Raw genomic sequence first — 144,179 nt, forward strand, 5'->3', positions numbered from 1 at the left:
CAGAAGTGCTTCTCCTTATAATTTCTTCTGCAGAGACACTGATTGATAAAAGTTTCAGGGTCTCCAGGCTAGATGAAATCACAGGCTTTACAAAACACAGGGACATGATGGTCATTGGAAAACATCGGTGCTCATTGCATTCATTTTAGTTTTTGTTTGCATTACAATGAGCCATTTACTGATGGCAGCATCTATTCTGGCCATTTGCCTACTATGTGCAGTACGTATGTATCTAATGACTTGATTGAATTAAAGCTTGTGTAGTCAAAGGCTGTGCTCTGCGTGAGCTCATGTCTTCCCGTAACTGTCACCCTTTAATTCACCACACCTATAGACAACATGATAACAACAAAGATCTCATAAGTTGCTTTTTTCTCACATCTTGTAAGGAAAGTACTGATCAGGCATTAATTTAGCTTTTATATAAAATGTAAGCGTTGCATAATCTTTCTTAAGAGAAGCACAGATGATCACATCATTCATTATCAAAGATATTATTTTTGATGTTTAAAAAAAATCTGCTTGGAATTAATTCTAATGCCTCCTTATTTTAGTTTATGTAACAACTGCAAAGTTTTCATTCTGGGGCAAAGAAGCAAATAATGTTTTACACTGGCTTCAGTCCTAAAATTTGCGCAGAAATCATTAAATCACATTTTCTTTTATTCGGAATGTTTGATATTTTTTTTCCAATTAAATATATATATATATATATATACGCCCTACATCCTGTTGTTTTCTTTTCCTGCTTCTGATGCTATGCTGTAGTCTTGCCTTGTAGTGTATCTGCTTCCCGCCAACCCCTTCACCTCCAGAGACCCCTCCCCATACATTTCTCTCTGTTCTCCGTATTTAACCCTCAGTTTTAATATTTGCCTTCACAAGGATTTTTACCATTCCAAAGCTTGAATCTCTGTTACTCCAAAATCAAGTTGAAAGGAGTATCATTCAGTTCTTTATTGTGTCTCCCCCTGTAGCCTTATTCTCACACTCCCTTCTTCTCTCTTGCTCTCTTTATCTCTCCTCTTTTATGACCCTTTCCCTCTCTGTGTCTAAACCTGCCTGACTTTCTCTTGGTGAGTGACATGCATTACAATCTCTGATGGATTCTCTTTGCCTTCTGTCCCTTTTTTTCACATCCTCTCTCCTCCCACACACACAGATTTTGTGTCCTAAAAGCTGCAATTGTACATCTTACTGTAGCCAGAATTTCTCTCCACACTGTCACCCATCCATCCCATGCACTGTGCAAACACAGGATATGTGTGCCACCCATCCAATTAAGTGGCCATCTCCTTTGTGGTTTGTTCACACAGCACACTGAGGGTCATATTTACATAGGCAAACAATTACCAGATTGTGCCATTACAACAGCATGTTAAATGACCTGTCATTTGTGTCTGTACAGCCAAATCCTATAGTTCTGGAAACAAGCTAATGCTACGTAAGCCATTCAATTGGATCCTAGTGAGGAGAGAAAACCCATGAGCTGTTCCTGCACGTGCTCATCCACAAGACACATTACTCATCTGAGTGTTCATCCATAGACTGTAGGCATCAAGCATTCCCCATAAGTGACGAGTTTTTCATATGCAAATATGTCTCTTCTAATCCTCTATTATTCTGTATTTGCATGCTGTTCTGAAAATGCCTCTACCCGCACCCCACCTCCCCCCCAACCTGCCTTTCATCATACAAAACAAAGGTGTTTACACGATTCAATGCAGCAACTGCTGCAAGATATTTGAGGCGCTGCAGAGATGCAAATTAGACACCAGTAAAATTCTGTAGCCACTAATCCATTTTCTATGCATATTCACACTGTGCCATCTCTTTCATAAATCAGAATAAAATGTCAAGACACGATAAGGCCTTGGCAGACTCATATGATTACCTTAAGCAGGACAAATTGCCATGAAAAAAACATCAAGCCATTATATTAGCAAGTATGACGTTAATTATATTACATGACATGACCAAACACACACGTAGATTATATTTAGACTCACACAACATTAGCTTTCACTCATCACAGTGTTTACACATCTGGGTTGCAGATTTGGAGTACTTGCAAAATACTTACAGACAGCTTTTTAGTAGCTTTTTACAATACTGGGAAAAGTTTTGATGAAGAGGTTCCTATTATGTCTGTGCAATGTGTGTGTGTGTGTGTGTGTGTGTGTGTGGGAGAACACCTGTAGTTTGGTGCCCACAGTGTTTTGTGGGGCCATTTGGCTGGACCCCACTTGGAGAACAACATTTTTCTGAACTATGTTGTTGTTATTGACAAAACTAAAATAGTCTAAGTATTTGTGTGGTGATGGTTAAGGCTAGGGTCAGGGTCAAGGATAGGTGTTTTTTTAAGTTATAGTATAAATTGTGTCTTTAGGAAGTCCCCACAAAGATAGCAACACATACTATGTGTGTGTGTGTGTGTGTGTTTGTGTTTACAAGAACGCAGATTATTTTTAAGTTATGGCTATTTTAGGTCAAAGCAACTGTTTGAATGGCTTTAATGGCTTTATATGGTCATGAAACACTGATGTTATATCACACTCCAAGATTAACTCAAGCAAACATTTTGTAAATTTAAACTTCCTTTGCTGCTTTCTGTGTTTGTAAAGTAAGAATAGATTTACTTTATCTAAAAAAGGCTTTTTATTTTATTCAACAGATAAATTATATATTAACATATAGTAACATTATGTATCAAATAAAGCATTCATGGTGATGGTATCCTTTTAACTTGAGTAACACCAACTGTAGAAACTGTAGAATACTTTTCTTAAACAAATGTAAAAATGGTGCATTTTATTTAAAGGATTATCAGCAAAAAATGTACGTAAAGAGTCAAAAGTAAAAATACTCATTCTGTGGAATAAGGGGCCTAGTTTTAAATACTTGATATACTATTGCAGTTTAGTCCAGTGGTTTCAAAGACACATGAGCCCATTTTTCACAGTTTTTTTCACACAAGATAAATCTGCAGGGTTGTGAAATGAGAAAAATGTAGTAAAAAGTCAAAAGAACAATATTTCCTGATAAAATGTAGTGGCTGTAATTAGAAAGTAGCATGAAATGGAAATACTGGAGTGAAGCACGGTACTTGAACAAATGTTCTTAGTTAAATTCTACCACTGGTGTCTCAGGTACAATGTCACCTGCACCACAGGTTCCCACACACACTTGGCTGTACACTCTGTATTTCATCTCTGGTGAATTGTGTGCATATATGTGAGCCTCTGAGGGCTGTGCCAACAAATGCACTCCTAATCAGTACAATATGGTGATGGATTGGCCTTAATTGCTCCTCAGTTCTGCTGGTGACACATTTAGATTTGATGATCCATTTAATGGCCCTCAAAAACTTGTGTATTCATTGTATGAGAAGAACATGCAGCCTGGCACAGAATAGGCTCTTCTCTAATCATTGAAATAATATCTGCAGTGCACAGAAATGATTTCATTCAGTTATATCCAAACCAACAGAAAACTGTTGCCATGTTTATATTCTCCCCATGTGTTCCTCAGCAGGTGTTGCTCAGCGTTCAGAGCTACAGCTTCCTGTCAGGCAGCTGAAAGGAGAGCACTTGACAGAAAGAAAATATTCACTCCACCGATTTGTTATCGTTCTTGCTCTACTCATCTGACTGGGATGAGGAAGAGAACGGGTAGCAAGGGGGATATCTTTGGAATATCTGTTTAACATCCTAATTGGAAATGACAAGCACAGTGGCGCGTTCAGCCCTGCAGGGGAGATCAAAGAGTTGGAGCACCGTGAGACACAGCAGTATGGATCAGAACCAAGCCGATCCCGTCACGCCTTGGCTAATTAACACCTGGCTCTTACTAATTAGCTAAATCTACCGGCATTCCAGAAACAGCACAAAAAAACTAACACTGTATAAGATTTACGACCCAATGTTGGACCTCAGATATATCTCCAGAGTCTCTACCTGTCTGCAGGAGCAAATGTAGGAACAGGTGTTCTCCTCTCTCTGCTGTGACCACACAGAGCAGCAAATCAAATTTAAGTGAGGTGTTTGGGATTTTCAGCCAAGTGTTTTGTATTGCTAATACTACCTGTTAAGTGGTCCCATTGGTGTTTTACTTGGCACATGATGTGTATGACAGTTCTAGTCAAAAATAATTGCTCCAGTCTCTCGCTTCTCCTCACTTGAACAATAACTTCATCAAAACATGTTTACATTTTCACGTCCAGAATTGACAGCCAAGTTCAGCAAACCATCAGAAGTTTCACCTTGAAGAAAATGATTAAACCTCCACAGCAGGTTTGCGGTTGTCGTTGCCTTAATAAATGAAACTGCAGAGTTTATTTTCACAAATTACGCTCAAACTGAATGTACCTGCATTGATTTTGCATTGTTAATCCAACACAGACTGACAAAAAAGCCTCAAGGCTGTACATCAGACAGAATGAGGATATTGGTTTGGCTGGCTTGGCAACAAGAAAATAGTACCGTATTTACCGAACTATAAGCCGCTACTTTTATCCCACGCTTTGAACCCTGCGGCTTATACGACGATGCGGCTAATCTATAGATTTTTCTTCGCTAACGTTTCAGTGACAGTTTCAGCGCACAGGAGGAGGATGAACAAAAACATTAATGACTTTTCTGTTTTGTTCGATCAGCCGTTTTACTGCCGTGTTACAGGCACCGTTTGGAAACAATTAAGTTATGTAAATAAACATTTACAAAATCTTTCTGTGTAAATATCTCATTTCACAACGTATATATCTGTGGCTTATAGTCTGGTGCGGCTAATATATGTAAAAATATTTTTTCTTTTAAAATGTAGTGGGTGTGGCTTATATTCCGATGCGCTCTATAGTCTGGTAAATACGGTAATTATATTAAATTAAATCCCAGCAGGGTGCTCTCTGCTGGTGCTGATAAATTTCAAGGTTGATCAACTCTGAAAAAAAAGATTCTGCCCACAAACACCTGAGCACAAGAACAAACCAGAAACAGAAAATCACTAAATCTAAATCTAACCTAATGACCTGCACTTCACCCCCCAAAAATCAGGCTAAAGAGGAAACACCTTGCAATAAAAACATCATCACTTTTGCCAGTTTCTCTCAGCATTCCTCTTTTTTCTCACAGGTGCTGATTAAAGTTAGAGATGTTTACCCAAGTGATGGAATTGACTTACCTTTCATTTGGCGCACCCAAGCTGCGAACAGTCTATCGTAACACTGACACCTCGGGTAATGAGTGAAAGGACAGTCATTCCGTTGGCTGATTACAGACAGTAATTAAGACACTCATCCTGTAATTAAGCGGCGGCAGGTATCTTGTGTTCGGAATACATCATCTTTTTCTTCCCAGCAGCTCTTTTTATCCACTTTTTCCGATTCTCATGACGGAGACACTTATATCAATATTGGAATGAGGCACTTACAGGTTATCAGGTTTGAAAACAACTCTTTCCCCCCCAGTGTCATGGCAAGATTAGGAATTTTGGCTGAGTCACTCTTTCACTCAGTAGCTTTCATCTGTCCCTCCATCCCCAGTCAATCTGTTGAGCTGTTTGTTTGTCTGTCTCGGTCTTGTCTGCCTTACTCTCCCACTAATCCCCCTTTCTCTCCCTCTCTCTCTATTCTTCTTCTTCCTCACTGTCTGTCTTCTCTGCAGTGTCCGAGACAACCTGCCCTGGCTTCGAGGGCTACTTGCAGAGGCTCTGCTTCATGTTCAGCTCTGTATTTTAGTGCAGAGCTAATTTTCATCCTGCACTCCATAATGCAAATAATTTCCCTGCCACAACTGCAGGGCCAAAACTTCATGCATCATTTCTCAGCTTAGTTGGAGCATATAATATGATGTGGTTAAATAAATTGTCAATCTCAACACAGTTCTCTGACAGTAGCTCTCTGCATTCTATAAATAAAGCCCCCCCCCCATCCCCACTCACAATTTATAGATAGTTAATAGACTGCTAGAGATATAGCTGAAGTGACAGTTAATCTAATCCAGCTAATAAAATATGATTAATCTTGTTTGTGTTTGACATTATATTGTTTATTGCTATACTTTTCAGATGTATTTATTTAGCTAATTGTATTAATTGATTTACAGAAGTAAATATGAATGCTAGCAGAATCATATTCATATCCAATCGAGCTACAACATGCATCTAAAAAGCAAGACAGTGTTGGGGTTTATCAAATGGTATGTTCAATTTGGCTATCAGACATAATTAATAATTATTAAATTAATGGAACAAGGAGGGAGTCCATAGTTCCACAGACAAAGAAACATGTGGTCTTCACCATGTGGCGAGGCCCAACAACAGTAAAAGCCACGTAAGTAGGGTGATTAAAAAAAGAAGCAGCGTGGACTGAGATATTTTCAATCTGGCCCAAATCCCTGATAACTGGATCCTTCATTTCCTTTTATGCAACTCATTCCTTTATTAGACCCTGCCTGGTAAATGCCCATGAGTTTCTAATGTGTCACCCCAAATTTGTGACAAGGGAAACATCCCACTTGTGGTGGTTGTGGGTAAAATGCACACTTGTGTGACATATGGAACGTTATCAGAATGTGAGGAGTGCTATCAGGGATAAGTCTGGTTATTGGTCTTTCCCCTCCATACATACAATATATGACTTAACTCATTTATTCATTGCTGGGTTTAATTTTATTTTTAAATAGACAAGAAGAATAATCACACAGTCACAATTAAGGTGGCAGTGAAAAACCAATGCACATACAGGAGCAGTGGGAGGTTTAAACTAATTAAACATTATCTAGAGACATGTAGGTCTACTGAACAAGACATGTTATTTTAAATAGTTCCTGCCTAATACTTTTATTAAGGAAAGGGATGTTTGATTGATGATTTCTCAAAATGATTTACAAAAGAACATGATATTTGATATTGATGTTGTCACATATAGATCAGTCTGATGAATAGATGTAAGTAATTAAGAGGCCCAACTGTGGAGGTTCAGCCTCCTCTATTTTAGTTTGTTGTTTGATGACATAGCTGTGTAGTTTTTGGATGGGAATCCAACATTTTGTGAACTTCTTAATATTCTTTAATTCTGTTTTGTCTGTCCTAAAATGAGCATGAGAACATTATTAACTGGACTAGTGTTGCACAATAGAAACGTAAGTCGTGCACTAGTTAACTAAGTGTACAGTGAGTTGCGTTCGTTTATGTGGGGCATCCTTCCTGATGGTTTTCTGCTAAAGACTGAAAGTCTCTACACCCAGGCCTGATGACATCATCAGGGTTATTTCGTCAGACTTAGGAAAACTTCCTCCAGGGCAACAACGACAATACAGGGTGTTTTCACAGGCTTAATAATACTTTGTGCAAAGCATAAACATAACCTATAAGCTGCTTCTTTAAAGTTGAATAATGAAGTTCTATGAAAATTCTAACCCTATAAGAGATTCAATTAAGGAACCAATCTTCCCATTGTTTGCTCACTGTAAGCTGATTCTGTGTTTTTTTTTTTATGCAATAAAGTAAGAGCTTGATATGTAGCCAGCATAGTGATGTAATGCCATTGTGCAATTAATGTGTGGATAACTTCAAACAGACTAATAAATCAGAGACAGCAGGGGATTGTATAATAACACAAATCATGTGAATTACGGAACAGTGGGTTACACCACCAGCAGAGCATTCAATATAAGGGTGTTTTGTATTGCTGCTGTGGCATCCAGGAGAGGGTATTATGGATTTGGACCTATTGTACTGCTGCGTTTTAAGTGTTGCTCATCGAGCGGGATTATTGCCTTGGTAAATGTAGCGATACACAAATGGTTCAGAAAGTCCATCTACAGAGAACAAGTGTACTGTCTGCTTTCTCCATGAGCTCTGTATACCATGAAGCTACAGTAATTGGAAAACCGAACATATTTGCAATCTGTGGGGTTCACAACAAACACAACAAAAGCTTATTAATCAACTTAGTCCCTTCGGAGTGTGATATATTAAGATATTATTTGCCTTGACGTCTGAAAACTTGTGAGCAAACTTGCATGCATTTTTAAATACATCACACATCCAGAGCTCTTTGCAAGTCAGGCTGTCCAAAAGAGAGCCTCTCTCTGTTTGATAACGGTGTTCTGCTTGAGCTTTGCAACTGCTTAAATGGTGAAGTGATGAGAGCTGAATTCTACTTGTTACTCTCCGGAGGCATGATTCCGTTCTTTAGAAGTTAGAGGCCTTGATGCAAACAAGAGCTTTACCAAAAATAACATGCCACAAACTTTCAAAGACAAAGTTTTTCTGTGTGTTTTTCAATTGAAGTTGAGATCTATTTCCTGCATTGAGCTCATACATTTTTAGAGAAGTGAGCTTTTTGATGGCTAGAAAGAAGAGAGGAAGAGCACTCTGGAGCTTTGTTGAGAAAGACAGATTTAGGACGATAGGGGATTTGAAATCTTTTGTGCCCTTGAAGATGACCACAAATGAGTTAGAGACGACTGCTGTCTGGAGCCCGAAAGGAGAGATCAGATGCACTCCATTGGTTTCGCTTTAACTTTTCATTTTTTTAACCGCATGACGATGAAAATGTTTCCCCACAATGGATGCATGTAGAATTTACACATCAATGAAATCTGATCTATTTCACTTACTGCTAAGATCTGAATACTAGAGGGGAAAAAACGGAATCCAATGGCTTCAAAAGGCCCAATGACATACTTTCAATCATCTATCAAAGGGAAAGATTAAACATATGTTAAGGGCACAACTAAATGCATCACTCCCTTCCTTTAGGGAAATGTACTGAATACAATTCTTATATAAATCTAATTCCCCATATTAAGTGAGTTTCTACAGTAAAATTCAATATGACTACTCAATCTGAGCTCTGCAAAAGTCAAGAGGTCAGGGGCGATGCAGCTTCCTCATGGTCTTTTTGATTATTTCCTCCCATCCGGCCATTAGACCCCCACCAGCAGTGTCCCTGCCCTGCAGAGACCAATGCGCCTTGATAAATTTTGCCTATTATGCAGGTAAAGTAGTGGCCTGTTACAGCTCTGCACTGCCCTATTTGGCTGGTGTCTGAGAGCAAGATGTCCGTCATTACCCTGTCTAAATGGTATGTTATAAGCCTATCTTCTCTTAACACAGGGAAAAAAAAAACAAGTGAGGATGGAAATGAAAAAGCTCCAAGTAAATTAGATTGACCCTCAGGATCGCATGCACTAGAACAAGAGTTTGGATTTGACTACATGTTCAGAGGGAAATGAGTCTGAAAAGATCTGCACATCGTACGTGTTCATTATCAGACTTGCTTGCAGTGTTGGGACTCTGTGTTTCAGCTTGATTACCATTCAAGACTGCCATGCTGAGATTCATTCATTCATCTTCATACTTGGCTTTTACCCAGCACGTCTGTCTTTATTGCCCCTTTGGGAAAAATAAGACTGTGTGACAGTGTCTGTGATAGAAATAAAACATACAGTAAATGAAGCATAAATAAAGATGTCCTGTTTTTAGTGTTGTGTTTTGCTGCTATTCAGTATTAAGCATTTATCATATTATGCCTCTGTATTGCCCACATACAGCTACAATACATATTATTCCAACAGATATTTTTCCTTCAGGAAATAAACTATCAACAAATAAATATGCTTGGCTCCTGTGGAGGCATTTCTATCACCCACAACACCATTGTTCTGCACTTATGCATATTTGTTAATTTCATGGAAGCAAATGAGTGTGCTTGTGCGTAGGTGGGCAGAGTGGCACAGCTCAGGTTGTGTTCATGTAGATCAGTAGAAATTTGGTACCAAATCTTGCATGAAATTTACTCATTTTAACCCAAACCATGATCCTAACTAAACCTTAAGAACTCCGTTTTCACATCATAAACCTGTTAACGGTGATATGTCAAGTTTGGAAGGTACATAAGGTTCATAGATAGATAGATAGAGATACTTTATTGATCCCCGGGGGGAAATTCATGGTGGTTTTGTTAGCAGTTTGAGACTTGAATGAATTCCACCAGATCAGGCTGGGGTCAGGGCCATGCTGTACTTTTGAGCCAACACAGAATACATGTGATTAACAGATAAATGTTCCATTTAAATGTCCCCCATAAAAAACACATCCTCCACAGCAAAAAAGGAAGTACAAAGTAGAAGGCATGATGTGTTGCCAGCCTTACAGCATATCAATTGCCAGCACTACATTTCAATTTCGCTGACATTTATTTTGAGCTTTTCTGTCACTTTTGCTTTGTTTGTGACACGGCTTTAGCCAGTCAAATGGCATCCTGTGTGCTTGAGATTGTGTGGGGGAGATTATATGCAATAATGTAGCTTTCAGTCAAACAAAAGTCCTTACAGGAATATTAAATGCCATGATAACTCTCAACTTTGAGAACACTGATTCAGGTTCATCTCTGGACAGAGTAGTAGTAGCATAAAAAAGCCAACCCACACATGTTGTTGCACAAAAAGTACTTAATGCCAAGGATAAATTCAAATTCAAAAACTAAATAGGTCTCTCATTAAATTCTCACCTTGTGGACCCAATTGAACTTGAGTTTCAGCTTTAAAATATTCACCTCTCTCTTGGGGCCTCAGAGAATGTAGTTTCATACCAAGGTCACAGATTTATCAAAAAGCCACATCTAAGTCTATCAAGTTGGGATTATGTCTGCTTCTCTTCTTCCCTCTACTCTTAGTCTTAGACTCTTGGTCTGGAAATTTCTTGGAGCAGGTAATGGTGTTTCCTGGTAAACTTTTATGACTGAAATGTCTTGTATAGGCTTCGCAGGTTTGATTAAGCTTTCATTACAAAGAGCTGCATGTAGGGCAATTTGAGTAATTAGCATAATAAGCTAATTAATTGACCAAAACTGGAAATAACTACAATTTTGCCTCCAGTAAACTTAGAAAGGTGAAGAAGAAGGTGCAGGCATGCAATATTTCCTCATTAGCATAATGTTCATATATTATGTAATAATTTGTCAAAATCTGAATATTTTTGCTTTTAGTCCCTTTTAGTCAACTTAAGCTCTAAACTGCAAAACCAGAAAATAACAATAGCTGTAGCTTTTAAAGACGATCTTAGTGTCTAACACTGTGTTTGGATGTCAGAAATGAATGTCTTGCACAATCTTGATCCATACGCTTTGTCATTATTTATTGCCAATCTTGAATGTTTTGTACCAAGTTGCAAAGATGATCTTAGGAAAAATGATTTACTCTCCACCCCCCTCCAACCTTTTCCCACCTGTGTCAACTGCTACTCCCTTTCAAATGGATGTGGATACAGATTGTGCAAGAGATTAATTTCTGGACATCCAAACATAGACTCTAAATATTCTTTTATCTAATCACCTTTCTAAAAAGATAAAATACAAAGATATAGCTATTTCCAAGTTCCTGTGTAATTACTGCATAACATATGCAATTTATGGTAATGTGGCAAAGTTGCATGATTTAGTTATGGTAACAGATGAATTTCTGGACATCTAAACATAAACTTAGACACTTATATCACCTTTCTAAGTTAAGCAAAGTTATTATAATTTCCAGTTTTTGGTGATTAATGATCTCTTTATGCTAATTACTCAAATTGCCCAATATGCATCACTTAGCAACTAAACTTAATCTCATCTGCGAAGCGTATAATCGGCATTTCAGTCATAAAAGCTCATAGGAAACAACATTGCTGGGTTTCATATTGGCCATAGGGGTTTCTTGTAGACTATCTCCCCTCCTGTGTCTTTAACCTTTACTGTTTCATTATCTGTAATGCAAGTCAAGTACCTTAAAGTCAGCTCACAGATGTATAAGCAACAAATATATTCATTTCAAGGCATTATACAGGAGACAAAAGATAAACCACAACAACACACACAGCCAATAAGCTTATGTCCTGTGCACCCAACCAATTCAAATGACTGTGACCATTCTTTCTATTTGGACTCTCTTTTCTTCCTTCTTCTCAGCTATGCTGCCTGTCCTCTTCCCCAACCTCTAACAGGCACAGTCTGTCTGAAGACACTGAACTATGGAAGATTAGACTATGTAGATTTAATATGTAATGTGGATACATAGTAAATAACAGAACTGCTCGCAGCTGTTCAGCAACATCTCGTACAATATCCTGCAATGCCTTTAATAAATATACACTCTTTGGTTATGTTTTATTTAATCAAGAATTCAATCATATGCTGGTAATACAAATTGGACATGCTATTTCCATCCACCTCAGACAGTTTTGTGGAGGCAAGTTGCAAACGTACTGCTGAAAACTGAGGCTGGATTATTGTGGTGGAAAAACATGGTTCCAAAAGGCAACAGGGAAGAGTTAATCCTTCCTGATGCATCTTTATGCAGTGAGCACAGTATTTAATTGCATTTATATTAAAACAGTACCCCACTGATTTAGCATTGCACAATTTATGATTTACTTAAGCACTGTACATGGCCGCTCTGAGTTGTGAGAAAATAATTATGCCAATCCCTCACCTGCATCTTATTTCACTGTACCTAGTTATGTAGTTGATCTGTGATATAAATTGAAAGCAAACTCTGAAACACAGATTATGTGTTATGTATAAAAGAGATTTATTTATGGGAAGTTTGAACCAGCTACAACAGGAAACATCTTTGTGTTATTCCACTTAAATTACAGTAAAAGCCAAATGTATCCATCCATTTACCCTCCCTCTAATACCCATTTGCCCCACATCAGAGCACTCTGATGATGTCTCTTGTTTTCACTTTCATGTACCACATTTTTGTTACAAATTTTACATCCCCTGCTGTTAAAGTGCTAAATGTGCTAAATTCACATACAACAGAACTCTTGTTCCAGCTATTCATCTACCATATTGGAGCCTTACTCCTCTCTGATCTGCTCCACTTTGCTTTGTTACACTGTAATGAAGCCCATTCCCCCCTTTCAATAAGGCCCTGTCCAGTGGAGGGTTTTAGTGCAGCTCCCCCTCAGTAAATTTTCAAATAATGCACATTCTCTCTCTCTCTCTCTCTCTCTCTCTCTCTCTCTCTCTCTCCCTCTCCCTCTCTCCCTCTCCCTCTCCCTCTCTCTCTCTCCCTCTCTCTCTCTCTCACAGTGTGTGTGTGTGTGTGTGTGTGTGTGTGTTTGTGTGTGTCTGTTCTACCTTGGGAGGCTCTGCATCAGGAAGAAGCACCAATTTAAACAAAAGTGGTTTTAGTCAGGTAAGACATGTCCAGTTCTGCAGAGTGATTGCACCCCATGAGAGGGACTAAAACCTCCACACGGGGGAGTTAAAGATGGTTTTATAGTGAAAGACAGGTTGAAAGCCCATGAGAGACATTGAAACCTCAGGCGAAATGTTCACCCAAGCTATAGTGAAATGAAGCAGATGTGATCTGCAACAACCTTGCCAGCAAAGAAAACATCTTTGTAGTAACAGTAGAACTGTCTGCAATTGCAAATTACTAACTACCACAAAACAGTCTAGTACTGAAGCCCTTTGTCTGCCCTACTTAATTTAGCTAAATGCTCAATGTGCCTCTATGGCAAAGGTGGACAAAAATAATTTATTCAGCAATGATGTCCTGAAAATAGGATTTTAATAAAACCACTGTGACTGCTTGAGAAGTCTGTACTGGAACGAGTCACATTGGGTGTAACAATACAGATTTCACTATGAAGCAGCTTCAGGAAGAATCCACTCAGTTACAAAAGTTAAAAGGACTGAACATTTTGTTCTGCACAAGTTGATTTAAACTTAGTGGTGGAGATGTTTTTTGGTGGCAGAGGAATTTGAAATATTGCAATACTGGAATAGAGTACAACTAGAAAAAAAACATGGCCAAGGACAGATGATCAATTGCCGAGTTTCTATGATGAGACAAAGTTTACAGCTCCAAATAATAAGAGTTCAGTAGTTATCCCTGTTAACTTTGGATTTGAGAGCAAAAGTTAATTTAAAAAATGAAACGAATAAAGAAAGATGGAACTAAATGCTAACTTCTATTATTCGACATGTTATAATAAGTTGTTAAATGTTGGAAAACTAATTTATTAGCAATTAAGATAAAGTTGAAGTTGCACAGTAAAACTAGCTAGCCTCTTGCTTCAACAAAAGTGAGTGCTAATAGCATTGAATCTTAATCTTTAGTTGTAAAGATTAGTTGTAAGCCAGGAAACCCAATGTCCCTCAGTGTTTACTCTGTTCCTGGCACTGTAAAATGTCATCAAATAAAAGTTTATTTTATCATTAAATATTGTTTATCTTTGATGCTGCTAGGTATGCACTTCAGACACTATTGTGAAGGACTGAAGGCTCTGAGCGATTGTAAAGAGGAATACTACTGAGTGTTATCAGCACAGCAAACAGCAAAACTGTCATGAATGCTGCAAAAATAAAACTGGACTCCAAGCACAAGTAAATATTTCATCATCTCAGAGTTGTGATAATGTAAAATAATGATAAACGACTAAACTTCAGAAATTGAATTAAATTGCCTATTCAAAATTGTATTGAAGTTTGTTGGCTTGAAATTGTGAGTTTTCTCAGGGCAAGGAAACCTTTCACCATCCTGTCATACGGACGCCGACTCCAGGCAACAGTGACAGTTTTGATGACAGTTGCTCATGTCACACCATGCCTAATGTATTGAGCCAAATAGACATCCACCAGCCGTGACACCATCATTTAATCTCTGTTTTTAGGGGGGGAGGGCTGTTTTCTCAGTTTTCAAGCACAAAGCACTATTTGCACATCAGTGAACCATACTCATTTCATGGCGTTTCTTGAAGCTTGGGGCCATCAAGCTCACTGCTGACCTTGAGATCATAAAGTCTTGCCTTCACACCATGTATAAATTTCACTCATGTGCAAAATGTGAACAATACTGACACCATATTCGACAACCCCTCTAAGTTTCTGCATCCTCAAATGTCTTCCCTCTCATTATGTGACAGTGCAGCGTAGGGGGAAGGCTGCCGATTTAGCTTAAGCTCATTTCCCTCCCATCAGGAGGCTGTGTGGCGTCCATGCTTTCCCCCCATTAGAGCCTAGTGCTCTGGCTTTCTGGTGAAAAGAAACATTTGTCTGGCTCAAGCGTTTCTTGAATAAAGATTTTGTTCAAGAAACTCTATTGACCTTGACGGTGCATCTTCAAATCTGTCTGTGTCTGAGGCCCAGCAGCCAGGTTTGGCTCTGCTATGCTCTGTCACAAGGGGATGGACTCTCCCTGTACTGAATCCTGTAATAGTGGGTTGTTGTGGTGGAAAACCCCCGCTTAAAGCTTCCCTGCTGGCATCTAACACTCAGCTTTTGCCCTCTTCTCCGTGTGAAGAGAAAACCTAGAGTTCCAACAACAACATCTGAAGATGTTATCTTAGCACACTTTAGTTGCTAACTATTTTTATTATTTTGAACAGAAAATTCTGTATTAATTCATCATTTGTAGTTGTCCTTTTACTATCCAATTGTATTCAGCGTTTTGTCATTTAAAAGCACGTTAGTATAGTTCAATGTGACTCTCTTCACAAATGGTTTCAATTTTGAGCTGTACACAGCATTTGAAGAAAAAGTAGTTTTTGTGTTGATTTTCTAGTTAGTCTGTCGTGTTGTGTACAGCGGTCACGAACAAAAATTCTATTTTTCGATTATTTACAAAGCAATCGGTTTATTAAAACATCTAAAACAGAATACAGTTATGTTGGGAAACACAGAAAGGCTGCACGGAAGCACAAAACCAAAGAGAACAAATAGAGCAAAATGTAAACTCTATTTTTAAATGTTGACTGCTCATTTCAGGTCAAGGGGAAGACATGGCACAGTCGGTAAAAGGAAAGTGCCAAAGGGAATAGGAAAAGGGCTCTCTTTGGCTTTCCGTGGAGGGCAACAATTGTGGATGAAATTTACTTATGGTGGCTCCAGTCTGTGGCGGGATACAGTTGAAAGCCAGTGTAGGTTTTATGAGGACAAGGCATTTTACATCCCCGAGGAGCTCCATTACTTACAGTGGATGTAGGGCTAACAGTGCTATAGAAATGTCTGCCTGGTTAGAGAGAGAGAGAGAGAGACAGAGAGAGAGAACATTGAGAAACAACCAGAGTGTCTAAAACCCATGAATTTTCCACTCCCTTCCAGTCGAGAATTTCAGCCCCACAACACCATCACACTGCTTTAAAGGTCACTGAGAATCAGACACTGTGTACTTACCAAGCCACCTGACCTGGCCAATCAACCACCAGCCACAGGCTTTTTCACACAGACCGATATGAGGTGGGCTGTGTGCAATCAGCTGAAAGAGTCTGACCCCTCAGCCATGTCAGACCTTTTTTTTAACCTTTCAGATAAGGTGTACCCTTACAGAGGAAAAGCTGGTACCCTTCCAAAGCAGGGCAATTTGGCGTATTCTGATATGATGCTGCTCGAAGCAGTTCAGTTCAGCGTATCTTGTACAGTATCCTGTAATGCCTATGATAAATATACACATTTTGGTTTCTTTTCGTTGTGCAAAAATAACTCAATGTTTATAATTAAGCTTACCGTAAGCAGTGTTGATTCATAAACCCTTCCTTTTCACTAAAGATGGTGTGCTCTAGGGTTAAAGTTAGCTTTACCCATGCCATTAGAAGTATCCATTAGCAGTTAACGAAAAACATAATGACCAGTGTGTCAGCTAACTAACAGGTACCTGGATACAGGTTTACATGTTTGATAAATAAGTGCTGAATAACTTTTGGATGTTTGTGTTGTAGTTAGTCCAGAGGGTGTGTGATCATTGGAGGAAAAAAGTAAAAGATAGCAAGACCTCATGTCCTGAAAACCGCTGTGAGCCGGACTGTGAGCGGGGCTGTCATGTTCCTCCAAAGCGGTGATGGCATGATGTGTGCATCTGAAATGACAGCAGGCTGAAGCAAACAGATCTCCTGTCTCTGTGACACTGACGGTACTTCTTCGCCGAGGGTATCTGGTTCACTCAGAACAAGTCAGCTACATTCGTCAAGTTTACTCCCTAAATGTTCGAACGGCAGCGCAGTCTCCCAAAAGTTTATAGGATAAACACAAACTGTGCCTCAGTTGAATGAGAGGCACAGGTACAGGGACATCATTGGCAACACAGAGGTGTGATGCAAAAGTCTTTGAGAGCACTACCTCATGTGAAAAAAATTGCTTCTGTGGCATCAGAGTTAGTTGAGCTCTGATAAAGTGCCTCAAGTGTATTAAGTCATTTAAGTACACGCCGGTTGGGGCTGAAGATTAAAAGTTTCAAAATGAAGCATATCTGGTGGTGTGGATTTGCAAAGAAGTGAGCTTATTAGATCTGTATAGCCCGCTCCTCATCTCTGCTTGAGGCTAGCAGCCCAGGGCTCCATTAGCTACTACTATATTGACAAACCCAAATCTCTGAAGAAATAAACAGTGGTCGAGTTGCATTGTGGATTATTTAGGCGCTAGGTTTTGAAAAAGAAGAACACTGCATGATGTCAAGGTATACTGACATCCTGTTGCAGCGCAGTGAAAACTCAGACTTCTTCAGCATGTATGAAGTTGCTCTTTCAGGTGCTTGTGGGAGCTGCTTTTTTCCACTTTTGTAGAACTTCAGAGACACTGATGCTGCATTTCTTCCTGATTGCATGTTCTGAATAACATGTTTTGAATTGCTACAGGTGTGATTTGTGTGACTTCATGTCTACTGCATGGCCTTAACTGGCTAATGAGTACTGTAGTATTTAGAGGCATACCAAACTGGCCGGGTGTATCTGCTTTATTTCCTGTTTTGTGAGCAGAATTAATGTGAGGATTGTCACATCATGTTACTACTAATTGTCTGTGTAGATTTAATTTACACAGTCAGGTGGTAACTTTTCCAAAAATAGAAAACAAAATCCACAAGGCGTACATTGAAGAGTTGAGGCCGGGGCCTCCCTCTGCCTGTGTGTCATGGCCACCTTACAGAACTGCTGCGGCCCACACGTGTGTGGTGTCCACAGAGACACTCTGGCTGCTGCTGTGCCGTCTGCCAGCCAGCCTATCTTTGTGCATTGAGTTTGCCTTTGATATTGGCCATCAAATAAAAACCTTGCTAACAAATAAAGGGATTCTGTTCACAGAAATGCTACAGGGCTTGTAACTTTAAATCAATAGTATATATATATATATTTTATTTTTTTTTCTTGTGTGTGACATATTCTACAAGTACAGACATTGAAACTATTGTGACATATGTATAATGTTGCTGGTATGATATCAATATGACATCCCAGCTCATTTTCTCTGTCTGTTTTCGCTGTGAACCGCACACACAAAAATAGGCTCCGGCTCTCTAAATAAGCGGCAACCAAGCTGCACCTGAGCCGCGCCACTCATGCGGGCTGTGTGGCTGCTCTAACTTGTTAACATGGAGCCAGAACAAAAAACCAACAGGTTCTGCGATGCACATGTGCTGTTCAGGTAGGCGGTGTGTCCCTGAGGTTAGCATGTTTTGTTCAACTAAGCTCAGGTGCATTGTGGAGTGGAGTAAAGCCCTTCCGTCTTTTCTGACTGAAAAGCTTTGTTTCTTGCTGAACTCAACAGCATAGACGCTACGGCTCACGGGATCCTTTGGTATGTGCTCCATTAATTAGCCTGAAGCACTGCTTCATCGTGCTGCAAGGTTTCAAAAACACCAGTGAGCTTTGTGGAACTTCTCAGAAATTACAGGGGAGGACAATCTCTCACCATGTGGTCGGTGTTTTTTGTTCTTATGGTGCTTTTTGTTGATCGTGTTGCTATTTCGAGGAAACCCCAGTCAGGCTAACCATAGGCTGTCAAAGCCTGCTGAGTGGGATTTTGCTCCCTCTCTGTGGACTTTGGATTGCAGGGAGTGAAAGGTACAGATTACGCTCATTGTAAATTTGTTTCGGTGTTTGGATGAGTGCTGAAATGTCTTGGACTGGTCAGCTACCAAGAACAATTAGGGTTAATTTATTTTTAGACCATGTTTTTAACCCTTTAACCTTCTGCTCAACCATATGGTAGAGCACATTTTGACTCACTATATCTTATTGAAAACATGTTTTACTTACGACATCTCAACCGTTTGGTAGAGGCCAATATTTCAAAAAATGTGGGGTCTGTTCTTAAAAAAACATTTATTTTTGTGATTAGTGCCCCAAGGAAATAAAATATATAAAGAATACATTTTTTCATTACTTTTTTCTTGGTGAGGACGTTAAAGGGTTAAGAATTAAATCTTGTCCATCACAATTGTGGCACAGTTTAGCGAGAAAATCCTTCAATAAGCACAGACAATTGAGAAGACAGTGAACAAAGAAATCAGGTCTGCAACAACTACAAGACATAGCACAGCCTTATCCTCAATAGCCCGAGACAGATTATCTGTAAAAACTTAAGCGTAACGTAAAATCCTGCAAAGGGTTCAAAAACAACTGTAGCATCAACTTTTGAGACAAGTTTATTTTATCAATAATGTATCCAGGTTAAATAATAAACAGCCAACACCAAAAGCTGGCATTATAAAATGCCTGTTAAAACAGTATAGAGGATCAGAAATGTAATTAAGCATGATTACCTTGTTCAGATGGATATTACTGCTCCAGTCCTCACTATGAAACATCTATTCTGTCTTCTTCGTGAATTACCTTGTGTTAATGGCTCAACATTCAATATGAAAGGAAATCTGCATGAAATTTTTTGTCCATGTAATTCTTTTGTTGATGATCAATGCCACTTTACCAGTGCAATTCCATGAATTGTGGAGGATTTGATTTTCATACAAAAACAGAGATGGCAGAGTTGTGGATAGTTGCATCAGTCGCAGTAAGCTTGCAAAAATGCCCCGGTTGAAATGTGAGACTACTAGTATTCTTGATAAATTTGATGGACGAGAATCTTGTTCCCATGCTTTAACTGACTGGTACTGTAACCGTAAAAAGGTCTCATTTGTCATTTTTTTTTGCCAAGCATCAAGAAGGTGGGTTTTTCCTAACAGGAGCCAGTCTGAGATGGATACATGAGAGTTGCCCTCTGCAGATGATGGAAAGGCGCAACTTTTTTTGCCGATATTTTGATGGATGATCAGTGCTAATCCTCATCCTTGAGGTTTTGTCATTTGTTAACCCTATATAAACTTAAACCAAAGCTGAGCTATGTGTGAGGTTGTCATAAAGGGAAGAAGATGCCCCTGTCCAAATTCTATCCTGTTACTGACAGCCAAAGGCATTCATTGTAAGTTGTGGCCTTTTACCGTATTGTAGCTGTTGCAGGGACAATCGCTAAAATTCCCCCTCACTTCACGATACAATATATTCAGGTAAACAAGACATCACAACTCCCATCTTTAGATGTTTATTTCTGATATCATCATCAAAATTTTTACAAAACATTTTCTGACAATAATATACTCAAAGAAGAGCCATATTTTTGCGCTTGGACCAGGTCTCCACAAAAATGCTTTAGGTCTGAATGCAGTAAAAAGAACCAAAAATCCAAATAAGAAAAAAAAAAAATCAACAACAAACCAACTACCAAAGAAAACAATGCAGCGCATATTTACACCCTACAGAAATCAATACTCTCTGTAGGAAATGGATGAAAGGGAGACAACAAAGATCCCCTGGTTTTTAATGGAAAGCTTTTTAAGAGGCAGCAATTTTGATTTGAGCCTGCAAGGAAACAAAGACTAATTCTGATATTGCTTTCTGTCACTTTCTCTCTGCTTTCTCCCTCACTGCACTTTCAAGCCAACAACAGGAGTCGAATGCAGCCAATTTAAATAAAAACCTTCCTTTCTTCAGTGCTCACATTAAATCCAATTAGGGGCGTAAACGGGCTTTGTCAGACAAACGAAAAAGTGTGTTTCCCTGACAGAGGTTAATGATCATGCCTTCTCTTTCTGTGCCCCCTCTGACATGAGCAATGGCAGAAAAACAGAGTCAGGACAATGCTGGTCAGAGGTTAAAGACTTCCTGCTAATGTGAAACAGCATGGAACAATAACAATCAATGGGGACCGGGCTGGCCTGAACATCAGTAATGGTGACGATGGTACAGAGGAGGTAGAGGAGTAGGTGCTGCTTTGGGTACACACACACACACACACACACACACACGCACACACACACAGGCCATCTGGGCACATGCAGGGTAGCTATCTCACTAGCAATGCTCTCTCTCTCTTTATGCCTTTAAGCATGACAAAGTTATTAATTCTTACCACTTTGCAGTCGGCACACACACTAACGACACGCTAACAGAAATAGAAACTGAGATTGGGAATCTAGAAGTGGCAGATGGGGAGCATTAGCTTGTTTTTTTTTTTTTTTTTTTACATTTTTTAAATTTTTTTCTTTCCTGCCTTACCCCCCCTATCAGTGTGTAGACGTGCTGACTCTCCAGAGTCATGACTGTGTGCTGTATGGGTATGCCCCAGCGCTGCCTGCGGGTAAGACACAGATGTATGGTAGAGGAAGAAAAGCTGCGACTCCACGTCTGGCTCGAAATTCATTTTTCAAATCTATTTATCAGGTAATGGATTAGAACTTACTGAACCGTCACAGATGGCCTTGGGTGAACTGGAATGGATGGGAGCGTCAAAACCTGGAGTAGTTTATTATCATTTATCAAGGCATGTGTTTTGCCTGTTTTCGTAGTTTTTTTTTTTTTTTTTTTTCATTTGTGTATATGTATTTATGCATGATTGCTCTGCAGTTAAAGACTGACATGGATAAAACGGAGTCTCGGTAATATAGAGTAAATTTCAATTTAAATAAAGTGTTGAAAGTGTGTGAAAGTTTGTCAGTTCATCTTTGTATGTGAGCATGCATAATACATACAGTTTAGATGCAAGTTGATTTGAGTATGCCTTTTGTTTTGTCTGTGTGTTCCACATGTAACTCTACAGAATACTTATGTGTGTGACTTGCTTGTGTTTGAGCTTGGCTGAAGCAGTTTGTGTCATTTCTTACAGCGGCAATAAAGCTAACTGGGACATTCAGAGACATCACAAAGCTTTCATTGTGACAGTATAAAATGTCCTTACACTTACCCATTTGCCCCTCAATATCCGCGCTATTGTACAGCATCTCCGCCCCCCCCCCCCGTCCCATCTCCTCTGCTTTGCCTCTCCCTTTGGAGATTTGCATTTTGCTTTCCCACTGTGCATGAAATATGAAAGTTTTCACTGCAGTTCTTCAGACCTTCATTCACCCCACCCGAAGCAAAAAAGAAAAAAAGAGGCAAAAAAGATGGGAAATCTTCCCAGTGGGGACTTGAGCCCAAACTCAAAAAGTGAAGGGGGTGAGGAGCTTGGGGTGTACAAAACCAAAAACAAACAAAGCAGAAGAGAAAATAAAGCCTGTTGGCATTGCGGGGCTAGCACAGACGGTCCTGGAGTTCAGCTCAAACATGCATCATTAGCATGCAGCGCCTGTGCTTCCAGCTCTCTGATGGCAAAATAAATGGACAAAAGACTAAATAATTACTGGCAGCAGGATTCGAACATTCCGCTGAACATATCTGATTTTATCAAGGAGGTAGTCATGATTAATCAATTGCCTCTTAGTACTTGATTTAATTGTGAACATATAAAGACTTTATTAGCACTTTCTAATTACACATGAAGGGCAGAGTAGCTTTGATCATCGTGTTTAGACTGAATTTAACCATTATCGCTGGTCTGAAAACTGAAGTAATTACTACATATGGGGTACTCGGCTTGGAGACTATTAAAGGGAAAGTCTTTTCCTGAAGTGAGTGCCCAACACAAGCCTCTTTCTCTATTTAACAGCTTATATAGTGCCAGGGAATTCTACTTTAGGGAGGGGCGTGAATGGGTCAGCAAACAAGTTGCGTTAAAAACCGTGAAGTTGTCCGGGACGCGTGCTGCTGGTTCTAGGGCACTTCAGACAGGAAATATCTGCCATTCTGTTTGTCTCTGGTTCAGCACTCCTCCTTAACTGGGCATAGTTTCCCAAAATATCAGCATGCGGACAGAAATAGAACATCATTAAACAGGTTCACCCGAGTCACCAAGAGGCAGACATGAAATTCAGGCCAAGGAGTTAGCAGGGGTGATATAGAGCAAGGCAAGACAATACATGGATAGAATTGAGAGAGCTCCCATTATAAAGACATTGGCACAGCTGCTATTACAAAGTAAACTCCACCAGCACTATTAAGCAACCGTACTGAGCAAATCAACTGCTTTTTATGCATTGTCCTGTACACGAAGGGGACGAACCCTTCTTATTCATGAACCATGACTTTTGGGTCACTTGTTGTTTTGGGGCTGGTTTTTGGTAAAACATTTAACAAAATAATGGCACATCAAAAAGAACATCCTTCACAAGTTAAACTCTTGGTAAAAAGAATAGCACACTTCTTCTCCCCGAGTAGATGGCAGATAGTGTTGAAATTTTTAAACAAGAGGTGGAGATTGGGATTAAACTAACGACACATCTCGTGGCCACCTCCTGCAAGATGAAACATGTCTGAAGTCAGAACAGAAAATATGGAGCTCTATGAGGTTTGACACTCAAAGTACATCATAATAACAGGGCTCCCAATCTTCCCTTCTTCATGTGATTCAGTAAAATGATTGGTTTTGAGAAACAACGTCAATAACACAATGTGTGTTTGGTTGTGTGTGGTAGAATAGTGTCGGGAGCAGATAGAAAAATATTTATCATTGAAACAACAGGAGCGTTTCAGTAGGAACCTCTTCACCGAGTCATCTTGGTAACAGATTCCCACTGGAAAGTGAATAAGGCTCCTCTTCTGTTCACAAGCAGTTTGTGTCTCAGAAGAAGTTAAGTTCATACTTTTTTTCATCTTTAAAGATTCACTATTTACACGATAAATAAGTTCTATTCGATTTCGTCCTTTGATTAGTCTTATAGAATTTCTTGACATCATCTTTGAACCCCTATAAAACGGTCTCTTTTGCTCCAAGCGAAAACGACAAAATAACAAAATAATACAAACCAAAAAAAATCCCTACTTTTTCTCTTATCGTGAGGATACACCCACTTTTGTGGGAAATTTTGGCCCCTCGCCGTTTCATCTGTGGATCAATCAGTTGCGCTGTGGGAGGACCAAACACAGTTTCCACAATTCTCGACAGTATGACCACTGTGGTGTGAAAAATGACCCCGGTGCACTGCTTGAATTAAGCCAGAGATGATTTGACAGGCAATCACAGCCGCATCTGAAGTCCTCATCAGCTCCATAAGTCAATGAGAAGCAGTGCTTGTCACGGTGGCCAAAGGGTTACCGAGTGCAATAAAGTCCCGCACTGGAGTCACCCTTTCTGGAAAAAAGGAGATGTCAGGCAATATTCCCAGTACAGCTCATGGGTTCATACGCAGTTCAAAGAGAAGTCAACGTGCTGGTTCAACATGCCCCCACTAGGCACTGTTGTTCTCTGTGATGGAGGGGAGATGGGAGCACATGGCCAGCGCTTTGCCAACCCAGCAAGATGGTGCTCTCATAATTGTCAAGTGTGATGAAAGTCAAACATTGACTCAACAATGTTTCAAATGACTGTTTGGGGCAGTGAGAGTGGTTTAACCTTCAGTAAAGTGGACCTTTTTTAAGAATATGTACAATACTTTGCATTAAAATGTACTTATTTTAACACATAAAATCCCCATTATTACCTCTTTAAAGCATAGTGAATCATTCAGCTGGGATATATTCATGTACAAAGACCTGCCCTCCTGCTGAGAAAAGGGTCCCTGTATGTTTAAGAAATTTGTGAAACATACCATAACATCTTCTTTAAAGTGATTCTGTGGTTGTTGTTAATAGCATCACCGAGATCATAACTACCAGTTGAACTGTTGTTGGGTGGAACAGATAAAATACATCATTATGATCAACATCTTTTCACTACCTCACTTGGATGCATCGCATGGTTACCTTGCAAATTTGAAAAGAGAAATCCAGTTCATCTGAAACCACCAGGGGATTTGGTTTTAATTGTGAATGTGAGATGGCAGAGGCTAGTTTAGCGAACTGACTGGCATTTTAAGAATGCCCTCAGCTAAAGCAGCTTATGTGCATTAAAAGAAAACATAAGTAAACTCTTTGGTTTGACATGCACATTAATGGAATTCAGCATGAGATCCCACACCTAAAGAAAATAAAACGAAAGAAGAACGAGAAATTCTATGTAATTACTTGTCTTGAGAAAAGAACTCATTTTTATGAAATAATGATATGGATTTGCTTTTCATAACAACTACTGAATAGAAATTTTAAGAATAATCACAGTAAGAAGCCCCTTGCTTGTCACATGATCTCCAACTCCACCACTTTTATCTTTCACGTTACTGCGCACACGTTTTGTGATTGAGAGCATGTGTTTATTGCACTTTCCCTTTCACTCCTAACCCAGCGCAAGAAGACTGCTGTCATACTATGAACAGATGACCCATGATGTTGTCATGGGATATAGCAAAGACCAGATTTGCAAACAAGGTAATACTTTTTAATGTATGCTGAATTACCTCCCATGACTCAGTAGTACAGAGTTTTCTATGAGGTGCTTTAGGATGAGAAATTAAAACAATCTGCAAGGATGACTACCCCTCTACTGTATATTGGTGAGACTGTGTGTTTCGGATGCCAAATCCTTTCAGGCAGAATTTGAAAATTTTGTCATGTAGTTCACATACTCGTGTTCTGAAAACAAGGCCCCACTGAATAACCAGCTCACCTGCCCCTTCATTTTAAAGTCATGGTAAATCAGAGGCCCTTGCCCCGCTTCTCCGCTCGCTAGCGTCCAAATTTGAGTGTGCCGGTGCGTTCGACAGGAGGAAAAGTGCCACTGCTGGGACCTTCGGTCGGAGGTCTGAGGGGTGGTGGAGGAGAGCGAGGCCCTGGCACAGGGGCACCTATGCTGGCAGCAGAGGGCACAGCAGGCAGTGCCACTGTCTGTATAGTGCCTCTATCACATGGCCCCAGGTCCTCCAGGCCCTCCAGGCCTTGTGGGGGTCCCTCATAGCCCATGTTGAGCCGCAGGGGTTGATGGGCCTGGCAATAGTCCACGATAGGCTGCTCATAGCGGTAGAAGGTCAGTGCACCTAACTGATGGGGGACCTGTTTAGAAAGACAGAGAGTGCAGAGGAAAAGACAGAAGGAAAAGTTGATGTAGAGTCGGGGTAGAGGACACACATCGGGGGTTTTAAAAGAGTGAGGAAAATACAGGAAGGAGAGATGGAAACAGAGGACAGAGGACAGAGGAGAAAAAAAAAAAAACATTAGCAACACAATTTCTTATCTAGCTGTGTCCTTCAGATATACCAAAAACAGATTGTTAAAAAAGATATGTTTATATCCCCAGACAGCCAAAAGTTGCTGTTCCCTTCTACAAGAGGATGCTGATCAATAATTTACAGTAAATAAAGTCCTCTTGCAGTAAATAAAACTACAAAAATTGCTGATAAATGTCTGAAATAATTATATACCAGAGTTAAGTCAGTTAAAAGTGAACACTTACTACAGAATACTTAATACTTGAGTTATGTGGGGAAATGAGATTTTCACCCCAATTTCTGCATGACTGATTGTTTTCACCCGATATCCATCAATATTTGACATTTAAAGGTTATATTCATGTCACAAAAAACCCTCTCTGCTCTTCACCTCAATTCAATAAAGGTGAGGTGAATTCCATTTGTGGTTCTCAAAGCATTGACAAATTGTATTTGAAAAGCTAGACTGCAAATTGTCTTATCAGAAACAATAATGATGGTGTCAGTAAAAACCCTTCAGATTTAATGGGGGCCATTTATTTGGTATAGTGTAGTTCCAGTTGTTGTCGTTTATTATGTGATTTGGATGGACCAACCTAAAAAAAAACAAACTAAAAAAGCTCTAGATATGCTTCAGGACTTCAGGTACAACAGCCACAGCTGTTTTCTTTTCATATACATATAAATATTATGTCTAAATATTACATTTTACGTTTCATTTTTCCAATGCAGTTAATTTGTCACACAACATTTCATTGTGCCTGTGTGATTCCAAGCCTACAGCACAGTTAGCTTGGCAGCTCACTGCGGGCCCTCTGTAATCATCCTCACATGGTGACCACCTGAGCCTCCAGCTACCCAAAACCCATTTGAAAATGTGTGCTGCAAAACATCTGCGACAACTGCTTTTTACAGATGTGAGAAGGACCTCGTGTAGTCAGAGTGCTCTTCCTGCCCACGACTTGTACTGTAATCGTCAGTGTGACTGGAGAACAAGAAGATGTGCATTCGCGTGTTTACATGAGAATGCATGAATGAATGACGCAAACCACGCTGCATATGACAAAACCAGACTCTTTTGTGCTCATCCTTTGGTGCAAGAGCTGGAGCAAATAGGCCCCTCTCCGGTGCCATGTCACTTGTGTCACGGCCAGAGCACTCGTCACATCTGGCTTTGTGTCTGGTCTCGTGCTCCCGCCACACACCTTAAAACGGTGCCAAAAAAAACAGATGAGACTCTTGTGACACTCTGTCTCCCTAAATTTAAATCACACACTTATGCACCTTAAAAAGGAGGCCAATTAAGAGATTTCTAACAAGCCATGAAAACAGCAGAGATTGCAGCTGACCTGGATTAGACACAGCAGCCTGGCAGAGCGACAGATCATCAGATCTGTACACACAGGCGACAAGAAACCCACAACAACAGCAGGAGCTACAGATATGACACCAACACGGAAGACATGAATAATACAACCCCTGACTCTTGTGGAGGCGTTGGAAGCAGAGCAAGTGTCACACTGCACCCTGTTTCATGCACACTCATGACATTTTATTTTTAACCTTAACCAGCGATGGCAACCAAATCCAGAGCACGAGTTTAACCAGTGCTTCGGAAAAATGTTTACAAGAGAGCTGATTAAAAATCAGTTCACCCAATTGACAAAAATACCTATTTCCCTAGTTATCTGGTAGCTTTAGTTTTAATCACCAATATTTTGACACCAAATAGATTCTAAATTATTAATTCTGCTCAGGAGAAGCAAAGTCACTTAAGTGGATTTAGAAATAAAAAAGGCTTTGCAACAGACAACCCAACAAAAAAGTGTTACCGTTATACTTAAACATTTATCAGACTACTTAAGTAATTCTGATTGGATGAATTTAGGACAGGATTTTTTTAAATGAGGACCAACTGTGTCAATGAAATGCAGATATATGCTGGCTGGGAAGGGGGAATAGTGTGTGTTTGTGAGTGTGTGTGTGCGTGCGTGCATGTGTGTGTTAGCAAGCAAAGATTTCAAAGTCAAATGGAAACAGTCTGGGCTAACGCAGCTTGGCAGTTCAGGAATTATCCTGAACCACAGAGCTAACATAAAGCCACTCTGAAGGCATTAACACCAGTTCAGTCAAAAAAAAAAAAAAGAGTTATTTGTAGCCTCAAGCTTTACTGTAACACTCCTCCAGTAATGCAGTGCAAAATTTCAATGCAGCAATTGCACAAAGTTGCAGTCATGTCTTCATATTTGCAGACATGAGAGCATGTATGTCCTGTGTAGCAGGGCGTACATTTTCAGAAAATTAGTCCTTTAGTCCTCCAACCTAGTTTTATTTTAAGCTACATTCACGCAACTCCAGAACCACCACCTTTCTTCTTTCTATACCTTCTCTCTCCGCAAATGGACTCCATTAAGTGAGGCTGACTCATTACATTATGAGCACTCAGTGGATTACTCCCCTCATTCCCCTTTCAGTTTAAACCCTTCAGCAACTGCCAATGTTGCCACTACACCACTCCACCACCACCTATGCCGCCGCCACCACCTCATCTCCCGCCACGCACGCCCCAGTCCACCTCAGCCCCGCTCGCAACTCCCTGCACAGGTCCAACGAATTAATTAACCAACATTAAGTCCTAACCGTTTCAGTGGATTCTATCAAATTGTCAGGGCATAAATCTGCCCTTGTGCAGCGTGTGTGTGAGTGTGTCTCTCTCATATTTGCGCGTGGGTGCCTGTCTGTGAATGCATTTGATAGAAGAACGTAACAAAAAATGTATGAAGTATGAAGAATTATGAAGAATCAAACAGTTCGTTAAAAAGATGTGCAATGTTGAAAGATTCATAAATATCAGACAGCCTGAAGTGGCTTGTTGGACGGAGTCATTGACCCAAAAAGCTTTTTACATCAGTGTCCATGAACAAAACGCGCTATTGATATTCACCAGCCGCCCATGTAGTCAGAAGGAATAGCCAGCTCATTAGGAATGCTATCAGCCTCTCTTTGTGCCTCTCAGCATTATGAAATTATTAATTCCTCACACTGAATAGTTTGTTGACAGTGGAGACAGCCAAATATGTAAATGGATAACATCTGGTCAGACTAACAAAAATACAAAATAGACACTTCAATTTATTTTCCAAATGTTCTAAAAGTACGTGGATTGGGTGGGAATGAAGTTAAGATGGGACTTACCTAACAGGCCAAACACTGAGAGAGAATTTCCTGCTTTCTCTCACAAAGAGCCAATTCTTCTTTCAGATAGTGATCTGTCCATTACTTAGCACTTTGACACTAATCTAGGCTCTTTTGATGTTGAAATGCCAAATTTAGACTTAATTGTATGCAGCAGGAGAGAAATTGGTATTGGTCGTTAGAGTTTTGAGAAATGGCATGTTATAGCTGCAAAGCATCTCACCAGACCTACCACTTCATATGATTGTGATCTCAGCATCTTTGAAATTGGTAACTGTAGATTAGAACTAAATTGGATATGAGATCCTCAGGCTCAGCTCTCCTGGTAGGAGGTCTAGCTTGAAGATGCTCCCTCCATTCAGACATAAAGATGCAAATAAGCAGGCTGACTCACTCACTATATAGATAGCTTACTGTGCTTGGTGGTGCTTGACAAATCAGATCTTTTTCCCCTGGTTGGCACAGTTTTAAGGAAATTCTTGCTTTATACAGTATTAACTTTGCAAAAGCCAGCGTTCCTTAAACAGTATCATAATGTGTTTGACATGGTAAGTGCTGCTGCTGATGCAGGCTGGAGCACAGTGTACAGCACAGGGGAAAAGGGTGAATGGGCTCATGTCACAGAAAGGCAGGAAAGCAACAGGACATTTGAAAACCAAAACAATGATCCTTTATGAATTATGTATTTCAGTTTAAGACAATAGAAGGCCCTGGCAGCTGGCTGTCGCTGATCAAATGTATCATGTATGTGAGAACGTTACCTGGTCCAGGTGCATCCTAAATTCTATCTGTCAGAAGACATTTGCATCAAGACAAAAAAATCTCCCCATGCTGCACTGCTGGATGGGTTTTTGCTACTTTGGATCTCTGCCACAGGTACCTGCATGTGCTACAGCTGACAATGACTGGCATCCTGCCTCCTCCTGGATCCTTATTTCCAAATGCCTTAGCACATTAGGATGACCTTAGTTCCATTTTGGCCCAAAATCTTTCAAACAATGTGCCCAAGGACATTATGTTTAATCTTTTAAAACTTAATCTGATCTAAACTTAATCTAACTCAAAAACTTAATTTGGCTCTTATCCAACAGACCTTTGCTGCGTTTGTTCTTGGTTGTCACTTTTACATGTTGAAATATTAGCTATTGTATTGTTATCATATTTTTCTGTTTAATGACACCTGTATGTGCACAAACACTCTGCCCGATGACTGCAAGAACCTGATCAGAGAACAGCAAAGCATTTACTTCTTCCATCTATGGACACTTGGACGCCACGTTACCTCCTCACAAAGCCTCTAATTTGTTTGGAGTCCCTTAAATAAGCCCCCAAAATCCCATCAATTCATCTTTACAGTATCCTAGTGCCCCTCAGAAGTGGCTGTTTTTTTTTTGCATTCACGCCTTTATGAGCAGCTAAGGAGGCAGTAACTGTGCCACAGGCAGACAATGCTAATGCCTCCCTGGGCTTTAGGAGCATTACGGTTCAAAAGTGCTGCTTTCCCAGCCAAACATTTTGATCCTCACAGTCACCACAGAGTGGCACACAGAAGCATAACTGAGTGAAGATGAGTGCAATGGACTCCCACCAAAATGTGGCTTGGACTGTTGCTTTTATTATATTCTCAGTTTTTATGTCTCTAAAACCATGAATTATATTGGGGATTTTTTTAGATATTGTATCATTTTGAGAGGGAAGTAATTTTTTGTCTCCTTCTGTGCACATCACACAGTACTCCAAAACTCTAAAAGATTCTTTTTTCATGCATTATTAAATATTATCCTCGTTATTGGCTGCTATTCTTCTGTAACAGGGTTTCATCGTGTATATGTTTCTCTACATTGTGTTATTAACTATAAAACAATTTCTTGGCTCACTATTCATTTTTGCGACTTGAACCATGACTGAGTTACTTGAAAATTACTGTCTAATTATTATTATTTTGTTTGTCTAGGCCTTATCCCTCTGGTCCTCTTTGTAGGAGTCTAGCGATATACTACCAGAATTCATTCTGGTCCATCTATATTTAAAGCAGGCTGTGATGCATATTTTATGTCGCTAAGGTCCAGTGTTTATGGTGTTAAAACTACTTCAGAATTACAATGTCCCAGTGCTGTGTTGTTTCACAAAGTACTAAGTGCAACTGACAATGTATCTCAGCTTCCATAGAGCACCTGCTTTTGGGTTTTTCATGCTATTGCTATCTAATATAATGTAATACTAGTCATAGTAGTAGTAGTCATAGTAATAATAATAGTAGTAGTAGTAGAAGTGTATGTGGTAGTAATAGTAGAAGCAGATAAAATAAGATTATTTTCATCTCAGACATAACCAACAATATAGAAATGTAACCACAATTCAGTAACACAGGTACAAAGAAAACAGCTATAGCTTATAAAATACCACAGGGTAAATAGCACATAGTGTTTTTAAGGTGTCCAAATATGTACATACAAAACATGAATTAACAGGTGCACAGGGGACCATTTTGCCTATGTAGATGTATGTCTCACTCATTAATGGTTTGTGTTGAACCATGTGAGAATGTGAAATCATAAAACCACGTTAACTCTAAAAACCCTCCATTAACTGAAACAACTAAACCATAATCATGTGTCCTCTTGGACTCAGTGACTCGCAAGACTGCGTGTGCACATCGCATTGTATGCCCTAGTGTGTTTGTGCATCCCCATGTGGGCGAGTGTTGTCTTTCGAATGTACGCTGCTTTAGCATGCGGGGGAAGTCGGCACAGATGTTGCTGGGCGGGCGTCGATGACACGGAGCCCACCAGTCAGGTTTTCAACAGAGCACTGTGCATGGACGTGTCTGAGAGGGTGTGAAGCTAAACAACATCAGTTTGTTTTCAGACAGCGCATCCCAAGAGGAAGACTTCCCAACTGCATGGCCAAGTGTGTGTAACAGACTTATGTGTGTGTTATAGTATACATCTGCCTGTGCGTTAACATCTGTGGTAATTAACATAATCGAAGGCTGCATGAAAGAATGTCTGTGCCTGGAAATCAGCATTCCCTCGCAACAACATAGCAAAGTGAATAATACAATGTCTGGATCATGGGGCGGCTGCGGCTCAGAGGTAGAGTGGGTCGTCCCTCAATCAGAAGGTCGGTGGTTGGATCCCCCAGCTATGAGTCAGCATGTCGAAGTGTCCTTGGGCAAGACACTGAACCCCGACTTGCTCCTGAAGCATGGATGTGTGTGAAAGAACAGTCTCCTCCAACTTAAATTTCTCCTGAATGAATGATTTGTGAATGGATGAATGAGGATGTGATGTAAAAGCACGCTGAGTAGTTGAAATGACTAGAAAGGTGCTACACAAATACAGACCATTTACCATCATATTGTGTGTCTCTGCATTATTCCTTTGCCCTTTCTCCCAGTAAAAGTCAAATATATTAATGAAAATCCATCTTTTTTTTCTCTTTAGACATCTATCTGAAGTCTCACTATTAGTCTGACCTAACCCACCGTCAAAGGCTTTGTCACAGTCCCCCAACTTGACTTACAGGCCTGTTATACTATGACACATTATAGGCTATAGCATACATTTAAGAAAACCAAGCTTTTGACTAACAAGTCAGACTGGTAATTATTCTTCCTGTTCCACATCCTGATAAAACAACACAAACAACAACTGTACAGCTGAATTGCTGTGGTTCTCCAGACACTCTCTGCGCGCTAAACAACACCCACTGTCAAGCGATCAAATCAATTGTTTCCTGAGACGATACCCTGCTCTCGTATTCCATTTCACCTGGAAATATGTCACAATACTGCTGTTTTACTGTGTCTTTAAGACCAACTTTAACTCACTTGGATTAAAGAGGCCTCCCAGGACTGTGCAAGTCATAGAGTCATTAAGGGTCAGTTAACTTTGGAGCAGAATGTACAACCTTGATATTCCCTCGTAGAGCTGTGTGTGAAAATGAGCCCACATGTCCGCATTTTAAACTAATTGATTCTCTAAACAAGCCGTTAGCCTCCCACTAATTCCTTAATGACTGGAGGTCCCTTTATGTGCAGTGACTCTTGATTACAGGTCTCTGACACAACACACACATGCACACTCACAAATAGACGGACACACTAACAAATACATACAGCACTCCACTCGATGCTGGTTTAAGAGAAAGGCAAAGTGAGAAAGAAAACAGGGGAAAGACAGAGAAGGAGAGAGTAGGATCGAGGCCCCCTTCACGCACCGATGAGCGCCCACCATTGGCTCATCGCAACCTCCCCCCACTCGACGGTACGTACAGTAAAAGAGCTTCTGCAGACCAAAGCAAATGGGCCGTGAAATGTTACTCAATGCTCAACACGTTCCTCAGCCCGGTTTGGTTTCACACACACACATCCAGCACAACACACAATTACCACAACTAATGAAGGCGGGGGCTGGGAATCTGTAGAACAATGGAAATGGGACAGAAAGCTTGCAGTGTGCACTGGCTCACTGTTCAGAATCTCACATTGGTTCACTTCAGTACAGATTAAGGCTGCAACTAATGATTATTATCTTTGCTAATTATTTTTCAATCATTCCTTTACTTTATAAAATGTCAGGAAAAAAAAAGTTCTGAAAGCCTAGTGGGGCATCTTTAAATAACTAGTTCTGTCTGACCAACAGTTAAGAGCCCAAAGAAATGAAATTTAAAATAATATAAAACAGCAAAGATCTGTAAGGTGTCTTTTTTTTCTTTTCTGTGCCAAATTGTGACTAATTGATTATTATTATTAATTAATAATTGTGGATTAATTCTCCATCAACTGACTAATCTCGTAAAGGAACACCCGGCTGGTGGCTGTTGCTGATTGTTCATGTTTATTTTTGTACTTAAATCTCACTTAATATTGTCCTTTTACTGTAAAGCTTCCATAATCCGATCATTGTTGATAAAAAAAATGTTTATATGATTATCTGAGTCGCCTCGAATTATCACTGTGCGTTCAAGCAATCAGCTAAATGAGCAGCAGCAAGCGCCCTCGTGACCTTTGTTGCCCTAATAAATAATAATGTGATCTATTTATATGTAGATAATATTCTCCCAAAATGCATTTTGTATTAACCTTTGTATTAACAATGCAAATGCAACATTACTTTGTTGTGCCCCCACTGCCAATTCAAACTAAACCCGAACACTTCACCCATTCAATCTGGGTGTTGTAATTTAACTTATCCATATAGCAGGCACCTTGTGCAGCTAAAACCATGCGTGCCCTGTTGTTTTTATGTTAGTTATATACATACAAATGATCAGAGACAGCATGCTGATGTTATTTCATGGCTTAACAAACACATTTCAATTGCATCGAGCTCCTGCTCTCGTTGCTAAGTGCCCAAATGCATATTAAGTAGGCAGAGTGGCGGGTTGTGTCGAAGGAAAAATTTGTAGTTTCATTTCTGCTGTCCCATATTGAATTCAAAGTTCCCAAATCTCTTGGCCGGCGATGTCTTGCATTATGTGCTGCTTCCAGTCGTGGTTGCACTGGCAGTGTGTCTGAGTAATGAGCATGACCCAACATAAACGCTGTATGGACGACTTGGCTCTACACTGGGAGCGTCAGTCGCACTTTAATCAGGGATATTGGGGAGGAGTGTGCCTGGGAAGGCAGGCTGAGGCTTTTAAAGACCTGACTAATCAGACATGTCAAAGGGAGCTGGGCAGTAGCCAGAACTGATATGCAGACCTTCTTCCTATCTGCTTCGCATTCTGACTCACCACGCACCCCCTCAACAGCATTCAGACACAGATGGCCTTTAGCAAAGCTAGATATTCACTGATGCAAACAAACAACGCAAAGGATCTCAGAGCAGCATGTGGCCTTCATGGTCAATCATTTTCTCCCTTTCTCTCTTTGCTCCCCTTAGATGTTTTATCCTTCCCTGACAGTTCTAAAAGTTGAGATAAGGTCTAGAACAACAGTTTTCCCCCCTAACTTTTTTTAAATAGTTCACCACACTTTCAGCTGTTAACATCCACATGTTTTGCTAATGAAATTTGTGAAATGTTTGTTTTACTACTTCCCATTTGCTCCTGTGTCTCTTTATGGTTGCACTACTAGGATGGCATACAGGGAGAAGCTTCACTTCGCTACATGTATACTTCTGACTGTTCTGTTATACTTATAATAATACTCTTCAATTTAAAGTAAAATGTGGCATTAAAGCTTTTGTACACTTTTCTGAACAAATGATAGCTGATGCTATACAATAGTGTATGGTGTATTATACTTGACAGATGATTGACTGTACCAGTGAAGGGATATAATTTCTTCATAATGATAACGTACATGCAGCTGCCACAGGCTTCTATATGGAGAGAGTTTATGTAGAAAAGGTAAGCTTATCTTACACTGACACACTGGCTGTATACTGGGTAGTATTACAATCCCTGGCTGGTGCAATAATAGATTCTTTAGAGCTGGTACTCTTTGTTGAAAAAAAAAAAAAACATATTGAAAGTGCAATAGTGCCTAGTAAAAGCTTACATTTGTTGTATTTTAACCCGTTTCTTTTATTTGACTACTTGCAGAGACGTGCATAAAAATTCTTGTGAGGCAGAATCACAGTCGCTAATTTAAATTAAAGTGATAACAACAACTTATTTGGCAGTAATTATGATAGATTGTGGAATGGTGAATTAATGAGGAGGCGTATGTTTTCATCTGAAAAGGTAATTAGCCATAGGGTTTAAGTAATCGCGAGAAAATCCAGGTTCGTAACGGGCAGTCCCCGAGGGGACAGTTTTGCATACACTCATTGCAGAGCAAATCCCTCAAGAGAGAAACCTTTCACTGAGAAACCTTGACCAGACAGTTCCTTTGAGGCTAGAACATATCTAGTCTGAATTTCAATAAGAAGCAATGCAAATGGAACTAAAATCCACGGCATTAAGAAATGTAGTCATCTGGCATTCACAGAATTTCTGGCAAATAACCTCTTTGATCACCTTACCATTGTTTGACACGAAGTGTAGTCTGGTGCCCATTTCATCTCTCTTCATTTATTTTGATACAAGGAATCTAATTCCACCTAAGACTATAAATTCATCTTTGTCTATGTCTCTATCGCTCTATTTATAGGATCAATCAATGGGTTTTCAATTTACTGCATTGCCGCATCACTAAATAATGTTATTAGAATAGAATCACATAGGCTTTGTTGTATTCCATCAATCATTTACCACTGCACTTTACATCTTTTCATCCCCTTCAGTTTTGATCTCCATTTTGACTCACAGCAGTCAGTCTTACTTGTGCTTACTTGTGGTGCTGTGTATTGCAGTTCTCACTTTGTATTTCTTGTACCTTGTAGCCTACCTTTTAAGTTCTTGGTTGTATGTTGTAATAATGTCTCTCTACACTGTAATTCTCTACTTGAGATTTTGCCCAGTCTCCTCATGTGAAACCTGCTGAAAAAGAGTTGTTGTTTTTTTTTTACCTTATTTGAACCAAGGGTCTGTGGATAAATGGTGTGAAGTATTCAAAAATGTGAATTCTTCAGAGACAAACTTATAGTACCAAACTGGAGCCCATTTTACAAAGAGATTTTAGACTGATCCTGGGTGTTAGATTGGTTTTAATGTTTCTCTTAATTTAGTCAAAGGCACACTTAACAGTTTCACAAAAACAAAGACTAACACACTTCAGTTTTTAGGGAGCACAGTAACCTGTTGGAAATATACAGCAGTGAGGAATTCAGAAGTACAGAGCTGTACCATGTTAAGAGGACACGGCATCTCAGCTCTTTGCATATTATTTATTTATTATTTTCTGTATTGTTACTCTTTTAACAGTAAAATGTCCTTGTGACTGTTCAATTCCTCCAGAAGCAAGTGTTTTCTGCTACAGTGAACAGAGCTGAGCAGTTTCCTATGTTTTGCAAATTGAAAAAAAAGTCTTGATATACCCAGAGTTCATAGCAAATTACTGCTCTGAAGATAAAATAGGCAGCCTCATGCAACTGATAAAATTAGACATTTATCTGAAGTCTCACTATTAGTTTGATCTAATCCACAGTCCAAGTCTTTGTCACAGTCCCTCGACTTGACTTACATATAGGCTTGTTATACCATGACACATTCTGGGCTACTGTGGCTTAAATTTAAGAAAACCAAGTTTTTGAATAATCACTCAGACTGGTACTTTAATGAGAACAAAAATCAATATGTTTCTTATATTAGTCAACCATGTTCCTCTACACGCAATGCACACCGAAAACAGAGCAAAACATGTCGGTGTTAGGCATTGACAAGCGAACACTGAATGACAGGTCTGATGGCGCCATAGTAAACCTTGTGAGATGCCTGTTTAGCAAATGGTAATTAAAACCGCCTGAATCCTCAAATCCCTGATAAATATTTCATCAGGTGGCTCTTGGTGATTGCTATTGTAATGGAGCAACAATATTCAAATTGCCTTTAGTAAAATTATTGCAGCACCCCCCCCCACAACCCCAACCCCCAGGATCCTCCCACCCAATCTCACACACGTACACTTAAACACACAGATGGCACTCTCTACAAACACAAGCCTGCATACACATACATGTATTGCACAACAACATTCACATACTCATACACAGCAAGTAATCACACTTTTTTCAGACTGATACCCAAACAGATATACACATTTGCAGGCACTGCTGGCCCCTGTTATAAAAGCAAATAATCACTGTTATTTTTATCATCTTTTCTACAATATCTAAATTTGAGCAAATGCATGTATAAATGCAATGAAGAAATAAACATTGAATATTTTTTTTGACACATCCTACACAGTAACATAATAATAATAGCATTGGAAAAACAGTATGTTTCTACTCAACAGAAGAACCAGTTTTTTCACGCAAATACATCCTTTTTTTTTGTTTTGAAGTTAAAAATGAAGAACTCACTTTTTATATTCACACACAATTATGTGAAAAATACATGCACATGATTCATTCCTTGCCTACTACCCAATGTATGCTCCGCCATGACTAGATAATAAGAATAAGCGTGTATAAAAAATGAATGTCACACACATGTACAATATGATATCAGTGGAAATAAAAAGCTACGCTCTTTTGTTGTCAGAGTGTGACAGATCTACTATCAAGACTCAGTTTGAGCGATCGCCCTCTCAGATCTGCAGCGCTTTTTAATATTTAACTTACACTCTCAGTTCCAAACTATAAAATGACTCCTGTGCCACCTGAGGAATTTAAGGCTGGGGCTTCCAGAGCACTTCTGTTAACAGATGAGGTTACACAACCAGAATAGGGTGGTCCAGGGGGGATCTAAACCTGACAGAGTTTTTCAACAGCAAAGTACCCGAGTCTGGAGCACTTTGACCAGCAGCCTGTCCAAGCCTACAGCAATATGTTTCCTTGCACTGTCAGGCTCCCTGTCACTGTCTCCCACCTCACTGTTATGCCTCTGAGTTGCTCTCTTACCTTGTCTTATTCCTCACTTTCAGGCCATCCTGTCCTTTCTCTTGTTTAGTTCAGGTTGTATAAATGAGCCAGAGACAAAGTACAATCTATAAGTATACGGAAAGCTTTACAGGCTAAGTATGAAGTCATGTCACCTTCATTTTTTTATTTTCTTTAAAGCAAAATTGACTAAATCGAATCCAAATGATTTATTTTTTCAAAAAAAAAAAAAAAACGTGTTTTGATTTGCTTGTTAGAAATGGAAATCTAATTTTATTTTTAACTTACCATAGGAGTCAAATAGCTTCTCATGTCATCAGATCCTTTTTTTTCCTGCCTAACTAATTTTATGATTGTTGAAAAATAGGTGAATTCACTTATTAAACATAATGCACAGGGATATAGAGCTGCTGATTGTGAATCCTTTGCAGCATAACTGTTCTGGTAATGGAAAATCAAATGGCATGTAGCTGCTCCACGGTGCAGCCTTCATATGAGGAAAAATGACTTACTGTGGAGCTGCTGCAGGTTGTGCTGAGTTACAGAGACTGGCCACTGTTTATTTACACAGGAGGTAGGTTGTAACAAGGCAAGAGGTTGGTCTTAATCCATAGTTCTCATTATACTTCAAATCTTGTTTTTCTTGATTTTGTTTCAAATCACTGTTTAAAGGTTTCATGTGAATGTTTTATGTACAGAGCTGCAGCTTCTTATTAGAGCTGAACCTCAAACCCCCAAGACAAATAACACATTTTCTCACATGCTCAAGTACACAAAGTTTCAAGTTGAAAATATTGTAGATGTTTCATCTGAGGTAAATCGTTGTCATGATTTAATTTTCACAGCTCAAAAAATGTCAGGACAAACCTGCCAAGGCTGTCTTCTAGTGACTAGCTGACTAATGAACTGGCAGACTGCAGACAACAACAGACATGTTGTTCAGAAATGTCTGATATAATAGGGACTCAAGTAAACACATTTTGGAAGATGTCATGTCTTTAAAACAATATCTTTTGTGCTCGGAAACAGTAAATGGTTGAGCTGTAGCTTGCAGGCATTTTACCACAATGCTCCCAGCCAAGTCAAGTGTCAGCCCAAACTAGCACTCCAGAGTCCATCTGGCTGATAGTGGCAGTCAGCTTGCCAGTGCACAACTGACTGGTTTTTGCTGCCTATGCAGATTTGACAATCAATCGCTCATTCAGCCCAATGGAACAGATATTCAGCCTTTTGTCTTCTGAGTTCCCGAAATGGATTTTGTATATTAATACATCATGCGTCATCTTTTCAGGTACATTCTCAGGCTTTGCATTTTCCCCACTGACCTAGACCCAGAACAATTGTGTTTAGGTCTCTGCAAAATTACATTTCAATGATTGGCAGAACCCCAAGCTAAACACACAGACAAACCAAGCGTACACAGGCATGCACTATTTGTATCCTGCCATGTACTTCAACAGAACTTAAAGCTGACAGAAGTAAAATAACCAGCCTGCTCTGCCCCGACATACTGAATCAAACAGCCCCAACATTTTCGCATAGTGCAAATCTGTGGGAACAGCACTCATAATGGATCATGGATGGTGACAAGTGACAGAAATTGGGAAGTAAGTAATAAAGACCTTAAGGATCCCTCTTGTCCTTGGTAAAGTCAGTTATCTTTCTGCTATGGCATCACCGGCAAATTCATTTTTATAGATGATGAAGAAATACAGAAATTCATTAATACAACCACAACTGTCACAGGGCATTTTTACACTGTACTAGAATATTAATACCTGGTTTCTTACTCTATTGAGACCCTAGCAGACTTTTCATAGAGTGTATTTGGATGTCCTTGTCAGAAACGTTTGTTATCTCTCACAATGAGGAAAAAACATGACACTTTCTTTTTGTATCATTACAGCAGTATGAGATGATTTGAGGGTAATTGGGTTTCAGTTCTATGCTAGTTCTTGTCCTGGTGTCGATTTCAGCACAGTATTCGAACAATTTTAACACAGTAATACTCTTTGTTTGGCTAAATATACAATAATTAGTATTTTGTATTTGTGTTTGATTTAGACGCTGATTTCTTTATGGCTGTTTCCATGGGCAACGGGCTCAATCTGGCAGCAGTTGTTGACCTTGATCTATTAAAATTGTACAAAACTTCTTTCTTAACTAATCCTACGGATTTTGTCACTCATATTACCATTATTTTGTTATTTCCATTTGAAATGAATCTGTTTTGAGTTTCTGGCATTACAGCTCCACCCTGAAAAGTAATGCTACATTAGCCACAACCATTTTCTGTGTGTACTGCAGCTGTAAATGTACAAAGTAAACCTAACTGCTTTTGATATAGAATAAAATTTGACTATTACAAGGCAAGATCTGAGGGAGTGTCATAAGGAGTCTCATTTTTATATGATTAATATGATTTACTGCCATTTTGTCCTCATAAACATCAAAGACATCAAACAGTGTAAAGAGTATGTTCTGCTGATCTGAGCAGGATACGTATGATGTTTGCATGTTCCAGTTTACTGAGTACTGACAGGAATGCTTGTGGTTTTGCATTAATCAGGTGCTGAGACATTTCACCATTGTGTATATTAGTGTAGTAGCTTGTCACCACCAATTAAACACTGATGTGAATGAAATACAGATTGAAGTGAAACAAACATACAGTAATAAGTTATAACGGTTCAGTCTGTGATGTGATAGCTCTAAAGACATATCTGAACCAATATCTGAATCAATTCCTTATCAAATGCAAGATACTAGCTGTATTTGAAGTGTAGCACACACACATACATACAAAAAAACAAGAATCAAAAGACTGAGGACATTTTCTTCAGTCTCACTGATGTGTAGCATAGAGCCATTGCTCTATGTTATACCTCTATGTTAGAGTAGACATGAAAGTGCCTTGATGGCTCTTGCCGTTTTACTGCATTTCTCTCAAGGTAATTGAGGTTTCTTCCTTACTTTTAAAGCCCCGTCAGTCTGCCCGAGCTAAATGACAGCCTAGTGGTAACTGAATTACAGGGAGGAGAGGGAGCTAAGAATCACCTTCCCCTGACTTGCTTGCTAAGTGGTCTAATTGCGTGGTCATGTCCCGGGCATTAAGATGACCGTTTCCATGGCAATTTCTCTAGACACATATCAAAAAGTTCTTTCAAGTGTCTGATGCAAAGTCAATTACATTTCAGTATTTTAGTTTCCTGCCATTATGGCAAATATGGATTATTTCCAAACCACGGCAGTGTCACATACTTCACCCAAACATGGTATATCAACTATCAGTTATTACCTTTTTTTGTTTACTTTAATGACATTGAGGCTGGAAACAGAATATTCTAGCTAAATGACAAAAGCAATATGTTCATGTTAAGAGTCTTAGAAAAATATGCAAAATTGTTAAGAGGGTTTTCACTGCCATCTTACTGTGATGATTTGTCTCATTTGTGGCTGTGAAATGCTGTTTGAAATCACAGAATGTGGCACCCCGGAGTAGCTGTCATTATTACACTGTTTATGCATTGCAAGTTGTGTAAATGTTCAAATTTCTCTGTGGTGTGCTTCTACAGCAAGAGTTTGCTGAATTTAATATTTAATATATAACATCATGTCTTCATATTAGCAGAATGATTTGGCTTTGTGTTTTGCTCAGAGAGGCAGTTAAGCTACATTCAGCAGCAGGCTGTTGAATGAAACGGCCTTAAAATAACTTTTGGATCATAATAAAACAGTTTTCCGTGGCGACTTGTTACAAAAAAAATTAAATACAGGGATACACATCATACTTTTTGAACTATACAGTATAAACATTACCTGTAATTTAATCTGTAATCTCAATATGGCCATGCACTAAAATGCCTGTGTTTCCACTGAAACAAACATGCCTATGAAAGAGTTTTGAAATCATCAGGCAATGCTTAAATTCCGTGAATATAAACAACGAATAAAATACAGGGAGGATGACCAATGTTCAGCCATTAGTGGAAGCCTAGCCAACCTTGTCAAACAAACCATTTGCAAAACTAAAATAAGTAAATTTTTCATGCAGGTTTTTAAATTTCTAGCTGTGGGCCGAGAAGCATCTCCATCATATCAGCAGTGAACCACATGACTACCCGCTATCCAATATTCCATGAAAGTACAACATCAGTCAAATATATTGGCAGCCTAACTATAGACTAACTCGCCAGATGTTTGACTCTAGATAATTCCACCATTGGTTCCAGCAGGTCTTGGCTGGCCCCTTTCTCCTGCTCTGAACTGTGTGTTAATGTTTTCAAAGCGTCCCTACAATCTGCAATGACAACAAAGCTAGCAGCACAGCTATGAGCAGAATCCGAGCAAGTTGATGATGGTAAACTGCAATTGACAGTTTGATCTAGCGCTCACAGCCTACACTGTTCAAACAATTGTTAAATTAATTACAATATAACGGCAGTTTGCAGGCCTGCATGTTAGTTCTTTACATTTCTTTTTGAGTGATAAGCTTTCTTTTTTCCCCTTCTAAGTAAAAATAAAACAGGTTCTACCATGTCATTACTCACTTCTGGTAAAACTAGAGCACACCAAAGTGGTGATAATGGACTGGCTAACTGCAATTATAATTTTTAGAGTTTTATTTGAATTGAAGTACTTTTAAAACATAGTTACAAAGTGCTTTACAGAGACATATTAAGATTAAAACATTTAAAGACTAGAAGAGAATACAGAACAGCCCAAAACTCATGAAACAGGTGTTGGGCTCACCAGAAATGATGAGAACTACACGTTTCTTTGTCTTTTGAACAAAGGGCTCCCTCTCAGAACTCAGTTTCCCAGAGTCCTTTAGTTCCACACATATGTGCTAAACACACCCCTGCACCCTGGGGTCAGTGCGTGACACATGACCCTACAACCTCAGGTCAACAAAATCAGAGTTCCCTCACTGCTCTCTCTCTCTCTCTCTCTCTCTCTCACACTTCTTGCCTGGACCCCCAAGGGTCCAGCTCTGTCTTCCCCCAGGCTCTGCTGGGGCCCAGCTGGGCCCCTGATGATCTAGTTACAGGCCTTCAGCTTGCTCCTCAAGCTCCAGCCTCAGTGCCCTGCCTAAACCAAGTTTCTCATACCAGCAGGTATGACCCAGTAAGCAAAAACGGTCTCTCTCAATTAAGCAATGCAATAATGCCGTTTCAATAATAAAATAATAATCATAAAAATAATAAAAGTGCCACATACAGTAGATGGTTTATTTCAAAACAGTGAAGACGGCTCTTCAAATGGTTTTTAAATTAAATTGGAGTGCAGCATTTCTAGACACTTGATAACCTGCATTGAAATCTGGGTCTGAGGTGGAGGGATGCTTCTTCCTGATGATTGGTGCATGATGAAAGATTTGTCTCTTATTATGTTCATGTTTCTTTGTGTCAAAGTCCATGTTTATCACAGTCACTCCTGTGTTTTGTTCATACTCTCTGAAGGACAGCAGCCATGACATATCACTGAGCGCTGATGTATCCTCATGAAATCCTGAACTACATTTAAGTGTCAGTCTGTCATGCCCCACATTGGTCCCTTATGCTCTAACATGTCAGCACTAACACTTGTCCGCCCAACAGATTTTGCTTTCCTGTCATTTCCATAGGCCGTATTTACTTTGAAAGCAGAACTCTAGTTGATAGCAGATGATGTGGGGTTTTGTTGGTATTTCATTATGCAGCCCATACTTAATAAGACTGTGGAGAATCAAGCAAAATTATGAGCAAACCAAGAAAACTGCAGATTAGACAAGCATGTCAAGAACAAAAGAATTAAATTCCAACAAAAGTGGATCATTTTGTTAATGGCTTTCAAGTGTTCCTAATGAGCAGTGACTAATAATCTCAATCTTTGTTGTTTTCTGCTAAAACAAACTTGTTGGGTATAAACATTGGTCATACCACATGTGGGTTAATGGGGGTTTCAAGTGTATATGTCCTGAAATATCACAATAGTTAATCAAAATGTACCCAAGAAGGCCTGAAAACCCATTCTAATATCTGAACTATACCAGTGTTTTGAGAAACAGTAAACCTCCCTTGCTTTTCTGCTTCATTTAGCATGTAAAGTCATGTGGAAATATGAATAAAAATGAGGATAAACTAGGAGGAAGAGATTGATATGCAGGGTAACACATATAAATGAGCAAAAAGTGAAGGAGATAAAATAAAGATAGATTAGGAAAGGTAAAAGGAGCGAGAGAGAGAGGAGAAAAGGAGAAAGGAGAGAGAACAAGAGGACACATGAGAATACAGTCATGCGCCTACTGAGCCGTAGCGCTCATGGCTGGGCTGTGGCACTCATTATTGATGTAGTAGAAAATTTGCGCCGACAGGAAACGAAGCTGCCAGCTGTCCCCCCCATTATGACATTATCTCAGAAGGATGGCTGACAGCGGTAGTGTATCCTATCACCCAAGCCGCCCCCTGGCATGTCCAGAGGAGAGCCCAGTCCCACGGTGGACACACACACTTACACATTTATACAGACAGACAGGGGCTACAACATGGAAAATCAAATACACATTCATTCACAGGTAGACACACACACACACACACACACACACACACACACACACACACAGGCTAAAAAGCAATGCCTTCCAACGGTATTATTATAATAATATCCAAAGATGATGAGCATATCGCCACCAAACAAACAATACATTTTCAATGACAACAAATTGTACTGTAATGTGGGAATCAAGATGGAGATGAGTATAAATCCATAATTAAAAGAGTGAGCTGAAGAAAGCAGACCTGGACATGTGGCACACAGTAGATTTGCTACGTCTAATGTGCTTAGTCCATAATGTTCCTTCTGTGTTCAATGGATATTGACCGTGAATTCCACGGTTGCAGCATTGTGCAAACACAGGAGGGAAAAAGGCAAAGTCACAGAGAATAAGCCTGGATGTAGGACCTATAATAAAGGGTTTTTTTTTAACTCAAATTACAAGACAAAAAAAAAACATATGGGCAAAAGTATGCGGACATGCCTGTCATTAGGGTTTGATCTAGGCTCAAATTAAGGTAAATGCTAATGCTAAAGCATATAATGACGAGTGTACTTCCAACTTTATGGCAACAGTTTTGGGACGACCATTTCCTGTTTCAGCTTGACAGTTCCCCTGTGTACAATGTGAGTTTGTTGTGGAAGACCATGAGTGGTCTAACGTCAAACATCATTAGGATGAATTTGAATAAAAACTACAAAATTAATTGTCTGCACAGACTTTGACACCTGCAACCTCTTTTCCACATTCCATTTTTTAACCAGCGTCCTACCAATAGTCAAGGCTTTCAACGTTTTTTTTGACCATAACTATGATATTTCCTAACCTTAACGGTCTTGTGGGTGGCAAATTTACTAAACTACATCTACACTGGTTGCTAATGTTCTTTCAGTGTTCAATGGATAATTACAGTGAATCCATGGTTGCAGCACGTTGGAAATATGAAAGGGAAAAGGGCAAAGTGAGAGAGAACAAGCCTGTCATCCAGGGATACAGCATAAGGCATTTCAAGACAACCAAACAACCTCTCAGTTACTGTAAACATGCTGCCACAATGTTTAACAGATAAAGGGGAAATTTACAACCAGCTTTACATGGACTGTGTCACAAGTGGAAGGGGAGTTTTAAGAAGTAGTTTTACCTACATTTGAATACTATACACATTGAATATATCGGCTGAGGAGGGAATGGTATGCACATAATAATACCACCTTGGATGGAGGGACAGCATACCATTTGTACATCTCCCTGCCACCTTATGTTTTATGCACATACTAATAAGCTTCCTCGTGCCGAGACAGTGCAGGTGATGTGTGTGTTTGTGGGCTGGGCTCATTAAAACAGTAAGAGAATGGACTTTTCTGATAGTGCCTTGGCAGCCTGTGTTACAATCCTGTACACTCCTATATATATATGTAGCTGACATTGTGCCGAGAAGGAGCCACCCCAAAATGCGTTGCAACAGACAGAAATAGATTTGAACTCTGCCCGGCAACCAGACGGCACTGCAGATCCCTGCACCAAGCGTGTGCCACGCTAGCGGGCAGACCCCCTCGGGGCAAGGAGACTCCACCAAGCAGGACAGATGGAACAGGACGGATGTGAATAAGACCTCCTCCGCACCAGCTTTTCACTTGAACTCTGCAAGTGCCACACAGATTAATAATTTTTCTAGACTATTCTTGACGTTCCTCCTGTGCAATAAGGCCAAAAAGGCTCACAATCATTTTAATTGAAATAAGGAATCCTTTTCACTGTTTCCTGTAAAGATATTGGACACAATGGGGTTTTTTTTTCTCCCATTGAATTATTTTTGTAGCTTTGACTTCGACTGAGCTGAATTATCACCTTGGGAGGTGAGGAAGCATTTTTTTCCTAATTAACATTTCTAGCTACATCCACGTAGTCATGTAGTGACTTGTCAAAATATCTCCACGGTGCTGCCTGGTGAGACCAGAGAGTTATGCTCTTAAGTGCAAAATCTCGTCATCACTGAACAAGTGAAAGTAGTTGCTGATCTCTGTAGTGTGAAGCCCTCCAGTACGACACAAGGCTGTCAGCCTGGCTCATACCACAGGAATCACAAAGACACACACTAAAATACCAGCACATAAAGATACAGGTCCCATTCATATTGTGTGCAGGGTGTTAGAAAAAGTTTACAAAAGTTTAGGATTTATTCAAGCTGTCACAAGCTTCAGTTTCTTCTTACTTCTGAACAAAATACCAGAGCACCTCCAAAGTCTTTTACATCGTGTTTCACTTTTATTGATGGAACCTGGCATTGAAGAGGCTGCTTACATTAATGAATTGCACTTACTGCCTCAATTAATATCTGTCTACGGTTATTTTATTCTGTGACTGAAACTATTTAAGAATGCTGTAAAGGCCAAAATCTAGAATTACAGACACTCAAGTAATTGAGGAAACTTCACCGCGGTCTGACAAGATCCATTGTCCTCTCCTTTTTAAATTAATTGCTTTCATCAAGTGATGCAATCAAGATTCGCCCAATATTAACCTCACTATACAGTGCTACGGCAGAACATACATCTGTGCTTAAAATGAAAAGTTTCTCTCATTGCAAGTGCAGGAAGCTGCAAGCGAGTGGCCAGCAACGTCAGGGCAGTTAAATTCCTTCTTATTCACTTTTTTAACCATGCTGCTGGTAAGACATTCATATTCCCCAGAGGATGAACGCTAATGACCTTCCTCCTCTATTGCCATTGTGACATCTGTCCAACACTTTGGTTTATGAACTTTTAGTTGCTGTACTTTGTGTTGAGTGCTCCAGTAGGCCGTAATGTGAGTGTGCTAACATGCTAAACATTATACCTGCTAAACAACAGCATGCTAGTGTTGTCACTTTGATCATGTTAGCATTGACGGCCTCACAGAGTTTTCTTTTACAATGAGAGTCTTTTCCACTGCATGGCATTTCTGAGTTAGAACTGTTTCGTGAATTCAAACTACATTTCTGTAACCTTTTCTCCTCCTCTTTCATCACCTTGAATTACATGTGCAGCATTCTTGGTTGCCTCCTTACTTCTTTTCAAGGGTATTAACTGCTTTGTTTGGCATGAAATGATACATCAATATGTTGCACGTGCACTGAATGTCGAGCACTTTTGAACTGAACACTTACAGTCTGGTTTTAGAGTGAATAAGGCAGTTTTACCTGCAGCAGCCAAATATGTGTTGAACCACAAGAAACCAATTGGCTTCATGTTAATATTTTCTAGTTTTTTTTGATGCATCCTCCATATTCTAGGACAAAAAAATACAACACAAATAGACCATTACAGCTAATATTGGTATTATTGCAGTATGAGCTTTAGTTTGCCAATGGATTTTCTTGAGGTAAATGCTGCATTACATGTACTGCAGATGTGTGTAATGGAAAAAAAAGGCGTGTGGGGGTCACATGTTTGTTCAGCAAATAGGTAATGCAGTATGCTCTTTCAGCCACTCACATGAGTATTTACAGCTTGCCTCTAATGGGATCTTGCCACAAAATAAGGAGCACGCTGATCAGCAGGGCTTCGAGCTCGCTTGTAAAAAAGAAACATTTCTCACTTTTTACCATTCTGCTGTCTGGGGAGTTTCACATGGACTGTTTTTGACTCTCTTTCACCCCCACGTTGCACAAGAGTGCATTCTGGAGGTCCAATGAATAAAAATGCCATGTCAACTAGGAAAGAAGAAAGAAAATCTCCACTCAGAGCTGTCAGTGATTTTCCCTTCTTGCCTTTACCATGGAAAGCTAGTAAAAAGTTCACCTTCCTCACATAAATTGGCTGGGAGATTTATTTCTCCCCTGACATTCTCTCTGGAGATGCCACTGGGAGCCTGGGCATCTGCTCTTTGGAGGGAGATGACAGGGCTATTGTTAGGGGCGGCAGTAGTGGAAAGCTATTCTCTAGCCTCATCCCTTCTGTCCCTTATTCTGTTTCTCTCTCTCTCTCTCATTCTCTTTCTTTCTCCTCATGAAGCCTTTCAAAAAGCGATGACAGCCACTTTAAAGGCAAAGGCCAAGGCTCACATCTGTCTATTTCACCTTATTAATTTCAATATCACTCTGCTTTATCATACTGAAAATCCTGTGAGACAATTCAGCCATATCATTGGTGTCAGGTGAGAATGTGCATTATGACAGCTGGAAAGTGCATCACTCCCTTGGGTTTAAAAATATTCTGGATAGTAATTATCTCACTCTATCTATCACTACCCCTTTTTTCTGACCTTGAAAGGAGAAAAGTGATTGATCAAAAATAAGAGGAGGAAATGGGAATGTTCAAGAATCGCTCTATTATGTCTATAGTTTAGGAATGCACAGAGATAAGGGCCAGGCATTTACTGACTATAAGCTGCTAATGCGATGCTATTGTATTCAGGAATCTGGATGACTGGGTCAGAGTGTGACTGCTGCTCCTCCAGGGCAGCAGAGGCCTCTGGGAAGGCGGCGTGGGTGTCAAGGCAACTGGGACTCGTAGGCAGACATCATTGGGGCCAGATTAGGGAAGTATGACAGGGCAGACCCCTAATCCATCATCTGGAAGATTACAGAAACATGACACAGCGCGCCACCAAATCCCTTTAATCATCCAAATGTTCCATTCTCAGCCAATGGTGCTGTTGGAAGAACAATAAGAACTCGGGGGAGAGGAGCTGTCGCAGAATATTTTCTCCCCGGGCCTTGCTGGCTTGCCTCATGACACTCACAAGCAGCTTAGGTTTCAGTAATATGGAAGAGCTACTCTGGATGGGGGCAAGTCAATTAAGCTGCAGTGTTTTTATAAGAGGGGATGTTAAAGAGACAGGGGATATAGGGATGAGCAGACGATGCTTGTCTTTGATGTCCCATGGGTTCTTACAAATCCCTCTGTGGCATAGTTGCGAGAAAGGGCAATTAGACTGATGAGGCGGGTGTGTCATCTGAGTCAATCTTATTACACCCTGAGAAAACAGACTGTCTCAATCATTTTCTTTCAAAAAAGATAAGATGTGTGTGACTTCAAAGTGAAGGAATGTGTGCCATGTTAAAAGGGAAACAAAGGGGAAAAAAAATAGAGACAAAGGCAAAGAGTTTGCTTTAAAATGAGTTTAAAAACACAAGATATCACATCCTGTATGACTCATACATATAATTAGATACACATATTTTGTGATCTACCATCCCTTAAGCAAGGGCATTTTGGAAAATTATAAAATTGCCATGATTAGGACCTAAAGTAGGTTTCAATGCTTATGACTAATACAGGATATATAACCAATCTAACAGCTAACTATTCTGAGAAGTTATTATACAATCACAATTTATGTTTATGTGTTTCTAAGTGTGTGTATTCCCAAATATGTATTCCCCATCAAGTGTCTAAAGTGTCGAAACACAACCATATAACAGTTAGAGTGAGATTTAGTTACTATGAGTGGATGTTGCAAGGAAAAGGAATGCTTTCAGTCTGCAGGTATGTTGAGTAGTAACATTTTTCAACTAGTTAAATAGGTTAATTAAAAAAAGCCATCTGGGAAGCATAACTTTTTCGTTAAGATGTCATTTTCGTTATAAAACTGAGACTAACTCACAACCTCTCAAGGAGAGATTTGGCTGGGGAGATACAGGGTAGCTCCCCTAGCACCCTGACTTGGGGACATATCTGTTCTACAAACTTATATCTGACACCCAAAAACTGAAATTAACTAGGTCCCAGTACCCTTGCTAGAGGGAGTGTGGATTAGTACTGGACCACTACCATACACCCACTGGCCAGTCTGGGAGAATGTTTAATTGCAAAGATATTGAGTACGAACTGGTTTAATGTCACTTTTCTCTTTCTGTAATTTAAATTTTTACATAAAATTGCTATGCATCTTTTAAATGTCTTCATAGCTGCAAACTAAAAAACTATCACTAAATGGTGGCTCCAGAGAACCCCTCCAACAATAGGCTTTTTCGTGTAGACAATATTTGCGCTCAATGGAAAAGATGACTTATACCCTCCAGCTACAGAAAGAAAATGGTAATAAATACTGAATGGAATAGAATCCTTATAATTTTCATGGAAAGTTATAAATACTGAATGAAATACAGTCCTTATAATGTTCATGGAGCGACTGATCATTATTTATTTCTATCTTTGTAATGTTGAATTCTATGGACTTGATTTCTTGAGGAATGAAGTAAACTTGTGTTTGTCAATGCCATTTGATCAGCCTGCCATAGATCACCTGTTTATTCTATGTTTAAGTCCTTGTATTGGCTTAAAATGTAACCGACAACCCAGTGTTTCTAGTTTTTCCAAGGACTAGACTTGTATAGGATCTTACTCAAGGCATAATTTATGACTCCACATGCATATAGTCTGCATTTTCAAATTCTTATGAATAACATACTTGTTGGAAGAATCAGCATGTCTCCTTAAAAACTGTGTTTTACTGGAAATGCAACCCGCGTTTTCAGGATTGTTTTAGTTCATCTCAGATAAGATGAAGCCTTTTTTCAATTGTCAATCATTTCTCTTTTCTCTGCTATTTTCCAGTATTCTGAATACAAAGTAACATGATGTTAAATATCTATAGTTTTTCATACTTACCTTAGTTTTATTGATCTTTCAGTACTATTTCCAACCTATTTCTGAGCATGTTACTTTCTCAGCAATTAAGCGTTGTGCTGTCTTTCATATTTAAAGCTTCTCTCTAATTCTACACCCACAATCCACTCCATTCGGCTACAAATGACATGCATTTGTGAAGCTGTGGGGTATTGAGCCTGTCATAAGGTTAGCCAAATTAACAGTTAATGTCTGAACATCATTACTTATACAGATATGGTAATCTTGACTCTTTTCAGTTAATTAATTCACTTGGAAACATATTCTACAGTACCTTTACCCGAGAAGGAACATAAAGAATACTCAATTGTCTTTTTACAAAAAATAAATGATTGTTAATACCAAGCACAACATACAGCATTTCAAATATGATTTTAAATTTCAATGAAATTGAAAAATAACCATGAGAGTTAACCCGTGATCAATGTTTCAATTAAATATTCAACACAAAATCCATCATATCATTGAAGTTTGACACATGGTCTAATATGTCTGTGGAGACTATGAGTATGAAATTAAATCTAGCAACATACTGCTCCTGTGTCCAGTGTTTTTAAAGCACATCCAAACTGAACTAAATTTAAAAACCGTATCATTATCTATTTTCTTCTTTTTTTTTTTTTAGATTCAGTAACCATATGCAAATTCCTGTACTTCACAAGAAAAGTAAAAAAAAAAATTAGCCAGCCCCAAGTGTTCACACAAGCTAGTTTGGACAAGCTTGAGTTTCAAGAACGGGCCGGTTTATGAAAGGTCGGACAACTCTTGAAGCTCTGCTGGAGGAAAATAGCATGCTGACCTGTACTCATGTACACATCTACTCTTAGTGATGAAGGCAATCTGTGTGATGGAAAATAATTGACTCAAAACGTTGCATGGAAATGAGAGAGACAAAACTCTAGTTTGTGTTTCATGTTATGAGAATGACTAAATATGGTTTCCGTAACCTGAGGACAACGTCACGCTTAAAATATGAAATGAGGGATTAACTCTTGGAAACATAACACCAGCACGTGGTATTTTTTTCTCCATTACAATAACTCATGTTGATTACCCACAGGCTGAATGTGTGCATCCTTATCTGAAAATATGTATAATAGCTATACCGTAACATTTCTTAAGTGATGAACAGTTTTCCACCTGAGTCATTCTGGCTTTCTAACAGGCCTCGCGTGACGTCACACTTGCCAGAGGTTATTTAGTCGGTACTGGTGACGAATCACATTTCTGTTTTGGATTTCGTCAACCTTACAAACACACAAATTCATCAACCTTAAAATAAATGTTTCTAGGAACTATACATCCGCTGCTTTGCACTTATTCGGCTCCTTGGCTGAGTCACTGCTTATTAGGGGCTAAATGTGCTGCTCAGAAAATCAACTTGACAGTGCAAATTACTTGAAATGTGTCTTAAAAAAATCACCTCTGCATATATCTTTAACCGAGATGCTGAAAGAACGACCAAGATTAAAAAATAAATAAATAAATAAAAATGCTGCGATTCCTAAATATGCTTAAATGCTGGTCACAATATTGTCTTGCACTGCTTTATATTGCTTTTTATTCATTTTCATTGTGAATTGGGATTCAACTAAAGCCATTGTATTTTGCTGTAAACATCTCTACTCATAAACTACTGATTGTAATCTACAAACAATCTATGAGTGATTATCATGCTCTGCAAAACAGAAAACTGGTATGTCTCTTAAATTAATTATCATTGGTTTTCATGTCAGTGTGAAAAAGAAATCTCATTTTGCATTTTTTTTTACACCTGCACATCTATAGAAATGCATTTATCTGCTGTGGAGCCAGAAGCACAATGCCAGATTATTATTTTTTTGTTTCCAAACACAGCAAGTGGTCTGGTGTCCAGCAGCGAGTCAAACTGCCTTGATGTGTTTTCTTCGAACTGTCAGCTGAGACCAACATGCTGTAGCTGCTTCCAGGAGTTGCAGTGCAAAAGGAGAAATATAAAAGATATTCAGTACCATATTTTTATTCCCCAGGAGGATAATACTCTCAGCGGCATAATTACCCAAATGATAATGGTAACTATCCAAAATCCATGTTATGACACGTTATTTTTTGTTCCTTTCATTATATTGAATTTTGAGTAGGTATAATGTGTTTCATTTATTTAGTCATATGTTACTGGGTGCAACTGGTTTATATACCGTGGCAGCTAGTCAGATCAGCTTGCTAACTCTGTGTCGTGTTTGTGTTTTGACTTGTATGACAAGTCGTGGAATCTATATCATGCAAAAACATACTGTTGAGGTTGTAGTGAGAAGAGTGTATGCTTGTGTCTTGTCACTTTAACTGCACATCTCTCACCTGCAGCGTGCCGCAGCTGTGTCAAATGAAGCATGTTAAAGGATAATTCTAGTTTATTATAACTTAAGGCTTATTATCGCACATTTGGCTGCCTGTTTTACCAGTTATGATAACGCTGTCCTCACCAAAGTCACTGCTGAGATCTGGGAACATGGTGTTTATCATAGTGAGAAAGAGGCAATGGCCAAAATTACTAAAATAAGACTCAAGTTGTAATAAACTGAAATTATTCTTTCAAACCTGCATTAAATAAATATAGCCTGTATTTCTATCTTTGGTATACAGCAGCATTCTGTGATTTGCTGGTAAGAGATTATTTAAGCAGTTATTTCTTTCTTCCATTTGGGACCGGCCACAAGAATGTTAAAAAATGTTGATGACTTGGGTTTCAGGCTGAGTAGATCAGAACAGAAATTAAATTTGGCTTGGTCTTAATGTACAAAAAGCTGCTAGAGCTAGTGAGGGAGAACAAACTGCTGGCAGTGAAGCACCCTGACCTGTTGACAGAGCCATGCATGCGCGGCCGTGATAGCATCTGGGTCCGTCTGCCTTGTTTGGGGCAGCTGGGGAGGCTTCGGATGAGAGTCAAGCCAAAGCACATTCCCATCACTAGTCATCACCATTCCCCTACTGTGTTTGTGCAAGACAGTGTGGTTATGTAGGCACACGTGAGAGTGTGGGTGTGTGTGAGATAGAGAGAGACAGAGAGGAGAGAGAAAGAAACAGACGGAAGGAGGGAGTGTGAAAGCTAGCCAGGTAGAAGAATAAAGAAAGGTACAGAGATGTGCATGCCTTCTCCTTATGATAGGATTTTGAGACATGTGAGGCAACGTGCTGCATCTGCCTGAAGTGACAGGCAGTAAGGAAGACACACACACACACACACACACACACATATTATATACATCAGTGTATATATTAATGGCCCAGTGGAGGGTTAACTAATGGAGAATGGCGTGTGTAGGCCCTGCAGTGCCATGTGACAGGGGACAATCTGCACACCTGTGCTCTCATCTGCTCTGCCGTGGGAGGACTGATATTAAGTCATTACTGCAGGCACTGCCAGCACACTCTGATTGCGCACATGGATGCCAGGGTGGGTGTGCTGTCATGCAGGCTGCGTTTTTCACCGTCCTGGCCTCCTGAGCAAACAATAAAGAAAACAAAACTGCTGTTGTGGGCGCTTACGCAGAGGCCATTTGGTAAGGGAACAGTCAAAGAAAAGCATAGGATGCTATAATATCCCCTTTCTTTATGCTTTTTTTCTTGCATGAATGGAGTAACAGTAGGGGTCCAGGAAATGGGAAGCGGATGAAATGTAAGATGGATTTTCAAACATACAACCAAGCAGTGCCTCGAAAATGGACAGCTTATTACAATCACTTGATTTTGACTGACTGACTCACCTTACAACCAGATCAAATCTGGATCTAAACAGGATTTTAAGGATTCAAAAGGATGCTCAAAACAGTGGAAAAATACTCAGTTGCAAGTAAATGCCCTATATTCAAAAAGCCGGAGAAAAGGGGAAAATAATTGGCATCTATAGATACTGTCGCCCATTTCAGAATCATACACACTGTACAAGTGGATTATAACTATTGGTGTATTAATGTCTTAATAATATTAATCTTACAGCTGGTGAAGTTGGAGCTTAGTTAAATAACTTTATATACTACTGAGTAGCTTGTGAATTCCCCTCCAGGATCAATAAAGTTCTCTGAACCGATGATAATATACCTTAATGTATGGGATTATATTTTGCATTATTAATCTGAATCTACAAAGTGACTTGTACTTCAATGTATTAAATGAATGGAGTGGAGTAGAAATTGTAACACTGCTTAGGACTCCAACTGGTGAAGCCGGATAGGCAAGCGAGACAGTTCAGTGGGAGCTGGCAGAACCGTGAGGACTGCAGCAGGAACAGTTCGATGAAGCAGCGGGTCCGGAACCAGGTGAGCACTGGGCAAGACAAATGAACCGGGAGGGAGCAGGAATAGGGAGAGTCAGAGGATCAAGAAGCCAGTCCAGGGAACTGAATCAGCAGCAGAAAGATCCAGAGAGTCCTGTGGCAGCGACAGATGAAGGCCTGGACAGCAAACTTCTTTCTCCAGATCTGGAAGGGGAGGGAGGGTTGAAACCCGTAGGTGCATTGGAACGGGTAGAGCCCCATTGCAGAGTTGGTCAGGGTGTTGTGGGCGTAATCTACCTACAGAAGCTGTTGGGAGGATGCCATGCAGTGTAGGCAGTCTCCATGTCCTGGTTCATCCTCTCTGACTACCCATCGGACTGGGGATCGAATCCAGAGGACAGACTGGCCGTAGCCTCATCAGCTTGCAGAACTCTACAGAAATGGAGGTGAACTGAGGGCCCCCCCATTAAGAGACAATGTCAGCAGGGAGGTAATGCAGCCGAAATATGTGCAGTAACATCAGTTCCACTGTCACCTTGACTGAGGGAAGCTAAGGCAGAGGCACGAAGAGAGGCATCTTACTGAACCGGTCTACCACCATCAGGCTGGTGGTGGGACCGTGGGACGGTGGTAGACCGGTGACAAAATCCAGGCATATTTGGGACCAGAGGCGACGGGGCACCAGCAAAGGGTGCAGCAGGAGCACAGACCTGAATGGGACGTACTGGGAGGGAGCAGGCAGAAGGAGAGTCAGAGACAGGTGGAGGATCATGAAGCCAGTCTGGGGAAATCAAAGCAGCTAAAAGCCAGGGGGCCACGAGCAGACAGGACCCAGAAAGGGCGGAGACAAAACTTGTCTGACAAGTTACAGAAGGCTGAGGTGATTACTGACAGAGACAAGGCCAGTTGGTGAGAGACAAGCTGTGTCGACAACAGGCAAACACGCTGGGAATGAGTGCTTGAGAGTCTTGCATCAAGGAGCGAAGAACAACCTGGCAGTGAGCAAGCGATAGGTGAAGGCTTAAATACAGGCCTAATGAGTGATCAGGAGCAGATGTGGGAGTTTGCTGATTGGTGGGAGTGGCTGGCAGGTGAGTGGAAAACTACTGAGAGGAGGGTTAACCAGAAGACTGACTGTGACTAAAGTAACAGAAAATGGAAATACTCAAGGAAAGTACGAGTGCCACGAAAATGCACCCAAGTACAGTACTTGAGTAAATGTTACTTTCCACCACTTCCATCGAACATAGAAGCAATACCACCCACTTGGTGCTCTCATGCAATGTGTCATATGTTAAGAGCACAAAACACAGCACTGGATGGCACACTTCCCCTCTGCACAAACACAGTAACACAGCAAATACCATGTGCTGCCCTAAGGCTAAAGATTTTGAGAATCATGATGACACCAAGAGGCTATTCCTCTTCTGTTACAGATAAAACCTTACACCACTGAGCCGTGGAAAAAGTAAATATTTTTCACTAAAGAGAGATATTAACACACTTTGTGATTATTTCTAAATGCTTCACATCTGTAAAAGACTTAATATTCACATGTTGTGAAATGAGCAAGTGAGCCAGTATTGTGAGCAATGACAGACATATGACATATTTTTGACAAGGGTTTAAAGGAAAGCAAACATACACACATCCACACACACACCCATTGTGATGAAATACATCTCCTATTGCCCCCATCTTCCCTTTAGAGAGGTGTACCTAGAGTTTACAATAATTGTGTTCCCTGCTTCCAAGAATCAACCTCCGGCCATTCTGATGGTTTATTCATGAGACCGATGGGGGTTTGGGGAAGGGATGAAAGAGAGAACATGAGACATGAGATGTAGGAAGAATTCCTAACTAGATAGGATGAAAAAGTAAACACAATCTCCTGCAATTTGACTATCAATCAGGCCAGCATGTCTCTGGGAGAGGGGGCCTAATTACGGGCCAAATGAACATTGACTGTTTTCTAATGGAATTATTCAGACAGCCTGTGTTTGTATATGCCAGTTCCTCATTTGCTATTCCCATTCATTAGAGCTGCACATTACACTTTGGTGGTCTCTGGCAAATTATATTTTTTCACTAGATTCAGAGGCCAGATTATGGTTTTCCACCACGTTGTCTTCGCCAACCCAGACCCAATCCCGTCATCTCCCATGTTTTCTTTTTTTTTCTTTGGGTGGCTTGGCCAGTCACTAATGTTATAAGCAGCCTCATGATTTGGACAGAGGATCATGTGTCTGTGGCCAGTCAGTACCCATGTGTAACAAAGGGAAACGTTCGTAGATGAGTGGGTTTTCATGATGCAACTGTGCTGGGGTAACTGAGGGTCATGCGATACAGTGCGACATGCTAGTCCCACGGAGTAGGATTTAAGTGTGGGAAATGGGGTTGAAAATAGACACTGAGCAAGAGTCAGGGGGCATGTTGGTGGGGGAGAGGAGGAACGGGAACAGGAACTATGCTGTCTGAACGTTAACGAGATGCGAGTAGGAGTTGCAATCTGGGAACTTCTGCCACTATCACTGTACATTGTTCTAAGGACCAAGCCCGGAAGAGAGAAATGGAGAGAGATGTGCATGTGCACACAAATGACAAGGAGAGGAGGAAGAGATTGAAATATAATATCCCAGGCCTCATTTAGGCTCTTGGACTCCTCGGGCCATTTCTGCAGACTGAGTACATCCATTGTGCTTACAGTAACTTCGCTCTGCAAAATGACCTCCATTTGAGTTATTTGAGGAGCAGTGGTATAGTTCAAGGTGGCTCGAGGCCATGGTCCAGTAAGTCTTTTGGGAGCGATGCTCTTCTAGTTGCAGCTCACGCTCATGGATAGTGAATTCAGGCTGGGGAGACATCGCAGAGGGAGCGACACAGCATCCTCGACGAGGCTTTGTGAAGCTTGATGAAAGTCATCATTAAAGTTGCATAATGCCTCTTGACTGCCAACGACAATAACTTATGACATCTGTCTCAGTGTTTCATGTTGGCTGTCACAAGCAGTTAACAGCCAGTTCTTGCGGTAATCACTAAGAAGATGGATTACTGGGGATTTTGGAAGCCACTCCTACATTGTTTGCTGTCATATGGCAGGAAGATTTAAATGTTATGAATAGAAAGGTAACACTGTCAGCTTAGTGAGACACTAATGATGGCAGAGTGTGCTAATACATTTTAAACAGGATATTTTCACACATTTGCATTTGATGCACACACAAGTTTTGCTTTCTCTTGAATTTGAGGGGGGTACACAATTGACTAGATTTAGATAAAGCAATACGGCAGGGGTCACCGCATAGTGGTTTAGAAATATAAATGCAAACCAAACTTAATGGCAACATTGAGATGCCAGAGGGGAAGTGTTATTAATGTGACACCTTGAATCAATCTGTCCCCCCAGTTTAGTCTCAAGTTAAGAAGAAAGAGGCAGATAGTCTGGGATGAAAGGCTCGATCGTGGAGGGAAAACATATGCAGAAAGGACTTTGCTATGGGGAAAGGTAAATCTATTTACAGCGGCAATGTCTTGGGAAATGGGGAAGAGAGTGGAAAAAAGGGCTTCAGGAAATATTTCACCGATGTACAAGGCAAACAAACAAAACAAAGAACACGGAATTGAGTGAGAAGTGGAGCTTCAAAGCTTGCAGGTTGATTTTCAAAAAGAATACCATTAGCATATTGTCGACTGAAGGACATATCTTAAAAATAAATAAATAAATAAAACGCACAAAAAAAACTATTGGACCACATGATAAAGCCAATTATAGCAATAGCGACGGCTGTAATGCAATTACCTTATACTGTAATGATAATGATGATTAAACAGAAGCCAGAGAATCATATAGCTATCAGTGAGAATATGCTGGGCCTAAAAACATGGATAACACAATTCATATGCAGATAAAGCACAGGAGAGGCACTTAGTTAAATCATTAACACTAGATGAAGAAAAGGCCTGTAGCTCATCGACTGAAATACAAATCATTCAGCTTCCCCTGGAAATAATTAAGGACTGTCATATCCACGAAGACAAATGGTACATAGTGATGCTGTCGGGGTTATGGCCTGAGACAGCAGCGTCTCTGTGCTTTCTCTCAGAATCAGCAGCTTCCCAGCTCTTTTGCTCTCCATGTCTGGGTTTTACAGGTCCTTATGTCTTGTTTTAGCACCTGTCAGATGTGTCGGTGCAAGTGTTGTAGAGATGTCCTCTTCTGTTGGTTACACATCCTCTTAACCCACATGGCTTGGTAAATTAGGGGGGATGAGTGCGGCTGCATGCAATTTCACTATGCTGCACCGATAAGAACCGGAACAATTGCAACTTCTAGCATTTCCAATCTTGGAATCAAATAGTGTCTGCTCTCCTCTGAAGCACCTATGCGAGGAGTGACTCTCCAAGCATTTGGGCAGATGTCTTATTCAGAATCTATCAGCGAGTAATATCCCAGAGCAACTACTGTATATCTGATAACTGACGGTGCACAACCCCTCAGTTCCTCCTCCATTTCCTGAGAGGAAGCCTTCAGAGGGAGCATTGCAGTGCTGATAAAACTCACACAGACCTTTATTTGCCAGCTAACAGATTGCCAGTGCAAAGAAGCATTGTATAAGCTGATGGCTTCTGCGGAACTGTGGCTGATGTGAGATTTCTTTGCTCACCTGAGAGAAGACCGGATACTGTTTTTACAAACCAGGTTGAAAATATAGGGATCAGATCCATCCCACTGCAATAGTTTAATACGCAGCAAGGGACTACTTACATATTTGAGAGTACTACATGCAAGAGATGCACGCTGCAGAAACGCAGTCAAGATACAGGAACATCTTTTGTATGCAATGCTTTTAGGTTCATGAGGCAGCATGAACATTAACAGATTTAATATGCATCCACTTGAATTGTTATTGCTGTCTGCTGCTGTTAACCATTCTTTGAGAGAGAGAGAAAGGTCTCTTGCAGAATGGATGGCAGTCGTCCGAGTGCACAGTGCACAGGAACCAATTTTAGATGAAAACCTACACAGGGCAAGGAGTTTTCTTTTTCTGTGTGCTACATTTCCCTTTGACATCTTAAAAGCCATTAGTTCAGCAATGCACACCAATGCTTTACACAATAGGACTTGGAATGCTGCCTTTTAGACATTATATGGGGACAAGCGACAGAGCACTTGCATAGAGGGTTGCACAGAAAAGACTATAAAACAGAAATACAGTAATTCAAAGTATGGGTAGGGTGGTGCAAGAGACAAAAGAGCAGAGGAAGTCGAGTTAAAAAGAGAATCTTTAGAAACACAAAAGCCTTGGAGATTTATCCTAGATAGCCAGATCCATTCAATTTTAATAAAAAGACCATTGCAAGGGCAATAAACGTCATGGAATCTGTAAACCTTGACATGGCTCACATTATTTTATGGTTTAACAAAGTAAGTTCATCTACCCACTAAATAATCTATAGATTCATATTTTTAAATAAAACATAATGATAAATGTGAAACACTACAGTATCTCACCATATTGACCATTAAGGTCAGTCAGATGTCACGGGTTCTTTTGACGGACCTACTTAGGAAACACATCAGTCGCTTTGAAGTCTCCTGCACCACACTTAGAATTCACTTCCCTTCAGAGGTTCTTTTCTTTCTGCTCTTCAACTTTCAATTGAATAATCTGTGGTTATCTTTCCCTCTTTCTCATTGTCTCTGTTTTGTCTGTATGTAAATGGAAGCGGTCGATACAGAAGCATTTGTTGTTCAGTTTACTGATATCAGGTTAGTCAACACAACACAGTGAGAACAAGGAAAGAGACTTCATTTGGTGAACAGTTATAAAATCCCCTCTATCTGATGTCAAAACACCTCCAATTGGTGCAGAACTGCTCTAGTCTCTGGGCTTTCCATATCATTATCCGATGATTTCAGGCCAGTTGCAGAATGATGAGGGATCAGGACAAAAATAACACAATAACCAAGATTGTGTATCATAATCAATGCTTCAAAATGAACCTTTATTTGTTTCTGTATTCTAATTTACAGAAAAAAAAAGGTAAATGAGTCCAGTTAGCCTAGAACTTTCCTATTTATGCCAGAACAGATGTTAACAAGCACTAACTGATATAAAATGAAATACAGTGGTTACAAAGTGAACATATTTAAAGAAGCAAAGCAACAAACAGAATGCAAAACACAAAAGAGAACACGTGGGAATAGCAGAACGTAGAAAAAGAAGAAGAGGTAGAAGAAGAAGAAGAAGAGGATGAAGTAAAAGCGGAAGGAAATATACTGTGACTATTTGGTATGGACTGTATTTGAATTCAGGGCATGCACAACTCAGCATTCAGCAACATTTACCACTACTGACCGGGAAGCACCGTTTGATCAGCACTTAATGACACTTAACGCAATCGCTTCAAGACAGCCCTGCTTATTAAGAGTGGAACAGATGTTTTAGCAAAGCGATCTTGCAGTTTTAATTAGCCATTGATACTAAATGCATTAGCACCAGCAAACAGTGCAGTTTGAAATATAGCCACATGCCACAAGAGCTAGACCCAATGGAACATGTGAGGAAGAGCGGCAGAACTGAGGGGTGGGGATTAGTAAAGGAAAACCATCAATGGCAGTTGTTAGGAGAACAAAAATTGTGGGGTGCTGTCACAAACAGTGATTTGACCATATACTCTTTCTGTCATTCGGGAGTTGAGCTGCAGTTAAGAAGATTCATGGCCGAATCTACAGCACTGAAACATCTGGTGGTTTATCTATGGAGTGAGCCTCATGCTGTGGCTGCAGAGAACATCTCTGGGAAGGAAACAATCATCATTTCTTTCCCCATATGACGCTCCTTAACAGCATAATATTGCACCAGCCATTATTCATTCAAACAGGTGTGCTCATGAGACTGGTTCAAAACTCAAGAGTACAGATGGCTGCAGTTGGAAAAATAAAATACAAGTATCATTAACTGCAGGATTGGAAACCTATAGCTCAACGAAAAACAATTTCAGAAACCCATGACACTATATGAGGTGCAATACACTCAAAACTATCAATTTACAGTGGAGAATTATTGAACGGTCTTATGCTTGACACCAGGACTTTTTTTTAACCACAACGAATTCTGAGGGGATTTTGCAATGGATGTCAGTTGAGGCCATAATACTAGTCCATCTATAACAACACACTGCAGCTCCCCTGAAAGCAATTCTCAATGCCATACACAATTCCATTCTCTGACTGATCCACCTTTCACTTGTACAGGAGTGTGTGCATCACACACACAAGCACATACGCACACAAACAAAGGGGGCACAGTGCTGATTGCCTTTTGTCCACTTCTGAAAGGCTACCCACCTGGCTCCTGCTCACCTTCAATAGGGTTCATTATGGTGGCCATGCACCCATCCAGCTGCTGCTTTTCACTAAAGACATGGATCTGTCTTTCTGCCTCCACTGCTGGCTCTCCTGTGCTCTTACGGCCCTAAACACCTCACCTTGTCTTGGCCTGTCACACCATAAAAGGCACAAAAGTGTTGTTTCTTAGCAGTAACCAACCTGCCTCTTGTTTCTATTTCTTCCCCCTAGGCCACATTTCAATAGCAGTTCCTCCTCCTCTAAAGATCTCATGCTTGGTGTCTGTAAGTTATATACAGCTGATGTGAACTGTTTCTCCCTTTAACGATGACAGAAATGAATCCCCTGTTAGAGATTGCAGTGGCATGTAACAGCCCTTGAGCGGCTCGGTTTAGAGGGTTTAACAAGGTTAAATTAGTGTGCTGGGATGGTTAGGAAACAGAGGGATGGGGGTTGACAGTGGGGGGCAAGAGGGAAGGGTGTGTAGGCTGAGATTTTAATGTCTGAATTAATAAAAGCATGATGATGCGTCATGAGCCTTTATAAACTCATAAACACCCCCGCTTGCACCACGGGCAGTAAAGGCAGAGCGACATAGGAACAACAGTAAATGCAACACAAACAGACTCTGGGCTGGTGGCTGTCTCCATGTAAAAGCAGACATAATAGAAAGCTTTTAATAGGAAATGTCCCCACTTAGACTTTAATCTATCTAAGCATTGTATTAACCAGACCTGGTAATGACTCAGAGGGAGTAATGCACATGGTGAAATCACAGCATGAACTGGGCAGAGGCTGCAAAGCTCCTCCTGTGGGTTCACTCAGTGGTTGATGCTCTGGCCATTGTCAGTATCTTTTTTTTCCCCCTGCTTACAAGGATTATATTACTTAGACTTGAGTGACAGAAGAGAATTCTGTGGATTTAAATTTGCATTTTCTCATGTGGTGTAAATAGACAACATATCTCAGCTCTCCTGCACAGTCTCACTCTTTCTTTTTACTTTGTCACAGTTTTATGCGCGCACAGAAACAGACACACAAAGAGAGACACAGAGACTTTCTGTCATTTTCAGTTTCTTTAAACAAATCCCTGAGACACCCTAAAATATTAAGGGTGTTTTCACAGTCCTTTCTAAGAAAACCGCACTTGTTCACACACTTACTGCACCATCCCTACAAGAAGACGAGGGGGAAACGAATTATCCCTCGTATGCACATTATCACTTGCTCTAAACAGAAACCATTCATGGTGACGTAGCAGATATTTCCAGGCATAAAGACTATGTAGTTTGGTCAAGTTCAATTTTAGCCAAGTTTACTCTGGAATGACTTAATAAAATCACCATGTTCCAAAGACCATCATGTTACAGACATGTACAGCTTTTCACTCATTTTCATTGCCAAAGCACCTGGAGTGGATGTCATTTTCAGCTCCAAGTACAAGCCAGTATAGCAGCAGGTAAAAACATTGCTAGAGTCTTGTTGTGTGTGTATATATGTGTGTGTGTGTGTGTGTGTGTGTGTGTGTGTGTGTGTGTGTGTGTGAGCATGTATGTGAGTTTTTCTTCACCAGAGTGAAGCTAAATGGAGATTGCGATTTTGTGTGTGTGTGTGTGGGTGCGTGTGGTTGATGGAGACTGTGATTGTATTTTCCTTTCTCCTGTCCCCTGAGGAGGTGACATGGTTGGTATTGTAATTCCACTCTCATTTCCTACGTTGCAGCGGCGACTGCAGACTTGTCACTCAGGAGGAGCAGAGAATAGGCCTGTCAATCAGTCAAGGACCCATTACCGGAGCTGTGCCTGAAAAGGCTGTGTTTGCCCCACTCCTTGTTAGCATAACTAAATTTTAACACTTTGTCCAGCTGCACACAGTATGATTAGGGGGATGGGCCACAGCAAAGAAATAAGTGGGAGCAAAAAGACAGTAGAACAGAGGCTCTAATGGAGAAAAAAATGTGTAAAAAGACTACCATTAGATAACATTGTCTTTGTTGAATGAAAATGGTGACGAAAAAGCACAGCTGAACTGCACAGAACTTTTAGGGAATGTAAAAGCCCAGTGACTAAACCCCAGACATCTAACATGTTTAATGCGGGAAGTGCAAATGCAGAAAGAATCACAGCGCAAAGTGTAAGACAATGACGGACTGTCTGCGGCAGACAGAAACACAGCAGGAAGACAAATAATGCCAAATGAGAGTGAAAAGCCAACAAATGGATCGAGAGCCAGAGCAAGGTTGCTTTGAAAAGGAGAGGCGGTAAGAGAAAATCCAGGGTGACGTGAGCAGGGTGCGGTGCATGACAGGTAGAGTGGGGGGTCCTGTCCTGCTGTGTGCCTTAAACAGAGCAGAGCTCTAACCAGAATACCATCTATCACACAGTCAGTCACAAGTGTGACATGACAGGCAAAACCGTTCCCTGTCAAGGCAGAAAAATGTGAAGAGAGAGCACAAGGTGGGGGTAAGCTAAAACAAAAATAATAGATTAGGAGAAAAGAGAAACAGTGATTGAAAGGAGTGGAGATGCTAAGAACAAACAGACAGACAGAGGCAATCATTGAAATGTGAAAATCTACTCTGGAAATTGAAATTCAACTTTTATCAAGTCCTTGAATGTAGATATTCCAACAAGTCCTCATACATAACAACATGTGTTTTCTTATTTTCTAACGTTTCTCTCGTATTTTTATTCTGAAAGTAATTTGTTCCACAAATCAATACATTTCCTATCTGAGGGTTTTAGCCTTTTAAGCATATTATTTTGAACTGCACCCGAACTAAAAGCAGAGGGGACATTTGACTTGCATTCAGCAAGAACATGAAATGTGACCCTAAACAAATGCACACGCTGCTTCCTGTCCGCTGGACATGTAGGTAACTGCTTGCGAACACATTAAGCATAGCATTTTTATAAGGAACCAAAACGTCAAGGGGGTGTTCTTCTTCCTCTTGTCGCTTTTCTGTGCAAATGTGCTGCATCTAATATTTGATTTGCATTCTCTGCGAGCACCCCTTAAGAGTGTCACGCTGCACGAGCCCTTCTTAGTTATTAAACCAGAACATTTTCTTTTTCAAGTGGTGTGAGCCAATGACCAATATCATCATTTATTTCAAGACTGGGCTCTGTTGGATATTACATAGCATCTATTCTTGCATACACCAGTAAAATACTTGTAAAACTGCTGAAATCAATTTAATGGTGGGTGTTTGGAATCCCAGACATCAGCCAGTATGTGCCCAAGAGAGAGGGAGATCATTCAGCCTGTAAGATTGTTATACTTTGCATTTTATCTTATGCAATTCTTTTCAAGGCCAGCAGTTTCCTTTAATGTCTTTATTATGCAAAACACAATACAATTCACTGTTTCTTACTGCCGGTTTGCATGTTGAAACGAAGCGCACCCGTGTTTATTGCTCAAAAGGCCACAACAATTATGATTTCAGCGCTACAATGAAGAGCAAGACAAATGTTGGTGCTATGAGTGCTGGACTGAATGAGGCCACATGTGTAACAAAGTCCCAGTTTGTTTGTGCTGTAAAGTACAAACAAGCTGCTGTTGGGATGAAAAAAGAAAAAAGGAAAAAAAATAAATAAATAAAAAAATCAGGAATCATTGTGTATCTCCCAGAGTCTTCCAGGGATAAAGTACAAACTAGCCGTCTTGAAGAGAAGCCTGAGGAGCCATTAGGGTGAGGAACACTTGCAGAACACTTAACCCTTTCATCAGCCAGACCTTATTCACTGACTCCATTCATTTTTGTATTCAGCTCCATCCTCGGTTCTCTCCCTGCGCATCATCTCTCTCTTGAGGGTTAGCCCCTCCTCTTTTTCTCTTTTGAATGCTCTTTTAGCTCTCTCTCTTTTATTTTGCTCGCTTGGTCTTGTTGTCACTCTATCTCTGTCTTACTGTCTCCCCTTCTCTGCTGTTTCTGGCACACAGAGCAGAGGGCTCCGCAGGGGACCAGTTATCGATTGAACTGAGTCAGCTATGTCCACTTTAATTCATTAAACCCCCGCTGTCAATGCCCATTGGGCAATTCCAATAATGTAAAGGGACGAGCCAGAGCCTATACATGTCGGGGTTATGCATAGGTGTATGTATGTGGGAAAAAAAAGTAATAAGGCATGGACACTGCTGCTCTCCGTGGCTCTAGGTGGGAAAATTAAAATGAATAAATCAAGACGTAGAACGGAAATCCAATAATATTTCCTCCTAACTTAAGGGGATACCAGTAATTGAATTGAAGTTATGCATATGGTAATTCACAATTTACCTGCATGTCCCTGCTTGCATGCCTGCACGACAGTTCAGACAGCTACTTGCGCACTATTAAAAACTGATTATTGATTGCAAACCTTTGGATGGTTAGAAATCAGCTTTAATGGAAAATGAGCTTCTATAGAGCGAACAATTATGCAAAGCAAATGAGTATTTCTTGACCAACTTTAGATGAACTGACAACAAAAAAAGTAAGAAGACGGAAAGTAGGAGCGGAAACAACAACACGAACACAGCAGAGTTAATCGGGGTGGATTTATCTTCAATCAGAACATTGCTCTGTTTCATCTCTTCTTTGCCTAAAAGGGCGAGTGGTATCACAACCACTCTGATCCCTCTCACAAGCTGCTCTCGCTGCTGCATGAAAAGGAGCCTCAAGAAAATAGAAACGGAGCTGCGTCCATGCGATCACATTACACACTTGTCAGCTTAAAAGGTCAACATATTAGTTTGGTCCCAACTGCGTGCGCGAGTCGCTCCAGTCAAGTCATCATACAAACTCAGCACTCATGTTTTCACTCTTGCTCAAAAAAAAACAAATTATATACAAATATTCTGCTTTTTCTGTATGACATTTAATGTATTTCCTGTTCTTGATCAAAGCAGTCTCAGAAGAAACACTGGGAGAATTGTACGACAACTGAACTTCCATGCAGAGATGCATTACGTACAAGTTGACACAGGATGTTGCTGAGTGTGACAGCAGCAATCCAATGAGTGCATCGCAGCATTGCCACCACTTCCACACTTCAGATCGATCTCAGAAGCTGGGGCAGTATGTGTGAACATTATGTATGACTCTGCTTTCATCTGCATTGGTCAATATGAGGGAGCTTTCATCTATCTGCATTACTCTTCACAGATGAGGCTCCTTTGCCTGATGCACCACCTCTGGATGGGACACTTTGTGCGTCAGTCGATGGCTGATGGGGAGCAAACATTAATACAAGCCCAATGCTATGTTTTGCCGCCGCTGCAATCTCTCTGTTCCCTCCTGTGCTTGACATGTCAAGCTGTGAAAGCTCTCTTGTATTCACACAGCCCACCCTTCCTCCTCTAGTATGGACAGTAATGGCATTACAATGTAGGGAAGAGTTTCTCTGGTGACTATCTCTGCTCGCTGTTCAATTTACCATATATAGATTTACTTTTGAAGTAATTTGATATCTATAACATTTTCACTAGTGTAGAAATGTAGAATAATGTAGACACCATCTATACACCCAGCACTGTTTTGCGTACACTAGCGTGCATACACACCCACGCATGATTTGTGCCTCCACCTCCCTCCGTATACTTTGTGTGCATGTGGCCGAAGATGTGTGAATGCATGTGTTTGGCTTCCCCGGGGGATGAAGCAGTGGTATTCAGCAGCCCTTATTAAAATGCCAGTCTGGCCTAACAGAGTTAGGGGAAGGCACAGGCGGCTGTCCTTGGTTTTTCTCATCACCCTCCAACCCCAACACACACCCATTCACATGCACCCAACCTTCACACTTGCACACACACACCCACACTGCTCCCCCCACGCTCACTTCACAGTAGGCAAAGACCTGATGAACTGTTGTTTTCTCTGTCCATCCCTGTCTGTCTCCTTCTTGCTCTCCTTGTCATTGTCTCTCCCTCAGAACAAAACAAGAAGGTCAAAAGAAGATGCTTGATGGAATTAATAGCCCCGTTTAGATACATTAATATACTGTATGTGATAGGCTATTGGGGTTTCATACTCAATTCATTTCATAAATTGTACATTTAATATCAATCCATCAGGGTGCTGTTATCTGTTATTTAGAGTATTTACCATTTATCCATCAAAAGTCTTACCCAGATGCAAGCCAAGCATTGTCCTGTCCTGGTGCATGGAGAAGCATCACACAGATATACATGTCTGTGCATATAGGATGAGTGAAACCGGCGAGAGGGGCTACATGCAGATTAATGAGGTACAATAAACACGTTACGGCAAAGGGGAGCCAGGACGACAGGTCAGAAGGGGGATATCATCATTAAACCTGACCATGCAGAAGAGGAGGATGGACTTTCCTGGAGAGACAAGCTCCTACACGGCATATACCACGGACAGATAGAAGAGGTGGCTGATATCATGGAATCCTACCAGTGGCTGGAAAAGGCTCGATTAAAAGACAGCACAGAAGCACAAATCATGGCAGCATAACGGCAGATCCATGGAGGCAGGGGTCTACCACACCAGGCTGGACCTCAGGTGCAGGCTTCGCAAAGATGCTCTTGAAACAAGTCCCACGATCAGAATGGGAGACATGTCCCAAAGTGGTTGAGAATGACCGAGCTAAGATTCTGTGGGACTTCCAGATCCAGACTGACAAGCTGGTGATGACCAACCAACCTGACATAGTGCTGATTGACAAACAACAGAAGAAGGCAGTAGTGATAGATGTAGCGGTCCCGAGTGACAGCAACATCAGGAAGAAGGAACATGTGAAACTCGAAAAATAACAAGGGCTGGAAGAGGAGCTGGAAAAGATGTGGGCAGTAAAGACAACAGGGGTGCCAGTGGTGAGTGGTGAGCACTGGGGCCTAACCCTAACCCACAAAGTGGGAGAACTGGGAGGCTGCAGCAGATTCCAGGTCCAACATCTGAGGTCTCTGTCCAGAAGATATATCATAGGAACAGCTAAGATACCGTGCAGAACCCTCACACTCAGGACTCTGGTAGAGGACCCAAGCTTGGGGAATTTATATATGTATATATTTCTATATATATATTACATGCGTGTAATACTCATACTCTCACTCATGAGATTGAGAGGTTTTTTTTTCTTGAGGAAAAGGGTTTTCACAGCCTAGTAGTTAGTTTTCCCCGTGGACCATGTGACTATTTGCTTGCAGGCTGTCTCTTTGAGGAAGTCAGGGTTACTGACCCATTGTTTGCTGTGCACATGAATCCTCAACAGCTGTCAGGAACATTTTTTATTTATCGTGGTCACAACTAAAACTTGCCACTGAATTGTCTGTTGTCATCCCAAATAAGTAACTAACATGGTGTGTGTGTGCATTTTTATTGTGTTTCTGTGTGTCAAAGGATAGATTTTATAATCCTGGTACTTGTTTATAAAGCACCACTAAATGGTCTTGGGCCCAAATATGTTTCTGATAGACCTGTACACCCAGACCCCTCAGGTCATCTGGTACAGATCTACTCAGTGCCCCCCCCCCCATGGAATAAGCTACCTGAACACATGAAGTCTGCTAATACGGTCGGTTCATTGAAATCAGGCCATAGCGCATTCCTGTTATTGTGGTTTTCCAGTAAATTAGATACATTACTTCCTTCTATTTGTAACTATTTATCCACATCCTTTTGTTTTTTATTGTCTTTTAAATGCAATTCATTTTTTAACTTTAACTATTAATTTGCTTGTTTTCACCTTTTGTTTTATTATATTTTTACATGCAATGTTAATGTTTTTCTATGTCTTACTTTTAATGCATTTTTGTGTCCTGGAAAACACTTTGAATTGCCCTGTGTCTGAATGGTGCTATATGAATAAACTGGGCTTCCCTTTTCCAATGCATAGTCATGAGCATATACCGCATGAATGATTGCGCTAGTACAATATATTGCACATTAATTAAAAGAAAATCCTTGGGCAAATGCGATGCCTCCACCGGCTCTTTCAGACTTATTCTGCATTCACTTCTGACACTCTACTCGTCATTCACTTATACGAAGGAGACAAGTACCTCTAAAACGCTGCATCCTCTCACAGAGAGCTCACCTTCAGAGCCTAATGAACACGTTGAAATTCAATGAATTTTAATTTGCCGTTATATTAGGACAAGGGATAAAAGTGGGGATTTTATTAGGAGGGAAATTGAAAAGAAAGGGCCACACTTCTTGATTTCCTGCACATTCTCCATGAAAAGAATAAGAAAAAGAAAAAAAAAACAATTAGCTTTGAAACTATAATCTCCATCTTAATGGATGGAGAGGTACTTAAGGGGGAGTCTTAGCTTATCTTCCTTACTCAGTTCTTCTCATGCCCTCTAATAAGTCTTGGTTTGCCACAGAGTATGGTTCCCACAAAACAAAGAAGAAAGAGTTATTCAATAGAAAAGTAGGCAACAAGATGTTGACGTTTCATTTTCTCCCGTGCAGGTTTTTCTTCTTGAAAGGATGTTTTTGGCGGAAAAATAAGGTCATGGAATGAATCTACAAAAGGCAGGATTTGACAAAAGTGTTTGCATCCTCTCATATATTTCCCATATGTTGCTGCACTGCTGAGTGTTTGTCTGTGCTTGTTTACCCGGTCTCTCCAGGTACCGCCCTTCTTACCTGAGTCCACTCAGCAATCAGGCCTGGAGTATAAAGAGCACAGGAAATGGCTGGTGGGCCATTTGGCACCATATCAAGCTGTGTGTGTTGTGTAGAACTGACTTGACTTGCTGTGTACTGCGGTCGGTAGTCTTACTCCCTTTTTTCCGTTTTTTTTCATAGAGAGGGTGTTTATTGTTTAATTTGACATTGGTGGTTGTTGAACTTTGCCTAATCGGTTGTCTCTTTTAATGGAAAACGTGCTTTCAATGTTATTTTTGAGTTTATAAATATATTCCTGGCTTCCTGTTTTTCCCGTTTTGCCTTGGTTTAATTCAATTGTTACTCCACTCATCCACTGAACCTTCTCAGGGACGGAACACCATATAAAATATAACTCTATTTACGTGTCTTGATTTCTGCGTTTGTGACTACTTCTGTATCTGTGCTACGTGTCCTTCCTTCACATTCTGGTTCTAATACTAGTTCCTGGCAAACCTAAAGTCATTTTTATGTGCACCTCATGTAATGCCGTTTCCATACAAACAGGCACAAAATGTCTACATATACACAAGTGCACATACCCCACCTTCGCTTTTACACACACATGCACACACACACACAGACGCATGCCTCAAGCACAGAGGTGCCCGAATGTGCGCTTGTGCAATGCAGCGCAGTTATAATTAACAACTGGCCTAGTAATTCTTCCCTGCAAGTCTGCCCACCAGGCACGCTACTCCTCCAACACAGGAGTGGAGGACTCCATCCATGGGTAAAGGAATTTTTAGAAACCAGCCTACTTTATCACTACATGGTAGCACTACTTAACAGTGTTACTCTATGGAAACACTGTCAGTGTTGCACAAGCGATTTTTGCACTGCAGAGGATATCAACCCTTATCCACGGAGAGGCCGGGCTGCAGGTAGTATCCTGTCGGTTGCTATAAAGCATGGCTTTGTCATTGGGGGCGTCAACATGAATTGTCGCCAGTGAGCCACATCCATCATGTGGAACTATCAGCCAGAGTCAGTGTCTCATCTCCCTCTGCAGACAACTTCCTGTGCTGCCTTACTGCTATTCTGGGGCTGAAGAAGAAAGCTAAGTGCAGGTAAAATGTACAATCTCAGGCATGTGTTCTCATAGTTACAGCTCCATTTGTCATTTCTGTAGAGAATTAAAAATCATTCAAATGACAAAGTGTAATGTGAAAAAGGTCATTCACAGTGAGAATTACAGGACTTCTAACCCAAGTCTGCAGCTCTATGGAGCTTTTTAGCTCTGATAAACTCACTGAATGCTACCTCCCCAGCACCACACAGCAGACAAAGTTAGATGGTGGAGAAAGTGGAACGTAGAGCTGAGAGCCAGCTACTGAGATAAAACAAGGACTGGCTATTGGACATACATCCATCATCACATAGATAGAAACTTGCATTCTTAACACATGTATATGTTAATCATAAGTCAGGGGTTATGTGTCTGTAGGCTTGTTGGTAAGTGCTTCTGCCCACTAGAGGCTATGAAATCTATTATTTCAGCTTTAAGTATAGTTGCAAGGCATTAATTATAGGGAGTTTATTGTGATCTGGTCATGTGGGACATTTAGCTGCATCCTGCACGTGTAATGCCTTTTTTATATATATTTTTGAAGTAGAGCAGCAGCAGTTAAGTTCTCTGCAGTCACCATATTATCAAAGTTGAAACTTCTGGAATAGCTAAAACTATGGGACTTCAGCAGGTGCACTTATTTTGCTGCAAGAGCAATAAATTAAAACAGGAGTGGACCTACAGCCACACCTGCACAGCTTCTCTACACTCTTCATACTTTGTTACATAAAAGGTGAATGGGTTATTTTGTCAAAATGGTGCAAGTAAAAATTGGAGAGTGCAATAATACCTGTAAAGTCTATTAGCACTTTTCTTTTCCACACAGACATTCACTGGACAAGATTTTAGTCTCTGCACTTGTTGGAGAGTAGCAGTGATGGCGGATTTTACAACAGAAACCAGTGCCTGAAATAGCTCTCTGCATGTGTAGGCTGTTTTATAATATTCTCGAGGCTGTCATTGTATTGCAACAGATACTGTATACTGTCACTTAATACTATGCTATGCACAGCAGGGGATTGCAGTGGCGAGAAAAAAGAAGACAAATGAACTCTTTAATCTTCCAGTACAGCAACTCCACCAATTCATCAAAATGAACTAATAAAAGCTTCTGAGGCAGAGTAAACACACAGCCAAAATGCATAATTCAGCAGGAGCTCTTTTACAAGTTAAACCTGAGTTTGTTTATAATCTTCCAAATGTCAAACAGATGGAAAGAAGAGGCCTGTAAAGAAACCATGATAATAGTAGGGATAATTGAGAAAAATTTACTGGAATGGCAAGTCTTTATTAAGTTGAAAGAGCATAAATCACATGAGACTATTTTATCAGACATGTTTTTGAGGCTGACATGTCATATCCCTCTGAAGAAATTAATTGCAAATAACTGATAACTACTTATAATAAGCAAGTGAGAAATTAATCATAATACTCAAACAATTAATGGCCCCTCGTGCCTTTAAAAACAATTATTTCTTTAAGCTGTCATTTTTTTCCTCTCCAGCAGTAAAAATCCAGCACTGTTTCTGTGGCAACTCCATTTCAAAGCATCAGTGCTGAATGCCAGACATCACTGGGTAAATGAAGGTTATGTAAGTCTGATGCCCAGAATTTTTTGCAAATTGAAAACTGGTGGGCAGAAAACAGAAACGTTTAAAGCAGAGCAGAATGTACCACTCCAGAGAAGTAAATGTAACGGAAAAACACACCATTCTAACTAACTTTGCACCTGCATTTGATTTATTTCAGTGGGGGTTGTGCCTATATGACATCAAACTCCACCTATATCTCATCCTTCTCCTCCTCCCTTCCCATCCCTCTTGTGGTAGGAGTGAGCCAGTCCTCCCACACATCACACACCCCCCTTGCCCTGTTTGCTCCTCACCCACTGGTAAACATTTCATCACTCCTCAAGGAGAGCCATAAAACACAGTCACTACTCAGTGGATGATGCACCAGGAATCCACCAGCACATTTATTTATTTATTTTTTTTTTTTCTTTAAAGGGAAAGTCTGACTAGATCGGCACTAATTTCAGGACAAAAATATGCATGAGCCCTTAATTTAAAAGTAAGACGGGGTGTTCCCTAGAGCGAAATAGATAAAGAGTGAGAGACAGAGCAGGAAAGAGAGAAATGGAATGTTACTGTATGTGATTTCTTGTTGCCTAGATACAGGAAATAGGGTGGTCATCTCATCTTATTGTTAGGTATCCAATGCTTAGATTGAAATTCACATGCTTTTCACAGCACATTCTTTTCTCACAAACATGATCTCCGTTCCCGTTTCAGAGATTTCCTCGTAAAATCAGTGTGACATTGCAGTTTTCATAAATGCAGTTGAGTAATCGAAATATACAACATCTCAGCTGTTGTGCTATATAAATCTACCTTTCTGTACCTTTTTCCTGAGATGTACGTTGTTCATCAAAATCCGGTGTAAGTCGCCCACATGGATTAACACAACTTCCCCAAACAAACAATCCAATCTTCCCCCAAGTCTCTCAATAGTACACATTTAGAGTGGGAGTCTGCTAGCACGCTGCTCTCACTCGTGTGTGAAGTGCTGATTTCTTGCTGCTGAGCCCAGAGGAGAAAGTAGCTCATTACGAACTCTGAAAGATTTACGAGCTATTACAGAACAACCCCAACTGTTCATTTACTTAGATGTGCTTTTATTTGTTTACTTCTGTATTAAAGCATGGATTAAGTGATTAAAACTAAACATAATGAAGGTTGTTGTTCCTCTCGGTGGGGGAAGAGGACTGCTGTGCACCTCTGTACCTCGGCTTGTAAGGAAGCGGGATGTGAAGGCAGCCCGACAGCTTTATGGTGGAAGTAAAGCTTTACTGAGAAAGGGAAATCATGTGCTAAGCCGTTAAATTAGCATCTAAAGTGGCCGGTCTTAATTTCTCGCTGTCAGATGGAAATGTCAACAGTGATGAGGCACGTGGAACCTCTCTGGAATTGACTTCTTACCTTGCCCACTTTGGATACTATAGCAATTGTTTGAATTCTTGTTAAGCTGATCACAAGCATCTGTGTAAGCAGGGACAAAATTACATTGTAATTTGCTGGTACAAAATTAGAGTTTCGATAAACTGCTTTCTGAGTGTCCAAGGGGATGTCCATTTTCATTTACTGTAATTGTTTCTCAGTCATGTGTAAAGAAACCAACTTCTAACCAGTCTTGTGGGACACCTTTTCAAGTACTTGGGCTGATTGGATACATATGCTTTTATGAAGAAAGTTCAAACCACAGAGGACGGATTTAGTAGTGAAGAAAAAAGCGAAAAGCTTGCGACAGAAGGAACAGAGAACTTTCCATTTCAATCAACTTGTCGAAATTAGATACAGTACAATCTATCTAATATAATGTCAAGATGATACAAGACCGTTTGAGGAAATTCAATTATGAATTTGATTACACTTGCATAAAAAAGACAATTTTTAAGTTCACAAATAAAACATTCCGTTTTTCTCACAAGCAAGTAAATGTAGGTCGTCTCATGAGATTGGTATTGTTTTGCTCTGAGCTCTGCACAGAACCATCTGCTGTCGGGGCGAAAGGAGCCTGGGTCACAACCATCCAAAGTAATAAAAGAGGTGAGGGGTGACTTGTGAACAATCCAAATGTGATAGTGGGAGTGAGTTGGGTTAATAAAGAGGAGGGACGGTGTTGCGGAGAGGAAAACATACATGCTGCGAGATGGAAAATGACATTTAAGTGAAATGAATGTTGAAGAAAACGGGGTGGTGAAATGAATGAAAATTCTGGTTTTGGCCATCAGTTATGATGATGGTTATGTCACAATCACTCATTGCATAGGAAAATTGTGTGCGCCCACAAAGTTAGGCTCAAAGGTAAGAATGGTAGGTCAAAGCTGAATAATGGGTAAGCGTAGGTTGATGTATGATGCATTTCCCCTCTTACGCAGTTGGACTTTTGCAGGAAATTGGTGAGTGTAATGCTATTACAACCTGTAGGAATGATAGCCATAAATATCAGGAATTCAAGTTGCAAGAACAGTGAATAGTGAAATGTATGTTTAGGGGTAAACAAAATTAGATTGGAAAAAGAAAACTGGAGCAGATGGGTGGAGAGAAAAGGAAGGAGTGAGAGGGGAGGGGAGGAAAGGAAGGGTGGGTGGGTAGAGAGAAATGTTATAACTCAGACCCGCTCTCTGGGGTAAGGTCTCTAAATTACAGTGAGATGTGGACAGCTTGTCAATGCCGAGGCCTGAGCCAGAGCTGTGGAGCAACACCATACACACCACACTCTTTTTATAAGCCCACTGCTTTATTACTGTTAGCCAGGACCTCTATCTATCTATCTATCTATCTATCTATCCATCCTTTTTTGACTCTAAACCAAAGTCTCCATGTGTTACTAGCAAAGCATGGCATTCCATACATACAGCTAACACCCACAGACATCTACTGAAGCAGAAAATTGGATGGCCCATCCAAATTCCATGCTGGCCACTTTCCTTATTTCAAAAAAGCATTCTCGGCGCATTAGCAAGGTTCTCCTGCCTGTCAACTCGGTAGTTACAATGACGAGTTGCTTGCATAAGAGTTGACTTGGAAGTTTTTATGGTTCATCAAGCCGTCACCTTAACAATGAATCTTTCTAGACATTGTTAAATCAAATATATCAATTTGTGTTAAAGATTCCATAGTTTGAGTGCACAGACATTACAATGACTGTGTCTTCTTGCAAAATCAATTTCAAATGCAACCCTCTGTGTATGGGTTCAATGAATGTCATTTTTCCATTGAAGTGGCTTACATTTAATCAATAGGATGACCTCGGCAGAGACGTAGTGTATCTACTGTGGATTAAAATGGATATTAGCTTTGGATCAGATATTGTTTATCAGCATTACTCAAAATGATACTTAAATGTATTGAAAAGGGGATGCTGCTGTTATCCTCTGGTTCAGAGAGTTTGTTTTAGAGTTTTGCATAGAGAATAAAAAGGAGACAGCCCTGAAGCAACATCAGAAAATACATGTCTTCATAGAGACATGTTAATGTTGTTGCTGCACAACTTCTACCTAATTAATAAAACACGCTGTCTTACAGTAACAGAGTGGTGAGCAGCAAAAGAGAACATAAAAATATGTTTTTTTGGTTCTATTATAACTTTCCAACGCCAACGTGGGCTTTTATATTTGGTAGATAAAATGAATGCAGTTTATAGCATGTGCACTAAATGTACACAGAATACAATACACATTTTTCCACTCCAAACTGGTTTATGTTTTTTTGATGTGACTTGTGCTGCTCTGACAAACTACAGCAAACTTTGCAGTAAGTGTCTCTTTTGTCTTGTTTTGTCTCACAGGCTCCTGTCTTCACTTCCAGTGCATGTGCATGTTCTATGTGCAATATCCATTATTTACTAATCATGGTCTTGTTAAAAAGAAATCTCCTAGTCCAATGTTGTAGGCGAGAGCAAATAATTGGAACACATAATTTAATACATGACTGATTCTGCTGCTGTGTTCAAAAAGACCACCAGGCCCTGCTGTCTTGCTGCAGGTATACATCTCTATTTGTTCAATAATTCAACCACTGAAATGCTTTATTTAGTAGACCCCCTTAGCTCCATCTAATTCTAATTTCTGCCTTTGGAGCATGGAGACAGTATTTATAATGGCAAAGAAAACTCCCTACACCCAGGGTGGCTCACAGCATCCACATACACATGTTTATGGAAAAGAGAAAGTGAGAATTGACTAGCTGAGTTCATGCATCTCTGCCAAAACATTCCAGCAGTATTCATCATTTCCAGGCTATCTGCAGAGAAAAATGGTGGTGGGCTGCAGGCCTGCCGTTTCTCCCGAAGCCAGCAATCAACCAGCTGGAAGACAGTCAATTAGCCTGGTGCCCCCCCTCTCAGCGGGCTGCTAGTTCCCTCAGTGTCAATCAATGTAGATGGCTGTCAGTCACAGAGAGAGTCAATGAGAAAAGAAATCTTGAAGAATCCCATAATACCCCCGCTGTGGCTCAAGGCAGTGTGAATGATTGGATATGTTGAATCGGAGTGTCTGGTCTGAGGCTTGTTGGCTCCTTGCCTCACCCAGCCACCGCCATTCTTTGCCCGCCCCACTCCCTGCTGTCTGATCCATGCTCATTTACAGTCAGCTTGTGTTGTTTTTATGTGATCCATTTTCTCCAACCCTGCCACAGGCTTGTGTGCCTCTGTCTGTCTGGTGTCCAGCTCCCTCTGAGAGGAGGAGCTGGAGTCGGATACCTGCTGAGTTGAGCAAAGCTGCTCCATCACCAGCCTGATGCACCATAAAGGACCACGAAGGACGCCCAGAGCCTATTAGTAGTCTCTCAGGGATCAGACTCTTGTTTTGACTAACAAGAAAGGACAGGGTAGAAAAATTCAAAGTGTGAAGAGATGGAAACAGTCTTGCTATGCAATGCAATTCTTTGAAAAAGTTTGAGCTTTAGGAAAAAGGATGTGTCAGATGAAAAGTGTTTGATCCTGTACAAGGTGCTAACTAGGTTTAGTCGTGTTAAAAACTAATGAAAAAAGTTATGAAACAGTCCTTTAACCATACAGAAAAAGGAGAAATATCCAAGCTTCTTGGACAGAAATTAGGCGAAAGACATCTGAATGGACATGCTTTGTTCTGTCTTGTTCAGCTACAAAGTACACAGTTGAACCTCCCATACATAAGTGCCGCCTAGTTAGCAAGTATCCTCTATTTTAGGTAACTCAATTGCTCTCAAAGCAGCAATACTCTTGACGAAGAGATTTGCTCAATAGCACTTACATTTAATAATATAGCTTCTCTTGTTATTCATTTACTTCAGCTACCTACAATTATTCACAGAGATAAACAGTCAGCTCAAACCTGGAATCTGAGCATTGCCATGTACGTTTTACTCTAATTCCTGCTGTGCAGTCATACCTCTCTATATGTAGTCCCCTGCAGTGTAATGGTTTAGTGAACACAATGCTACATAAACAATTTATATTTACCCAATATCTACATGTGCAGTTTGAACAGCATTCCAACCCAAATTCTTTGTAATTTCTTTCTGGCGTGGCCCTGGCTGTCCCAGAGTTAGTACAATGTACCCTATTAATAATACATGGCTTTACCCAGTATGTGGGAGGCAGAGGATTTGTGTTCACGGTGTAAGGCTACGTCCTAATTTGTCTGAGTTATGCTCTCATTGAGGCCACATGACCAAGGTGCACATAAAGTGTTAGAGGTAGACTCAATGCACTCATTTTAGTTTACATTGTTGTAGCAGACAACACTGGGCGGACAGATGATGAGAGACCACAGAAGCCACTTTAAACTCAAAAGCCCCTTTAAGTTAGTTAGAGTGTTAAACACACAGCATGCCAATGCTCCAACTACTCAACTATACATTCTCCTCCCTTAACAATTCTTTTTACAAAGAAATAAAATCCAAATTTCCAAGGCCCACTTCCATCACGTACATAAAAATACGCATGGATCTGTTCAGCTTTGCCACAATACAATGTGGCAGGAAATATAAATGAGCTCAGACAGAAAGATGGAAACAAGAGGGTGAAGATGAGAAGGGAGGGACTGCGGACGATAGAGGGAGCAACAAGGTCCCCCCCACACACCTCAAAGCATTTAGGCTAATGATTTACCACCTCCCGTACAATTACACACAATACATCTGCAGAATAAGAGCACCACTACAATCGTTGGTGAGCTGAGACTCTCCTTGCACAGCAGATGATATTAGGGAGGAGGGCAAGGTGCAAGAAAAACCAGGGGTCACCCGAGAGGTGCCACATTCCACCACAGCCGGAAAGGAAAGATTGAAGGGAAGTTGTTTGTTTTTCTGAAAGTTGCCAAACTAGATTTTATATATTTCAATGCAGAATCCAACACTTGGCATGTGAACAACACAAAAACACATACAAACACACACACAAAAGGTCTAAATTGATTCAGCCATGCCATAAACTACATGAGTAGGGAATTGTGAGTGAGTATTACTTTGTAGCCTGTAGGAGAGCTCACCCCATTCAGGTTCCTTTCAAAACGCGAAGAGTATGTGACACGCTTAATTTGTAAAAGTTAGATGCCAGAAGAGCTGTTTAAAAATGTAGTCTAGACGTTTCAGGTTAGTAGACGATCCCAGCAAAGTGGAGTCTGCCTGCAGCGACCACGTTGTTAGAATTTGTCTCCAGCAGGTGAAGAGGGGAGACGCTCCGTTCACAAACACAATTTACCAGGGGGCTCGTTAGACGCGCATCAAGTTTGAGCCTGTCATAACCAAGCAGTGTACACCTCTGTGGCGCTAGGGGCCTGGAGCCTACGCTGTTCACCTCACACCTCGCTAATGGCCATCTGTGGTCATTATAGCCCACCAATGAGTCATACCCACGCTCCTGAATGCAGCCTCTGCCCCTCCAGGGCCGCCGCTGTGGTTTTTCTACAACACTGCCGCCGCCAGTGCTGCTGTTGTTGCTTACTGTGGCTGTTGTTATTGATGTTTATTCTCTCCTTCTACCCCCTCAAACACACCATACTGACCCACCAGTATGCCTGCAGTCATGCAAGGCGTTGTTTATCTGCCAGCGAGATGGCTGAGATACAAACACACACACACACACACACACACACACACACACACACGTGCCAAATATGGACTCTCTAATGGAGGATCCTCTCACGCTGTTTCTCCTCGTAGAGTATATCCTTTTCATTCTGGTTCAATCCCCCGCTCTTACTCCACATCTCTTCTATTCAGCTCCTTCAATCTCTCTCTGTCTCTCTGCACTAGTATATCAGTCGGTGTCTGGGCCCAGCTGTGGATTAGATCACTGTGGGTAAACCCATAGTGGTGTTCCATCAGGCCTGAGAATGGTGGGCCGTTTCATCAAAAAACTCATTCCTCATGTGAGAACTAATGCACTGTAGGCGAAGTCCTCGCTGTGCCAGGGCCAGGATATGCGGATTCAGCTACTGCTGCCCCCAGATAAAACCCCAGCAGCAAAATAAAAAGCACAACCCATAAAGGGACGTGGGGGGAAATTTATCGGCTTGCAGCCCAGGCCAATGGCGACTTTATCTGTTTGTGTGCAGGGGCGGACAGCTACATTTCCACAATGTCCTGCTGTGTGAGCATGCATTTATATGAGTGTTTTTCAGTGTGTGTTGTGTGCATGGATCATAGTATCCAATCGTGTTTCAACATCAGTGCGTGTACATGCATTTTTTTTTCATCAAGTTTTGGGTTTTAGCGGCTATTGCGCACTGGCTGAGATGAGGTGGCATGTATTTCTCTTGCTCCCCGCTAGTGGGCAGCTCCCAGCAGGCTTTCAACAAACTATAAAATTCAGTGGCCTCCCTGTGGCTTCAGTAATTACACCACCCATCAGGACAAGGAGTGAAGCTGAATGCTAATGAGTGAACAGAGTGAGGGCAACAAAGCTGCCATAACAGCATGGACTCTCATTTATATGAGCGTGGACAAAACCTCGTCATCAGCCAGGAGCCAATTCCAAAGGATGAAACCACTCACGGCCAATGGAATATAACAGCTATTCCATACAAATAAAATTACACACTATTCAGCTATGGGAGGTGGGCAAGGCTAAGGACCCCTGCGAGGAGAAAACTGGATGTCAAATTAAATTTGACGGACAGACCTATTTTTTAACTCATTTATTCTGCACAGATTTCTCATCCCAGCTCCCAAATTGACAATTGTGGCATGTGGCCAATTTTTGGCAGTTGAAGATAAGGAGCGACGTTGCATGCAGGGTGACTGTGAGAAGATATTCTGTCACTCACTTCGGTTCAGAGGGGAACTATCTTCTGTTTCAGAGGGGAGGAGCAGCAGAAGCCAGAGGAGAATGATGAGGCAGTATTCATACCGAACGTCCATCTGGCTCTGCCAACTTCAAGCGCCAGGGCCTTTTGGGAGAGTGAAAGACTCAGCTCAAGTCCTCTTAGACAGGCCATTATCTGGACCAGATCCCCTAACCTTCAGGGCAACGCATCCCGAGGGGAGATAGCAAGATCGACAGAAACGGAGACACATTAAACATAAAACTCAGAGAGAAATGAGAAATCTGCATCCCTCCTTGGCAGAGGCTATACGGAGAACAAGTCCTGTGTTTTCATTGATAAATGGCTGCGGAGAGAGTGAGTGGGCATTGTGCCTCACTCTATCATCCAAACAACAGTATCTTTCTCAGGGAGCCCTTCCGCTTCCAAACTACCCCTACTGGCTTTGGCTTTGGACAGATCTGCCAAGCCTTCTCGCACTGTAACCGCCAAACATAGAATTATCCATTGCTTGCTTGCTCTTTCGCTCATTTCCTCCCCTTCTTCCCATTTCCTATCTCTCTTCTTCAGTGGAATGAAGCCACTGACAGGCAGATGGGCAGATGGGGATCGACAGTGTTCTTCGGGCCGAAAGCTAATTGGGAGAGACTGGTAAAGGATTTGGCGCTGCTGAATAGTCCTGACATGATGGGAAAATCAATGCACACTTCCAGTGTATTTGCATCATGCTGAAGTGAGAGACCACAGCCTAATGTTGTCTCTGCTGGGAGTCATTAAGAGTTTTGTTTCAACTCTGACCCTCCAATGTGACAACTCAGCTCAAGAATGATTGAATCAAGCACGACTGGTCTTGTGTTAGTCGGAGAGGTGACATAGCCATAATGTTCACACATTCATCATGACAGCCACGTGCCTGCGCTTAATGTAGTCTCTGTAATTTGAGATGTTGGACATCTCTCCATGCCAACCATCAGAAAATGAACATAACAGAAATATAATTAATCATTCTGACCACATGTACATGAATCGTGAATCAGACTTCAGACACACATGCTGTCTACTTATCTGGAGGCTGCAGATACTGAGAAGTCATGAGAGTCATTCAAGCTTGTTTTTATGCTTATGTAAAGTTTAGAATGCAAGCACAATTTACATATTTGCAAGTTTAAGTATTTTACCAGCGGCTTAGACAGTCCAATAATCTGCTGCATGCACTGTACTTCAGTTGTTTTCATTGCATTTAGTATTGAAACCAAGAAGTATTGCTGGAGCTGATAAAAGTGTCGAGCAGAGTAAAAGCTGCTTAAAATACATTGATTTCCATCCATATTGTTCTTCCACTTAAGGGTGATCGCACCCAAAACTTACACTTCACACAGTTTCATACTATTTTGCAGCAATATCATTGACATACACAAGTGTGGGAAATAGATTATGGTGGTCACACCACATACTGACTGGTTTTCTGACCCCCCCCCCCCAGATCCCCCCAATGAAGCAAAAGTGCCCATTTCAGAGTGGCCTTTTATTGTGGCCAGCCTCAGGCACACCTGTGCAACAATCATGCTGTCTAATCAGCACCTTGATATGCCACACCTGTGAGGTGGGATGGATCATCTCGGCAAAGGAGAAGTGCTCACTAACACAGATTTAGACAGATTTGTGAACAATATTTGAGAGAAATGGGGTTTTTTTGTATATAGAAAATGTTTTAGATCTTTGAGTTCTGCTCATGAAAAATGGGAGCAAAAACAAAAGTGTTGCGTTTATATTTTTGTTCAGTGTGTGTGTGTGTGTATATATATATATATATATATATATATATATATATATATCCACAAAATGAATCTGAAATACAAAATGCAATATATCAATATAGCACATAATAATCTGCTTCACTGAATGTGAAATGGACCTACATTATAACCGTTGCCCCAAGTAAATACATCTTTACAACAGTGAATGCCATTGTAGGTCTGTCAGTACCTTGGGACGAAACTCAAAGCCAGGAGGGGTTGGGAAATCTGGGCGCCAGAAAAAAAGCCCACCTGCAGCTCCCAAAATGAGAGATGGTGGGACATAACATAAACGTACTGCCTTAAAATCAGTAAGCCTACAGGGGACTGTTTCTCCCTGCATGGAGCAGATTGGCCTCATCATTTTCCAACTGCGTGACAATAGAAAAGTGGCCTCTGATTCTGCTAGAACTCCTGTCTTTTTTCTACATCAGGTCTGAATGAGCACAAGCCAACAATGCCTCAACAATACAAAACACAAAACACTTTGTATGATGTTTTGTGGGAGATCCTATCAAAATCAGTGCCATCACTGACTGCTTCTTTATAATAGAAAAGCCTCACACAAATGCTGACTCCAGTCAATGTGATGGTTTCCCCAAATTACAAAAGAAAGCATATTACCTTCCTTGGCCCTGGTGGTATCTAGGCATGTAGATGGCTTGTGGTTTTATGTGTAGCTGTTTTGGCATTGAATAAAAAAACTGCAATGTCTAGGTTGCCCTGAAAAATCTACAGATCTTATACTGAAGAATTTGAAAATCATTGATGTCTTATGGATTATCTTGAGAAGTGAATCTTTACTTTTTCTTCTTCTTTTTTCTCAAAGCTTTTGAGCACCATAAAGAAATCAGTCACTTTTGTTGTATTGGGTAGCAGCATAAACCTGAGCAAATAAAGGCAACACTATCTACATGGTCAGATAGCGCTATAGGTAAATGAGAAATCATCTTTTTTTGTAATTTAGATAAACCGACCCTTTACACACATGCTCTCTGTAATGATAACTGTCTGCAGAGTTTTTGGATGTTCTCTTTTTCTGTAACACCTATTAAACCACTAGGATGAACTGAATCACTGCTGCGTGTCAGTATGCAGCACCGCCTTATCCTGGATCACCGTGCTGATACATTTCATCCTGGGGATTTCATGGATAGCACAGGAAATGTCCTAAACCCAATGGGTAGTTGTTATCTTTATAGACAGCCTTGTGATCTTAACCTGTGCTCGTTGTTCCATTGGGTAAAGCAGAAAGCTCCAGTGTTTCTTTCTCCAAAACACACCTGGCAAAACTTGGAGTGTCTGAGAATCTGACAACTTCATTGTTTTGACTTTAGCCAAGATGTTAAACACAGATGTAAGATATTAGTGGCGTCACAGCACAACATGACTATAATTCTACTCGCACTGCCAGTGTCTGATGTAGAACAAGCAGAGTGACAATCAAAGGGCACAGCTTGATATGAGCAGAATTAAACAGCAGCATGGAGAAAAAAGATCTAAAGTGCAAAATGACAATGAAAAGAGAGGAAGATGCGGTGTTGTTTTTGTGTGAAGTGTTCTTCTCATTTATGTTCTAGAAGGGGTACCATGTCCCTCCTTAAAGACCTCATCCAATGCAACAGCTCAACGCAAATTGGTAAGATGGAGAAAAAAATCCTGGTTGTCATGGAAACATCGTCTGTCCTGGTGACATTGCCCTCATTGTGACAGGCACTTCCTTTACAACGACAGGTGAAATGAAAAACAGCCAATTCTCATTCTCTACCAGTCAGCCATTATATATGAACCCTGCTCTCCCCTCTCTATGTCTCATCCATTTCCCATCTTTTATTTGCTGCTCCCATCTCAGGAATACAAACCTCCATGTCTATCTCCTGTTCTCTCAAAGAAACCCCAACACAAACTCTGAGAAGTTGTTTATAGTGCACAGACAGCTTCCTCCTGGGGTTCTGGTGTCCCAGAAAGCCTTGCAAATGCAGTGGGAGATTAGCTTTTTGAGATTTTTTTCCAATCTTTTTTCCCCCCTAATACTGAAGAAATGCATGCAAATGTATGAATACCACTGATCATTTGCTATGAAGTTATGTATTTGACATTTCCATATGGACCTTTCTTTTCCATCATTGTATGGAACATTTTAAGGAGAGATAGTGGAATATGCTGGAGTTATACGGAGAATAGGACTCAGGTTGACAGGTGAAGATATATAGATATTTACATATAGGCCTATATTGCAGCATAGCTTAAAGAAAAAAAAAACTATATCTATATATATATATATATATATATATATATATATATATATATATATATATATATATATATTTATATATATATATATATATATATTTATATATATATATATATATATATATATATTTATATACACACACACTGTATCTCTGCTTTTTTTATTTATATAATATATCTGCATGTATGTCTATAATGCCTCATGTGTGTGAATGTAACTGCATGTTTATGGAAAACTATGCAAGGAGTATAAAGTGAGAAAATTAGTAAGAGGGTGACATTGCAAATCATCGCGCACCCAAATATTCTGAATGTGTTTTGAGGAATTCTAACTTCATAATAAGCACAGAGGAAAACAATTAATGTATTCGTAAGCAGGAACACAGATTCTTCTCAAGTGAAAGAGGCGCAGCTGTCTGCTCTTGACTAGATTCAGCTGTTGCACATCTGAAACTCAATTTGAAAGGTACTGTGACAGGTGGAAATAATCGCACCATATTTTATAGAAGTGACTGTTCCGAGACGTTAGGGAACCTGGACAAACTGCACGTCACAATTCAGTGTGTTCTCCTCGGCTAAAAAACTGGCGGGTAGAATCAATAACCTTAATTAGCAGCAGATGCCTTGGTTTTTTTTTTTTTTTTTGGTCCCTGTGGAGTTTTATGATAAAATGTGTGCTGTGTCCGTCACATAGTTTTTACATGGTTTACCCTCTATCTCTTTGAAATTCTTACTTCTACAAATAGCAAGTTTTCATTATTAGCTGATAAGGAAAATTAAAGGACGCAGTATTTTGACCACTTACCTCTCTATCTACAGTATGTGGTAGTGAAGCACTAAAATTAGTAGCATTAGCAGTGAAGTAGGAGTAGGAGTACAGATTTTATATGATTACTAAGAAGAACTAAGTTGATATAATTATCGTATTAAGTGTCACTCTTTTAGAACGATGTGAATTCATTTGACCTGGCAGAGGTGTGTGTGATTGCTTGGTCAAGATCCTGAAGGGAAGTATGGTCCTGGGTGCTATCACAGGCATTATAGAGATCAGGCTTTAAGTGGATCAGTTCATTCAGGAAAGCCCAGTGGTAGTCACGGCAAGGGAAGTGTTTACTGCTCAAGTGTCTACTTGTGGGTATTAACCAAACCCAGTACAGAAAGTAGGCCATGCAAATGATGCCGAGGAAGCCCTGGGAAAGAGAGAGCTATGGAAATAAAGGCACAAAGAGAACCAAAAACCCACACACAAGAAATGGGCCACACTGAACAGGGCAAAAAAAAAAAAAAAGAAAAATTGCACCAAAATATATTCTCAAAGAGGAGATGCAAAGCCGGCGAATAACAGCATCAAAGAAACAAGAAATGTGGGAGAAAGAAACATTAAATGAGAGCAGACTATACAGATTTACTGTATGCTCGGTGCTCAGGGACTGTGATGGTTAAGTTTGTAGACTGCAGTGTAGTGGTGAGTCACTATTCACCAGTTAGGGTGCAGAGCCTCGAAAGCTTCCAGATATCAGGCACACACACACTTGAAGTAACTTGGGATTACAAGCAGTGGTGAGGAGTTACAGGCAAACTTACCAAGCTGCTACACAGAAAGCTAACAACTTTGGCTTGTGTTTTGGCAATGTTCTTTCTTAGAGGGATGACGCTATCCATGGGTTTCCTGGAGCTCATCTGTGTGGTATGCCCCAACTCACACAAAGCCAAAACTACACTGCTGAAAATGTTCACATCTCAATTGTAAACCTTTAAGTTTCTGCCTGGAACCAAAAGACATACAATTTGAAATAATGAGAAGGATTTTTATCTCATCTGAAACCAAGTTCACTGCGAAATGCCACCAAAACCTCATCTAATATAGGTGAAGGTAATCACGACTAAGGTTTGACATTTGAAGCATTATTAGGAGGAAAAGGGATTTTTAGCTTCTGGAGTGTAAAAGACAGCTTCACCTCCTTTTCTGGCCTCTATTTCAGACAGTATGTTATACCAGAAATAAGAGATCAGAAGTGTATATACACACACATAGACAGATAGATAGATAGACAGATAGATAGATAGATAGATAGATAGATAGATAGATAGATAGATAGATAGATAGATAGATAGATAGATAGAAAACTGGCAAATGTTCTGTGGAAATGCAGCAGGGATGCATGACCTTGATACACAAATAGCCCATCTTTACAGGCATCATAATGGATTTTTTGGTACAAATATATATATATATATATATATATATATATATATATATGTGTGTGTGTGTGTGTGTGTGTGTGTGTGTATATATATATATATGTGTGTGTGTGTGTGTATATATATATATATATATATATATATATATATATATATATGTGTGTGTGTGTGTATATATATGTGTGTGTGTGTGTGTGTGTGTGTGATCCAAAAATAACCAAGAATCTACTGCAAATAAATGGATAAAAGCATATATTTTACATATTTTTTTTGTTTCTTACAAATTGGGTAGATTTTGCTTTGCTACAGTACTAATCCCTAAATTTGAAGTGGAGTATTTTACCTTTCCCACAAGAAAGACAAGCAAACCCAGATGAGTTAATCATGCGGCTCATTATAAAGCCAGCATGGTGCATGCGAATGTCAACACTTAGTCTTGATCAGTATTCACAGTGCAGTTATTTTGAATGGTCATGGCCACTGGTGGAATAACTGCCTCATTATTCTGGGCACAGAGTGAGTGGGCTGGGCCTCGGTGTTGTGCAGCGTCATTACAGTCTGCATCTTTGAACATAGCAGCCTTGGCCCTGGTTACAGCTACAGCCATGGCCTGTTATCCCGCCATGCTGGAGGGATGCATCCAGTGTTTTCCCGTGCCAGTGTTTGCAGATTACTGCCGTGATCCACACCCAAGTGGTGCAGTGCTCAGGGCACGGTGCCACCCAGCCGCACAGTGACCACCTGCATTGTAAGACGCACCGTATATCTCCAAAGACAATGTGGTGCAGGCAATTTTCTGCCGCCCACAGCTGGGCTTTTGTTTGGTCCTCTAGTTGTAACAGAGGCAACAGCACAGACAACGATGGCATTGCCTAAGCTGCCCTCTGCAGCGGCATGTGCTTGTTTATCACCTCAGAACATATTGTCACCATTCGGTCAAGCCTGGAAAGATGGCAAACCAGACAGAGCAGGAAAGAAAGGGAGAGGGAGATAGAGGAAATATAGATGGAGTAAAAAAGAGACAGGGAAAGCAGCGGAGGAAAAGGGAGCATTAGAAGATTGGTGAGTGCGTCATGGACGGGAGAGAGACTAATTAAGGAAGGCTGGATTAATTAGGCTTCTAGTCTGCCTGCCTCTCATACTCCCACTGAGCTTCATGCCAGTACAGGCCCCAAACAAACTCCCAAAAGCCAGCCCATCTATTGTTCCACAGATTTCCCATTCATTCATTGGAATTTGTGTTTCACCGTCAGTGCAGGCCACTGTAGGGTCCAAAGCTATGCTATAAATTTGCTAAATTACAATAAACATAAAAAAGCAGACATAACGATACATGGATAGATTGTGTTTGTATGTGCATGTGAAATTTACATCCATAACTGGTTAATGATGCTTAACTTTGTCTAGATGAGGGACATGGCCTATACAGTGCTTGTGATGCTGCCTGCTCAGGTTGTGCTGTACAGTGCACATTCTGTCACTTTTTAAAAGAAAACAATAAGTCAATTACAGAATAAAAAAATTGCAGTACAGACACTCCCAATGAGTTAATACGTGGTATATATTTCACATTGTGACGAAGTTCAAAGGCATAAAGCTAGTGATCTGCACAGTCTCCTCAGGTTACATAATTTTGATTTCTTCTTCCCCCATTTGTTGCCCCAAGTAAATGAACTCAACACAAGAGGCTAAAGTAGGTGAAGAGGGTGGTTAGGCTTGGACAGATACAATAAAGCTGCACCACCATATTCAAGACGATGGTGTCACTGGCTCTTTTCATCTTCTGCGTGAACAAAGTGAAATTAAAAGGCTTAGCAAAATATTCGAGTTGGGTGTCTTCATTTCAATCAGCCAAAAGCAGCCAAATAGACAAGTGTCCCTTTCATGCAGTGATCAAATTAAGCAGGGAGCCCAGGGAGAAAACCTTACATTTATTATTTATATTTTATTACATATTTTGGATGGAGGAAGAATAAGTTGCTTCAGTACTTTTTGGTTGTACTAACAAATCCAAAGCAAATAATTCCCCCTCAAAAGTCCCCACCCTCTGTTGATGACAGACATATCCCCTCCAGTTTAGAATGTAATTCAAAGTTGCCTTTAACTCTCCTTCACCTCATATCCTTGGCCCCATTTAGAGCAGAATATGATGGGATGAATATTTATTGTGGGTCCTGGTTTTGATGGGCCACATGGAGAGGTTAGAGAAAAAACAAAGTGGGAAAAAGCTGGTGTCGCCTTTTCTGGTCTGATTGACACTCCAGCTTGCAGCAAGTAATTCATTCTGAGAGGGAGGCACAAGTGCCCCTGCTTCTTCTCCCAGCACAAGTTTATGATAATCCTAATAAATTATGATGCGCTGCACCGACATTAAAAACTCTGATTGGCACTAAATCAAACAGGCTGTGCCTCTCAGGTCAGGGAGAGCTGAGAAAGTGACTGTGTGTGTGCTCATCCCTGCTCTCCCTTCCAACTATCAATTTCTTTCTGTCCTCAAATCCTATATCACTCCAGGTCCAGCTACCCATTTCTCTCTCTTCTGTCCTTTTGTCTGCCCCTATCTTTTGGTTCAACTTGTAATTTTCCATTGCTTTCCAGTGCCCTTTCTGTACTACAGCATCCTTTGTGGCTGACTTGATAAATTCAGGTGACAGCGTGAAATGTTCCCCCAGAAAAAGTCTGAGACATGCAGTAAGGTCCTCCCGTACCCTGGAAGTACGTGTTACTGCACCTTTCCTGTATTTTTTTTGCAATTATTCCCTGCATTGCTTTGCTTGTGTTTTTTTATCCTTTTCTGCAGGTGATATAATTCACAGTTGAAAGGGTAACCAGATTGACACCCACCACTTTAATCTTACCTGAGCACTCATGCGCGGTGTGCACTTTATTCTATCGTCATCAACTATAGCCGTCATAGGTCCAAAACATCAATTTGTAAATCCAAATCTGGTTAGCCTGATGTCGATTACTGCCATGCACTGGCTCTTATTACGAGAAAATTGAAAGAAAAAAATCCACCTGCCTTGATTAAAAAGGGTGGAGAAAAAAAAAATCAGCTTAACTGATTAATTTGTGGGCAGTTCACCTCTTTAGATTATACGGGAATGTAGAATTTCAATTATCACTGGTCAAGTCCACCAGTAATGGCTCTTCGCTCTCAAAATAGGACTCTGTTAGAGGTTGGAATCTCTCTTGAGACACATAAAGGCTAAGCTATGTCATAGTACAGATGCTGCATTGTCATATCAGACATGCATTTGCTGCAATCCAATAGATCAGAGTAGAGCTGAAGGAGAATGGCTGAGGTGATTAAGTTTTTTTTTTTATTTGCATTGATTGTGATGCACTTTGGAATACATCCCATTTTAAATGTGAGCGTAACAAAGAACATATCCTACCACTTGGTGAGAGCACCCAGTAAATCACATTCCCTGATGAATGTTTTAATGCTGAGGGTAGTGACCCCTTTTGTTCACAGACAGCATGCTTGTTAATGGTTATAATCAGTGGCACAATGGCAGTGGGGATCATATCTAAAGGCTGCATATCAGGTACAGTGAACGAATGAAATAACAGACACAGATGAGGGGTTGAAGAACAGTTGATTCAAAAATATTACATTGATACCACAATGATATAAACAGAGTGATGCAGCAGGTCCTCGCATTTGAATTGTGCAATAGTTGCTGTGTGAAAGACCGATAAAAACCATCCCAACCCATCAAATTATTCCAAACCAAATGACACACAAACAAACCTGGTAAACAACCAATAAAAATGATACATATTATATATCATAAACTGCTAGTGAGCTAGTTTTGAACATAACCCTGTCTCCAGACGCCCAAATAGCCCCCTTTGATTGACAGACACAGTGGCATGCTGAAAGGTGACGAACAATTATTCTTTAAAAGGAAACTGGATTCATATGCAATGCATGTGGGAGGAATGTGGGGGTCATTAGGGGCCAACAGCTGACTTTTACCCTGGGTCCCCCTATTGAGGGAACCTGGCCCTGTATTCTTACTGCTGTAAATATAACCATTTAAATAGAAACATAGAAAATGAATATCATTATCATTATGATTGTATTTGTTTTAAGATGCCAGTGACATAGAAATGTCAAGTAGCAGGTGTGATGATTTACATCAGGCACAAGGCTCAGGTGGGTTTTGAACTCTTCCTCATTTTATCTTTTTATGATCATCATTATCTGTGATCTTTCTAACATTTCAAGAGACGGCCGATGAATACAAAGAGGGGTCCAGGTCCCTAAATAGCCTCACTAGCTTCATGGTACAATCAATCCCCAACGCATCCATTGTCAGTTTTATCAATACAGAGCTTTTATTACCTTGCTAATATGATCGATAAGGAGGGCTGCACATTATAGCTTACTGTCAAAGATATCTCCAAATATATGACGTTTGCTACATGTATTGTAGAGCATATATTGCTTAGGTGTGTGTATTCGCCTGCTACAAAATGAAGTCACTTGCTCTCACCTGCTCTCTTTTTCTTTTCCCAAATGTCTCAGGGTGTCATTCTGTTCTTGGTGGAAGACCATAAATGAAAAAGTGCACTTATTCTTTGAAAATGTTTATATATGTTCTTTGCAGCTTGGATATGTGAGGCTGAATGCTAAAGTGATGCTGTGGGAGAATAGAAGTCATCAATCATGAGAGGAGAATTTTTTTTTTGCCGTGGAGGACAACCTGCATGCAGACTGATGCAGTGAGGTTACAGAGTGGGATGCTGTAGGTTGACAGAGACAGGTAATTAACTAAAAATAATATGTGCTTGACACAGTAGAGAAAGGGGCTTAAAATGGAATAGGAAACACGATGGAATGAAACCTCAGAGAATATCCTCGCTGGGGAGATGAAGGTTACTTTGTATGTCGGCATGAGTGGATGCAGCACATGCAGCCAGCCAGCACCGACACCTACACGCTGGAGAAGGATCAAACTTGAAAGGCATGGGAAATTTCATTAGATTTTCAGCATCAATATATTTCACTCACCCACACCCCTTCATGTGAGTTCTTTACATATATCCAGCATACAAGACTGGCAGCACATCACAGCAGTATTGGAATTTTGATGTCTGATTGCTTTTGCTACAGTGTTACGATTCTTGTTGGACTGGTGTAACTTGTTGAAATGTTAGGAAGGGCACCCACACATAGTTTACAAGCCCTTTGATTTAAGTCATGTATGTAACATGGTTTGTTTGAACTGAAAATCAAACTGAAGCTGCTAAATCATGTGTGTTAATTTGAATTTCTTCAGCCGGTGAAAATCCCACCAAATGCTCAAGAGACAAAGCAAAATCAGAGATTAGACCCAAAGGTTTACCATCTTTAACAAAACCTACAACAAGCATAAACACGAAATGTATTGGTAGATTTCCAAGCTACAAAGACTATAACTGAATATCCTTATTCCAAGTGTTTTCAATAGATTGCCAGTGTCCTGTAGTTTGCCATGATCATGCAAGCAAAGTGCTGCATTAATACTTAAGTGCAAATTATTTAGTCTATAAAGTGTTAGAAAAAAGGGCCCTCACAATTATCCGAAATCCAAGTTAATGTTTTTTAGAATTGGTTGGCTTGTCTGACCAACAGTCCAAAAAAAAGGAATATTCAATCTGCATTGATATGAATTGTTGTTGATTGATTTTCAATCTCAATTTATCATCTCATTTTTTTCAGCACTACAAAATGGACAAATAAATGGACAATGACAGTATTGCTAATGTGTAAACTACTGAAAATGAATACAGTGTATTTATCCGGGCCTAGAGTGTGGACATTATCAACCCATTAAATGGCTTGTTATTCGTTTTTGTCACTATCATTAGAATACTTCAGACGAGGCCAACTGCATCTATCAGTAGGCCAGAAGTTGCATATAATCCACTACTATCAACGTGTCTGCAGCGATACCTTCAGCAACGTCCAATCTTTGGTTAGGTTTGGGTACCAAAACTACTTGGTTAGGTTTGGAAAAAGGAATGTGGTTTCATTAAAATAACTATGCTACTTCAGGAAATGAAATGTATTTGACATTATTATCATCAGTTAGAATAAGTGAACAACCGTGGTCTTCTGGGTGAACGTCCTGTGTTTGACCTTATCCAAACATCCCGGCCTCCTCCCAAAAGGAGAAAAAAACTTTATTTCTCTTTATACTCTTTATCTCCTTAATTCCTCCTTTGCTTTGCTCCTGTCATAATTACTATGTAGGCTGGCCCCTCCACCTAAATATGGGACATTCCAGCTTACCAATACAGAGCAAATTAGGAGATAGAGTAGGGCCTTATAACTATGCTCACAGTCACAAATGATAACGGCCATTTAATGGACTGATAACACTGGAATTGGTTGTGCAGTGTAGATTCTGTTCCTTAGTGTTATTTACACAGTCTAGCAGTAAATACAGTTGTTTTTGTGTCAGCAAATTCAATCCAAGTTGCATAATATCCAAAACAAGTTTAACACAATTTTGATCAAAAGTGCCCTTTTAATTCTGAGGACACACACACACACGCACACCATCCCCAGCGCATTGCCGTTTTGATCTGACGACTGAGGAAAACATGCCAATCTGCTGGGCCTTGCTTCGGACTTATTATCTTACTTCAAAAAAGCTTTGAGCCGTCACCGATCAGAGGATGGACAGCTGTCCACGGACAAAGGCCTGAGTGTCTTTGTGGACGGACGCCTGCCAATCTAGCGGTCGAGTCTGTATGACTGCCTGATTTCTCTGGCTTTCTAACTGCTTCTCCTGTCCATCCGTAGGCTGCTCCATCCTGTTGAATGTGCTTCTCTGCCAGGTTCACCTTCCTACCTGTCTTACTCAACTTCAACCCACGAATGCCAGTCTATCATTTCTGCATGTTGAATCTCCTGAGCAGGATGACTTAAATGCTGTCAGGACCAATGCAAGCACAAACATCTCCTGAGCTCTGGGAAAGAGGGAATTTTCTTAGACTTAGAAAAATTACACATTGTTTTGAGAATGAATCCAATGTAATACAAAGCATTTTTTAAATATCTTCATCAGTTAAAGCATGCTGGATTTTATTTACAGTTAAGTCAGTAATATCATCTTTACTAATGTATTCACCTTTGTTCAAGGTGAGCTCTAATCTTGAATTTGTGCAGACTGCCAATACAGACGTTGTTGCACTTCGTTGTTGAAATGGAAACGTCGTAATTTTAACAACGTACAACCGTATTTTTTTTATAACTCTATCACCACACAACAAGCTGCATTGCTGATGTCAAACATCAATGTTCATATTCATAACTGCCTGCATCTGACCTGCGACATTACAATTTCAGGGCAGTTTCATCAAATGGAAGCCTGGTGACCTTGTGCATGTAGGTATGGTCACATTAAAGTCCATGAATAGAAATAATGTGAATTTTCACATCCTAGCGGGTGAAAGAAATCCAACGGGACATTCAGAAGGATGTCAATCATGTGCAGTGCTGAGAAGAGGTGTAAGCAGTAAAGTGAAAACACCTGAGGTGATGTACCAAGGATACAGAGCACTGGTGGACCACTACATAAACATGATTTCTGGGTTAGGGAGTAAGAAAAAACAAAACCATGTTGTTTTTCCCTTTTCCTGCATTTGCTTCTTCCTTGTTAAATACTGACTAGTTTCATAGATAGATATGAAAGCAGTATCGCAAGAGACATAACTGCCAGTGGAAAAATCATGTTCTTTGTTCTTTATTTGGGAAGAGATAAGAAGCCAGATAACAGAAATCCTATGGAGACACAGATCTGTGGTCTTTTTGACTCTTGGTACTCTATCTGCCCACAGAGGACTGCAAAGACAAGGCCTCCACCCTCTCTTTTTGGAGAGCACTCTTCTTAATTATGGTAGTTAGTTAATTAGGATGAGCTATAGAGTCAGATACCAACTCTTCCTAGAAGTAATGAATTTAAAGTTCAGTTCTTTAATTCTCAGTAAGTTTCTTGACACTAGGCCCCATGAAACCTATTAAATAGAAATAGAAAATTGACTTTAGAAAGCTAAAATATTTTCATGTGAGAGTGGCGTTATGCAAGGATGACAGGCCAATTATACTAGACTTATTGTCAATTCATTAAATAGCACATCATTTTCTACTGAGAGTCTGCACAATTTCAGCAGAAGTGCTTCATTCAACAGTGAGTGTTCCTATGATAACAAAAAGTGATTAAAATGGCCATCATAGGAATGGCTTCTTCGCCGTTTACTTCTTCATTTCATGGCAATTCAGGCCTGAACAGATATACAGCTGCATGTACTTAGGTGTTTTCAGATGCAGGTCCATAAATGAATAACTTATCTTCGTCTTCCTTCACTTCGGGCTAGATCCACACTAATGTCCTCTACCTTCCTTTAATATTACAAACATGTCACCCACAACCGACTATGAAAAAAATAAAATTATCCTATGAAATACCAGTAATTTGTTTCTTGAGAAATATGCTAAAATCACAAAACATACAGAAGACACAAATGTGGAAAATCCTCAGAAAGCGGATTCATGCTGGAAAAAAAGGCTGAAAACTTCTTACCACAATGACGGGTGGTTTCACCTGTCTTAAAAGAGAACAGCTTTTAGGAGTGACATTTTAGAGAGTGCTAGCTTGATAGGATGGTTGCTATGTGCATCAGGGAGGGTTTTATTTTACATGCTGCAATAAATGCAACTGTTGGACGCATGCAAATATAGGAACATTTTTGATTGCTGCTGCTGGAACAGCAACCGTGTAAAAAAAAAATGGCAAGACAGCTAGATACTGATCACTCTGGGGCAAGTTGTAGCTCTAAAGTAATATTACCCTTTCACCATTTGTTATGCCAGTGATGTGGGCTTCTTTCACTACAGCCAATTTAAAAAAAAAACTGTTTTTTATTTTTTTTAGGGTTTTCGTACATTCCCATGCAGTTACAATATATCATTCTACTTTTCTCATCCATATACGGGGCTGAGTGGAACGAACTGTTCAAAGCAGCGGTGCTTGTATCAGTAGGTAGTGAAGCAGGTAAGAGGTAGTAAAAAGGGCAAGAGACTGGTGTGAAACAAATCATGCAAAGCTTTGAAAAATTGCTTTGAAAGTGAACAGACCAGTAGGGGAAAAATAAAAATAATTGCTGAGTGAGTAGGTACAAAGTAACTACATCAAGTGCAATTGTAAAAGATTTTAGATGAGTATCTCCAACGGATAGAAAAGATAACAAAGGCTGTGCATCAGGAAGCTTTGCATTAATGATGCTCTTGGGCTGCACTGTGAAAACTGGAGAGGGAAAGAGTGTTGCCTCTCTTCCAGGTAATGTAATTGGTATATTGGTGATCTAACACCCTCATTAAGCATGGATCAAACGGAGGTGCAGAAAGCAGTGGCATGGAACCAGAGTGTGAAACAGACAGGATTAGCAGATGAGAGAGATGTTCTCTCACGCGCAGTGCATGTTTGAAGTCTCCCACATGGCTAATTGTCGACTGAAGACACTAGCATCGAGAAGTTCAGCCTCCCCACTGAATTACAGATAGCTTACTTGCCCTTGGCTAGCCTCCCAGTGTTTGTGTTGATTTTTTCTGAGCAATTAACAATCTGACACTATGACCTTGGACTGTAGAGAGAGGGAGAGCGAAACAGGGAGACAGAAACTGCCTCTACCTTAAGAAACAAATACTACTGTACAATGGTGCTGAACAAATTAGTACAACAATATTTTTACCTTCAAAACTTGACATCTTGACAACAAATGTGTGCACTTTTTCATTTCAGATTCTGTATCTCTGCCTTTGGCTGAGACAAAAAGTGTCGAATCTCAAATCTAGTAAGGCCCAAAGCAAGTGTTTTCTCATATAATGCACACATACAATAATACACCTTTGACAAAATTTCAAAAATAGACATGTGGGGTGGGCAGGGGTGTCATTTTGACACTTACACTAATCCTAAAAAATTGTTTGTGTTGCTTTAGTTTAGTTAAAGGTTCTCTAAACAGGATCTGAGCTTCTCAGACCAAAACAACTGTGTGGCTTACTGCTCCCCCTCCCACCACTGCAGCTCAATGACTGGGCCCGTCACTCGTTCTGTACATCACAACTGACTGCATTAGTGCTTTTCTTAGCTTTTCTGCTACTGTGTTAGCTCAGCAGCTTATAGCTGAGTCTGTCGCTGGGCAGCGACTCTGACTCGTTTTTTCCATGTGGTGTCACAGTGCTATGGGTTTGCTCACTGAACAATCCATGGACTCACATGCACTGACCTTCCTATTTTGTACAAGGAGTTTTGCTAATAATGAGTCGAATGTGATCAGCTTAAGAAAATCAGGTAGTGGGAGAACAAAAATATGTATATATAATATATATTAGTTAAGTTAAAGAAGTTATGAATAATTTTGACTAAACATGTCAAACAATAAAAAAAAAAAAAGAATGAAAATTGCAATCAGAATTTCCTGGAGCCCTAGGTGACATTTATAAATTGCCTGTTTTGTCTGAAAGACAGTTTAAAACAGATATTTCAAATGTACTGAGGAGCAGGAATGAAGAGATTTGCTTGGTAAATTAATTAAATGATTAATCAATCGTAGATGATATTGTTAATTGTTGACACTATAAATTTTCTGTTGACCAACTAATGTCAGCAGGCAGGTGTATGTGAGTCATTTCTCTCTAGACTGTAGCGAGTTACTATAGTGACAGCGATGAGAACAACCTCAGGATATTGCTATGTTAGACCTGTTCAGAAACATGGCTAAAGGGCAGTACATTCAGGGGAGGTGTGTGTAATTTGTCTAGTTTTTAGCATCACACAAGTGAAGGTTTCTTAAAAATGGGAACAACATTAATTAATTCAAAGATGGCTGTATGCAGTGTGACATTATAGCAAGTGGGTGGTTGTAGTTTGGAAAAGGTCAGCAGCTGCATCAGAAGAAGGGATGAGGAAGTAGAGTCAAGAGGGCATGTAACAGTCCTGCTGGCAGAATGAGTTTCAGGACTTTTCAGGACAAGCTGAGGAAGGTGAGAGGGAATAAGCGGTAGCACTACTGGGCAGTTGGCAGAGCGGCCCCAGCATATCAGCAAAATCCTTATCAAAGAACATTTGAGCCAAGGGGCAGGATACAATAAACGAAAAGATCAGAATGGAAGGTGGGAGAGGTCAGAGGACGATGATGATGATGATGATGATGATATAGTTGCTAGACATATGGAAATTGTATAAACTGAAAAGATAGAATGAAGGAATTGTTGGGGGGAAAAAAAAGCTGCCAATGTCGCCATGTGACGTGGTCAAGTTACAAGATGGTTTAGAAAAAAATGGCAAAGGATGCCAAATCATACATGAAAAGGTGGCCGAAGCCATGAGGGGCAAAGTCTCAAGTTCAGGTCAAGTCCACTTCTCACATCAGGCGTACAGCTAGAAAGGAAAATATGAAAGGAAGACAGACATAAACTGATAGAAATAATCCTCTCTGTGGGAAGGTTGAAGTGATGGCGGAAAATGAGGATTGCACCATCTTCAGGCAATTCACTAAAAAGGCTGCCAAACTCACAATCATGTCAGGTGGATCTGGGGGCTGATAAAGGACAATCATGTGAAGAGGTCCAGGGTGATTTATAGTGATGGCACTGAATCCGAATGAAAGAAATGGCAAGAGTGACACAGGAGGAATAAGCAATTCCCACTCAGGAGAGATGAACTTGAGCAGCTATGGCCTCAAGCCTGAGGAGAGGCAGTGACGCTGTGAGGTGGGGAGAGTGCAGCAGGTGCTATTGCGTTCTGTCGGGTGATTTATGTCTACACGAGAGCAACAAAATGTAGAAACAAGAGCGGAGCACATTCTGAGATGAACTCAGGACTTTGCGGACTGCTGACTGATAGTTCCTGTCTCCCCTCTACAATGTTTTAAGATGAGACGGAGGGACAGATAAGTCTAGGAAGAATGCATTTTCAAGGATATCTCAAGAAACAAAATGGAGGAGAGTGCTGAGTGAGATAAAAAGGAAGCTTGTGGAACCAGAACTGCAAATGTGACAGAAATTAGTCTTTACTCGGTTTTCCTCTATGAGATAACAGAAAGAGTTTTAACAGTTTTCAAGCAGTGTGGCTCCATAATATGGCTATAGCTACACAGGATGAGCTGTAAAAAACCGTAGGCCAAAATGTTATACTGTTGACAATAACGATCTCCTACAGGTGAACTGAGTTAATTATCAAATTGCTAAAAGCCGAGGAGGTAAGGACAGAGCAAAAAAAACAAACAAGCAGCGTGTGGAAACTGACCAGAGTTTCCATCGGCTGCTTGTTTAACCCTGACCCTAATCTGCTGTTGTAATTCTCATATATGCTCTCACCAACATTTCAACTTAATGGCGTGTCTGTTTTCATCTTAACCATTTCCAACAATACGGTTGCAGCATGTTAAACGGGAAAAAAAATTGATAGCAAATGTCAGCATCACAGCTGACCAGCCTCTCTGTTCTTCTTTTTGTAGGTTTCATTTACTTTTTTAATAATTCTTTTTGGACTATTTTTTGTTTAACTTTAACTTTTGCATCTATACTTATATCTCTGGCAGTCATAAGCCTGAAAGCTGATCGGCCGAATACTTCCTGTGCAGTTATTCCTATATGCTCAATGACTGTTTTATATATTTTTGTCATTTACTGCTGACTCGTCACTCCTCTTATCCACCTAGTAGGGGCCGCAAGTCTGTCTTAGCTTGACGTTGCATAGCTTAGGAGTAGTTTATATGAAGAAGAGGAGAATATCAGAATTGGTGAACATGCTGATGATTATGTAATCAAACTGTTGTTCAGGAAAACAAGAACTGCATATTTTTAAACATTCTACTGGGAGCCCTACTTATGTGTTACTGTGTTTGTAGAGACTCACTAGATTATCTCCTTAACCACATTCCTTTACTTATTTGATCTATTCCTGTTTTGCCTTTAATTATAAAAAGAACAAAAATTGTTTCTTCTGGCTCTTTTTCCTTGTTGACAGTTCCTTCATACGCTTGCTTGTTGCTGAATCACAAATGTTTCCTGTACCTTTTCTTCTGAGTTGTTACATTCTGCTGATTCTGTAATGTTGTTTTGGTCTTTGCCCCTCTTACTATGGGTTAATTCCTGTTTTATGTGGCTCACGGGATAAAAGAGTCACCTAAATTGCCAAGTTGAGTCAAGTCAGGACAAAAGGCTAATGGTAGATGCAATGATTAAACAGTGGGCCTGCTTCTATCTTACACTGATGGAGCGCCTGTGAGGTATTTTGTGTGGGGTCCATTAGAGTGGAAGTGGACAGCACTTTTCATAGATACCATCTCTTACAGAGCCTCCCTGGACCGTGCAATATCAGTCTGATTATAGTTTGGTCCAACTGGCATGGGGCATCTGGAATGAGAATAAGCGTTGGGAATGACAATCAGCCATTTTATCCCTCTTAATGCGACACAAAGAAAGACAACCAATGCATTTTTTTGGTTTGTCTTCACCTAGTGTAGTAGTATCCCCTCCTGCCCAGTGCTGTTACATCCACTAGTTTCTATGCATCTGTCTGTAGTAACATAAACCCTGTTAAGCTGCTGGTATTTTGGCCTTTCGGCTGCCGTTCCTGTTGACTTTCATTTCTCTTGCTTATGGTAGTTAGGGAGGTAACATATCGTAATTTGGTTTCTTTGTTTGGATTAGAGTTAGGTTATATGTATTGTACCTCCCTTTATTTTGGCCTTGCCCATCCTATACCCCATTCTCAGCTCTGTTTTTTTCAAAGCACATGCTATATAAACACTTAAAATGTTAAATCTAAGTAATCTCTCTCTGTGGCTGCTTTGAACTTTGGGAAGTTGAGTCTTTTTCATGTTGTCTCGGCCACCGTTAGAGTGTTTAACAATTGATTTTGCAATGTTATTTTACAAATGAGATTAACAGTTCTCTAAAAACATTGGTTCTGTATGGCATTAAGTCTTTAAGGTCTTATGGTCAATAATTAAATCAAACTACCATACCGTACACAAAAATATAAAAACTAAAGCAATATTTAGTTAACATTTTTTCTTTTTGACTAAAAGAAAATATGACTTCTCTGAATCATAGCTTCTTCTGAAACTTCATATTTATTTGTGGGGGTAGCCATCTCCTGCGGTGTACTTTGCAAATTAACTAGCTAATCATCTAAATTATAGGGTGCAACTGCAAGAACATGGCCTTCTGTATGAGCATATGAAATCTAAAACATCTTTACATCATTTTGAGGCATATTTGTGATGTTCTTGCAGTGGATTATACCAGTTTATCAAGTGTCTACATTCCATGTTCAATGTGCTTCAGATCATACTCAGTCAATCAATCATTCAATCAATTAATCAATTTGTATTTATTCAATTCAATTCAATTCAATTCAATTCATAGCAGATCTCAGTACGCTATCCATAAATAGCAGGTCTAGACCAAACTAGAGACCTAACAATTCAAGAAATTCGACATGAGCAAGCACCATACTGTGCTCCATATATACACAAATGAATTCACATTAAACACACAGCAGCAAATTAGGCTGAAAAGAGGCACTCAAAGCCTATGTGGTGGAGGGCAGGGCACACAACAACAAAATGGCAGCTCTAAAGTCAATCAGAGTGAAAAACCTGCAAGTGTTATATATTGTCAGGCAATCTGCTTCCTAGAAAGCCAACAGGTCAGCATCAAAAATGGAAAAGAATGTGGAGGATCGAGCACTCCTCCTTCTCTCCCTTACTACTTAAACCTCTGCATTTTCTTGCCATTCCTCCAGAGAGCAGCTGCCAGAAATTCATGCAATGGAAATGCAGAGAAAATCTAGCAACTAGACTGAGTATGAGTGGGCTGGTAATGTGAAATATATATAAAGCTTATCCAAAAATATGTCATATGCCTGTTGTGTTACAGCTTCAGAGTGTGGACTAACTGATCATCCAGATGGGCTTAGCCCATTTTAGCCCCCTGTTATAACAGTTATAGCACATCAGTGATAAGAAATATATTTTTGTAGGAGCTTTCTTTGTATAGCAGTATCTTAGAAAACTCAACAGTAGAATAAAAGGTTTTAGAACGGTATAGTATGTAATGTACACAAGAGTGTGGAGGAGAAAAGTGGAATTCCCACATTGGTTTGGTAAATACTGTTTTGAAGCAATTCACTCGTCTGTGTATGGAACATTTCAAAGGATTCCCGCTCCTTTCGGGACTATCGAACAGAGCTTCTTTGTATGGGTTGTATAACTGTATTTTTTTTTCATCCCTGTGCAAGTGAAAGTGTGGATGGCTGCTGCAAGTATGTATTTTGGTTTATTTGTGACTTATCAATTTTTGGTTTATTTGTGACTAATCAATTAAGCCAGTGAGCAAACATTAAGTAAATTCAGCAATTCAGTGTGCAAAGGCAGGAGTATGTCAGAAAGCAAGTGCTGTTGTGGGACTATGGACATTAAGTATTTTCCAACAGCTACCCTGACTCATAGCTATGTCAAGAAAAGTGTGAAGTCATCAGCTCAGGGGAAGCTCTATTCAGTGACAAGAGTCTCTATTAGCATTCACATCCAGTGTCCAGGAGAGAATCTTCCCACCATTCAGCTATTCTCCCCACACAATACTGCTCATCAAAAACTGAATAGCAGTAGAGCAAACACACAAAGCACAAAGCCTGTGATATGCAAGCAAAAAAAAGCAAACGAGTACCTAAACAAGCACAAATGTCTTATCACAAACAGCATAGCTTAAGCTCAAGATTATGCAGAATAGGAAATACAATCACACTCATTTATCTGTATTTCTGTACAATTCTGCAGCAAACCAAACATTTGCATCTCAGCAGAGATTAGGGTTTAAGCGAATATACAAACACCCATCTGAAAACAAGAGATATCTTGTTATAGAACGTAGAGATTCTAAATCCAACCTCTGCTTCACTCATTAATGATCCATGGGTAGACAGTATGTGCCTAACCTGCTGTGTAAGGCTAAGTAATCAAGTAGCACAGTTATCATCTATCGAAGCAGTGTAAATAATTACCTCTGGTCGCCTCGCTGTGGACAGAGTTTTGTTTAGGAGGAATGGCGGTGGTGTGGGTCATACCTCGCATTCTCGGGAGCCTGAGATGGTATAGGTGCAGGGTCCGGTCCCATTGACAAGCACATCCATGGCCTCAGAATTGGTGGGCTTGTAGTCCACATAGTACTCCTGCAGCGGAGAGCTCAGGGTGCGCTCCGTCTCTCTAGCTTTCTTGCGGCGTTTGCGGGCTGCTGCCGAATGCTCCTGAAGCTGCTTGACACTGCTAGGATAGCGCTTCCAAGACACATAGATTACCAACAGAATCATTGCAACAGATAGAAAAAGGGCAACACTTCCAGCCACAATCTTATGGAAGGACACAGGCTCCAGGTCTTGCTCTGGGGGAAGTGCAACAGGTGGGGTAATGGCTGACAATGTGGGGCCTCTGATAGATCCCTCTCCTCTTTTTCCAGAACCAGTAGGTGAAGCCAGAATGGCTGGGTAGTGTTCAGTCTGCACAGGGACACTGGATGGGGTTGGAGGAATACTCACAGTGAGTGTTGTTGCTGGGTTGGATTGACAAACACCAAAAGCTTCAACAGCATCCATCACTTTCTCCCCCTGAGCTTTCTTGGGGGAGGCACAGATCATGGTGGTCTCCTTTGCACCTCTGAAGTTTCTCAGCCAGCCCACCAGAGGACAGATGGCAGGGCCACAGTCCCATACATTACCAGCTAAGCTAATTGTAGTTAAAGAGATCCAGGCATCAACGACCTCCTGGGAGACATTGGTCAGCTTGTTGGAGTCCAGATTAAGGGTCTGTAGGTTGGGTAGGCATTGATAAACCACAGCGTCAACTTCCATCAGATCATTCCCAGACAGATCCAGTTTCTGGATGGAGGCCCAGGTCCAAGTCAGGCCCTGGCTCATTGAGCGAATGCGATTCCACTGTAGGTAAAGTGCCCGCAGATTGTAGAGGCGAGGGAAGTGAGAGAAATTGATCTTTGAAAACTGGTTATGCTCTAGATGCAGCTCAGTGAGCTTGACTAGGCCTGAAAATGCATTCCGAGTGATACTGCGCAGGCGGTTGTAACCGAGATCCAGGAATTCAAGATTTCTGCAATCTTGGAACAGGCGCACTGGGATGATTTTTAGAGAGTTTGAGCGTATGTGAAGGCTGAGAAGCTTCCGTAGGCCCTGGAACTGCCCAGGCTGCAAGGCTTGCAGTTTGTTGTATGAAAGGTCCAGATTACGCAAATTAGGGACAGGGTGGAATGTGGTGTTGTGGAGCGATGTAATCTTGTTGGAACTCAGGATTAGCTCTTTGAGTCTGCGGACCCCCTGAAAGGCCATTCCATCCACAGAGGCAATATAATTATGGTCCAAGTAGAGCCAGATGAGGTGGTTGAGGCCTACAAAGTGGCCCGCACGAAGACTAGCAAGGCTGTTGTACCGTAAAGACAGCCCTTCACAGCCTCCTGAGAGGTTCTTGGGGACATCACGAAAGGCGCTTGACTCACAGTAGACAATTTTTCCATCACAGCGACAACTCTTGGGGCATGGGCGCTCACTCAAAGATGGATTTGCCGCTAACCATACCTGCATGAGGAGTTGGACCACTAGCCAGCGATGCCGCAGAGCAGAGCCTATATGGGAGGGAAGGAGGAGAGGAAAATGAGAAAGGAGAGAAAAGTTAAGAAGCTCATTACAAACCATTAATTACTTTACCAAAAACATTTGATAAACAAATGACATGCTACACACTGAATTGGTTATTTTTTCCTTGTGTACAGTGTTGGAAATAATGGTATCCACCAACTGAAGATACATTTATACAAACCAAGACTTGACATATTGCCCAAAAAAGATGAGGCCCAGCAATCTTGGCAGTTTTGTTTACAACTCCTGAAGTGGTGTCCTGAGGCAAGCATCAAGTACCTGAGCTTCTACAACACTGCTGCAAAAAGTGTGTAGCTCATGTTCAGTGTGATGATGAATGTGTTTGCATTTCAATGGCAAGGACACAGGCACTTTTGCCCAAAACATAAAAATAGATAAATAAATAAATAAAAAGATAAAAGCATAGTCACCACAGCAATGTTGTAATTCATCCCTTTCATATTCAGCCTTCAAGGTTGTCACATACATTGTTAACACGCCTCCCGCCCTGGCGTATGTTCACCATCCCTACAAAACACTTATTTAGACACACATGTCACATATGTCATATCTGTACAATTCTACAGCAACTGAGGGGAATGAGCTCAGTAATTCATCAGTAATTCATCAAACCTGGTGTTTTCCAAACTACAGTATTTGCAGCTATAGTTATTTCTACGGCACCCCAGAGTGTTACTTCTACTCAGAAACTGTTGCCTTATAAAAACGGATGCTTCCTTAGCTTCCGTAGATGTGAAGAAATGTGTCATCTGTATTAACCAAAGTACATCTATTGAGCTTAATTTTTGCTATTGGATTAAACTTAGAAAAATGTCTAGAAAACAGCTTGTGACTGTGAATGCGATGACTCACCACACCCCAAGGCTCCCAACCATATAAACTATTAAATATATAGAATAGGGATTCTGCAATGCATTTCACATCAATTTAAGTATTTCCAGAACAGAAGGCATGTATTTGTCAGCTTGTCCGACACCAATCTGTTCCACATGACAGTGAGAATCATATTCAGGAGCATACAACATCACGACTTGTTCAGAACTTGAATGTTAAGTTCATGACTTGCAGCTCAACTTGACCTAATCACTGTGACTTTGGAGATTATTTAAAAACGTATTTAAAACAGAAAACCTCAGACTCACTTGTTAGCTGTGAATATTTTACTGGTTTCCCAATTTTAGAATTGGCTTATATTATATAGCTTATATTGTTTCATTTTAAAATAATAAATGACTCAGCCCTATTATATACAAATGGACCTTGCTTCTTTTAATCAATTGGCAATTTTATGTGGTCACAGTTTATATCCAAATGTACAGTAAAGTTACATTCCTATTGTGTGGACTGATTACCCAAAATGACATGGTTTTAGCTGCTTTGATTGATGTCATTTGTGGTGCTTGTTTACAATGAATACACGCTGACAACCAACATTGAAGCGAAGCAACAATTTGCTCAATTATATTTTTATCTGTATTTGTAGTCAGTCATCACATAAGCCATCATTGCTCCATTGCAGAGGCAGATAATTCTTAAAAAGGAATCCTATACAGAACAAATTAACATTCAAGAGCTGAAGGTTGTGTATACAATCCGGAGGCGTTTCATGTTTAACCAAACCAAAACAGTATAGGTTCAGCATGAATCACCACTTCTGCTTTCCACAGGTTCAAATAAAAATCACTATAAACCCTATGGAATTACACAACTCATCTCTTCTACAAAAAACAACTACCTGAATGCCAAAATGTGGTACGTCACGTCTGTGAAGAGCGACTACAAACTGTATGTGTGATGTTGATTTCTTTTTCGCGGTTAGATGCTCTGTTTCGTATACTATTTGAAAAGTGAACAAAAGTGGTCTGTAGCTTCCTGTTATCACTCCTTGTTCTGAGGTGAGACAGAGTTGTTTCCATTAAAATCGCTCTCCTTTACAGAGACACTAATGATCTGTCATTAAGATACATTGATTTCCTCTTGAGGGGGTGGTATGGGGGGATTCACTACTTATGTGTGTTTCTTCAGGCAATATAATCAAGTATGGTCTTTATTACTATTATTACAGTGAGATAAGACTAATATGCCAAGAGAGAAGTAGTCCATACTTTAATTAGCTTGCAGAATGTATGTTGTGCTGACAGGCACCCTGCTGAATTCACCAACTCATTAAAATGAAAGTGTTGTACTGTATGGTGATGTGTTACATTGATGATGAACGGGAGCTAAAACATATAATCTCTGGACTTTAAGGATACTTGAGGTACAGCTGAGTCAATAAAGATGGTTTCAATTTTCTAGTATTTTCCATAATCTTTGCGGCATTTGTCAGAAATAATTTCTTGACATAGAGAGGCTGAGAGGCATCATGCAGCATATGTTATCTAACATAGCTATTTCGCTCCTTGCCAAGCATCTGCTGATCCCATATGGGTATTGTATGTGTCTGTGTCTAAGAGTGTGACCAAGAGAGAGGCACCCTTACTGTTTGTTTTCAGAAGAATCTTTCATCATTTCTTACAGATGGAGGGAACCACGGAACTGTACAGATAATTTGTGCTGGCTATTGATTATGCCAGCAGATACATCAATCATGTTTCTTCATCTTGGCTCCCACAATTGTAATGCTTTCACATAAATACTGCGGAGAGAAAGATGGTGATCAAAAGATGTAGTATTTCTGAGTGCAGCCAATTTGTTGTTCTCAGGTTTGTGAATGTAACTTAAACTAATTTGCAGACAACACTGTGCCTCAAAGGCTTACAAATTTGAAAGAAAAAAAAAAAAGAAAAACAAGTAGAGACAACAGAAGAATGCTGTTATGGAACAATACCCATGTGTAATGTTATGTTCCATGTGCATTTAAAGTAATTTCAATAGACAATATTTTTGACCGGGGAATAAAGTGTGTAGGTTGTTAAACATAAATGTGTTTTCACATTTTGTGTTTGACTCGTATCCCAGGAAGAGGGGAAATCAGCCCCCCATTGCTTTTATTTCCCATGTGCATAATAGGCTTGCTTTATTAGAAGTGACTCTGCCATCTCTTTCAGATTGAGCCTGCCTCACGAGACACCCTTCTCCCCTTACTGACACTGTATGTGGTTTAATGAGCGCTCTGTGCGCTAATGCCTCTGTAAGCCATCTCCTTCTCCACTACTTCTCTAATCTTATTCACAAAGGAGCACAAGTCATCCTCTGAGGTGTCACTCATGGGGTTTGTGTCTCTATTACCTTTACCTGACGTACTTCTCACCATTACTGTTCTTATGTCGTATCTACTTAGATGAACAACTCTGCCTTTGTTTCATTCTCTGTCCTATTGAAAATTCGCTAGTTATGCATGTCCTTGAACCCTGCAGCCATCAGGATGTTTTTATAATGTGAAGTCTATTTTTATGCATGTGGTCAAAACCATCTCCTCAGCCCTTTCACTTCCCTTGTTGGTTTCCATTTTTGCTCCCCAACTGCCTTCCTTAGTTCCGACTTGTCTTCAGATTCAACTTTTAGGACGGACATTTTTCTTGCTTTCTTGTAAGTGTTAGGTATGGCAAGATACAGTTCTATGCTCCTCATTTTTCTTTGTCACCCTCTGCAGTTATCTGTGTAAATCTCACATGGACAGTAAGTCAAAGCTAAAGTTTGTCTAAAGGCATGTGCGTAATGCTTCGTTATGTAGCAGACAGCGCTGCTGTCCTCAGCACAAGAAGATAGCTATTTCTGCCTCTCAACCCTAACACATAGAGAGAGTAAGTGCACTTTACTGCTGACCTAAAATAAAACCAAATGTAGCTTAATAACTTGGCAAATGGACTCGCTAACTGGTGCACTTTGAGTGCACACAAGTGGCTCATTGCTATTTGCTGCCTGTCATTGACAAAACTGCTACCAGCCTTAGCCTTGACTGCACACAGAGGCTGGACAGCAGCCGAACACATAGGGAAGGACGTCCCCAGACCAGCCTAAGCCATCCTATTAGTCTCCAATTATCTTTGAGATGATAGCAAGGCCTGCCAAGTTAGACCCATTTCAACTGTGGTTGCAAAACACTGTGTCCTGGTGTGCCTGCTTTGTATGTGTAGCACTGATTAGGTTGAATACACACAAGCATATATATTGACTGTTTTGTTTTTCCCCCTTGTCTCATTCCTGATTTCCCTTGGTGGTGACAGTCCCATGCAGGTGGAGTGAGAGAGAATAACCAATCAGCCTTCACTGTACTTCAGTGGACTAAGCCTCTGACCCTACTAAAACTTCGGTTACTGTGACAACACCATAAATAGCTAAATCTTCCACATTTGTAAAACTGTTCAAATCTTCAAATAGGATTGCTGGCACAGTAATTTCAAAGGGTAAATGTACAGGTAAATAAACAGTAACCAGGATGCAGCGTTCCTCCTGTTTCTCATTATTTCTAAGTGAAACATTGCTCATTGAAATTCAGTTCCAGGTAATAGATTTCAGTTCAAGCTGGGTCGGAACTTCACACATCACTTTAAAGGTTGTGCTTTGTATCTTCTATCATGTCACCCCGTAACAGCTTAGATATCCAGGAAATGACCAGCAGTGAATCCACAGTGATGTGATTGTGACTGTCAGCGGACGACACAGCCCCAGCAAAAGGTTTCAAAAGCACCCGTAGTTCAGAAAGTAGAAAGAAATCATGTTGTGAGTGCTCGTCTATATTTTGTCTCTGAGGACCAAATTTGAGTTTTAGATTGTGAAAGTGAGAACATTTTAGAACTATATTAGATATTTTGACCATTCCACACTTCTTCAAAGAGCTGTTTGAGGGTTAAAGGTTAGGAACAGGGTGAGGGTCATTTACTAGTGACGCTTAACCTAAAGTTTGGATATTGGAAATGCATTATGTTAGTGAGCTTCCTTACAAGTATAGAAGTTTTGCACAGTGACACCTTTTTTTCTGCTGAAACTTTGGACATTAGCTGTTGTGAGGGTGTGAATGAACCACAGTTAAGCTAACCTGTGGTCTAAATTCCTAATTATTTCATGGTATATTTTGTGCACCAGTTAGTGAGTCCATTTTGCCTCTATTAGTAAATTAGTAAAAAAAAATTCTTTCTTTCACTGCAGCCGTTGTCTAACATTGCTTGACATAATGGTATTTTAGTGTGTTACTTGTAAACCTTTCCACAGTGTATTCAGCTTGTAGCTCAATGCACTCAGCCCCTTCAAACCTGAACAGGGTACACTTGTAAACTGTACATCATGGTGCTTAACAAGCCAGTGATTTTTTTTTTCTCTCAAAATAAAGAAATGCAAGTAACAAACAAACAAAGATATTGTCCACAGAGGGCCTGTTGATTCTCCTCCTCCCCCCATCACCTGACATTTCAACAATGCTGCCAATTGGATGCTGTAGGGCTAGCAGAAGGTCATCTGTTGTCCATACTGTGCTACTGTGAAATCTTGTGCAGTGGCCGTACTTTTGTTCACAGCAAAAATATGTTTTAAATGTAGGAAAAGTGTGTGAAATATCACTGGGGTCTCTAATTCTATCCTAAAGCATCTGCATTCCTGGCTGTGGCTTTTTATGATCCTCACCCTACCCTTTCTGCAAAGCAGAACTCTAATGTTATGGTCCATGAAACATAAGTGCATTGCATGCTGTTAATGAAGAGCATCACAGTCAGCTACAGTGGCGGATAACTGAGACTACAGCACCATGTAATCATCAAATAATTGCGGGCAACAGCATGAACTATATGGCTGACAAAAGTCGCATTTTTGGGCTGGTTTGTACACATGGACACAAAAAGGCCTGCATAAGAGTCTCAGTGAAACTCACTGCACCTCAAGCATGCAGGATTTTCTGACATGCTCAGGTATTAAATTAAGAAACAGGCCCATAAACTAGGCTTCTATGATTAACCATACATGGTTGCTTTGCAGTACACATAAATTGCATCTGAGCTCCCGCACGGCCTGCGCTGTATGGCTTTGAACGCAGTTGTAGCTTATATTGATGTGGTGCAGTAACCCACTGTGGGTCGATATATCATGCGGCCTCACAATTAATGGCACAGCACCACTAGTGAACTTGGCCATCTGTATACCGGTTAAGAGTGACTGAGGAGATTAGGCTACCTCAGACAATAGCATCAGGCTGAGGAAAGGCACAAGAGGGAGAGCAATCACAAACTACAATATCTATTTAAAATTTTCAGGAAAAAGGGGAGAGAGGGGGGGGTTTAAATCATACAACACAACTGACAGTTAAATACCAAGAGAGGTACACAGAGACAGAGGGGGCAAGAGGGTGGTGGGGGTGGGTTATTGGTGTATAACTGCGCAGGCGTAAGGGAAACGGAACGGGACAAAATGGTAAATTCTGATTAAATCTAACTGAGACGAAGAAAAACACGTGCACGCGCACACTCACAGAAACATAACCATGCATTGCTTAAGGAGTATTGAACACACACACACACACACACACACACACACACGAAGTATTGATGGGTGGACGCACAGTTTTATGCTCGATTTGGTTCCCCTTGATGGCAGGTGCAGAACACGACGGCTTTCTTGAATGAGAATCAGTCTGCTAAGCAAAATGTGCACGGCCGGAGCTTTCGACCCACAAGAGTTTTGGGGAGGCGACAGCAGCGGGCTGAAGCCGGACAATAGGCTCCGTGCGTTCAGATTAAGGACAATCAATGATTATGCAGGGCCACGCTTTATAAAGTTGACCGGCGTCCAACATTTACCGTGATTAGCATTTCAGTCCATGTCAATGAGCCAGCCAGTCTAACTAGTCAAGAAAAAAAAAAGGATAGCCCTCACTTACACATACGGGTTTATTTGATCATTTGCTGGTGATTTCAAACCAATCCTTTACGCGCAGAGGGTTGTAAAATACAGAATAAGTATCCTCAGTGTCTGAGAAGCCACACCGCCTGGAGATGGAGGGAAAAAAAAAAAAAAAAAACACATTGCAGCTCTGCGACTACGACTAACAGGCTACAGCACGGGCTTCAGCCACATTCCTCAAGCTTAACGAAAGACACCCAAAAAAAAAAAAAATCATTAGATGCTGCTACAGAACATTTGATAAGACGACGTTTCGATGCTGATTGAAAAGGATCGAGGCGTTCTGTGGTGTGTTATGGAGAAAGGAGGACAACTGGAGTCAATTTTGGGATCGAGCCACGCTATCAAGAAGATGGTAACATAAACAGAACTTACCCATATCCGCTTATCTGTCAGCTCCAGCCTACAGGTTTTAATGGCTTCTAGTGCGCGACATCCGAGTCCGCATGACGCGCTCTCCACAGACAGGTACCGTCCTAATCCACTAGCCCGGTCTCTCCGCGCAGCCGCTGACTCCAAAGCGCACCTGCCTTTTACTCTCCCGGACCTGGATGTGCTATCCGGTTTAGTTCTGCATCTATAACCATACAGCTGAACCGGGGCGAATGTCATTTACTTCCAACTCCAGATTAAAGAGCGTAATAGAAAATCCAGTTGCAGAACTGCCTTGCTTTCGCAGGGTAAAGAATCGTTCTCTGATATATATATATATATATTTTTTCAAGTTACAGCCCAACAGAGTGCTGCAGTTGTCGCAGACAATAACGAAGCCACATCCAAGTAGTATTCATGTCAGTCTTGCGCGCGAATGGAGATTCCGCGACAATCCTGTCCCCCCAAAAAAAACTTCACGAATGCATTCTCGTGATGCCAAAAATAGGACGTAATTTTCCAAAAGGAGTCGAGCAGCCCTTAGATTCCTCTCGCAAGTCAACCCCGGCGTCTCTTTCCTCAAGGATGCTCAGTCCGATCCGCGCATGGCGCACAGAGGAAAGTAACGCTCGGTTATCCACAAGTCTCTGTGAGACGCCGTCAGCGAGTCGTGCTGAGCAGTCAAATATCCAAATATCCACCTTTTTGTCCAAATGTGCGTCTGATTCTCGTTGTTGCCGGGTTTGATGTGCAGCATGACGCTGTCGTTAATCACGTCTGCATGTCAAGGCAACTTTGTCAGGCAGAATCGAAATGCCCTCTTCTGGTGAGACTGCGACCCAGGAGCTTGTCCAAGGGTGCATCGTGAGTTAAATGTTACAGAGGCACGATTTTAAGGGAGGCTGTCACGGACTACGCCAAAATGAATCCTCACATTGCAGTGGAACCTAAAGCGAATATTCATTCTAATGGTTTTGATGTTTGCACTATCGAAAGCAGCGAAACTGTCACCACAGTTCAGGAGTAAGTCTTTATGAATGCAAGATATGCATTTGTAGATAATAAGGAATTAATTAGTCCTGAATATGAAATCCTATTTTGTGTAGTGTGTGTGTGTGTGTGTGTGTGTGTGTGTGTGTGTGTGTGTGTGTGTGTGAGGACCAGTGTTAGACCCTCAGAGGGAAAAGATTTTTGGGAAAGTGATGACATTATGGGCGATCATCATGGTTGTTTTAAAGTTCAGACTCAGTTTTAGGACATGGGTTTTGTTTTGAGGGTTCTTAAAAGTACAACCCCCCCACCCCCACCCCCGCCACACACACACACACACACACACACACACAGAGGCTACACAAATCAACGTGTGTGACAAAGGCAGCCACTGAATAACTGTGAGCCAATAAGTGCTGCTGAAGGACGCTGTCCGTGGTGCTGAACCAGAAGTCATAAACAGAACTCTACTCAACATTACGTATTGGAAATGCAATGGTACTTAATCGACAGCGGCCTCCCTCTGCGTCACCCCAGCTGCCTTTTAAAGCTTCAATGTATTTAAGGAGGAAATAGGCATCTGAATTTTTAATGTGCTTTGCATCTGCACTGGTTTACTAATCTGAGTTGCCCCTTTCATTCAAAGTGGAGTACAGCGGGCTTCACGCTGACACCCATATCACCCATAAATAGCTTTTAGGTTCAAGAAAAATAAATAAATAAGTGTGGTAAAATCATAACCCTACAGTACATATCTAATAGTTCTTTATGAGTTTATGAAATGCCATCTTGGCAGAGGTGCTGGCACATAAGCTCACTAAATATATCATTGTGTAACGACCAGAAGCACGCCTCAGAAGACGGACTCAAATGCTCCACGCGAGGCAAACAGATGGTAAAAAGGTGCAGTTTATTGTTGCGCAAGAACACAAGACACAAAACTACTTACTACAAATACCACCTGATTAGACTCAAAAACGTCTCATAGGAGCCAGATGACACTCAGTACAGTAAGTGGTTTGACAAAATTTCATTCAATTAAATTTCAATTTCATTCTGGCCGAATGAAATGATTGCATGGATGAGCTGCCTGTCTACTTACGTACTGTCTGTGCACACTCTGCCCAAACACCTGCCTGGATCTTCATCTATTCAACACCATGTTGAATCGAATCGTTGTCATTAATTAAAACTTTTTGGTATCTTGGAGTGAATGTGGAGACGTTCCCCTCTTTTTCACAGTGAGCTTACAGCACAAAGCACACCCTCTGAGCTGAGTGAGTAGTAACTGTTACCTAAAGGTACTGTTATTTTTCTTCTGTATATATCTTCGTGGCATTTAACCAAAGTGTTTATGACCGACAAGTAGAGAGACGTTGTCAGTGTGAAAAAAAAACCTACAGAATGAATAAGGTGCCCAGGTGCGGAGCAGTCACAGCGGCGGCCAGCCTTCATTACTATCACGGATTCGCTTTCCAGCTGAAGTCAGGCGGTGCACATTCATGCATTTTGGGGGGGAATAGCTTTGGTTGGAGGACTGAATGGAGGGGGTGGGATTTTTTTTCAATTGGATTCTTTCAAAACCACTCTTGTTAGTTTCTCCAATGTTACAGACACTGCCTTTCAGTATATTTAGCAGCTTCATTCAACCAAATTGTTCTTGAAGCTAAATAGAGCATCATTGTGGGTAGGCTGGTATACCGTTCACTGTGGAAGGCAGGCCTATTTCAATGAAAATCTAACTTAGAAGCTTTTTGAACTTTAGTGCAGAGGTTATTCCAGGCAGCACCTCTTGGCACTAAATGCCCTTCTTCACTTGATCTGATGCTATGTTGTATTCAAGTATACTAAGCAGCCTTGTAAATCAGTGTTTGCTTGTGCGTCTGTCACATGAATGTCAATGACAACTCTGTCGCGTGTTTTTACAGTAATCCTGTCATGAGAAATTAGCAGTTTGTCATAACACCAACCCACAGAGTGTTTCGTGTTCCACCCCTTCATCTGCTCAGCGTTGGTTACCTGTTTTCAGCGCACCTCTCAAAATGGGGCCAGACAATCCTCCGACACCGTCTTAAAATCCAGCCTCTCGCACCGCAGCGCAGCCTCAGTATCTGCGCCCATGCAATTTGGCTGATGACTTTACTTCTGGAGTTGGTTCAACAAGCAGAGGCCATTCTGCTGACAGTGCTGAAACAATTAATACCCTGTGAAGTTATGGAGATACAGACAGTGCCAGCCTAGAGCAACAGCAATGATTTCTCTCCTCAAGAAATATAACTGTATAGTTTACCCTCACCTTTTTACTCCATCAATGAATTGCCCCTGACTGTTGGTTTTACAATTGAATGAGAAAAAAAAAATTAACAGAGAAATTTATTATGCTCTGTTATTGTAGCTGGTCACTGTCATGAGTGGCCGTGTCCTCCTGGAACAAAATGTAGTTTTAAATGTTACATTTACCAAAATACTCACTGCTGGTTGGAACTGTGTTTGTTGCCCGGCAACATTCACATGCTCAACAGTCTTTCAGGTCTCAAATGTTGAGGCCTTCAGTGATTTCAAAAGCACTTCGTTTTCAGCACTCTCAGAACCTAATCATAGAATCAAATGGAACATCCTGCACATACGAACAAATATGTGATATTTGTTGCGTTGTTGTTGTGAGATTAGCATCATATACATTCAGTTCTACACATACAGTTTGTGCGAAGACTGAATGTCACACAGCGTGCAGAGAAATAATTGAGAGATAGCAATAGCACGCAGTGATGTCTACGTGCAGTACATCATTGTGAGAATTGACACAGGAAAATCATTAAATTCTAAATCTAATAAATGTCTATAAAAGCCTATAAGTAAAGCTGCTGAAGCCAGATAAAGATACAAGTGTGGGCCCATCTGACCGGCTTACTGTCAGCCAAAGCACCGTTTTGATAAATAAACGGTAAAGTAAAAGTGTTTAAAAATCTTTGGATTTTGGGAGAATAGGAGAGACGATGCAACACGGATTAAAAAGATGGATGAACAGACTGCGGACGCTTTGATGACCTATCTGTATGGGTAAATATATGGCCCTAACCGTTGCATATGTTCTGTCTAAGTGACTCTGACAACAGAGGATATTTCCAGGCTATCTCCAGGGTGAGAGACAGCTCCGTTCTGTCCTTCCTGTGTTCACATTAGACTGGGACTTGTTCTCTCTAGTGTTCTTTTCTTTTTCCATTTCCTCTGATCTTAAGCCTGGCAGAATCATCTTAACCTGCCTCAAGGCAATTTTCAGCCTGACACTGAGTTTCTCGAGTTCACCTATGAATGTGAATCATCGAGCAAATATCCAGGGACAGCTTATACAGCCAACATTGTGCCGTGCAAAAATAAAGCTTTTTCTTGTTCCCCTTTTCTTTAAAAAGTTGTTGGTACAAAGAATGTTACGATGCCAAGGTTGCCACAGCAGATGCGGTAGTTGTAAATCTCTGTTTTGCAGGTCGCTTCCATTAACCTTTACCCCAAGCTGGTTTCCAATCTGGAGGGCTGTGTTCCACACACTGCAGCTCAGGTTGGGGCTGAGGTGTTTGGGCTTGGATGTACATGATGCCAAACATATGTAAAGTGTTTCAGACATGTTAAACAAGCAGGGTAAAGCACACTATTTGTATTTATCACATAGGGGCAGAGTAGATTTCCAATATGGTGTGAAGGGACTGCATCAGTAGTTTTGCATGTTTTAGCTGAGTGACTACATATCCCATACTACTTTGCCAGTCATGGTGCTGTGTTTTAGAAACGTGAATGCATTTCCACTACCATTCCAATATTAGTAAACTCTGGAAATACGATTGGGTTGTTTAATCCATCATGGTGTAGTCAATGTTCATTTTGGTTAAACTTATTTTTTGTTAACGGTGCTGTAATGCATTATTTCATGAAGCCTTCCAGTAATATTATTACTTTGTCAGTGATGAATAGTGTAACACTTTCTCACTTGTTTGTGGAATTAGTGGGGATTAAAGAGGGGAGTGTTGATATCAGTTTGGTCTCTCGGTCTGCAGTGGAGCGACTGGACCAGGGCATATTAGCTTAGCACAGGAGCTTCTACCAAAAAGAGGAGAAATGCAATGTCTGTTCTTTTTTAGCTGGCTTGCTAATGTTAGCCAATGGTATGCCTACATTCAGGAAAGTGGAGGAGGGTGTTTCAATAAGAGGATGGGACATTGGAGCACTGCGTGCAATCAACCAGGCTAATGTTATGCTTGCTATTGATAGTCAGTAAGCACTTCCAAATCAAAGGCTGGCTGCTTGTCAAACCACATGTCAAATTGTAAGACAAGAACATCCAATTTGTTGTGTGTATTCCAACAGAGACTCCAAATAGAAGTCTGATTGTATGGAAGTCTATGAGAAAATTATCCTACTGCTCTCTGGATTTTTACCTCAGTAAACACTTTCCTAATGACTTTATGGTCTCAGTCACTAGTTTCAAGTCTTCTTCAACACACCATGACGTTCATTTAGTAAATGACAGTCCAATTTAGATTAAAATATCCCATGAAGCAGGATATGCTTCAGGGCAGGACTACCTTGTCACTAACCAGTCGGCGGTCTTTGCGGCATGAACGTCATTTCTGACTCCAAAAACCAAGATTACAGGAGACATGAAACAAAGATGGCAACAACCATGAAGCCAAACTGGAAGTTTCGAAATGGCAGTAGTAGTAATAGAGGCACTCCTGAACATAAAAATGAACAAAAATGGTGAAAAACTGGTCTCCGAAGTCTCACATACGTTTAGCAGTCATTTTTCTAACATGAGTCTAGAAACAAATCACTGAAGCTGTTTTACAGACATCAATGGAACCTGCTTATCAACTCCCTGTGACTGGTTAGCTAGGATGTTCACATCCTCATTGTCTTCCACGTCAGCTGTACGCAGACATAAACCCAAAGGATAAAACACTCAAACTCATCATGTACAGTCAATGTACGATATATGAAAAAATTCAAACAGGATATTGTGTTTATTATACTGAAGATTTCCAAACCTTGGTACTTGTGGGCGCTGAAAAACTACAACAATTACCACATGTCTATGTCGTTCTCCTCCATCCCCTGCAAAGCGTGCAATATTTCTAATAATTCATCTGTATATAGATTCTGTTGCTGTCTTGCACTACTCTTCAAGTAAGTGGCAGTTCAGATTTCAGAGTGTATTACAAATGACACAAGCCTATACTTTCTGCCTAACTAAAATAAAAAAAAATAAGCTGTATGATTGGTGATGAAAACACATTTGTGTAGCCCTTTGGGCACCTTTTTTTTCTTTAATTACACATTCATTAGGTTCTGTACCCCATGTTAATAGAATTTAGAGCATTTTGAATCATTTCTAGTTGTAAATCCATTTGCATAAACAGGATAACACATTTCTAAACACAGACAATAATTGTTAGCCTTGTGCATCTGTGCCATGACAGCACTGAGGATATGGCATTTCGCTGATTAGACAACACTATCATGATAGTGGTGCCTTTTTTCTGTCCCTAGATTTTGTTCTCCCAACTGCTCAATTCCATGTCTGCTTCATGTGTTTTGTCTTGGCAAAGATTTGAAAGATAAGAGGTGGGCATCTGTGTATGGCAGTGCCTTGCCATCTGTCAACTGCCCATGGGGTCTCTGTGGACATAAGCTCACATGGGTAGAACATGGGTAGGAAAATTTCCAGTTTAGTTCAGGGGAAATTCAACACAAAACATTTTATTCTGGGGGAAACATTGCATAGAAATAAGCAATGACTAGAATGATAAAAAAAACTGCCCCCCCAAGTTAAGTTGTGTTTTCTCAGAGAAATAGAAATTGCTGTATTGCTGCTATCAAATAGAAAGAATTACATTGTATTATGTATTTTATTGCTATATTTCTTCTATACAGAGACCTTTTTCCAACCAAGTAGGGTCAAAAGTAAAGACACAAGGGATGTCTGCTGAAGCTCTTGTGAGACAGAAGACTTTACATAATGTAAGATGATAAGGATCTATAAACCCAGCGGATCAATGAGGTCCAATTACAGGCCACTGGAGTTTCTTATCTGCTTCAGTTTAACTTTGTGCTGCCTATGGTCTTCCACTTTCATTAAATCCCCAATGTGATTAGACTGGCTGATTGGCACAAGTTGAAGATTATCACTGAATGCAATCACTGTTTGCCTGCTTACTTTTGTGTTCAAAGACACAAGAAAAGCATCCTCAAGGACACATTTTATGTGGTTAGTGAGAAATAGTATTTTGTGTTTCTGTGGAGGCAATATCATTTATCCATTAGCATATTGTATCTCATTATTTTCTATAATTCCAGCAATGTTAATGACTCTTTTACTTGTGACCTTTGCTAAATGAACACGTGCTATAACCATGAAAAACAGGGTCATTTTTACGTTTTTGCTTTCTCCCCATGTTGCAGTTTTTGGGGCCTTTGGGACGGCTGTGAGCTATGGGGCTGCCCCTTTGTTAAAGTGCATTCACCTGTGAGAGAGGCAGAGCCATCCAAGGTTATAGCCAGGGGGCGTAGGGGGAAAAAAACTGATTTTTTTGAAAACATATACACACGCAAAGACACACCTCCACAGATTTCCAGATTTCCACAAAGTTCAAAACTCTTTTTTTCTACCGCTCATGTACTGTAGATTCATTTGTTTGTTTGATGTTTCTCATTTCTGACTTTGGTCTGAGCAGAATGAATAGTTTGTGACAGGTGAAGAAAAACAAAAACGAAAAAAAAAAAAGAAGCTTTTCATCCTCTCCACCTACTTTATTGTTGACTTGTGGATCACAGAGTCAGTGCCAGCATCTCTTTCTAGAGCTGAAGAGGAAGGGGAGAGAGATTTTTGCACATAGTGTTTACAGTGTCATGGTGACACGCCGGAGGCGCGCAGATTAGCACGGCTCTGAAGAGCACTTCCATGTGACTCAGCATGTTTGGCCAATTACTCAGCATGCTACCTGCTCCCTTTTCCTCGACACACCCACTTCGTGCCACATCCCGACAGTAGTGGTAGCTCGTCTGACTCTGTCGCCTCATCCCGCTCGCTCCCCTCATTCCTCTATTTTTGGCATCAGACATTCTGGGCACGTAGACCTCAGCACAATGTAAATTATTCAGCCTGGCTTGCCAGAGGCTGGGAGCGAATCATAAATCGCAGATGGTCTCAGGCTATTTCATACGGGTGACCGTGGTTAAACACCAATGCACAGAACCATTTTAAAACCCACACAAATATAAGGTTTCATTACTTGTAGGTCGGTGAGAGAGTATTTGATTTTATACTTGTGCGATATGGCCTTTTTGTTGTATTCAAATGTGCACCATTTGCTTGTGCCATGTGACGTGTACAGCACCTCCGATTTCTGGCTCGGCTTCAAAGAAGAATCCTGCAGAGGTTAATTAACTGTCGATGATGCAGGGTTTTTTTTTTTTACTAAATTGCTTTGATATTGTCTTCCCTTCAAGCCAGAACGAAACCTACACCAGAATTCTCTCACATGCATTCTGTTTTTCTACGTCTATCCATCTATCTATCGTAGTGTAAAAAACAGAAAGCACTATCAGTGTTAGTAAACAAAAAAAACATTCCCAGCACGTGGACCAAAGTGCTTATAAAAAAACTACTTTACTTTTATGCAAGCTCAGAATAAAAAGGTCAGCTACAGACAAAAACACAGACACAAAAACAGTGACTCTGCAGGACCTCCAAAATGGGAAACAAAATATAGACTAATTTTCACATTTATATTAGTGGTATAAATGAATCAGCCCCGTCTCAGCCAGTTTATATAAAACTAATTTGCCGTAGTGTATATGTTTTGAGGGAAACTACTGCTGACCGAATGACATGTTTCTGTCCACAAAATGAGGAAACGTTAATCAATGTACCAGGCAAGTTGGAAAAAATATTGATCCTGGACATAATAGTAACTTATCTAATTTGCTTTCTGTACTTTTCATTTGTTTTCATGCACTCTTCACCAAAATAACCATCTTTCCCAAATATCAACCAACCTTTTGGTTATCCACGCTGACCTCCACGTGACTCCACTGCACCTTTCATTCACTCAAAGAAACATTGTCTGTGAACATAATCCAGGTAGAGAAACAAATTTAGCTTTAGTAATATACTAATTTCTAAGAGAAAGGGTTGAAATGAATATGAAATATAAATCATACATTGGCATTTAGCTTGACAACGGCAAGGAAAAGGAGCTGAGAGAACTGAGTGAATACCACTTCCTCTTTCAGTGCTGTTGTATTTGACATTTTATGACATTTTTCTCAAAAAGTACATAAAGCTCATCTTCAAAGTCTGCTCTTTGCTACTATACAATAATAGGCACCTCGGTGTTGTGGGAGATACAATATAATGAGGCACTTTGAAATGTGTTACTTCAGGTGAAACAAACTTTTCTCTGTGTTTCCCAAAGTTCCTGACTCATAACCCTTCAGGTTGATGACACGGTGCAGCTATTTTCCCCTGGTTTGCTGCTGACTTCTTTGACAGTGAGAGGAGGGGCATGAAAAATGGGCGAAGGAGGCTGGTCTGGTGTCGGGCACAGATGCCAGAGTGAGGAGGCACGCAGTAGGGCAGCGTCCATGTTTGGTGAGGCAGTTTGCTGTTTAATTACACACTGTGGGAGTCACCTTCCTCAGACCTCGGAGTTCACATGCTTAGGCCAAGGGCACAACGTACTGACTTCTGTGACCTAGATTTGAATGGTATGGGAATACACAACACAGATGCACGCACGGAGACACACGCACAAACACATACACTCACACATACACACGAGACAGTTTAACACCTTAGAGGACGATTTATTGACTCACAGTCATTCACTGGAAGCCACTTTAACCTTTATCTGTGCCTAAACCTTTCCCTTAAACCTGCAATAACTGCTTCTTAGGCCTCTTGGGGCCAGCAGACACCGGCTGTAAATACAAGACTCACATATCATCAAGATTAAACAGCAAATTGCAGCAAAGAGTTGCTTATTTACAGATATTTACAAAAACTTACAAAAATGTTTGTGGCATATTCATCAGGTGATCATCGTTTTAATACACTTGAAGACTTGAAGCCTTGAAGCCATAAAAAGATGTTTGTTCTGTTAGACTAACGTGAGGAGGATGCAACCTGTGAGGGCAACAGTTAAGTGTAGCCTATAGTCAATTAAATGTAATGAATCAGAATATCCGAATCAGTATCAGTTTTAGTCTCTGAAAAGCTGTTTTCACTCAAAAGATTTCCATTCAAAACTCTGTCCTTCAATGTGGCCATAGACACACACACACACACACACACATGCAGATGACAGAAAGATTCACAGTCGGCGCATACAATGAAAATCATTTTCAAATTTCCACTAATGAGTTTGTCTATTCAGCATTAGTGGAATGTTTCCATCCATACTCAGTGGACTGCCTTGTCCTTGGCCTCTCATGGCCACATGTGGCTCATTCGTTATGGAGAGGAACATCTACTTAGTAAGTACTATTTGCTTTTTGCATTTTTCTTCACACACCATCCACAGTCACTCCATCCCTGTTCACGCTAATTTCCACCAATGATTAGTCAAGGATAAAGAAACGATGGGGTTTTTCACACGTTGCTAACAAGTCGAAAGCTCTCACCCCACAAAGATTAAAGGCAGGCTCTTTTGTGCACTGTGGAGCGAAGACCAATAAATCCTCATTGATGCTCTCGCAGGGTAATTATCAAAGGGCCCGGAGGCAGAGATCAAATCGCTGCATGCTATTGACAGTATAGCTTGATACAAACAGGTATGTTAGATCAGGCCACCAGAGGCACCACTGCGGGGTTTATCAGTTTGACTTATCAGTCCTTGATAGCTTTGAAACCTAACACCCCTCTTTCATCTACCTCTGCTGGGTTTTGGCATATCCAGTGTGGCCAATTGAAATATATGATTTTCAAATGTGGAGAGCAGATTCGTTGTATACACTAATCCAAAGGTACTGGGTTGGCTTAAAAGTAAAAGAATATAATAATAGCACACATTGTGACAGAGCAGGCTAAAAGTAGGAAAAAAATCCATTCAAGTGAAACGTGTCAGTCATAATGAAGCTGTGGGTGTATGGGAAATGGACTGCTCCTGATGCAAGAAACTTGCAACCCTAAATTCTTGCTCACATACTGTCATTGTTTGAATGATAAAAGTTGTTGTCTCGGAGAGTATAGCACTGGGTGCTTTATTACCACCATGAGGCATGCACATAGTAATCCCAGCTATTTTCCTTTAATACTATAGATTATTTGTAAAAAAAAAAACATGACTGAAAGGTTTTGAATGACAGCTTTCCACACAAATCCCAGCTTGATGGGGTTTTCAGCCGTGGAAGTGGAGGAAAACAAGATAATCTCTGAATGGCATTAAGTATTGAGGGGTGGGAGAGGCCAGGAAAGATAAACAGCCACAAAGACAGAGAGGCAGAGAGAAAAAGATGGAGAGAGAGAGATTCAATTCTTCCGTCCTCTCATTCTTCGGGTGTGTGGTGTGTCTGCTCTGTATGCATTTCCGTGCCTCCAGGACGGCCGGTGTTTGTGTGCACCCGCTGATGATTTTGACAGCCAGGCTGTATCAGCAGAAACAAGGCCTATAAATTGCAATGGTTTCAGATGCCTCATGCAAGTATTGACTGCTAATATCTTGGCTGGGCCTCTATGGAATAGGACAAGAAAAAAAAACCAGACACACAGAAATATCTGTTAGCTCTGAAAGAAGCTGTATGTCTACAGGCAAACATACGTGTGAACACAGGCAAACACAATATAAATACACTTCAGTGCACACGAGCACACTCGTGTTTACATCTTACTTATACAACTATCCCTTTGTGTACAGCATGTGTTGATGCTGTATGCCCTGATGCTTGCATCTACCGTATATGAATGAAAGTCTTCATCTTGCTGAATGTGACACTTTTTTTTCCCTGCACTTTTACTAAATATTCACCTAATCTGCACATTCACCAAGGCTCCACTGAGTCTGCAGAACAGGGAAACTTTGGGGAATGCTTAATAATAACCGTGTAAGGTAGATTCATTAATTCACTTGTACAGTGTTTTAAACGCACAACACAAAAATCAATCATAATTAAAAGAGCGATACAACAGCCGTTTAGATAAAGGTGGATGTTAGCAAATAAACTTATTTCAAATCATTACTGACCGTGTGCTATGAAGAATATATACTTAAAGGAAACCACACAAGGATAAACATGATGCCTGCCCCTGAGCCCATTTACAATGAATATGTGCTGTCCTCTGAATACACTGCCATCTTTGGAGAACTAGCCTGAACTTGCTGGAACATGTTGGTGAGATGAATCAAGTTATCAACATCTAATCAGGTGTGTATTAATGTGAAACATGTGAACTAAGCAGTAATGCTGTGTCCCTCTTGGGACAATCATTGTGATATTTTTAATCCAGAAATAGGTGGAACACAGAGGTGAGATGCATCATTCGCTATTTTTTTCAAAGTCAGGTCAAGCCGGGGGTGGATCTACAAAACCTACAAAAAAACCCGTTTTTATCTGATGTTCGCCGACATACACGGAATTTTTTAAGTCATGACAGGCAGTTGAGACAGTAAATAGAATGTTTGTTAATTAATTAGTGCATCATGCACATACAAGTGAACAGCTAGCATGGACAACTGCAATACTGTTGCAGTGGAGCAACACTTGTCAGACATGAACATGAGTTTGTACGTTACATTGCTAACAAAGAGCTTTGTCTCCTGTCCCATGTTCTACAAATACAATAAAAGCCGCACAAAATGTCCCCAATCTATAATGCAGCTCTGCGTCACATAAGGCTGAATATTACACACTAATCTGTTTTGAAAAAAAAAAAAAGAATAATATACAAAATTTGTCACTGTCACTGATCCAGAGGTGTCCAATTATCTTCTGGTGAGCACTGTACAGCTATGTATCAGTATGGCATCCCAGATCTTTAGGTAGTTTGACTTTGCTCAGTCAAATTAAATTAACCAAAGCCAAGGCAAGCCAAAGACACTGAGTGAAAATGATGACGATGAGGGCAATGGAGTAAAGTCTCAAAGAAAGTAAGTAAAATGTATGTACCTGTAAATCCAGTAAGACATAATCTTTGAGACTGAGTCAGGTTAAGAAGCTGTAGATCCCATCCATGTTGCAGGGATCACGGCATTCCAAGACATCCATTAATACTCATTAATGGGATTCACGGGGGCTTAAGGCTGAGGCTGATCTCTTCTAGGCGGTGTTGCTTTCTCTCCACAGCCAGCTGGGTAGGACCAATGAGTGGATGATGAAGCAAGAATACTGCCAAGGTAGTTCATCAGAGGCTTGGCCAGGATCCGAAATTTGTTATTATTAGACAGAAATACATCCTGGAGTTCATTTCATCAAGTAAATTTGGGGTATTACCGCGGGGCAGTTTGATTTATTTTTGAACATTTATTCTGCATAGGGAGACATTGGCACAGACTCCAAACACGGTGATAAGATTCCGTAGCGCCCCCATCCATCTGTATCTATCTGTGTATCTATCTATCTAAATTCATACTGTGGTTGGCTTCTAAATATGCAATCTTAAACCAAAATACAGTTGCTGCCCTATTTGTGTGCACAGCGTACTAAAGCTAGTCATTAATTTTCATTAAGTGCTGTCAGTAAGGACCATTAACCAGGCTAGAGAATAATCACCTCCCCAGAGTGGTGACCCGTTTATGGCACAGGTAAGGGTTAACAGAAACAGCCCACCTTAGATGTACCAACACAACACTCACAGCACATAGCACAGTAAGCATTCTGTAATGAACCATTTTGTATCAATAATACCAAAGCGTAAAATGCTTCTCTGAAAAGGGTAAAAAGATAAAAGAATGAGCCCGTATCTTTTAGGACCCTTTCATATGCATTGAGCTTTAAAAGTTCAGAGAAAATGTTCCTTATCAGACAAATGCATGGATCACAGACTTAAGTCCTACTTATCAAAGGAAATTATGTTTAGGGTTATGGTTTTTCAGGAACATTATTTGCATTGAATAAATGTGTCACTTTTGGAATACCCACTTTAGCATGTTGGCACATGTTAACGCCTATAGTCTGACCTTAATCTACTGGATAAGAGCATTATCGCCTGTATTTCACACTACAGCTGTGATCACTGGGATTACAGTGAGCATTATGTGAGCTTTTTATTTTTGTTTTATCGAATATATCTTTCAAGATTAAATGTCTGTGTTCGGCGATGGTTCAGAGAGGGTGATAGAGCCTTTTTTTTTTATCAGCATCATATTGTAAAGTTGGCGTAATCCTCTGGAATACAAGAACAACAGAAAACATGATTTCATCTTATACAGCACAAGCAGGATGCACAGCCTTCCAGTGTGCGCCTACAAATGTTAGCATGGAAACTAGTAACAATAGCGTGCCTACATGGGGCCATTAAGCTCAGTAGAGCTGATAACCAGCAAAAGCCTGCTCAGGCCGGCGAGGTAAAGCCAATAAGGACAAAATACAGCCCAGGCAGATGAGGTGTGGTGGGGGTTACACACAATATATTTGCTAAATGACGAAATGCATTCTTTGTAACTTCTCTTTTGAATGACAGATAGAGGCATTTAATTTGTGCCTTTGAAAACTGTTACTGATCACAATCAAATATAAATCAGTATTATGATATAGCAATACTGATATATTTCAGGATTGGTTGGGTTTAGGCACAGAAAAGACTTGCATAGGTTTAGGGAAAGATGGTAGTTCAGATTTAAGTAAGTACTCAGTTAGACTTACGGTTAGGGAGACATTTGCTGCCATAGTCAATAATAAAAACTTGAAAACCCAGACCTTGTCCCTGTGCTGACTGTAATAACATTGCCTGACTTCCTAATGAAATCATAAAATGCTGTTTTGGCTGAGGTGTTTCAGCTAAAGATGATGTTCATCAGACTTAGTAGGTACAGCTGAAGCTGACACCGTACAGCTGAGGAAGCCTTGCTGAAGCTGGTGAAACTCTGACAAAGTACAACTGAGGCCGATGTGTTGCTGAAGCTAATGAGGCTGACAAAGAATAGCTGAGGCTGGTGAAGTACAGCTGCAGAGGATGTAGAGCAGCTGAAGCTGGCAGTGTATAGCCAAAGATGTGTGCAGAAGTGCAGCTTAGACTGATGAAAGTTGAGTCAAGTGTGAAAATTTTAACCTAAGCCTGACAGCCTGAGTCTGAGATATCCTGAAGTACTTCTATAATGGTCAAAATTGAATGCTGTGCATGCAGTAGATCTAAGCTGAGTGAAATTAAAACAATGCACGTGGCACTCAATCATCAATCCTTATTTATACTATATAGCACAATTTATAATAAACGTTATCTCAAGATATTTTTCATATAGAGCAGTTTAAGACCAAACTCTTTAACCAAACAATTCAAGAATTTGAAATCAAGGATTTTAGAATCCCCACATGAGCAAGCACCAGGCAACGAAGGTGAGGAAAAACTCCCCTTAAACAGGAAGCAACCTCAGACAGAGCCTCGCTCAGAGCTGGGCCGCTTTCTGTCTGGGAACTTGTTGGGTGGAAAAGAGAGAGAAAGAAAGAGAGAGAAAGAAAGAGAGAGATTCCTGACGTAAATCGTCTTGACATAAAAATGTGTTTCCGCATCACGTCTGCATCCTGTCAGCAGTAGTGGTTCATATTAACATGAAAATACACCACCAACTGTGATATGGACCTGGCTGTCAACTCTCTGTATGGAGTGGCTGTAATAAAAGTTGGGAATATTTATCTTTTGGGTTTGAAACCTTGCAATCTCCAGCTGGGGTAATAGAAAACTCAGAGGAGAGACTGGCTGGGAGCGCAAAAGGTCAGCTCTCCGCGAGAGAGGAGTAGCATCTCCCAGTGACAGTCCTGGAAAAACAATAAAGTGAATTGAAAAATTCCACCTTTCAACATGTTGAGAGTGCAACTTGATCTAAGACAGTGGAAGTGAGCATAAAGATCACTTAACAGATGTTACAGTCTGGTAAAATGCACCCTTGAAGGCAGATAGATAAAGCGCACACAACACAACATGCATGACTCACAGAACATGATTTTCATTCCCTTTTTTTTCCAACTTGGTATTGCAGCTATAATACTCATTGAGACTGTAACTGTGTCTATAAGCTTTCAAAATAAGTTTTTAAATAATGTGTTTATGAATGAAAACATGCCAGGGAGATGTGGATTATAGGACTTTGTGTTACTGTACATTCATTTGCACCAACACATCCTTGAGCTTGCACACAGAATTCAAGTCTTGCTGTGTAAGTATAGATTAGTGGACATTAAAACCATCTATGAGTAAATCTCTTCTTCTTCTCTTCGAAGATTGCACTCTGGTATAAGCAGCTGCTTTTCAGTTGTTAGCATGGTATTGCATTGACACCCTGGGGTGTATCAGTAATTACAGGCTTTTTAAAATCACTCTAAATCCGACAGCCCCAGAACAGAAAATTAAACAAGAGGAAAAAGAAACTGCGAGAGGAAGACACAGAAAGAGATGCATATAGCATTTACTGGGTGTTCATAAATATAACTTATATTTTCAAAGTGTTTCATAAAAGACTTTCCCAGAATGGTGGAAATGTTTATTGACTGTAATGGGTCTTTGAGATAAGTTTCCAGCAACAACTCTGAGGGACATAATAAACACAGTGAGGAATCACTGAATACAAAGAACAGATTGCAGCACAAAATGGACTGTAGGTTGAATTAACAATAGACTGTAGCAGTGTCCTTCACCAATGAACACAGGAAATGAATACGCCACTCTCACCCATTCTTAAAGGCATAATATGAGCAATCGACCATTTCAACATCGGGCCTGAACTGTGACAAGCTTCTTTATAAAGTCTTTGAAAAAAAGCCAGAGAGAGAGAGCGCTAAAGCAAGGAAAGCTCAAGGAGCCAGGGGGAGCTAGCAGCAGATGTTTCACACCCAAGAGGGTAAACAGCATTTGTAGGGCATGAAATTGATTCAAAGCTTTTTGATGGGGAAAAAGAGGAAAGGAAGAGGAAAGAAACATTTAGGTAAGAGGGGATCCACTGTAAGTTCATTTCAGGCTAATTGAAAAGAAAATTGAGAAGATTTATAAAACATCTATATCTTCATTTACATCAGAAAGGATTTTCTTCAAACGATTCGGCTCAGTGAGGACGGTGAGTGTGGTGATGTAAGGTGATCTCAGCAGGCATCTCACCTTACAGTCTAAATACCCGAGGCAAGATGTGTGACACGCATATTGTGCAATTTTTCGTATAACGCCTTTCCTAAAGTACAGTGAGCTGTCGAGCCCGAGGCTGTGTGAGACTGGGTTCTACACCGGTGTCGATTCTTCTCCTCCAGAATCCTTTGAATGGAACTGAAACACAGCACCATTTATGAACATTGCTTTTATGTGTTTTTCCTTTATTTACTACAAATCTGATAGTGATTCAGAATAAATGATTAACATATTCTTTATTAATAATCATCTGTCTAAATACACAAATATTCAACACAGCCTAACATTTAAAAAAAATGGCAGCACCTCATGTTCAGTGCAGTCCACGGCAGCAGTATAAATCGGTTAATATTTTGTACGCTTAAGTTCAACCTTTTTCAGCCTTTTCAGTAGATTCAGCAGCAACATTGACTTCAGAGGCCTGGACCACCTAAGGCTGCACTACGAGCTCTCCCAGGCTAGACACTTAGTTCTCTCCTCAGCAATCCCTGTGTAATCCTAGATCAAAGGTCTCAGAAAATCAGGACAGATTCTCTTGAGTAACAGCTATATGAGTGATATGAAGTTGTATATTTTTTTATCTGGCTCCCGCAGGTTTGCTCCTGGTATGCTTGCAAATTGCTAGTTCTTTTTTTTAAATTCATATGCATATAAATATAATCTCAAAGTAAATATTAATAAGACATAATCAGTCCTACATATTCATTCTGGCTTTACATAGGATGTTTCGATGACATTTTAAAATGACTTCTTTTTCATCTGTATAATAACATTAAGAGTCTGAAGCCACGTGAGGCTGTTTAGCAGTGTTTTAAGCTAAATGCTTATGTTTGAGACATTTCACTCAAAACCACAAATGTTAACCTCTCGGGTGCCCTAGAGGAAAGCTCAGAGGATTATTAAAATCATTAGGATTCATGTTCTAGGGACCATGAATGTCTGTGTAATATTTTGTGGCAAGCTTAAATAAAAGTACTGGGCGAAAAGTCAGGGAATCACCAACCAGATCAAATATATTTGACCAAAATTAGTTAACACTACTGCTGTAATGTCTGGCAAACTTAACTTGGTAAAATTCCCATCTCAGTGTGTCATCAAATCTAGCCTACAGCCGATTAAATAACCGCAGAATCAATTTAATTTGGATTTGCTGTCAGTTTCAGATGTGGATTGGATTAAAAAGTGGCTGTGGACAGTTGAAAGTTGGAAATGTGTGAGTGGGTAGAGAGCAATGGCTGAGCAGACAGGCTCATTTGGTTTCTCACCAGGTCCTTCTGTGGCTCTGAGCAGATGTGCCATGCACAAGCTGTATTTCTTAGCTCAGGAAAAGTAATGTGACGTCCTGCACAGGAAAATCCTGAGCTTGCCAAACACACAAACAAGACCTAACACGCACATAGCACCAACCTACCACCATGGCTTGTTGTGTTGTAAATCATTGCCCTCTCACTGGTCTATTAAGATATGGAAAGCTCCACATGGGATTTATACAGTCAATCTATTTTACTGGTCTTTGGTCTCAGCACTGCCATCAGGTTTGTTCCTTAAGTGCCTTATCAGTTAAATGCAGCTGTGATGGACCATGCGTTCAGCTGAAAATGTGGATGTGACATTAGTATGAATAGAGAGCTACAGTATATTTACTGCATATACTAAGTGTGTGTATATATATATATGTAGAATACATATGCCGACATCATATATAATGTCCATTATTGGGTAACTTACGCAAAAATATATTGTTATTACACATTTTTACAGTGTTATGACATAATTAATCTAATCTGAGATCCTTTAGCAACATCAGTACTGTTAACCGTAATTATTATCACATCCAGCCTTGCATTGTCAAAGAATATAGAACATAACTCTAGATATATCCTCAATGCATCGGACTGCAAACATTGCAAAAAAAATGAAAACAAAATTTAATCATGTTTGTACAACTTCTCTTCTAAGAGCTGGTTGCATATCTGCATAATGTGAAATACAATTGTTGTCATCTCGTTCACATAGATGGACTATTTGAACAGATTTGATGTCGAGGGAGTCGATACTAATGTTAAATGGATGAGAAATGTAAAGCATCACCAGAAATACAGTCAGAGGAGAACAATTTTACCATTCTTCTCCTGTTAGAAAGCTGATATTTTCCACGCTGCATCACACTGTAGCTGCAGTAATAAAGATTATGCCATGGTCTGGGCGAAAAGCCTATTACACTCTGCTGTGCATTAGTGAAATATACAATAAAGTGAAGAAAAAAGGTACCAAAGCTAAATCTCATTTCTTGAGAGAGTGTTGCACCACTGGATTCAGATATGTATTTGTAGTTCCCGTAGGTTCCCATATTAACTGGGTAAATCCAATAAAGCAAAAGTGAGTTCCCAAGATCAGTTAGAATGCAAGATTACTTTAAATAGATTTAAACACCTGGGCATAAATATATAACCACAGTCAAAGCATTCGACTTCACACAATTATGAGCCTTCATGTCTTTAACAGCAACAGAATGAGTAAAGAGACAGGTGTCAGTGCCCATTTTACTCACTGGAGGAATCAATATACTAAAAATATTGCAATTGTGTGGTTCAGGGAGGGAGCTCTGTGTCCTTAGTGAATATAAGGTTCCACTTTTTGCAATAAGTTTTACAATCAGAAATCAGTTTATTAGTTTATTCACTTTGGAATGAAAATGCAATTATAAACCACTGTGGCATTTTAGGCATGCCTCGGTGTAGAACATTCTGAAGGTGAGCATTTCACAAAATCTTGCAGACATCACTGATTCAACAAATAATGTCACCCGGGCTGCTTTTCTCCTCCTGTCCTCTGCTGACTGCTCTGACCACAGCAGCTTTACTGAAGCATGACATTACAGTCTGTTGGATAACCGCTCTCCCCCACTCATACCAGCTCTGGTATTGTTCACTGCTTTTTGGACATCTTTCTCATTTTTACTACATTTTTGTAACACGTCTTAAAGTAGGCAGCTGATGTGCATTTAAGATATTTCTTTTTTTCCCCCCTTTTCTCTTTTACTTCAAGTGCCCAAATATGGCAGAAAAAACTAAGCACTTACCTATATTACTATATGTGAATATATTAAACATAATCTAAAGCCTTACATTAAACCAGCTTCATCCAAAAAAGCTAATCACCACCAACTAATCCATATAAAATGGGGCAGGTTTTGTAAGAAGCAATGACATCTCTGAGGTTTAAACTTGATGTATCATTTAGAGGTAAAGTCTGTAAATGCATGCATGCAGCTTTCAGCACAAACAAAACATGCTGGATGTGACGTTGCGCCACACAAGACTGGTATTTTATTGATGATCTAGCGGGCATCGATGAGACGCATTTTCGAATGTTTTACAGATGAAACAGACAGCGCTTGGTGTAAGGAACAAAGCAGGCTGAGAGCAGGGAGGAGAGAAAATTTAATTATTAGGATCCAGTGGAACAGGAGAGGTTAGACTGAAAATGGACAGGACTCTGGGCACAAAGGCAACACAATGTCATATTAATTATTTTCATTACACATCTAATTCACATTGGCTAAGTTTGAAAAGATATAATGGAGATTATGTTCAGTCCGTGTTTACTGACACAGCTTACTGACATGCAGAAAACTTAAGAGGCCTTGAGCCTTTGGGACCCTGGGATATTTTCTGACTGCTTCAACTCAGTTTTTAAATGTACTTTTTAGGGGGCATTTTGTCTTTGTTTCGACATTTGGCAGCTGAGGTAGACTGAAAACATGTGGGTGACATCCAGCAGAGATCCCCAGCTGTAATTGGTTCAGGCATTGTTTCCTCCAGAATGGTTTGCTGATTTAAATGAGCTGTATATGAACATAATTCATCTGAGACACAGTTGGCACACTACAAAAAGTCAGTGAGGGCTAGATTTACTAAGTCTTCACAGTGTTTATAAGGTGCGCTTATTGCATCTGCAATTAACAGGAGCTTGTGTATATAATAGATGGCGTTGTGTCAGCAGAGGTTGATTATGTTTTGGATTTACTAAAGCTGCTATGAAGAATATTTTAAGATACACAAATAACTGTTTATTTGAAAGGAGTCGCTTGTGGTAATAAACCCACATGCAATCATCCTTAAATATACATAAAAAAATGTCCTTGTCCTTGTTCTGTCCATTTATATCGTTTCAAGTGTAGCTAAATGCCTCTTTGCTTGTCTGGTAATTAGGTAGCCTAAAATCACAGCTACTAAATACACAGACTTGTCTCTCTTTGCCACTGGCATCTGAATGAAACAACAGGATGGAAAAATATCTCTGTTTGTAAGAGAAAAATAGGTATATTTAGAAAGAGTGAGTCAATAGAGTAGAATGGAATTCAAATCCAATCACAAAAGTGTAACAAACATCCCTCAGAGAACAGCATGTCACGTTGGAGCCATTGATCAAATTCTCCCATACTATGAAGTCAAACTTGTGCAAGTTTCCATTCCCGTTTTCTCCTCAGATGATAAACTGAGCTGGGGACAAACAGAACAGAGCGTGAATCGATATCTCTATTTACAACATGAAAATTACCTGAGAGGAGAGAGAGAGAGAGAGAGAGAGGAAAAACAAACCGATAATCTTCCTACAGTCATTCCCCTTGTGCAAGGGAAAATCAATCACTGGTTGAATTTCGTACAATGTGCACCTCCTATACACAATCGTACATCACAATAGGTACATCCCAGTAGTGGAGCATGACGGTAAACATACGCGCTTATGAGTGCGCACACACAGTGCAGTTCTTTTAGTTTTGTTGCGCTTCATTGACTTTCTGCTCTGTTCTGCGTTTTCAGAGAGCAAAGAAATCAAGAAACACGTTCTTCCTTCTTTGTGCGACACAGTCATTAAAAAAGTGCTATTTTTTTTGCAATTTCTTTTTTTTTTCGGTATGAAAACGATCAATATATAAGGGAAAATGTATCTGTCATCAAAATGGCACAAATCCAAGCCAAAAATTTAGGTGAAAGGTCACAAAATGACTCACCATGTCTCTCAATTTTTCTCTCAAGTGTTTGTGTGTGTGTGTGTAAACAGTAACATGCAAAACAAAATGTCAAGTGGAATTAAAAATCTTACCAGACACATTATTGTAATGTAATTACAAGCTTTCCTTCTGTAGCACATTTAATTAACTTTATTTAAAAAGAAAATTAAAGGATAGCTTTTGAAGTGGGGTTGTATGTACTCATCCATAGTTTGTGTATTACTTACAACAGACATCATGTCCCTAGTTTGGAGGAGCAGTTAGCTAAGTGTAGACAATATTTAGAATTTTTTTTTTTACTGCTTTGCATGGCCACCAGTTAGACAGAACTGAAACCACTCTCTCTTTCTCTTTGCTCACTTCACAGTCACCAAACTCCATTGATTGATCATATGCCTCGATGAATGAACTAACACTTAGTTTGGACCCTTATTAACACCAAAGTCACACAATAACACAAGCTAAGAAACCAGTCACACCCATGGAAGACGAGCAAGGAGAAAAAGAGAACGGCTTTAGTTCTGTTGCTGTCTGACAGCAATGTGAATTGGTGAAGATTTCCACAGCAGTACTTTGCGTTGCGTTTATGCCAAGGCTTCTCAAAACTGGGGACTTGCTGACCACTATCTGCTGTAAGTAATACACCAACTGTGGATAAGTATCTCATAATAGCCTACCTCAAATAATCCAAACAATGGGTATATTTTCATTCATCTCTTATGCTGTGTTAACTCTACACTGCACTGTCAGAACCTGTTCACACTGCACAGATCAATGTGGATCCACAACAATTCCAATACAATGTATTCAAACCAACGTAACTAAAAGGGATAAATATGAAAACATATCGAGGTGCAGTCAATGTGCCTGTCAGTGTGTCTGTTCAGTGAAAAAAAAATTGAGTTTAACATCACAGCACAGTCTCAGCTAAGACAGTTTGAGCCAAACAATGCAAAATAATATTCCATTAATATTAAAACAAACTAAGCTCGCTACAATTTACAAGAGATCTTTTGATAGCAGCCAAGTGGGAACTGCTCAATCTACAAGACAGCTGACCAATTAATCAGGCATCATGACATCCCTCAAAAAGCATGTCAAAAAACAATCTGGCAGAAAATTGGCTTGATTCTAAAATTAGTCAGAGGCAAAAATCTGGTTTAATATGTACAGTGTGTTTGACGTGAAAATATTTATATATTTTACTATGTTGCACTTCTGTTTGAGGTGAATATATTTTTGAACACATGTCACATGCATTCCACAACTCCACTAAACTTGCCCACTTCTTGCTTCATGGTGGGAGGTGTATGTGTGTAACTGTGTGTGTGACAGTGACGAAGTAGAGATCTCATCTCACTGTGGCCCGCTGCCCCGTGACTCAGAAACATACAGTGTCAAGACTTTGCCTTTAGGGCCGATGTCATCTGCAGAGCCAGGGGAATAGACATGGCACGCCAGCATCATACACCTCCCACATATCATGCTTTACTGCTATCTTATCTTAGCCTCCCTACGGATAACAACCATGCCCCTTACTGGACCACAAATGTATGCACATGTGTACGTGCTCACACACACAGAAAAGTGACAGAGAAAAGGAGAGTGTATAGCAGAAAGCACTTAAAATGTGTGCAGTAGTTCTTTTAGCAGTGGTCACATTTGGGAGACGGCAAGAGAAAATGCAAAGTAAAAGAGAAAGCGTGGCAAGTGATAAGAGCATTTGGAGTGCTAAAAAAACATCAATAATCTTCAAATTCAACAAAGTGTTATGAATGCCTGGGGCCATGGTGCTAAAAAGACATAAAAAACATAAATACGCAAGTCATGAGCCTATGTACAACAAAAAACTGCACATATAGTATAATAATACAAAATACAGTAACCAAAACAAGCAAGCAAATGTAATGGTGTTTAATACTTTGTCGAGAAGGACTCAGAAGAAAGAGAAGCGGTCAGGAGTACATTTTCTATGCCAGAGCTGTTCATGTTTAGCCCCAGCGCCACCTGTCAGTCATGTAATCCTCCAGCTTCAAGGCTCATGGCTTCAAGTGCTAACTTGAAGAAAATTTGAACATGCTGCAACAGCGGGCTGAGCAACCTGTGAGAGAAAATGTTCCCATAGCTTGGAGTTCAGGAGTTTTGTTATGTGCTGACTTTTCAAAAATGTAAACTTTCTATATTGTTTGTACGTGTTTCATGCAACGTTCCTTCCAAGAGGAACAACAGCATCGGTTGTTTGAGCAAAGCCAAAAAAGGACCATGTGTTTGCATTGAAGTGACAAGGCCCCCTAGCTAATGATAAATCACGTCCTTGTGATAGGGATGTCAGATCATAAAAATGTCTCCATCCATCCATCTATCCATTGTTCTCCCATTTCACGTACGGTGAGCGTTTCCTCCACACAAACATGAATTTCTTACCGATGGTGTTTGCTGAACAAACACGGTGGCTGTGACACTCAGCCTTTCTGTGGCCTGTCTTCTATTTTGTGTTTAACAAGGCAAGTTTGAGATATCCACTCCCCGCTGCGCTCGGAAAGCTGGGCTGAGGAAACAGTTCACAGAGGCTGAGGACGATAAGATGACATGCGGGCTGGCAAAAAAAGATGACAAGGAAGATAGCTTGTGGTGTGACGACGAATAATTACATACAAAGAGATGTCAGAGCCTTGACAAAACTGGTTTGCTAGCTTGTGTCTGTCACGGCCATGAGAAGTGTGATGAGATGAGTTTATCACTAAGGGCAGAAAGCAGTTTTGTACATAAAGGAGATGACTCTGTTTTTGCTGTTACTGTTTCTTTTTTTCTGAAGAGCATTTTGTGATGAATCAGTTGTAAAACACTTAAAACTTAAACATGGCTTGACATTTAGAATGCCATTTAAGGTTATTATGATATAATTATACAGTATGGTTATATTTTACTCTCTATAAAATTACAAACGGACAGCAGCTGCAATGACAGCGCTGAGCAATGAGCCATATCTAATGCTTAATTGGATATATATTTGTGTGTTAAATTGGAAATTCCAGTTAAAGGAATACTCAGAAACACTCACCTTATGTGAGCTTGAAAGATAGCTCTGCAGTTTGTAGCTTCGCAAAGAACAGCAGCTGAAATCAGCTTGGTTACAGTGGATGGTTACAATAGTGACCCAGATTCCAACAGTGACCCAGTAAAACAATGTGCATAAAACCATTTCCATCCACTCTTGCAGCAAAATGCACGTTGCTGTTGTGCATTGCTGTGTTCATACGTTCACATTTGTCATATTTCTTTCTCAAAATTTGTCATAATGGAACTATTTACGCAGCCTCTGCTTGCACTAACTTTGTAGCTGGCTGTTCATGTCTGACTGTTACAGTCCAATTACACCAATGCAAGGCCAGCAACCAATGATGGGGGTGGCAAATGGATGAAAGCACTTGGGAGCTAGTTTTCTATGTCCAGTAGGTGGCAATAATAAGTCAGAGTGCACCAATGAAGACAAAGACTGCTAGTGAGTAACATGTACGTAAACAATGTCGGATGTGAAATGCATTCGGCATATTTGTTACAGCTCAAGGATACACACAATCCACTAAACTGAACGTGAGCTGTACTCTTTCGTTTGTTTACAATGAAACTCTGAAGGATTTGAAGTAGTGTTTCTAATCATTGTGCGCCATAATCAAAGACGTCATCGTGGAACATTCTGAGCATACAAACAGATACAGCAGGTGAGAAGTTTGCCATAAGAACTGATTGCTGTTGAGCAGTAAATGGTGTAAATCAAAGTCGCAAACTTTTTGGAGTCACCTTGCGAGCCTATACAGGCAGCAAGCGTTTTGACATTCAAAGCAAGTCTTTGCCATATTTTTCAGAAGAGATGAGGTGGGACTTTGTGCAGGCTCAAAATTCTTGACATTACATCACGTTTATTTTGCTGAAGTGACTTAAATTGATCAACGTTAATCAACATTATATAGTGTGAGCTGCAGATTACTGATTGTTTGCTGGCCTACACTCCTACCCCATTCTTTTTCCATCTACTATCATTCACACACAAGTTCAAAGACATTGTAGCTATCATAGTATTATTATTTTTTTTTGCAAAGATTTGCATAATCATGACTTCTGAGGTGCGCAGTGAACTCCCCATTCCTACACAGTTCATATTTCACCCACTTACATCCCCATTAAGCCTTTTCCACCTGGAGCTCTGCATCGGGTTGACTTCAAATGTCAAACAGGGTATACTCCCCTTTAGAAATGAGGAAAACTTCCTTGACAGAGACAGTAGAGAAAGCTCTCTGAAATGGAGGCAGGCTAAATGTCATAATTAATTTATAAATAGGACCTGACTGCCTCCATAAGTCCATCAATCTCCCGTTCCTTTGACTTGCATCAAACAGCTCTTGTCAAAACAATAACCCTTTTATGTTTGTTCTCCTCATTGCAGTGCCATATGCAGCTTGTCAAATTACTTTCTAATAATGCTTTGTTCATTTTGCTGTTTCCTTTTTTTTATGCAGGCAAGTGCAAAGGGAATAAGTAAATACAGATAAATTGAGTGAAAAGAAGTCAGCCCAGAAGTTTTCATGCGTGACAAACCAATTATTTACATATAGCTTTCTTACCTGTATCCTGTTGTTAACACTTTTACTTATGTTAACTTACCATTTCATGTGCAATTTCCTTACTTTTTCATATGCTAATTGCCATGCATCTACTTGCAATATTTTTTTTTAGCTCTGGAGTACAGTATTCTCCCCTCTAATAAAAAAGCATTCAACTTAAATTCAGCTTTATGCCTTGACCATTACCTCATTGATTTCTGCTGGCAGTGCTGGACAGTGGACATAGCGAGAGCTGAAACAAATCAGCTTTACAGTCTCCTGTAACTTATATGAGTTTGCAGCATGCCAGGTAGCAGTTTAAGAGATGTTTGGTGCAATACACTGAAATTTGAATTATAAATACGCTTGCTTGCACTCTAGCCTCAATTTATAACGTCATATTCAGCCAAACTGCCGCCCCCGCTGTTGTACTCAGACTATCTGAAGACTTTTAAAGCCCTAAATGGAGAGGGATGGGAGAGTTGATCATGTTTATTAAGTCTGCTTGGCTTCAGAATCGTGGTCTGCAGCAGCCTACAGGAATGGTGTGGTGTGAAGCTGAGTAGATGTGAAATGTGGGCACAAGCTGTGGGCGAGATCTACTTCCTCTGTCTCCATAGAGATGACAGGGAGACAGGAAGGCCCTCTGCACGCTAGACCATCACTAATTCAAGATGGCAGCCACAGTCAGAGGAGCTGGCATCTAATGATAATGTGTCTGAGGAGGTCATTGCTGGTGACAACAGAGCAAAACATCTGTTTGTAGCAAGTATGTGAAATACCTTGTATCATTTTCTGCTTGATAGAACTTTGTCCGCTGCCATCTGCCCCATAATGTAACATTTATCACTGACATAGATTTGCAAAAAATGGACCATCTGTGTATGAGGGAAGGTCATATTCCTTTATTTGTTCTTTATGACAATGGTGTCTCACTGCATTAGTCTACTGAAACCGTCCTCACCTAAAAAAGACCAGCACTGATCTGGTTGAAACCACCCACCCCCCACAACTTCCTGGCTTTGGAATAGGAGAGGCTATCTTGGACAATTTTTGTAACTTTCCAAATCTGACAATCATGTCCAGTTTATGCAGCGACTGATGTGATGGAGCTGAGAGAGTAGGCAGGTTTTGAATTTCTCTGTCAAGATCTCTTTCTGCTGTCTGGCTTAGTGCCACTGTATGCCTATGACACTGATTTATTGAAATATGGTGCACCATAATGAACCAAAAGGTATTAATTTCATGTGATTTGGACTTTAAGGAAAAACGCCTGTGTAGAGACATACGGTGTGAAATCATCATCAGTAACAGTAACTAGTACCAAACTTTAAAGTCTCTTTGTGTTGAGTGTTTCACAGCATAAAAACCATCTAATTACTTTAAATAATTTTTCCTATTGCGCAAACAGTGAAAATCCAATGTATGAAACCCAGATTGAGCTAGGTACAATATACAGTTTACATTTCTTAACACTGGTGCTTTTCAGATCTGTAAAAATCATGCAGATGATGACCAGAATTGGAACAAATTCAGGGAATGTGAGAACAAAATTCAATCACATAGCAGCTGTTTGACTCAGAGGCAAAGTGCAACGTTCAGAGTCAGAAACCCCGCGGTGAACCTGGCTCATCATGGACCTGTGTTCAATGATAGGATTTCTACCTTCATAAATGGGCTTTTCCACTCTCACTTGTGCACCGCCAACCGTTCTCCCTGAGCTCTTCTTGTCTTTGTCTCCTGACATCAAAAGGCTACAGTTTTCTCAATAAGCTCAGATCAGTAAGTGTATGTGTTTCTTTGATCTCTCTGTGATTCCAGTAGGGAGTAAACCCTGGCCCTCACACTGCCTATCACCAGTGAGAGAAGTGTATATTTATGTGCTTGACCTTAATAGCTGTAATTGGCTAACCTCCATTTAGCCCTCTTCCAGCATCCTGTCAATAAGTCAAGAGTGAAAAGATAACGGTTTGACTGTTCTTGTCCAAAGAGGCCTACCACCGGGAATAGAGGAATGGAAAATGCTGTGTGAGTGACACATCTTTTACAAATCCTTTTAGTCAAAAAGCGCTTCAACATGAGTCATCAGGGTGCGTGACAGGCTCAGTCAATACGAAGCCAACATCATTCACCTCTAACTGGTAGAGCCCTGTTTTGTGATGCCACTCTTGCTATCAGACCAGAACAAACAAGGAGGCACACAGGAGGGAAGGGATCATGGTAGGCCAGAAGACCGGAGTTTGATAGGAAAGTAAAGAAGGAAGTAGAATGGAGAAGTGCCTGATGATGCTAGTTTCGAATCCATGTCTATTTTCCTCTACTCTAATAAAAGGAAGAAAATTGGAGCAGACAATCACTGAAATAATCATCTCCTCATTTACATCGCAAGCCAAATCAAGGCTGAGGGTCCTTTATTCCCTTTCATTTAAATTTAAGCTCAACATTGTGAATCTAATTAGCTTCTTAATTGAGTTGGTGGTCTTGCCAACATCTCCAAGAAATACAGGAGCTTCAACAGCTGTTCAATGCTGGCATGCCATCCCTTTACTTTTTCCATCATCATCATCATCATCATCATCATCATCATCATCTTTCATCTCCCAACACTTTAACCAAAAAACACTTTAACTCACATGCATTCAGGCTCGGCGAGGTTTTGTCGATACTGCAGAACATGAACAGACTTTTAGTCAGAGATGAGTCTGTCCAGTTTTTTTTTTTTTGTTCTTTGTCAGACTGCAAGCTCCTCTGTTCAGGCTGTTAAAAGCTTCTGTGGCTCAATCACCCAGTTTATGAGTCTATATGTTTTCGTAATCTTCATGCCAGGGTTGAACTGCCGGTTGCCATAGCAATTTAGCAACTTGGATTTGTTTTTTTGTGACTTCTTGATGTCATTTACATTCTTTATGTGGCCTTTTTGATTTACTTTAGATATAAACGGGGCACCTCTGTCCTCACATTTGGTCTACAATCGTTGCA

At 40.4% G+C, this 144,179-nt stretch overlaps 1 protein-coding gene across 1 annotated transcript; it reads right to left on the minus strand.

The window, feature by feature from the left end:
• Positions 1 to 25,737: 25,737 nt before the first annotated feature.
• On the minus strand, positions 25,738 to 114,281 carry LOC139219205 (leucine-rich repeat transmembrane neuronal protein 4). Its single transcript, XM_070851010.1, has 3 exons — positions 114,278 to 114,281; positions 105,476 to 107,037; positions 25,738 to 26,061 (listed from the first exon to the last, which is right to left on the minus strand). The coding sequence occupies exons 1-3, from the start codon at positions 114,279 to 114,281 to the stop codon at positions 25,738 to 25,740; spliced, it is 1,890 nt and encodes a 629-aa protein (XP_070707111.1).
• Positions 114,282 to 144,179: the final 29,898 nt, after the last annotated feature.

This window comes from Pempheris klunzingeri, chromosome 19, assembly GCF_042242105.1.
Source record: "Pempheris klunzingeri isolate RE-2024b chromosome 19, fPemKlu1.hap1, whole genome shotgun sequence".
Lineage (NCBI taxonomy): Eukaryota > Metazoa > Chordata > Actinopteri > Acropomatiformes > Pempheridae > Pempheris > Pempheris klunzingeri.

Excerpts from the sequence above, each read along its gene's own strand:
- LOC139219205 (XM_070851010.1), bottom strand. Across the intron at positions 26,062-105,475 it reads CAGGCTCCCGAGAATGCGAG|GTCCCCCATCAGTTAGGTGC; the intron begins GTATGACCCACA and ends CTTTCTAAACAG.